Source organism: Ostrinia nubilalis, chromosome 14, assembly GCF_963855985.1.
Source record: "Ostrinia nubilalis chromosome 14, ilOstNubi1.1, whole genome shotgun sequence".
Classification (NCBI taxonomy): Eukaryota; Metazoa; Arthropoda; class Insecta; order Lepidoptera; family Crambidae; genus Ostrinia; species Ostrinia nubilalis.
This window is the reverse complement of record NC_087101.1, coordinates 9,451,735-9,595,913: the sequence shown is the minus strand read 5'-3', so window position 1 is coordinate 9,595,913 and position 144,179 is coordinate 9,451,735. Positions and strand designations below refer to the sequence as shown.

The window sequence follows — 144,179 nt, the reverse complement described above, 5'->3', positions numbered from 1 at the left end:
GCCTTAATATTATTTATTATACCCACATCATCGAATTTGGTCAAAAGCTTTTAGTAGTAGTGACGTGACCTACTTCGTGCCATTAAATGACCAACTTCGGCGATTTTTGTTCCGCCAAAGTTAATTTCGAGTCCCCAATGGCTGTTAGTTTTTGTAAGTGGCTCATTTCACGGTTGAAAAGCCATAATGACCCAGTTGTGGGTTCGGAAATGCTGGGAAAAATAGGAAGTATGATTTATTACATGGAATGCTACTTTAATGGGTATTTAGGACACCATAAATTAAGAGGGATTTGCAGTTTTGCAGGTTTGTAGAACATTTGGTGGGCGAAAATTACTTTGGCAATTTTGCAGATATAAAATGCTGAATAATATTGGCACCAAACTGTCGAAGTCTCTGGTGATTTGCATAAACCTATAAAATATATTTGATTTCATATTCTATGTATTGACGTGGATTATCATTACACTAACATTATTTGTTTTCAATATTCGAACCATTATCCATATCTAAAATGTAGTCAGGTAAGCAAATACACGGTCAATATAAAACATAGATAAATTCACATAACCACAACATGTAGGTAAAAGCCAACCTAGAAGGCTCCTTTCACATATCATTTACCGAATGAAAATACGATACCACACTCGGAGCCATCCTTGGTCTGAAAAGCGAGCATCCCATTGAAAGTGATATTTCTCTGAACTAACATGAATAAGTATTTGAATACAAGCCACATTCACTACATAATAGGTGACCCAGTTTCCAGACAGCCTAGATACAAGTTAGATCAACTTTCAATCTAGATTACAGCTGTCAGTTGCATTCGCGACAGAAAACCGAGAGATTGATGGAACGGCGGCTGATATGATCCTGACCTATTTATCAAGCTTGGTTATTACTTACATAAGTGCTATAGGTACCTACAAAATATATGGGTTTAGTTTATAGAGCAAAATTCCACAACACTTCTTCTTTCACTTTTCCTTTGAAACTATGAAAGGCCTGGGATAAAAGTAGGTACCTACCTAGTTTAGGAACACTTAAAAATTATGCTTACTTTGGTACTATTTTTAGTAATTCCAGATGTTACCTCCGAAAAAATGTTTATATCGTAAGATTTTGTGTTTTGTGCATCAACATCTAGAAATGCCCGTAAAAATTGTTACTGTATTTAAATAAAACTTTTAATAGAGGTGTAAAGTAAACTATTCGATCTTGTCATTGTCGTTTAACCCACTGGCAGTCACACCAACTACTTAAACCGTTTAGCCTCACATCAAACTTCAGCAACAATGTGACGTCAGCGTGTTCAACTCAGAAACTCGTTAGCGTCAGGAAGGCCGACCATCGAACTGGTAAAGGTTTGTCAGCACTCCCCAACTTCCTTATGTAGGGCATAGTTGGCTGCTGAGAGATTTAGATGGGATACATACTGCAGTACCTACTGAAATTATTCGCTACGTTACTGAAATTGATGTATTTAGAGGTATTTCCTCTAATCATCAAACTTTATTGAAGTTTGTCATGAAAAAAAAGAAAATGTGTTTGTTTTCTAAATGGATAAATTGTCGAGTATTTTCTATGTTTAATGCAGTGTATAACTTGAAACAGGAAGACTGTGAGACGAACTTCAAAGTCTTAAACGTACCCAATAGAGCACTGAAATACTGAAATTATTACAATCTTAATAAAGTATAACATTTGAAATAATACTTTATCTAATGGTAGGCGCTCTGAACTTTTTTTTTTCACATCTGAAGGGTTTTTAACAACTTAATATTAACTAGAACATCAGTTTTTAAAGTCACTGGCGCAGTACTTAGTACTTACTTCTTACTTAAGTTCCAACTTCTTAGTTCGTGGAGTAGTGTGAGAGCGACCACCGCGGTACCAAGGGCTCTTATTCTTCTCTCGACCTAATTTACACGTCTTCGAGAAATCTCAGTCTGTCATGCGGACGAAATTGTGCATTCACATAAATATTGAGATATCCAATGTAATGTAACGAAGCTCAATCAAGTGCTCAAAGAGTTGGGCAATTTTGGCCCTTGATCTAAGGAGGGGCGTAAATTGAAATGATTCTATGAACGAACACTATAATCCGGGCCTTTTCAAGGCGAGAGTGAATAAGCACTTATAGCAGATATGCCATCCTATACATTTTATTTAACATCAGTTATGATTGCGGTCAAATACCTGCCTTGTTAAGCATAAAAAATGATTCTAATTCGAGACAAATGAGCCATGACAGAAATCTTTGATTCATGTCTGATACCAGTGTTGTTTGACAGTGGAAAGAAGTCTTTAATGTTAAGTTAATTAATTCAATTTAATTATATTTTTTATTCACCACTTGATGTTGCAAGTATTGAGAAAATACATTTTAAACGGATATTGTAACTGAATTTTAATTTTCAGTACCTACTTATTACGTAACAGGAAACTGCAATAAATAAAATGTAAAAGCACTCGTACATTTTGCACTGGACAAATAATGGGGACGCATCGAGGGCTTTCAGCGTTGGTTAATTAATTTAACATTTTAATGCCCTGCGCGTAGGGTTGCCACTATGTGGCGTTCAGTCATAGTAATAGTTATTGTCCTAGTAACCTGAAATAAAACACCGTTTGACGGGTACTGAATTACACTCGAGTAGATTTTTGGCCTTCTACTTTGATTCTGCTGTTTAGCTACGTGTTTTTTTGATTTTACTTTGTGATTGTGACTGCACTTATATGGGTATGAGCCGATTATTATCTAGCAATCCTTCCAGAACTGGCACATTGATAAGGCCCACTTTGGGCATTGCTCTCATGGATTTTTTGACTGTGGCAATAAAGTAACCGTATTGGAATAACACGTTTTGTCATTGAGCATATCTATAGCATAATTACCACAAATATGCAAAATAAATTACTATGTAACTAGTCGTGGTAACCCTGTGTGTGGCTCGGAAAAGTCCACCAGTTAAATATTTTTGCGGTTAACAGCCGTTATGTACAGTAAATTACATTACAGTAGAACGCCGATTATCCGAACGCCGATTAACCGAATCGCCAATTATCCGAATCGGTTCTAAGCGTAATATAAAAAAAATTAAACCTAGTAATTTTTGTTTTGTTGTATTGTAACAAGTTGGAATTCGCAGGAGTCTAGATATTTTTCAACTGAGCGTTATTGTAGAACTCTACACAGATAATCAAGTTTATTCTATGTGTATCAGTTTGTTTTTAACACGTTTTTTCTTTATTACCAGTCTATGTCCGATTATCCGAATTTTCGATTATCCGAATCGACCCCGGTCCCAATTAATTCGGATAATCGGCGTTCTACTGTACTAATAAAATCGGACAAAATAATACAATTAAACTTCAAATAAAATTAATAGCAATAATTGGTTTTGTCAGCAATATTGTAAAAACAGTCTGAATTTCTACTCGTAAAATATTTATTGCTTTGCGTGATATGATGACAGATTTAGAAAGTGTTAACATTTTTTACAGTCGCTACACATTAACTTACATTTAATTTTAGTTCTAGATAGGCATACATTATTATTTCAATGATTTTCAAATTAGAGCACAGTTCTTAAATAATCTGTTACTAATATTATAAATGCGAAAGTAACTCTGTCTGTCTGTCTTGTTTTCATGCTTAAACCACTGAACCGATTTTTATGAAATTTGGCATAGAGATAGTTTGAGTCCCGGGAAAGGACATAATACAGTTTTTATCCTGGTTTTTGAAACAGGGACGCGCGCGATAAAGTTTTTCTGTGACAGACAAAATTGGACGCGGGCAAGGCGCGGGCGGAAAGCTAGTATAAGATAAATAAAAATATTTTTTGCCATTGTGATACAAATAGATGTAAAATTCTCTAAGGCTTATTCAAAAAAGGATTTCTTATTTTTATGCGATGTTAAAGAATATAATGTTACGCAGTAGAACGTATCTAAGCACCTACTCTGGAAAATTTCACACATGCACAGAGAACAATGAAGACCTATCTCTGAACATTTTCCTTTGAAAGGGATTTCAGTTGTATGGGAGGGTCCTCTTTTGTGTACGAATATTCCTTACAAAATACAAGCGAATATTAAAATAAGGCGAATTCAAAAGGTAACAACAAAAGTTACCCGCGTAGTTATTGAATATTTATGCACGATTTATACGTTTTCACTGTTACGTAAAAGGTTTTTCAGGGTATTTAATAAATACATATTAATGTTACAAAGTTTTTATTGAACACAATGTTTTGTATGAGGGGAGAAATAGAAATATAATTGTATGTTGATTGTTCGTCTTGTTTTGCCAGTTCGCTTAGATTTTAGGCTACGCAACGGATTTTAATGCAAAAGATAGAGTGATTCAAGAGGAAGATTTTTATGTATGATACTATACCACCCGTGCGAATCCGGGGCGGGTCGCTAGTTCATTATAATCCAATAAGTATATTATGACTTTTTTCTAGTTCAACTTACTATTAGGCACCTACATAAATGACTTCTAAGGCGGGTCCACATACTTTCAAGTTATTATACGTACAGTTGACTCTACATTTTGTTGCAAAATCGCGCCCTATCTCAACTACATAGGTAGGTACTTACATCTGCACATGTGATCAGTAACATTTATTCTTAGAAGGGTTCATTGAGCCGACTTAAAGAACTGCTTCTCAAGAACCCACTTGAGCGCGGATCCATCAATCTTGCGTAACTCCCAAAGTTTTGTGGTCGATCCAGATTGAGAAAAGAACTTGGATGTTACTTATAGTACTTAGTACTTGCTGGATATGAAAGGGAAACTTCGCTCTTTGTGACTTTTCTTTTGTCAAGTTTGTAGGTAAGTAGGTACCTTCTTGATGCTTGATACTTGTTTCATAGTTAATGGTAAGTACATCCTACTATTATATTAAATTTCGTCAATCAATAGTTTTTCAACACCAACACTTGGGATTTTCAGCCAAATGACGTCCACTGCTGGACAAAGGCCAGGCTTCACCCAAGGATTTCCACAAAGACCAGTCCTGCACTGTCTTCATCCAGGTACTTCTCCCGTGACCTTCACCAGATCGTCGTTCCACATAGTCCACCTAACATCAACACTAAAGTGAAACTTTCATGTTTCTATGAGAAGTAAATATTTTTACTTAAAAAGGTATAATCCTAAAAGCGTATTTTTAGCATCGCACTTGAATTCAGACAGTTTTCACACAATGGTCACTGTAGGGCGCGTCAGCAGTAGTCAGCATGATTTACATAGCATGATCTAATGGCCGAATTATGGCTGTCACTGTAAACCATTAATCAGTCTGAATAATACAGTTCGAAGACCTGAAAACCGATCCGGGGTCTTTGCCCCTAAATCTAGCATATAATTTATAGCCATTCAGTTCTATTTTTTATCTCTACTATTCCAACCTGACATGAAATATGTAATCCAATAAGTTTCCACGTCATTTCCGGCACACGAATGTTTTCCCTTTTTTCCCGTTTTCCAGGAAACGTGTGAGGTTGACAACCCTGAAAGTGAACGCCCCACAAATCGGCGTTAAAAGGGGTTATTCCGACTCTCTACCCATAAAAGGATAGGCCAATCAAGAGCTCAGCCATCAATAGTCCGTAATGGACCCATCGAGGGTCTGACAGATCACAGACGTGAGCTCGAGGTAACATCAAATGTTTTACTTACGACAAGGAAAATAGTTTCTAATTACGCGAAAGTTGGGGGGAAGTAGGATTTACTTTTAAGTGGGCGTAATAATATATACTCAACATCAAATAAACCGCACCTTCCGCGACGCGAACTTTAACGATTTTCTTCTGACACAATCATGGTACTCCAACAATATTGGTGTTATTTGAAAGCCCAATAAATATTCTTAAAGAAAAACACATTTAATTTCTTAATAAATAATTAACATATACCATAAATGTGACTTGAAAAAATACCTCACTTTGGGCCCACCTATGGGATCAATTAGACCAATTTTTATGGTTATAAAACCAAATAATGATCTCACGTGTCCTCTTTAACAGATGGAAAGCGATTAATCCCAACTTAACAGTTTTATAGCCATTAAAGTTGACTCAAGCGTAACTACCTATTTTTTGACGAAGTGACTCTGTATCCTTCTAAAGAGACATTTTTGGGGTAAAAACCTTTCCTTTAATGAAATGAAGGTTAGAACTAGGCTTTTAAATGGTGCCAATATTGGTGGGAAGTGGGGATGCATACGTTTGAAAATGTTTGTCGCGGGAGGTGCGATTTATTTGATGTCGAGTGTAGTTCGGCAAACATACGCTCACCTGCTCGATGGACTGACGACCTCAGGAAGATGGCTTTCAGGAGGATCAAAATAGCAGGAGATAGATTGTGGTTTAAGGCATTCCTTGGGAGAGGTTTACGCCTAGAAGTGGATTGCCATAGGATGAATTAGATTAAATATAGTAAAAAAAAATTACACCAACCGAACTGAGAACCTCCTCCTTTTGTTGAAGGCAGTTAAAAAGTTACACACACGTTGAACAGTACTTTAAAGTGACATTTCCATACCAAACGTTACTTTAAACTAGGTTTCAACACGCGTAACTTTTACTAATAAGAATTGGTGCGAGTTCCACTTTTATGTGACCCAAGGCAAAATAAGAATATTTCTTCAACTAAAATCAACAAGTATTAATTTTTCCCTCGAAGACTTACAAAAACGAAAACATCATAACTTCAATTCTCGCAACAAAGTGGTTCATTCTCAGCTAAAAGCAATTTATTCCGAGTCGTAAGCACTGGAATAAGTTGACGTAACTCGCTATATTTAATTAGAGAGTGACTTACCTCCGAGGGATCCAATCTTGCCGTACAAATCGTTTTCCAGTAACAAATGGGCCATACGGCTTCGGTATTCTAATGCAATGGATTCTCCCCGTTGTTTACTAAAGGATTTATTATTTGATTGAAAGCTATTTTTTACGATAGAGCCTAAAATCGCTAGAATTAGGTACGCTATATTCCGAATTTTTAGGTAGGATTATCTCAATATGTCTCAACTCAATATTTTACACTTTATCTTTGCAGTAAGTACTAGTAACATTTTATTTATGAACAAGCGACCCACCCGCCCCGGCTTTGCACGGTTGCAATGGAATTTTCCGGCTTTTTCTTCTATAATATGCATGTTTTAAACCTATAACCTTCCTCTTAAGTCACTTTATCTATTAAAAAAACCGTATCAAAATATGTTGCAGTTCTAAAGATCTAAGCATAGTTGTACGCGCCAGCATTAAAACCTCATACATTTCGAACTCATGTCACACTATTCTATCACTCATTCTGACAGTCCTTTTTCCTATCCTCTCCCTCCCACCTTCAGTCTCGCTCTCGCATCGCAACGCGCCGCTTCGCCTACCTATCTGGGCGTTTATTACTAAATAAGTATCCAAAATAAACCAATTCAAATAAACACAAATCGCGCGCTAAACTCATCTCAATAAAAATTCAAGTGTTTGTGAAAGTGAAAGAAGAACCAAGCTTGGACCGTCCTGTGGAGTCTGCTCAATCGAAGGTATCCCATCCCATTCCTATCCCAATCTCCTACAACTCCTTTCTGGTCCTTCGAGCCGGATGGTTCATTTCCTATCCTTTACACTTACAGAAAATCACAACTACACATTTTCACGCATCCGTCATTTTGACAACTCTCTAGAAAATTCTAGAAAATTCGCTCGTTTGACACATTCTTTCTGGAAAGTTCGATTCGTTTGACGTTTGACACATTCTAGAAATTACTATTCGCTCAAACGTCAACTCGTTGTTTGTAAACACGTATATTTTTTAAATTCAATCTTTTAAAATTTTATTTCAATTCAATTTCAAATTCGCTTACATACGCTACGCATTTTATTTTCCTACTGGATTATAAATAAATACGCACAACTCAACTCATTTTTAACGCTAGCTCTCGTGCGTGTGTTTGCTCACCTACAATACAATGGAGGGAGTAAAACGCAAAATTAATTTGCTTGAAGCTAAAAAAGAAGCGCTTTTTCAGAGGGTTCAGGAACTATACGACCTCAGCCTAAAGGTCTCCGACCCTCAGATTGAACAAATTTTCATGTCTCGCATGCATTCGATTGAAAAAACAAGATCGGATTTTCTTGATACTATTGACGAACTTAATTTGTGTTATATGAAAAATGATGAGGAACTCAAACCTACATTTGCCGCACTCAACTCGTTTGACGATTTGTACTGTAACATCCTTTCGGTGCAAAGCTCCATCGCACAACTAAAGGCCAACACAGAGCGTCGCAAACAGGATTTCGTAAAAAAATTACCGCCTTTAGAACTAGTCTCTTTCGACGGAGCCCCTTCCAAGTGGCCCGTTTTTTACCAAAATTTTAAAACACTTATTCATGAGAACACTGGTTTATCTCCAGGTGAAAAGGCTCAATACCTTATAGGAAAACTTTCCGGAAAAGCACTTACAATTTGCTCGGGTATTCCACCTACTGGTGAGAACTATTACATAATTTGGAACAACCTATTAGAAAAATACCAAGACATAAGAGTACAAGCCTCTATGTATTTGGAACAATTAATAAACTTCAAATCGCAATTTTTAGATGAATTTTTGGAACAGTATTGCTCAGCTGAAGCTGCCTTACGACGTTTACAGATTGATGACCTTTCCGATTTCATTTTGACTCATATTGCTCTCAGTAAATTAGACAAAGACACTCTAAATTTATTTGAACAATCCATTAAGCACGTAAAAATGCCTACGTTTAATGATCTCAAGACTTTTATAAAAGAACAGAATAAGATCCATTCTTTACGCTCATCTTTTACGCAGAATAAGCTGTACGTTAATAATAAAACGAATTTCGCATCGCAGTCTAAAAACTCGAAACCGACACAGTCGTTTGTTTCTAATACAGCTTCTGGAGTAAAACCCAATCAACATTACTTCCAATCTCAACCGAATTCGCAAGGCTCATACACTCCATCCGCTGTACGCAAGAATTGTCAACTTTGTAAGACGGAACCTGAACATGCCCTGTTCAAATGCAGTTATTTTCTCTCGAAAAATGCGCCAACTCGCCACTCTTTAGTTACTAAATGTAACTTTTGTCTCAATTGTTTAGGCTTTCATAACATCAAAGATTGCAGATCTCAAAATCGTTGCTCAGTTTGCCAACGTAAACATCACACTCTTATTCATATAGACAACTTTAACGTGAATAGACCTATGACGTCACAACAGCTGACTTGCAGCGCGACGCTTTCGCCGACCGACGCGTCCATGTCCGCGCCCGGTCCGGTCACGCCGCCGTTGCAATCGATGCCAACCAACAATGTGTCTCTCTCTGCAGTCACGCCGTCGATCGCTGATGAATCTAGTACCACGGTCTTATTACCCACCGCGTCAGTGTATACTTATGACAATAATAAGACGTGTCAAAAATTACGCGTGTTTCTAGACACAGGTTCGATGAGCAACTTTATCACAAATAAATGTTGTGCGCGACTGAACTTAAAAGTCAATCCGCTACCTACCACTATTAAGGGCATAGGTCAGTCTGAAAGTGTGTCGCTAGGATATGTATCTTTCACAATTGCCTCACGCTTTGATCCCAGGTGTAAATACACTATTAACGCACGCGTCATTGATACAATAACCGATTATTTACCTAATGTAAAGGTTGACATAACCCAGTTATCACATTTACAAGGTCTTCCTATGGCTGATGACAGCTTCGATATCCCTGCTGAAGTCGATTGTTTGTTAGGCAATGAGATATTCCCGCTTCTTTTAGGTAGTAATAAAATAACTTCACCGCAATCCTCTGTCATCGCCATCGAAACCACGCTCGGATATCTCGCTATGGGACGCGCTCAGTGTTACTCAGCTCATTCACGCAATGATAATAAAGCATTCTTTTGCAATGTAGACTCGCACTCATTAGAATCACTCACGCAACGCTTTTGGGAGCTTGAAAGTGTACCTACTAAGAGACACATCAGCCCTGACGAGGAAATATGTGAAAACATTTTCCAATCAACTCATTCTCGCGACGACTCTGGGACGTATACCGTTTCTTTGCCATTTAAACTCGACCCATCAGAACTCGGCGATTCTTACTTTACTGCTAGGCGTCGCTTCTATAACTTAGAGAAAAAGTTAGACTCAACTCCGGGCTTACGCACTAACTATAATGAAAATATTCAAGACTGTATCGATCGCGGTTTTCTGTCAAAAGTCGAAAACGCATCGAATTCAGAGGAAAATACTCCAAATTATTATATACCTCATCATGCAGTATACCGACCAGATAAACTCACTTCAAAAACTCGAGTCGTTTTAGATGCAAGTTGTAAAACAACCTCTGGAAAGTCGTTAAATGATGTTCTTTACACTGGCCCAAACTTACAAAGTAATATTTTTGATCTTTTAATTAACTTACGCATTTTCTCAGTCGCTTTATCTGCTGATATTGAAAAGATGTATTTCTGTGTAAAGCTTGATCAAAATCACCACCCGTTTCAACGCATATTATTTCGATTTGATCCTGAATCACCGATTGATACTTATCAATACAATAGGGTTTCTTTTGGCGTTTCTAGCTCGCCTTACCTCGCTATGCGTGTCGTTCGCCAACTCGCTGAGGACGAGCGCGCGAATTATCCTATCGCCGCGTCTGAAGCTCAATCCTGTATGTATATGGACGATTATGTCTCATCTATGGACGGGTTAGAAAAAGCTGAACAATCTTACCATCAAATGGTTAAGATGTTCATGGCCGGGGGGTTTAAAATGGTTAAGTGGATCTCGAACAACCCTGAGCTTATAAATAAGATTCCCGATTCGCATAAAAATCCACAGCTCGTCGATTTTGACACTGACTCAGAAATTACGACAAAAATCATAGGCATGCAGTGGCTTCCTAATGATGACGTTTTTCTTTACAAAATTAACTCTACTAACTCTGACCAATGCACAAAACGCACGATTCTTTCCGCAACCGCTAGATTATTCGACCCTTTGGGTTTGCTAGGCCCTGTGACAGCGTTTCTCAAACTTTTAATTCAAGAATGCTGGCAGCGCGAACTTGAATGGGACCAGCCAGTTCCAGACTCAATAAAAAATAAATGGAATCGGTTTGATAGTGAGATTAACTATTTATCGCAATTAAAAATATCTCGTCACATAGGAATCACCGCGGGTTGTCAGGTCACTATCATGGGCTTCGCGGACGCCAGCGAAGTATGCTACGGCGCTGTAGTTTATGTGCGCGTGAGCTCTGATGCAGATTCACCCGGTGAAGTCTTTCTTATCGCATCCAAATCGCGTGTCGCGCCTTTAAAGAAAATATCTCTTGCGCGGCTTGAACTGTGCGCAGCGCTGCTCTTGACAAATATTTTATTATCGGTTCGCGATAGTATAGAGAATCGTTATCCTGTTAACTCAATTTACGCATTTTCAGACTCGACTGTCACTCTCACGTGGATACATTCTCCCGCGTACAAATTTCACACATTTGTTGCGAATAGAATTACTGAAATTAATTCGAAACTCAACGCAAAAATTTGGCATCATGTTAATGGAAATGAAAATCCTGCAGATGTAATATCGCGACCTGTAACTCCTAAAGCATTATTAAATCAATTAAATTGGTTTCACTCTCCTCAATGGACAGCTCAGCCAATCTCGCAATGGCCTATCGAGCCATTTCAAGTTTCATCTAACAGTGTTCGACTGGAAGAGAAAACTATCGCTCTTGTTTCAGAGACAAGCTCTCAATCGAACTCTCACCCTTTCGATCGATTAATTGATCGCATTTCCACGTACCCAAAATTATTACGCGCTACTGTGTACGTGTTACGCTTCGCTAAAATACTACGTTCAAACGGAGTGGTTACATCCTCTGATTTAGAACTCGCTGAACTCTATTTAGTACGCCATATACAGGCACTATTTTTTACTCAAGATATGCACGCAATTAAAAATAATAAACCCTTTAACAAATCGCTTCTCAAACTTAACCCTTTCATTGACTCTGATAATATACTTCGTGTCGGAGGTCGACTCACTCACTCTCAATTCAACTATGGACAAAAGCATCCAATCATTCTATCGCCTAAACATCGCTTCACTCAACTTTTAGTTGATTACTTTCATGTATGTAATTTACATACTGGCCCTTCACTTCTACTCAGTCTGCTTAGACAGAAATTTTGGATACTTTCCGCACGTAACTTAGTACGTCAAAGAGTGCATCAATGCAATATCTGTTTTCGTTTAAACCCTAAATCTACAAACCCTCTTATGGGCGACTTGCCATCATTCCGCGTTTCAGAAGCTAAAGCTTTTGTTTATACATCAGTCGATTATGCAGGTCCCTTCTTTATTACTCACATTCGCCGCAGAGGTGTTAAAAGCCAGAAAGCTTATATTTGTTTATTTTGCTGTCTTACAACTAAGGCTCTACACATAGAGTTAGTTTCAGACTTAAGCTCTGATCTATTTCTCGCCGCTTTTTGTCGATTCATTTGTAGAAGAGGCCCCGTTTCCATGATATATAGCGACGGAGGTACTAACTTCATTGGCGCTAAACGCAAGCTTGACGAAATTTACGCTCTTTTAGAATCTGACTCTCACAAAAATTATTTAAGTTCACATTTGGCTGAACAACGCATTAAGTTTCTTCATAGTCCACCATATGGCCCGCACTTTAACGGCATCACAGAGATAAATGTTCGTTATGTAAAAACGCATCTTTATAAAGTTATTGGTCTTCAAGTGTTAACATACGAAGAGTTCAACACTGTACTTGTACAAATAGAAGGCTTATTGAATAGTAGACCATTGTGTGTTCTTAGCTCTGACCCATCTGATATATCCGCTCTCACTCCCAATCACTTTCTCAATATAACTCCACTGAAATTCTTACCAGTAGAGGATGTCTCTGATATTTCTGACAATCGGTTAACGCGTTATCAGTTAGTCAATAAATTAGTGCAAAGCTTTTGGCGTCGCTGGAGTCAGGAGTATTTAACTTCTCTACAACGCCGTGAAAAGTGGAATACGGTGACCAAACCGATAGATGTGGGCTCTGTTGTTGTTATAAAAGATGACAATGCACATCCTCTTTGTTGGCCATTGGGTGTGGTTGTGGAAGTATATCCCGGAAAGGACAAAATCATTCGCACCTTAAAGATTCGCACTGCAACCGGTACTTATGTTCGGCCTGTAGTTAGAGTTTGTCCTCTTCCTTTACAGTAACTCAAATAATGTTCTTAACTTTATTTTAACCTTAACTTTAATTTAACACAACTTTAACGCTAATTTAACTCGTTTAGTTCTCTCTAACGCATGTTTTTTTACGTTTTTTTAGTTTTTTTTTACAAACGCTACTCAATCTAGAGGAAGACCTCTAGGCCGGGGGAGTTGTACGCGCCAGCATTAAAACCTCATACATTTCGAACTCATGTCACACTATTCTATCACTCATTCTGACAGTCCTTTTTCCTATCCTCTCCCTCCCACCTTCAGTCTCGCTCTCGCATCGCAACGCGCCGCTTCGCCTACCTATCTGGGCGTTTATTACTAAATAAGTATCCAAAATAAACCAATTCAAATAAACACAAATCGCGCGCTAAACTCATCTCAATAAAAATTCAAGTGTTTGTGAAAGTGAAAGAAGAACCAAGCTTGGACCGTCCTGTGGAGTCTGCTCAATCGAAGGTATCCCATCCCATTCCTATCCCAATCTCCTACAATAGTGAAAGAACAAGAATTAGCTTTGTGGAAAAATCACTTCGGTAGGTAGAGACAGGAAGAAAAGTACATAACTATCCATTAAGTCGATGAATAAGACAGAAATAAATATGTTTTCCGCGTTGGTAACAACTTTTCCGTTATCTCTCAAAGAAAATGTGATTCAGGGGTCTACGAACTTGGAAATATTAAGTTACGGTAACTTAATAATAACAATATTTTGTCTTGTCCTCATTAATATAGAGGACACTGTCATTATAATGGCTATTGGCCTTACTTATACGATGTCCTATATCTACTTAAACTAACGTAGGTTATACCTACATAGTAATAATTTATTACAATAGGCATAACGTAACGCAACTTCTATATGTAGAAACTATGTACTTGCGCATTGTATTAAGCAATCCACCGCATCAAATCTGAAAGAATAGCCATAAAAATCGTTTACAGTTGGGAGCTCACATATTATAAGTTAAGTATTGTATAAACTACCTAGTTCTACTCAATATTTAGTAGGTATACCTAACTACCTAACCTAACCTCATAGTCCAGCAGTGGACTGTAAAGGGCTGTTGATGATGATGATGATACCTAACTACAATACCTACAGTTTAAGTGTGCACGGCTTAACGGGAGCTAAGGAAATGCCCTACAATAAAGTGACATAAGTGAGTTATTTATTGTTGTGATGATAAACAGACATACGAAATCGTTATTGATCGTGTGTAACACTGGGATAAAATTTTGGGTCATTTTTATTTATTAAAAATGTATTCTTGTAAAGTAAAATATATAAAGTTATTGTTATTGTGACATTATAAAAGATAAACAAGGCAACAGTCATTATTAAATATTCAGTTTTGATGTTTCATTAAATTTTTTGGTCACAATTTTGTGTATGTTCTCCATGTAAGGTAAGTGCCCCCTACTTCGGTATATTAAGGCTCTTACGACTTTAACAATTTATTTAAAAATAACCAAGGATGATATCAGTATGAAAGCTTTTGTATGCTAAAGTTTGGTCTTTTGACAGTAACTTAATACATAAATTATAGTTATATTGTTTAAACTTTTTTTAATATTAATTGTTCTGCGGACCTCTTGTTTGGATCCTGTTTCGTGATAAAATTTTGCTCTGTTTCTAAGTTCGTGAACTCATGTCCCCTATTTCGGGATAAAGTTTTACGCATCGAGTTAGGATATTTTAATAATGATTAAGGGTTTAATAAATTTAAAAACGATAGTATAATATAGGTATAAGTAGGGCCTTAACCCCCCCACCCCCCCTCCCCTTCGTACCCATAAAATTTAGATTTTTTATTTCTAACGATATGTGAAAAAGAAAATATTCATACAAGTCTAAATTTAAAAAATGTGGGGGGGACGGGGACTAACCCCCCACCTCTGGAGCTGCTTCAAGTGAGAGTAGTCTCTGAAAATAACCCCATATACGCCAATGACTCATAATAAAAATTAATTAATTTATTACTTAGGTAGGTAAGTATTAAAAACTAAATATATGTCGATTTCTTTGATGTTATGTGTCATACAAGTACCTAACACTATACATTTATATATCACGAACTTGGGAAAAAGTAACAATAATTACGGTTCCTTGTTTCGTGATACTGATTATTCCAAATTCCCCAAGTAAAATTCATGGATTATTGTCAAATTGTGTCAATTAACTATTATCTATCCCATATAAAATACAAATAAACCAAGATAAATAAAACGAATCGAATTAAAACCAAAATTACGCTGGTAGTACTTATGCTAATTTATCTTAAAATTGGTCATTTATGTGAACTTCAAACTCGTGTCATATAAATTGTAGTGAACGAAACATATACCGAATTTAGATCATGAGAAACTTAAATAAATGTATTATTTGTTTCATAACTTACATTTAAATTATCATAAATAATTATTTAAAAACCAAGCATCAAAATATTATCCATAATATCCTTGATTCGGTAGTATCACGAAACAGGGGACACCCTAAAAATAATATGTACGCTATTTCGTGAATCAATTAATCGCAATTTTAAAGGAATTCTACGTGTTCATATAACTTTTTTCTAAGCCAAATCAATTGTCAAGGAACACATGAAACTACTATTACAAGTTTTATGCAAATGGACGTTTCTTCGCCTTTTTATAAGCTTAAGAAGTTGGAGCGCTAACCTTACGGTGAGAGCAACATTTTCACGCCGCACGGCTGTTTTTGGCTCTCTGAGAGTTTGAAGCTTCGTATTGCTCTCATTTTTGGCGCCACAATGTTGGTACTTGGTTTTTTAGATAGCTTAAATAATAGAGTTTTTGTAGTAATAAAGAATTTTTATAAATAATATTCCATTTGCTTATTTATTGAGCTAGAAAAAAAACTTACGAACTTACGTACTATCACGAACTAGTAGCCGTTTACCTTAGTGTTATTTCATAAAATGGAAATCTAAATTTTAAGAAAAAAAGCATACCTAATGGTATGAAATAAGTTTAATTAACGTGTAATTATACTACGAATACAGTGGTAGGTATACCTATCCCAAACTTCCATGTCAACAACCTCCTTGCTCACTTTTGTTTATCGAGAGTCATGGCATATTTTCAGTACGGTTACCTAACGACCTGCCATTTTAAAACTTCCTTATACCCATGAGAATACGGTTCAAAATGCTTCTGCTTTTGGTAGCTCCTGCATATTAAAGATGCATAACTTGGCCCAGTCGTTGAGGAATAAACAGCTTGGGAGGAGAATGTAAATTCCCTGATTCCCTGTTTGTGATTTGTGAGAAATAGCCTTATGTAAATGACGTTGTGTGAGTTGTGTCGCTCAAATATGCAATTAATTTCACTGTTTTCGTGATGAAAACCGTATATCGATATTAATTTAACCAAAGCCTTTGAAAATATTCATGAAAGCACAGAATATAATATGTATACTACTACTAAACGAAAGAGATGTGCGTGTGTGACAAAATCAACGTAGATTTTTATCATTTTTACTAGCGGCCGCCCGCGACTTCGTACGCGTGGATCCTGTTTTACCCCCTTTTCCCGAATTTTCTTTGCTATAAACCTCACGGAGCCCGAGACCTTTCCAACGAATGCAAAACCGTGGAAATCGGTTCGTGCGTTCTGGAGTTATAGCGTCAGGGAGGAAAACCCGACTTATTTTTATATACATAGTAGATTAGAAAAATAACTGTAGGTTCGTTTACGTAAATACAAACGATGTTGTTGATATACTTCTTTTTATTATAAAAGTTACACCGAAAGCAATAGCTGTTCATTAGGTACATGGTGCTTCAGTTCAAAAAGTCTGAATGTGCTCAATTACTAGAGAGAGAACACCTAATTCGAGTGCCTATTATTAACGGGTGGGACCACCGCAAACCAGAAAACGAGCGGTCAAAGCAAAGAGGATCTAAGTATGTGGGTCTAACTAGACGCAGGGGAGACTGGGGCGAACTGGACAAACCAATAGATTTAGGCGCTGGACACTCGGCGCAAAAGTTTTGAGTCAATATTTTACGTTACAAACGAACAACTATCGGAATAACAGGGCAGAAGGAAGGGAAAAACACATTTTTGGTGGCTGTAGTAGTTTAACTTTATGACTGACATCGTTCTGAATGGATTTATTTAAATTAAAATTATTTATACCGGACCGCCAAAACCCCCCTTACGCCGCTACTGTATTTACCTATAAAATATTTTGGCACATGCTCATCTCGAATAAATATAAATAGTTCTACCTCCAGGTCAACATAATAGACTGGTGCTAAAAAGATTTATAAAAATCAAAATGTTGTTAAATAAAAAAGGCGTAACTTTACTTCAGAAACTACGAACTCGACAAACCACAGTCAATATTCTCTAGATAGTTCTAATAAGCTCGTAGTCGACACCGTATCGTTTAACAAGAAGTGTCCATTTGCGACGTGCCCTAACCACAAAGAGGAGACTGGGCCAAAGTGTACAAAACGGACAGTTTTAATTAGTTCCGCGCTGCGCGGTGTAATTGGGCAAAATGGAAGTGCTTTGTGCTCGTTTCAGTGCTTAGTCTCTTTGGAATCTGGGACGATGATAGTGGCACAAAGGATTCCAGGCTACACTTCTTTAAGATAGAGAAAATGCAGTGGCATTTAATAAATTAGGTAGGAATTTGTTGGCGGTAAACGCTGGAATGAAGTAAAGGTTTCTAGGTTGTCTGGCAGGTTTTAACCGTATTAATATTTTGGGTTTAAAGCTTAATAATAATGTAAAAATACCCAGTTTTTTAAGTAATAAAATAAATACCTATCTAAAATTATTTGTTGCATTGAAGTAGGTATTGCGTTTTTTTTTGTCTTTGGAGTCTCTAATAGAGACTCTATGAGTGGAACTTTCACAAAAAAAAAACACATTATTATAATACTCACATTTCTCAATTAGTTTTAATAAATCAAGAAATACAGAAACTTAAATGAATGCGAATTTAGATCAACGAACTCTAATAAGCTAAAAGAAAACATTCACGTCTTCAAAAATTAGATTTCCGGGATAAATTCCATTTCGCCGGGGGCTTTCGGAATCGAGGCTGAATACCGAGTATCCTCTTAAGGAACAAAGTGAAATAAACCCCATTTGGTGCGAGTGTCTTAACCAAACGCACGTATCACCGGTTTAGCTGCGGATAATGTGATACGAACTCTTTTGGTTACAAAATCTCTATTAATAAGTAGGAAATACATACTACCTAACTGTAATACCAGGAAATACCTAACTATAATACCTATAAGAAGACAACTACACTCGGCATCAAATAAATCGCACCTCTCGCGACAAGCACTTATCAAACGTATGCATCCCCACTTCCCACCAACATTGGTACCATTTGAAAGCCTAGTTCTAAACTTCATTTCAATAAAGGAAAGGTTTTTAGCTCAAAAATGTGTTTTTAAAAGGATCCAGAGTCACTTATTCAAAAAATATGTAGTTACGCTTGAGCCAACTTTTATGGCTATAAAACTGTTAAATTGGGATTAATCGCTACCCACCTACTTGGTCTACTTGGTCCCAGAGGTGAGCCCCAACTGAGGTCTTTTTTGAAGTCACATTTATAGTACCTGTTAATTGTTTATAAAAAAAATAAATGTGTTTTTCTTTATGTTTATTTATTGGGCTTTCAAATAACACCAATATTGTTGGGGCACTATGATTGTGTCAGAAGAAAATCTTGAAAGTTCGCGTCGCGGAAGGTGCGATTTATTTGATGTTGAGTGTATAATCGTTTGACAGCTTATAATAATAATAATTTTAGTAGCCCGTTACTACAAAATATAAAGGATGGCAAGGTAGATGATAGAAATTTGAAAATGTTTTGTTTTTACTAGAGTCAAAATCTTCTCTGTATTTTTCCATGCTATCTTCACGGCTATCCTCGTAGGCACTGAACTTTTATTAATTTGTACTCATTTTTGAGAGCTGTGAGGTTTTGGTTGGCTGAAAAACTGACTGAAAATCTGAAGCAAGAATTGAACAGCTAGTCTCTACAATGTAGAGAAAGCTATGTAAAGTCTATAAAAGTGTTTTTACTTACCCTCCCGTCACTTTTCCAATAGATGAAAAATCCATATTCATCTACTTTGAAGGTGCAGTTCTGTTCAAGCTCGGTGTTGTCCTTTTCTTCAGTCCATCGGTCGAAAACAGCACCCTGTAACAAATTCATACAAATTAGAATAAAAAACAGCAAATCAAGCTAAACACTGGCAGCTTATGTCCTGTTAGTGGATGATATTTATTTAGCAATAAAAAACTTATTCCGCGAATAAGGTTAAATCCTTAAGAGCCATTTCACAAAAATATTCCGCGCGAATTTAGGTAAAAGCTGTCAACGCAACGTCAAAAGAGTAAAAAGAACGCTGAAATGGACAAAAAAATCTTGAGCCGTGACCGTATTAAGACTTGATTTAAGTTATTAATTTTAAGGTAGAATGAGGTATTCAAACTTGATTAATTAATTTAAATTTTTAATAGAGTTTATTAAGTCTTTTATATTTCGATTCATAATGAAACACGAATAGGTATAATATGTAAAATATATATTAAGTACAAAATAAAGACAGTCACATAGTGAAAAATAAATCTGCCCCCTTACAGCTCCATCATCGGACCCTGGATACGAATAATGAAACACGAATAGGTATAATATGTAAAATATTTTAAGTACAAAATAAAGCAGTCACATAGTGAAAAAAAAATCTGCCCCCTTACAGCTCCATCATCGGACCCTGGATACGAAATATTCGTCAAGGCGAATCACACAAGCCCAAACTCCATAGGGTTCTATTGTTTTATTACGGAGGTGGCCATTGCATCTCCTCCAGATCCATTATCAGACAGAGCTAAGAAATAAATAAATAAATATTATTATAAGTAAACAAATAACTAAAATAATTCATCTTACTATCTTACTTTTTACTAGTCTTACTAATATTATAAATACGAAAGTTTGTGTGGATGTCTGGATGTTTGTTACACTTTCACACAAAAACTACAGAACAGATTTTGATGAAACTTTACAGTACAGTACAGCAGTACTAGGCAGTCTGTGTTCAACTATCACTCGGGTCGGACGTTCCTATCGCAAGACCTTTGGTTCACTCAGTTCCGATACGACTCTAGTGCTGTGTGTAATTATTTTCGTGAATACACTGAGTTTATTAAATTCTACGAGTGGATTTCATTTTGCCTGAGACCTAGGTACGCCATGAACCCTGAACCAGAAGACCCTGTCGCCAGCGACAGCGACGCTCATCCATCCCTGGCGTCGACCAGAATAACAATGTATAGACCAGAATAATAATGTATTTATGACGATCTGTGACAAACTAAATTTCAAGCAGGTGAAGCCGCGGGCAATACTACATATTTCATACTAGCTTTTTGCCCGCGACTTCTTCTGCGATGAAGTGGAAAATGGTTCTAATAGAATTAAAATATTCTAAGAAAATTAATTTTGTTAAATGATATATTTTTTGATATAAAATCTACACATCATTATGTTTAAATATTTGAATACTTACAAAATTATGAGAGCTTTCTAAAACAAAATTAAAACACTACACCTGCCGCAGATTTCTTTGTAAACAATGTTTTTTTGTTTTTCCTTCAGGTGCTAAAATCACCAGGCTATTGTGTGCGCATACTCTGGAGTATTCCACATACAACTGGTCGTCGGAGAAGCATAGATTTCCATTAAGTCTACTCCCGCTACCATATGGAACTCCGCTAAAACTCGTGAGGGCGCCAACATTTGCTTTTGTATCGAAAATTAGTATGAGCAGCTGCGCACGCGGTTGCCCGTTGCAGGCTCTATGCAACCACACTATTTTAAACCGTGGTCCCTAAGAATGAGATGGGAAACTGCACTCTCTTGAATTCTCTTGAATTTGATGGTGTTAGGGGAATCCTAGGAATGAATACAGACTTTCCAACGGAATCTCCTCATCAATATTGCGAAATTGCGAGTTGCAATGCAATGTTACGTTTTCACTTGTTATTTTATTGTAATCTGACCTTGATTTTTCAAACACGTGTCAAAAAAAAAAAAAAAAATTAAATCAAAAGTACTAAGGAATATTTCATTGATATCAACTTAGAAACAAGCACAGATCACAGAAACTAAAGGGAAATGTGACAAGGGACAAATTGGAACATATTGCTTGTGAAAGCAATGATGACAGTAGCGACGTCATTATGTAAACAGTTTATATTGCTTGCATAGTACTAAAGATTATTCGAACGTTGAATACTGATACCGCAGTGGATAATGAGCACATAATTTGATTTCTTTGTGTGTGTGAATTTCTAATACGACACTGAGTTTCGAACTCAGCGCATTACTTAGCATCTCTCTATATTTCTACCAAGTTATCTCCAAAATAACATTCCACACCTTTTTAACCTAGTCAGGTAATAATTTTAATAAAATACGAAGCACGTCATCTATCAATAGGATATTTATGTATATTTTAGAAGTTAATAAATTATGCATAAAATATAAACACTTTAGAAGTTTAGTTAAATCGTAGAATTTCTGAAAAACAAGTACTAAAATCGTACTGAAAAAAAAAACTATTAATATGTTATCTAATTTATTTATTAAACGTCGAATTTTATCAAAGATTTTGGACTAAAGTTTTTGAAAATATTTTATAGCCTACATAGAAAAAAAATTAGGATTCTAAATCGTGAAAGAAATTTTTTTCGGAGCCTATTGCCTCCAAACAAACAAACAAACAATTAAATCTTTCCTCTTTTATTAGTATAGATTTAACAACAAAACAAAACGCTTCTTTTTCTTCTTCACGAAACAAAACTCAAAGCGGATAAATAAATAAACAAATCTTTGGACAATTTCACAGCGCCATCTAGTCCAAAAGTAGGCAACCAATATGCTTGTGTTAAGGGTGCTATCATAATGGATATACTTTTTTATAATTTATTTATTAAATTAAATACATGGTACCTACATATCGACGGTCCCTACGTACATTTCAGTATCTACCAGTTCCGTGATTTGCCGTTTTTGTTTGCAAAACCTTCAGAGGACCCAACAGTTACGGCTCAGTTCAAAAAACATACAGTTTTTATTCAAATTGAACCTTAAAACGTCAAAAAACAAATCCCGCAACTACAAAATTAGAACGATTTCCGCAGTAAAATTGCATTAGTGGGAGTTACGAAATTTTACGTTGGACCTCACGCTTAACCCCGCGCGCCCAGCCCCTCAACTGCCACTTTCATTTGCGCAGATCGAGTGAATTGATACGTAATTTATGAAGGAAATAGGTATTATTATGGTTTCTAACCTAATTTATTTCACTCAACATTATACCAACGGCAAATTAATCAATTAACTGTAGGAATCTGGTAGTTGCGTTGTTTCACTAGGGAAAATTAAAGTTACTATTATAAGTAGGTGGCACTTACCTATTTTTACGTTGGAAAATTAAAGTATCTTCTAGCCGTAACTGCCACTATAAATGTTTTACTTTGGAAAAGTTTGTTTTATGTCTATAAGCAAGTGCCAGTAACGGTGTTTTACGCTGAGAAATTGTATTTTAGCAATATCTGGTGGAGATGAAAGTGAAGACAAAACAATATAAAATATGATATACAACACGACTGAAGTATCTAGGGTCATTTATTAGACTTAACGCAACCAAGTTCTTCTCCTATGCTACTTTTTACAAGATACAAGTTTGTAAAAATATCGTAAAATTTATTTTATTTATTTATCAAGCATATTATGGCATTCAGAAATAAATATAAGCAGGTAACACATACAAACAAAACTTTCAATTAACTGTAGTTAGAAGCTACTATTACATGATAATGCTTACATGATATTGCATACATACCCATCAGAAGGATGAGGTAGGTATATCCACTAAAAATACCCTGATGTCCCCGTCACTCGCTATAAGTGCTAACTTTGAGATTCCGGACAAAGAACTCCCGCCTACACGGCGACAGTTGGGACCAGAGCAGCTAGAAGTATACAGCTTTCCCGTACACACACTCACCGTCAGCAGACGGTGGTGGTGGCCTATGCAATGCCTCCCGTGCTGCCTCACGACCCCGTTACGCTGGCCATTACTAAGGAAGGAAGATAGGAGGCAATCATACTGTCACCTTCCCTGGAGCGAATTCAAATGCACCCGCACTTAGTTCGTAGTCGCGCTATCGTACCGCAGCTTCTTTCGGCACCTTGTCTTCTCAGATAGACGTGATTCATTACCACCCAGGTTTTGTTATCGTCCACATAGCTTTGACTATGCTATCCCGCAAGAATATGGTGTGCCTTATGCTCCTAGCCACCACAATACAGTTAGAGCTCGAAGGATCCGTGCCCCGTCATGGAGCGATCGTTCGAGCAACCTTAAACTTCTGCACGAGTGCGAATAAGGTTAAGTGACCCAACTTAGCTATGGCGAGGTAGTTTATCAACTACTAGACTACAGCACAGTCTAGCGAGTCTCACGTCAAACGGCCTCTCTGTCCTCCTAAGGCGGAGCTTTCACCTCGTTCTTCACGCTTCGTTAAAGCCAACGATGTAGCCCTGTAGACTTTCTGGGCCTATTAAGGTCTTAGAAGATGGGCAGCGTTACCCTTGCCTACGAGGGTGATGCCTTAGATGGGAGTCCTGTACAGAATTATGCTTTTGAGGGTGCCAGTATAGAGCTCCCGGCCTTTCTTTATAGCCTTCCGACATAGAGTTTTCGGACCTCTAAATTAGGGAAGCAGTCACGAAAAAGCAAGCTGTCTTCCATACACACGGCGACGAATTGGTAAAAGTGCGAGCTGCCACTGGTTATATATAATTAAGGTCACCGTATTTGCACTCACTACTTGGTGCCACTGGTGATTAACAGGACCTTACTCTTAGATATTTGATCTGGCCCTTAGCTTTGACAGTGATGTGGGCGTCAGGTGAAGGTGTCAGGGATGCTTTTAAATATAATATGTGGTCCCTGGCCTAGGGCAACCATAATGACATCTGTGGCGCCCAGGCAAGCCGCCTCGCTGTTGGAAGGGAGGCTCTGAAAGTTATGAGGATATTCTTGTAATGATGAAACTATCTGCATGGCAGATGATACCTTGAAATGTCCATGCCCTTGAAAAGGGTTCCATTTAGTACCCAGTCGTATCCAATGTTCCACAAGATCGAACTCAAAAAAGACCCATGTGGATCTTCGGACTCGATGCCATGCTGTCAAACCTAGCCGGCACTATTGACAAAGAGAATTAAGCGGTTATACAGGTACTCTTCAGTCAAAAGACCCCTTAGATAAGGAGGAATCTTAAGGTATTGAAGTGCCTCCAATATGCAACTATCTGGGAAACGAGGCGGGATGCTGTTATGTCTCGTCGAGCAGGACTATGGGCCTAGAGTGAGAGTTACGTTTAGTAGTAGCTGAACTTTGTTCCCGTGTACAATTACTTATGTGGCAGTTAATAATTTAAACAAACATATTACTCCAACGTAAAAGTCAGCAAGTACCGCTTACGTCATTTGCAATTAGAAACTTTCCGTTGTATAAGTGAGTAAATGACAAATAATACACTTATTGTGATTATTTTTTGATAATTCTTCATGTTTTATAAAATATACCTCATATAAAACTATTATACCAAATTTCATCAATGTACGATAAATAGAACGCGAGCTACACATGTTTAAACCTTCAAACCGCTCTCCTGTAAAATTGGCCGTTTTCAGATACGTTAATATACGTAGGGACCGTCGATATTATACATAGTTACACCCAGATCCGTCAAAGAAATTAAAATTCATCATTTCAATTTCTGCTCGGCCGGCCGACTCGAAACAGCCTCTCGGCATAGTATCAAATGTATTTGGTCGCCGTACAAATCACCGCTTTACGACACGAACGCACGTAAACGTCACGGCGGGAAAAATGACACAGGTCCTGCCTTGACGGGCGCTCGCGCCATACTAATCGATGTCGGCTTGCGCATTGTAATTTATACTGATATTCACATCAATGTTTTGACAAAGTGGTTACTAATATTTAAACAATAACTGTAGAAATTAATTCTACAATGAATATTCTTTATTTTGGGATACTTTTATTGCAGTTATTGCTGTGTTTTTAAACCAAAAACCACGATCAAAATGTGACGTTAATCTTCAAATTTGCGTAATTATTTTTAGATTTTACTCAATAATGGTAATGAAATTCAAGAATCTATTTCATTAATGGACTACAAGAATATATGTCCGATGATTACTATATATTTTTAAGCTTATTATATGAGCATAAATAATAGATACAGGACTTTGAAAATGAGTCTGCGGCAATTTTTTCGTAAAATGGTTGTGGGAGATGGGGCACTGTGAATTAAGCAAAAGAGTTTTAGTAAATCCGTTTCATTAATGGTCAACAACAAGGATTGACCTATCTTTCGCAGTTATTAAATAATCTCTGGGTGTTGCTTAAGATAGTAATTCATGCTTCCAAAATCTTAGAAATTCGCACGAAAATGTAAAATGGCTCTTAATATCCTCATAAGAAAATTAGTATTGTTCGAAAGTCGAAAGTTCAAAAAAAAATAGAACGAAAGAAGGATTTAAAAAAAAATCCTCGTCTTCAGTTTTCTGTGGTCTATTTGAAAATGTGTTTTGTTTCAAATAGTGCATAAATACGAGGTTGTTTTTTTCATCAATTCTGTTTCAATTACTATGTTTCAAAACAATAGTCTTGGCGAGTTGCCAGGTCTCTCGGAAGAGGTGTTTATCATTTTATTTACTCTGACAATGATAAATACTGAATACCTACCAAGTTAAGACAGGGTAGCCGGAAAAGTAAACATGAAAACTTATAAGGGTCGAATTGTAAGCTTTTGTAATCCTGAATTATTTGGCAGCAAAGTTTTAAGAGGATTCTCCTAATTTAGGCAGAATACGTATTACACTAATATTGTCCCCTGTGAGATTCGAACCCACGTCCAAATCGCTGAATGCATGCGGATGTAGCAAGTTAACAAAACGGGGTAAAAAAGTTTCCAGTACTTAATTAAAATGGGAATTTGCTGTCTTTGATTTGTAACTAAAATCCTGAAAAATTTTAGATGCGCCTTTTTAACTATCGGGGGCATATCTAGATATGACTGCTACACACTATAACTAAGTAGGTACTATAGCCAGCTCGATTTAGGAAATTAAGTCAAAATAAAAAAAAAGTTGTAATAACGATGCTGCGTAGCGTAGGTGTGCCAGGCTATTATTTAATCTCATTTATAGAGTCATTCGGGTCAAGAGCACGCACTTTTTTTTTGATGGCCTCCCAGACCTATAAAGAATTGTATAATTGGCATGTTATGATATTAAATCTGTAGAATATTTAATAAATTTTCACTATTTAAGAAAAATTTCAATCAAGATTAATTAGTTTTAGCCCTACATAGGCTTAACTGAAAACTTTTCCAATGCGTACTCTTGACCCGATGTGTGGGTAAAATTACGCAAGTCTTAGGGTAAAGTTACGCACGCGGGGTAAACGTACGCATTCAGATTTCTAAGAGAATACAATTAAGATTGGCAATAATCAATATTTATTTAATCTTGTAAATAACAATTTAAGAACTTTAACATTAAACAAAATAAGAACTCTTTGTATTATACAGGGTGGAATTTTGTAATGCCACCTGGAGGGAAAGTACTCTTAATATTGTAGATAGAAAATTTTACTCAAATAAAACTTTCCTTAATTTTTTAAAACAAAGAGAACTCCATTCAAAGATTTTTGAAAATTTTACGAAAATTCACTATCATACCATACAATTTTTTGTAAATAATTAAAATAATTTAAGATTTCATGGTTTTCCTTTCATTTAATTTAAGCAAGTTTGTTAGAGAGATTTCATCCATAAACCATAACCCTAACGATCGATGCAATAAAAATACAGGGTGTAATTTTTAACAAATTTTAGTTGGTTTGATTCCTCTACATTACTAAGAGTACTTTCCCTCCAGGTGGCATTACAAAATTCCACCCTGTATCTATTATAATGTGAATCTTGTCTTAAATAAATTATTTATATTGGCAATAGTCCCACTTTGAGATCAAAATAATTGGCCTTCATTATTTGGTCATCTGAGATTAGATGAGGATCCGCTGAGGGGCCTTCCTTATGTAATTTTTCGGCATTTTGGTGTAGGTATTCTGAAAGATTGAACAATTTTTGATATTTTTATTTCATTTGGGGTATAAGTGCGCAACGGGGGTAAACGTACGCGTGCGTACTATTAATCTCGTACTCTTACCCCAATCGGCAAATATACCAAATAATCAGTCACAACACACATGTTAAATACTTTTTACGAATATGATAAACTTAGATCAAAACTACATTAAATGAACAATAGAAATATAGTATACTTACTGGCACAGAGCTATCCATTTAACTACAGCACACTTTTCCGTGGCATAAAAGTTAAACGAAATAAGCGTGCTATAAGTATTCGGCGACGTGTCGCGACCAGTACTTAGATTGCGTCGGCGCGGCACGTGGCTCCTAAACGGCGACAGTAGCGCCACTCTATTTTACAAACACAGACCTCGGCTCCCCCACCCCTGTCGGAGATCGGACCACCGCGTACTTTTACCCACCGCGTGCTGTTACCCCGAATGACTCTACCCCTAACTAAACAGAGTTTACTGTTCGCGTAAATAGCAAAATAATTGAATAGGTTTTGGGAAGACAAAGTGATATTTAAGTTACTTCACGCTACAAAATAAACAGTCGTTTCAACAATAACATTGATGTTCAAAGTTCGTTTGCTCGCAATTTGTTGGTGACTAGACGCATAAATCGCGTCACTCGACAGTCGACAGTCGGCACTGGCACTGAAACTGAAACTCATTCATAGTTCGATGGCCCTAGAGCTAGGCCGACGGCATTTGAAACTTGAAACGGAGCCAAGTTACCTGAACTAGTAATTTTTTACCATCTTTGTCTATGCGGCAGGCGGTAGCGAACTGATGGGCGTTCGAAGCCTTTCTATTTCGTTTGTTCACTATTATTTTACAAAGAACAATTATTTCTGTACGATACATCTATGTCTATAAAAGCGAAAGGTTTGACTGACTCACTCATCACAAAATCTCAGAAACTACAAGTGCTACGAGTCTAAAATTCTGCATAGGGGTTCCTTTTAGAACGTAGGTGCTCACTAAGACGGGATTTTGCAAAATTCAACCCCTAAGGGGGTAAAACGGGATCCACGCGTGCGAAGTCGCGGGCGGCCGCTAGTTATTTAAAATAACTGCCATGCCAGTAGTTATTGAGTTGTATTCCCGTAACGTACATTAACAATGCCTTGTCAAATTGAAAGCGCCAGAAGTTTCAGAACTTCAGAGAGTATAACGATTTTGCATAACTTGTACTTAGAGAAAGTCGTCTACAATTTAACATGACATGTGAATTATACGAGTAGGTATGAGTTCAGAAGTACGAGTACCACGTCTTCTTTGTAATGTACCAGATCAAAATAAATGTGTGTTATGTCACAGGAGTTCAAAAGAATGTAAATGTTACGGTTAATTAAGCGCTAAATACATAAATAAAGCGCTAAATAAATGAATTATAGCGTGATTTTTGAATTGCCAAGATCCAAGATAAGGCGGCAATAGACACGCCATACCATATTGGTCGCAGTACCAGAAACAGTTGGGATGAATAGTTCTTGAGACGACAAGGGCTGGAAGACGCAGGTTAGGCCTCCCAATCGACTGATGACCTAAGTGTAAGTTTGAGCCATTTAATGCAAAATACTCAAGGCTCCACTATAGTGGAGGGTTTTGCCATAATCCCCACGCCCCACGCTTGGCAAGCGGGTTGGAGGCTCATAGTCCAGCAGTGGTGTAAAGGGCTGTTGATGATGATGATGATGACTCAAGGCTGCTTGCTTGCTCAGGTGTGTGAGGAAGGGCTATACCTAAAGCCATGCAATGTTAGACTGATAGTAAGACTAAAAGTGGTATTAAACTGGGTATCAGTAGTAGTATTACCAGTGATGGGAACGCGTACATTATTAGTTCCCTCGTTTTCCGATATTCTACAGATGTGACCCGCCTACTTCAATCTCAGTTCCCCAGAATATTTGAGCCGCGTCAGCTGTGCCGTTTGGAAGGGAAAAATAATTGAATGTTTAGGTGGAGGATTGCGTTGGCCTAACTTGGGAAGAAAGTTGCTAAATTGTTATAGAGGGAAAAGTCGGCGTTTTGTAAAAGAAGACAGGCAAAAGTACTTATTACTTGTTTTATAATTTCCCAACACTGTGTAACTAATGGTGTATTGTATAATTTTCTATGCAATCATCGACTGAGATGAGTTTGTTTTGTATACCAATTTCTCACTTAGTTTGGTTGGTTATCTTGTAGCTAGATTTAGGTATTTTTTTGGTTTGAGTCTAGCAGTTTCTAGTTTTAATTCATAACTCTTTCAGGTAGGACATAAACGCACGTTAACTTATCGGGAGACTCTTTCATAGCAAGATCCCTGTGGAAATGCTGAGGTGATTTTTACGCGAAGCAGCGCACAGCGACGCCTGGTAATAAAATCAGTTAACAACTTCAATTTTTCACCACAAAGTAATAGCTACAAATCTGGTATTGTAAACCGCAAACGTTTCACTAGCGGCGCGAGTCGCTAGAGTTGTACTCGCACTCGTTCGTAAACAATTTGCGTTTGCTATTGCGGCCATAGTGCGATCATGCTCGGCTGTAAACATCAAATACCCGAGGTTGAAGGTTTACCGCTGGTGCGGCTATTTCAGAGCGACTGAACGAGCTCAGCTGCTACCGAAGGGTGCGGCGCGGTGTTAGCGGGGAGAGAGGTGTTTTAAAGGTGGGACAAAATGAAACACCTGCGTATTATGTATGTACAGACAACAGAACATCTCATTTTGTTGAAACATATCGCCAATTACAAACTACGTAGGTAAGACCCTATAGCGTAGAATTTATATACTATATAGTTAATGTTATAACAATCATCTTACTTCAAAGCGATACTCACACACAGTAATTATGCCATTCTCATTGATATTATAAAATGTAATTATAGTTATCAGTAGTCAAGTAAGTACTTCAACAGATAGTGATCTCTCAAGAAAGCTATGTTTTTATGGCTCTACAGTTTTCGCCTGTCGCGGGTATTATTAGAACTTCAATTTGTTAACCGGCTTAAAAAAAAGGATGTCCTATGTTCCACCGTATGTATTTTTTTTTTAACTATAAAAAGCTCTATGATCATCATCGCCTTAGCCCTACTAGATTATGAAAAGCTTATTTTTACCTAAATAAAATAAAGCAGGATATCCGCTTAAACTGGGACCACAACATAAGCGCGCGCGAGTGAATGAGCGCCGTGAACATCACCGCCTTCCTTGATTTACGGCACCTTTCCATGAGAGTACCCTCAATCTTTGACGCTGACGTCTTATTTGGGTATCGCTCGTAAAAGTTAAGAAACCCACGCCCGAATACGAATTTTATGTATATTATTATATTAGTAGGTATTACATTATCTTCAGGATTTGTTTTGAATACCAGCTTTAGGAAAACGTAATGTAGGCAGGTCGTCAGTGGATTGACGATCTGGTGGAAGGTCGCGCAAAACACTTGGATGTGGGCAGCGTTAGATCGGTCATTGTGGATACCGATGGAGGAAGCCTTTATCCAGAAGTGGACGGGATTTTTTTTAAATGATGATGACAAAGATAAACTTCATATCAGCCAAATGACAACTGCTGGACAAGGGCCTCCCCAAGGATATCCAGAGCGACCGGTCCAGGGTCGCCCACATCCAAGCACATCCCACGACCTTCACGATCGTCCGTCTACCTGGGGGGCTTGTCCCCACTACGTTTTCGAGAACTTTTCTGCCCCAGCGGCCATTAGCTCTGCGAGCTAGTATGTGCTCCACTCAAAGATAACTATCGGTTTAAAAAATTGTGATAGAAACAATCCTATTCCGCATTACATACATGGTCTACCATCCGCACACCCCTTTAGAAAGTCAGGCAAATGTACCCAAGAGCAAACACGGTGGAAATGAAAACAAACTTTCTCGATATTCGCTTTGAACTCGCACGTACGGAGTTTCCACTTAATAATTCTGCTCTTTTTGGCTGGTATATGGTGTATTGATACACCGACCAGGATTTTCAAGTTAGTGAATTAACGAGTAGGTACTGTTGAAAATGTTGCAGCTACGAAACTGCAAACGAAGTTTTACAAAATCTATCCATGACTCTAACTAAAGAAAACTGTAAAGGTGTTTTATGACGACTAGACAATTTCCTTAAAATTTTATTCTTCCCCCTGTTATTAGATTTATGGAGGAAACGTGAGAGGTGGTACCTATGCTTATACAGTAGCTGGTTTCCTTATTATTTTGAGTATCTACCTACATGTAGGATAGGAGATGTTATTATATTTTGTGTCTGGTAATCATGTGTAGGCAATCATGTTAGTTGCTCTATTCAAGAGCGTCATTTATCAACAGGTCTTCACTAAATAGGTATAATGGAAGTTTCACAATGGGCAAGGATTTTACTTATACAATGTTAGGTATACGTCTCTACATAAAATATCGTGTGAGCGAGACTGATGAGTTTTTCGCGAAAACTTTTTTTAAATAAAAATGTTTGAAATCAAATTTTTTCATTGGTTACAAATGAAATGTTATTTCTTATGTTTGTCGACAGATGGCATTATTTGGATTCGTAAACCGCGGTGTCCATTTTGTTTAATTCACTGAGTATACTTAATTGTTACAACTTCTGTTACAGCTTTATTTTACCTTAGATAATTTGGATTTTGGACAGAAGTTTTCAACAATAATTTCTCATCGTGCGAGCGAAAATGAATTCTGTCATGGTAGAATTATATGATACTAATTTAGACACGGCGAATTACCGTCAAAGGGAAGCATTGAGATTTGAGTGGATCGGCTCTAAATGGACTTTAATTTTAGATTAAAGTCGTTCGCTCAGCTTGAATTGCTCTATTAATCTTAAGCTGATTTATACTTCGGGCAATTTCAAAAATCGTTTCGATTACTTTAGTTTTAAGATTGGATACGATTCCAAAATGTAAAAGGGTCTTACAGGGATCTAAATGTTCTTACTGACTGCGCATAATGGTTACAAAATTACAAATTACGTTAAACGCTGAATGCCAGTTTAGAGAGTTCATTATAATGTCAATAGTAATTGCTGATTTAAAATTATTGTTTGTAACAATCTACAATCAAACATTTTGACCCAAATCACGTAAATATTAGTAGATTTAGAAGTAGTACCTGCAGTAATGGTTCCGGGACTGGGATCTGCCAGTTGAACTCGAACCTTTTCGTCATGGTGTAAGCTCGACTTTAGATCCGCGCCTCAAGACCTCTCTTCCTTAGTTTACCAGCCAGCCATCATTGGCACCACCCTGTAGACAAACAAAACAAAATGGTTGAACATTATGTCAATTACTAGTAATTTAGTATCGAATAGTCTGTAACTTTGTCTGAAAAAACGCCCTTTAGTTAGGTACAATTAGTTAGGTACAATAATTCAAGGTATTTTTTGCATGATCGTCTCTTATTAACTTAATACTTATTATAAAGAGTTGATTTTTTTATACCGTTATAAAGAGTAGGAACTATACTAACACAAAAACATAATGTTAATCTAATTTTAAGAAGCTTTAACTACAACAACAAGAAATTCCAACTGTTCACAAAACAAAAGAAAACAACATGACTTAAGAATCACGTAAAGTCTGTAAACATCGTTGTGTAACATTGTGTAAATTGTGTTCAACGTTGTATCGATTCCTGGAATTCGTGGAACAACTCCCATTAAATCAGGATTAATTGAAAGCCTTCTCTACGATACCCAGGCCACTCGCTGTCTTTCAGCAGCCTAATTAGTGTTTTAATGAGCTTCGTACCAATTAGAGTGTCCAAGCAGAGAGGTACAAAACTAGTTTCTATTATGTAGGCACAAACAAATGATACACAAGACGTCTCTTCCATTGGAATAGAAAGTATTTAAGAAGTTAGCCAGACAATTTAATGTATTTTGCTTCCTCTAGCTAGGTAATTGACCTTACACGAAACTGTCAAACCAGTATGATACACTCATATTATTAGCAGTACATTACATTATTTAAATACATAAAAACATGAGGTCTGCATTATCGATATTGATAATATAAATAACAGACGATTAGATAAGCTTAATCAGTTTATTACTTGTGAATTGTGTTTATGCGAGTGTCCGTTCGTTTACGGAAATTATTACTAAAATGAGTTTTAACAATAAAGTGGTGTTGGTAACAGGCGCCAGCTCAGGTATAGGAGCTGCGATTGCCCAGAAATTTGCTGAAGAAGGAGCTGATGTAGCAATAGTAGGAAGAAAAGTGGATAAATTGAGGAATGTCTCCGAAAACATTGCAAAGGTCGGTAACAAGCCGCTAGTAATAGTCGCTGATGTGACGAAAGAAAGTGATGGTCAAAGAATCATCGACGACACTCTAAAACAATATGGAAAGCTCGATGTACTGATCAACAACGCAGGCATTGGTGGAGCATCTAACATCTTAGAGGAAGATGCAATGACAGCATTTGACCGTATTATGGCAACCAACCTTCGCTCAGCTGTGTACCTGACCCATCTAGCTGGCAAGCACCTGTTTGAAACGAAGGGAAATATTATAAATATCTCCAGTGTGGCTGGACAGCAAGCTATGGCACAAGCATTCGCTTACTGCACGTCTAAAGCTGCACTCGATCATTTCACAAGATCAGTGGCACTTGAATTCGCTTCGAATGGAGTTCGCGTGAATGCTATTTGCCCTGGTCCTGTGAAGAGCGATATCTTTGAAAATGTGGGTTTCAGCGCAGAAATTATACCAGCTTTGTGGGACATGATGCTTCAAATGACACACCTTAAAAGGATAAGCGATCCGCTGGAAATTGCTGAACTGGCATGCTACTTGGCAAGCGATAAGGCTGTTGGCATTACGGGGTCAATATTTGTCAGTGATAATGGGGTTCTGCTGGGTTCTAATGCTAAATCTTAATTTGTAGCTTATTGCCTATTTTAGAGAGACGTTGTTAATCGTGGTTGTATTTTAAGGACATTAAATGCTGGCTAAGGACTGTTTTGATTCCTATCATTTTGCGTGCATTACCCACGTATTTAAACAAACAGGCAATGTCTGTCGCGGCTTGTAGATTAGGGTTATCAAGCTTTTTATCAGTGGGTCATAAAAATGGCCAACTAATGCAAATTATGTATAATCTGTGTGCAGGACGCGAGGTTATCCTCTTGATATTTTGTAATCACACTACGTAAGTACAAATTGAAAATTGCTAGTAGAGACTCAAGTATGTACTCGTAGATTACACTTGGCCTTCATGTGTTACAAATGATGTTACTTGAACATGTTACAGAGTGATAAATTACATACAGAAACATCAAATATAGAAAAAGTATTGAAGTATTATTAAACCAAATCTGCCGTCCAAACGAAAAGTGCAATAACTATGTTTTGACTACTCTCGAGATATTCGCTATTAACGATTAGTTACTTACAAATAATAATATTAGATATTGCAGTTATGATAACCAATAGAACCGAAACTATTGAAGATACAAAAAAGATGTCTAAGGCGAATTTTCCTGATAATGGATAATATGGTCTTAAGTCAATTTGCCCAAAAACTCGACTTATTGCATTCTTCGTTAGGACGGCAGAAATTATAGCGTCTTTTGAGTTATTTACAATCTTTCACGCTGCTCATTCAAAATTTAAAACAAAATATGGCGAGAAATGCCTGCAATCCCTGAAACACGATGTAAAGCAATAATTTAGAAAGGCTGAAGTCGTACAGCAAACTAATAGCGCGTTTATTTCGCCTCGGGCAAGAACCAATAAATAAAGCACAAACCTGGTCAAGCCCGAACCTTAATATAGCAGACTATTAAAAGGGAAAAGCAATGTTTTTCATGAAAATATTTTTAAAACTTTAAAAAACGGAACACTTTTCTGGTAGCGGTTGGAAAACAGGCGAGAATCAAGCGTAGTAGGTGATGATGATGATCAATATGAGCCTTGACTTTCACGTTCAAACATGATCCTAAAGTGATCTTTTATTGTAACATCCTGCCGCCTAAACCATGTAATAGTTTTGACCAGTGTCAACGTGTCAAGAAATTGGTCGTCAACCACTTTAGTCCGAAATTGCCCGCAGTTCATTGTATTCTTATTACCTGCTGAATTATTTAATTACCTATTAATATAAAAGATGATGTATATATATTTTTTATTCACAACGAGGAAGCTCTTGGCCTGTATCTCACCATACTACGGGTAATTGACTTATTATTGCTGAATAAACTATTTATTGAAAATACATTATATTACATACCTACGAGTACATAAAAGCAAAAGTAGGTAGGTACAGGCAAATGTAATGACAGCATTACGTAATTTCATTTGAAAACTAATTCAATATTCAACATGTGCGTTTCGTCATACCGCATTTGAAATTCATTCATGACAATGTTGTTTTGCTATGGTGTAATAGTTTTTAATACGTCACAAATAATTTCAGTTGCGTCTCAACATCAAACTTAATAAGCATTATTGAGATAGTGTTTTATTAAAAAGTGTTTTTTTGGCTTAAGATTTTAATAATAATATTCATATTTTCTTTTTTTGCAGAGCTAATAAATAAATGAGTATAAGAACTCTGCTTAGCGCCATATTGCCATGAAATTAAATTCGACTGGATTCCCCTGTGGGTTCCTCGAGAAGTTTTAATATGTTATTTTAGGAGATGCTTGAAATTGCGAACGAAATTTTAGCTTTATGCAAATTGAAACCCAGAATTGATTGTGAGAAGGTTACAATTTGTGAAGGGTTACTTAGTTGTGGGGACATTAAATAAATGAATTAACTACACCCTAATTTGTGACAAAATTAAATACTCTATTGATAGAGCTGTATTTTCCAAATATTCCAAAGTGGACCGATGACATCATAAAGGTAGCATGAAGGCGCTGGACGCAGGCAGCTACCTAGCAATCGATCAACATGGAGTCATTGGGGGAGGCCTAATATGTTCAGCAGTCGACGTCCTGTGGCTGGAATGATGATGATGATGATGATTTCAAATATTTCATCGCCCGTAATTATCATCATCATTGCAGCCACAGGACTCTACTGCTGAACATTGGCCTCCTTCAATGATTTCCGAATTACGGTTGGTAGCGGCCTGCATCCCATGTAATATTTTTTCTCGATATTTTATTCAAGCTTACTTTTCTAGCGATTTTGTATTAGTGATCACTAATGCTACTTCTATCGCAATAAATTAACATCTATCAAGATAAAGTGGCCCAGGAAGAAGCACTGCTCCTAATTGTCATCAAAGCCTTCAAGAAAGTTGGCCAGATAAGTGGCAAGTTCGATACTCGGCAAAAGCTGCGCTAATGGACGGACTTGCGAAGTTCGAACACTTCGAACTCTTCGAAGTTCGATAAAGCGGTGACGGCCTAGATATAGACTTCGCTTTAAGACCACACTAGATAGATATATCATCGAGTGAACATATTAAAACTGACCAAAATTATGTACTTCAGAAGAAGGCAGTTGTGCCAACGTTTTGTTAATACAAATCAAATTAGGACAAAGTATCAAGAAAAAAGGCAAAATGTGCCTATTTAAACCTAAAAAAGTTTCCTGGTAATATAGTACACTTAGCAGATACGATGAAGGTCTAATTAAGTACTTGGACAATGCTACGAAAAATATTTATTCTTTTTTTTTCTCGAATCTTAAAACAAATTAATGATACTTAACGCCTTTTTGCGTTTTAAGATGGTAGACTAGCGCTTGATTTATTTTTGCATTATTTCATAGCTAGCAATAACTTTCAAACTAAAATGAAGTCTGTAAATACAATATGAAGATTCCTCCAGCCTTTTGCTTAACAAGTTCTCATAGTTTATGCAAGAGGCACGATCCTAATCTATTCCGGTACTTCTTAGTGCCGTTCTCCCGTGGCTGTACTAAGTACGAGGAGAGCATACTTACCTACTGTAGAGATAAGACGTGCTAAGCTTGACACTTAACTACTGGGAACAGGGGTAAGTTGCTCTAGGAAACTATTTAAATTACAGTATTATGTCGTCTTGATATGCATCTTGTCTTCTTTGGGGCGAACTGACTTCGAAAACCCGAGTGGGGTTTGGAAATCAGATAGAGCTGCAAACCTAACCGTTTAGAGAAATAGGAGCATAGATTTTTTACTTTTCATTAGAATTTGTTATTTCAATGGGATATTTTTTGTCTTTTTGTAGTGAGTCGCCATCAATGGACGAATAAATAGTTTAAACTTACAAGTTTACTAGAATGACTAGTCCTTCACAGATAGATAAAGCGTGCCAAAGTTCGAAAGTAAAGGCCCGTGACGTCAATGAGTGCGTAAAAGTGCAGCACTTTGTGACGTCGCGCGGAACTTCAACGCATTATTACTTTGTAATTATTTGGTTGATTGACAATTCAAAATATACGTGTCCAATATTTTTTTTATATTAAAATTAACGGACTAAAAATGTTTTTAGGAAACTAGCCTATTGTGAAAACTACCTACTTGATAATAACAGTAATGAGTTCTACGATATCTGCTTGAAATGAAGGGAGTTGTCGGACTTCAGCGATGTCTGATACTTAAGTCGTCGTTACGTCTCTGAGAGAAAGAGAAAAGTAAAGTTTAAATTATATTATTAACTATACCTATATCTTCAGTTCCATTAAAAGCGCTAACCAACATAATAATGACAACATAATATTATTATGGCAAATACAACAGCACAAAACCAGCATGCGGTCGTAGCCTACAGACCACCAATTAGCAAGCCCATGACAATTACCGACTGGTTACATTGCCTCTGTAGTTAACAAGCTAAATAATAGGGCAAAAGCCACAAAAGTGATCGAGTTTCCCGGTCCATATACACGAATATAATGTCCCCGTAACCCCTATTACTCGTACACGAATAATAAGACCGATTTATTGTATATGTAGACCTAGAATGATAAACTTTTATCGAAACATTTTATCGAATTTACTCGATAAGCCCATACGTTTGTCGTCATCGATAAGATTTTATCACGGCGCGCATCCTATATCGTTATCCCGGCTGATGTGCCGTCTAGAAACTCATTCAAAATGAATCACCGCAAAACAACGTGCTCTATTTGCTTACGGCAACACAAGTATTTACGACCGCGATCGACTGCACCACTAAAACCGAATGCTGAGTAAGAGTTTTATTGCCGATGAGCGTTTAATCTGGATAAAACTCTACTAGTGAAATAAAATAAGTCGATATCTAGGGTAACAGGAAGATATGATGGCAAAGTGCAAGACTTAAGACTAGAAGTACCAAAACTTATTTTAATTTCAGTAATAGCAAAAGGTATAACACTTAATGCAAGTCACACGTAAATTGAGTAGGTATACCCTTCATAAAGGTAGCAGGAAGGCGCTGGATGCAAGCCGCTACCAACCGGCCTTTGTGGAAATCATTGGGGGAGTTCTATGTTCAGCAGTGGACGTCCTATGGCTGAAATGATGATATGAACCCTTCATATGAAGGAAGAATACTCATACTCGTCGCTCATAATAGTCTGTCTCTCGCAGAACCCTAACCTACAGCAACTGTCATCACAGTCAACTATGAAAACAATAACTTGCAAACTCAACACAAACGCAAAATAAAGTTCCATTTATCAGGATAATGGGCCTAAACACGTGAATCCTATGGACAATGGGGTCACGTGGGCACGTGAACGGAACCCCTTGGTCACATGGCAGCAGGCGCATGGCAATCAATACCACTCCTTAGTTACTTTATGGAAATGATCAGGAGTAATCCTACAAAGCCACATTTTACGAAAGGCCCGGACAGCTTAATGCCAAATGTTGGTAATAGATGGCGTTGTAATAAAATTAGCTCGCGATGTGTAAAATGCGCTACTTTGTTAATAGTTTAATCTCGAGATAAACTATGACGTATCCTACACGAAGGATGTGAAGTGAACTACGACAATAACCTAAATATTCAAACATTACACGTAAACTCTTCATGCATTAAACATTACTTTTAAATTATGTCACAAAAAATAATAGAGCTTCAGAGATTCCGTAACAAAGTCGGAGGAAATACTAAATGAGGTTACAAGTGTGTCTGTACCTAACTTGGACAGAAAGTAAGTAACTTGTATTTTATATTGCACGATAGTAATGCAAGAATCATCTGTTAGTTTTTAAATCGTAAATCAATGGATTTTCATAGTGGCTTTATTGAATATTTATAGACACTTAACAGTAGATAGATGGAGTGTTAAAAGAATTCTTTCAGCTTGTAAATAAGGATTAGTAACGAGAACCATGCTAGATGACTAGTGAGTTAAATTGTAAGACACGACGAGTATTTTGTACCTACACATTTATTGGTAACTATTTTTTTTTAAATAATAACTAATTATATCTTTGTGAAATGCCAAACCCATTTCATATTAATTAAATTTTCGCAGATACAAAAAATTGGAGTCTACATTGTAGAGTGGCTCTATGGTAAAAGTAGTAAAGCTATCATTACTGGAAGAAAAGGTAGAGTACAGCAAGTACCCATAGCTTTGAAGCTCTCTTCAGAAAGTAAACACATTCTGCGAAGGGTTTTGTTACCATTGAAAACCCCTTATTTGTACACATCCCAACTTTATTCTCGTATATTTATCATATCTACATTTCCCTGTAAAGACGTCGTTTCAAAGGATGCCCAACAAAGGTATACACCGCTCCATTTCGTTGAAAACGTTTTCACGTCCAATATTCGTAACGCAATTTCGCTACAATTCCCATTTGCGCGTTAACTTTATTTTTTATAACTTGTTGGAAGCCGGGGAGTATCAAAAAGCAATGGAATCTCATTTCTGCAATAGCATTAGTGAAGCCCGTGAGGCCTGGGAATGCGATTAGAGCGAGGCCGCTCACGTGGCCTGGCAAGGCCCAAGGCCAGTGCTAATTAGATTTCTCAAGCTGTGACCCGCTGAACTGAAGTAATAGAGTGGAGAGAAAATTAAAAAATATATATATTTTTAGTAGGTGTTAGTTGTATTAGAAATATTAGATTTTATGCTGTATCTTTATTAAAGAACAATTTTTAAGGACATATGTTTCATAGCCAATAAGTATTTGAATTTGTATTTTTTGTTGTCTCTATCAAAATATTTAAGTCAAATGAATATGCGATTTTTTACTCGGTAATAACTGTCTTATTATGATGGTACGTAATATTAAGATGAACCCTCTAATTGATTCTTCAGTAGCGTAGGCACACTATTTTACTGTTATTCACATGTTTTTGCAGTAATGAAAAACATGGAATTGTCTCACAAGGACAATTAGAGCACAATAGAATCGTGCCTTTTATGTTTCAACAAAAGCGCAGGGAACTCTTAGACAATGAAATAATTATTATGAAAAAGTTGATTACAATCGTAACTGTACGAATGCGCAGTTGTGTATAGCCTGAAACGTTTTTTGTTTTCGTAATTACAAATTGTAATTAAAGGTGTTCGCTCACCTATGCGTATACCTTTGCTCCGCAGCCAGCGAATTTTCCGATCCTTTACATACAACGAATTTTCGTTTGGCTGAAATGCAGCTTAAGTGACGTATGTATCATTCAATATTACACTATATTGGTTATCGATTCCCGTACAGTACAAACATTTTGTGTGCATGAACATATGTGTTTGTATTGGACTGGGTGTTTTCTATGTATAATATGTATGTGTATTTACAAAAAAAAGTATTTAAGTATGTTTATATCCGTTGTCTAGTACCCATAGTACAAGCTTTGCTTAGTTTGGGACTAGAAGCGCAGTGTTTAAATGTCCAAGGACATTTATTTTATTTATATCCTCCCATTATTAATAAATTAGATATACATAATATCAAGACAGCTTCAGTAAGCGAACCATCTGACTGGGCGGCCGGTAGCGTACAATTACCCCAAGGAGCTTCTAAAGAAGTCGAAACCGTGTTCTCGTTAAATAAAATTAGGCACGTACACTAACAGCCTTATTGCGTTGAGCGTTGAAACTGAATTTAAAAAATAACCTCTGAAAAGTGGACGAGAAAATTCAATTTTCGTATCTTGAATGTACCACTGAATTCACTGTAAGTTTATTATTAAAATGCTTCGCTTAGTAGGTAGTTGAGACGTTTTGTGGATTGCAATGCAAAAGATGAATATCGTAGCTAAAAACACAGCGGTTTCTTGGTATGAAATGTTCTTGAATTGTCGAAAGAGTATGTAAGTTGAGTAAACAATAACAATGTTGCCTTTACTACCTACGTGCTTCTAGATCTCACGCTAAGAACTCTTATGCTAGGTTGCACCATCTTACTTTAACTGTGACAAACGTCAAAAATCTGTCAAACTCCATACAAAAATCACCGGTTATCGTCATAGTTACCGTCAAAATTAGGTGGTGCAACCCACCCTAAGTAACCAAGTTGTGAAAGTCTATAATAGATTATGTTACTTTACCTGCAAACAAGCTGGAGCTATCAAATTACTTCAAAGTGCCTTCAATAAGTAACGTAATCTTCTCTGAAACTTCTAGAATACCTAAAACAATTTGAAACGAAGCCTGCTAACAAACTTTGTAAATAATCAGCAAAGAAAAATCATGTTTTATTAATGACAATGAACATTTTCAGGCATTTTTAAATAATACTCGCACACTATACGATTAGTAGGTAGGTACATAATCATCATCATCCCAGCCATAGGATGTCCACTGCTGAACATAGGCCTCCCCCAATGCTTTCCATGTTGCCCGGTTGGTAGCCACCTGTGTCCAGCGCCATCCTGTCACCTTTACGATTTCGTCGGTACATAAATCATTGATAATTGTTTATTAAATACCAGTCAGTAATTAAGGAATATTCTCTAAATTAGCTTATTTTCTTTTCTCGTATCTTCGTTAATAATTATTTTCAACTCTCGTGAAAAACATTGGCCGAAAACACAAGAATTTTCCTCCGCCCAGAGCGATATTAGTGAATTTTGTTTGTAATGAATACCTCTTTTGCCGGAGGATTCGATACACGAGCGTACGCAGTAAATTAAATAACCTTTTTCCGTAACATACCCAATAGAAAGTTTATTGTACAGAGGGTTAACACATTTTTGTTGTAAACTCGCTCCTATAACAACCATATAAGATCTCACAGTGTTTGGTTTGACGTACTTACTGTCGATATAGAGGCCCATATTATGAAACGACGATTAGGTAAAGCAGGATTATTTCCTAAGCCTAGATTATGTCCCGTGATTGCTCTACATATTGTATAGCCATTATAGCCAACCGTCTGGCATTTCGTTACACGAGCCTTAATTTTGAATAAAAAAGGAATAATATATTTTCAGATAGTTTCCCAGGTGGTGGAGTTTTCACGATCATACAGTTCTACCCATACATTCACAAACTATTATTTTATTCATCTAGCTATTCAATTGGGTTCATCCTAGAAGACTGGAGACTCTAGCATCTAATGTGACATTCGTTTACGATATAGAAAAGTTGTAGTTTAATGTAGGTAACTCATTTCTAACTTGCCATAACAACAATATTAAGAGCATTATTGTGTTTGGAGGCAGGTAACGTTAGTTTTATAGGTAGGTATAGGTATGCATACTTAGTTGAGGATTCCTGGTGAAGTTCGCTTCCACCTTTAACGTAAATAACACTTTTCATCACGTGAGATGTGGGCCAAAAGCTTTCCAGATCACATAATTGAATCTGTCAACAAAATAACTATAAACGATTAACGGACTGCTCAATTACGTTTATCTAAACTTTAAACCGTTTATTCAGTAGAATCAATTTAACGCTGCACGTGGCATGAATAAGGCCCGACGAGCTTAACCGTATCTGTCGTGGAATACTTAGCAGTATACAGGGTGTACCAAAACTAGCACGTCACACTGACACCGAAGGTAGCTTGTCCCAAGCGATGTCTTAGGTCTTAGAACAAGCCTAGATCCATAAAAAAGTTTTATGACTTTTAAGATATGACAAACTTTAGTTATAGGTCCATAGAAAAATTTACTGAGTTTCAAATATGATAAATTTTGGATATTTTTTAGAATGGACGTGTATTACACTTATTCGATGCGTCTTAGCCTCATTTATCTATTTCTATTTCAGCCATAGGCCTCCACCAATGATTATCCATATTGACCGGTTGGTAGTAACCTGCAGCGCTTTCCGGTAACATTTATTTATGATGTTGATGGTCCACCTTGTGGGTGAACGTCACACGCTACGTTTCCCGGTGTCATTGTGACGTGCTAATTGTGGGACAGCCTGTATAAAAAACACGAGCTGGATGGAACCGTCCTATATCAGTTTGCTCTGGCTTACCACCGGCCTAGTTTGAAGAGGACGCTGATAATAATGCGGGGATATTCTATTCTAGAGGACATTAATTTCAGAGTTTGATTGGGGATTTATAAAATTCATTTAGGTCTTATGCTGGAAATGCCGTCATGGAAGATATTCATAATTATCCGACCTCTAAGGCAGGGGTTGTTAAACATGCTTTTAAATAATAGCTAAACGTAAGAGCTGTTTATCCTTGATGAAAATAATAACGGAGATCTTTTTTATAGTAGGATACACTTTGTTTTCAAGTCGCTAGTTACTGCGAGTTTTAATATTATAACACTCCAGCTTACAACAAAATTTGAGCACCTAACGTAGATCATGTTATTTTAGTTACTTATGTTTTAATGCAGTTACCGTGTCGACGTTACCCTTAATCACTGAGCTGTGATTACTGTCGCAGAGCCGGTACAGTCTACGGCTTAAACCATTCTTACTCTTATATCTAAGGAGCATAAGGATCAAAAATGTACGTTTGTTTACTCATTTTTGTCGCCGGTAAAAGTTACGGTTTATCTGCCCCTTGTCTGTTGTCTTCGGGCTTAACGACGGTTATTATGTAAATGCCACCGGCCTTGCTATAATCGCTGTTCACAGAACATTCTTTACAATATGGGAGCGCTCGGTCAGATAATGTTGGAGAGATTTTTTGTTATGTTGTAGGCAGGAGAGATTTTAAACGCACTACATATTACTCATTTGCACCTTAACTTCGAACTCCTATGTTCTTTTGATTAATTTCGTAGCAGGTCCAATGACTGTTTATCTTTCCCCCGGGACAAACTTGACTTTCACTGATTGGGTTTTTATTGGCGGTCAAGCTGTAGATCCTGGCTACACAGGGAACGAGAGGTTGGAATAGTCCCAGTACTCATGAACAATGTGCACAACAGTGTCAGAAGAACCCGAAAATAAAGCAACAATGTGATAGAATAGTCCCGCAGATTCTCTCAGCATTCTAAGGTGATTCATGCCCGTTTTCACCATCAATCCCTAGTTTTTAAGTGACCCCTATGAAAACAAAATTCCTGTGTGTTACCATAGCGGTCACTTAAAAAATAGGAATTGATGGTGAAAACGGGCATAAGTATTATTTAGATAAATCTGTCCATCATTAAGAGATCGTCACTGGGTAAAAATTCAAGTAATATTCAGCATGATGACAGAACTAAATTAACCTGTTAGGGGAGATGATTTAAATAGATCTGTAGAACTCTACATACCTACATACAACTCTGTGAATTTTTACACAGTTGTTCAATAAGTGTACTAATTTTGCAAGAAACATGTTTAGTCTAACGTGCTGGTAAAAGCTTGTTATATTAGGTTTTCTCAGAAAGGTGAACTCGGATGCTGATTGAATTGGACGTACAAAATATTGTAAGAGTATTTTTGTTTTATTTGTATAATTGTGACTACTTTTACACCTAATAAAAATATATTATTAAGGATTACTGCGTTTTATTGTTAATTTTATAAAGTAGGTTTTTAAGAAGATAAAAAAACTTTTAATGCACACCCTATTAAAATCCAGTTTGAACTCGATTTAACACGTTTGCAGCGCTTCGCTGACTTGATGCAAAGAATTTCATTAGTCTGAATAAACTAAGTTGCGGGGGATGTCTAAAATCTGGGTCGGCCATTAGACTGGTGACAGTTAAAACAGGTAAGTATGCTTGGAATCTTGGAGACTGAGGAGAACCTTTTTAAGCAAAGAAAAAGTTTACTCCATGTGGTTTTGGAAGAGTAGAATAGGACACTGTTGCCCGTTTTCACCATCAATCCCTAATTTTTAAGTGACCCCTATGGTAACACATTTTATTTATTTATTTGATTACCAACAAGATTACATTGTAGCGTTTTTAACAGGAATTTTGTTTCCAAATGGGTCACTTAAAAATTAGGAATTGATGGTGAAAACGAACATGTCACTCTTCCAGTGGTTATAGAATAAGGGAAAAATATGGTATAACATAGGTCTCCCCAACTGGTGTGGCAGTGTGGGGAGTTAAGTCCATATCCTCCATTTGCTTCTAGTAATGTAGAGTCATGCGTGCTCCTGCAATGGAGACTAAACGATGATGATACATTAAATGGTCACATAAATAAAAATACCGTCGTTAAAAATAATTACACACAAAATTTAAAAGAGTTGTTCAACTACATTATTACATTACTCAAAATTGAAAGCGTTCCAAAAATGTTAGCGATTTATTGTCTGTCACTGAACGTGAACATAAGTACAAGTCGAAAATCAACGTGTTTACGATATAAACAAACGCTATATTAATAGAGTGTGAGTCGGCCAATGTCGTGTACATTTAATAATACAGACTAATAAACACAAAGCGTACTGTAAAGAGGACGGCAACAACCGATAACACCACCGCCTAAATATAGCAGCCGTGTTCGTTTGGGATGTGATAAGGTGTACAATAAAAATAAAACCTCGCTTTTTTGGCGTTTCTAATATAAGATCCTTAACTTTCCTTGTCTATCCATAACTTTCCCGATCATGGTGCACTAACAAGGCTGAAAACAAAGACTAAATAGTACCGATTGCTTTTCAATATTGTCGATTCAAGTGTTACAAAGTCGAGGCAGGTCGACAGTTTTATAATGCTTGCCTTAAATGCGCATTAAGATACAGTTGCATAATATTGAGAGTAGTAATAGTGGTTCCTAATAAAGTATTGTTATAAATAGCTGTAGAAGAAACTTCATTCAATGGAGTACGACCATTCATTATTTTCTTTCGCGTTAAGCTGTTCTATTTAGGCTGGGTGCGTCTGAAGTGACAAGGTCTCCGGCTATCACATTATGTCATGGGTGAACGCGATCGGTAGCTTGATGGATTGGCTGGTTCGGTGATGATCGATGCTAATAGATCATAATAGATGATAAAAGAGGCATTTAATAGTATATCGATTGATCACATCATTGATACCAACGAAAAATTATTTTTTGAGAAAAATCACATAATAGAGGGGCTAACTATGATTCAGGCATTGTATTCTTCTGTCAATAGGTACGAAAGAATATAATTTTCTGGTTTACATAATTTTGTCCAATCGAGAAATTGTGTTTTCCCATTGACACTGGAGTTCCCCATCGGCTTGTTAACCCATCTCTATTTGTCTCTTTCACTCACCGACATGAGTGAGAGAGACGCATGCCATTAATAGAGGAATCTGAAATTTCAATTGTTTTACGAAATAATACCTCTTGAGTTTTAACAGAAGGTCTATTTTCCTGTGCTCTCCGTGCGTTGTAAAACTATGAATCAAAGTGTTTATATCGGGCGGGGAAACTAAACATGCTAAAATATACACTCCGGTTCAAGGTGCGGCTCTAACTAGGTATTCAGATGTTTCAGTCTATGTTATGTTAACGTTGTATGTAAAATCTTTATCAAAATTACGATAATTAAGTGTACTACCTACTACTAGGTACCTATTTGCAAGACAATATAACGTTGAACGTGTTGTTAAAATATACACCGGTTCAAGGTGCGCCTCTAACTGTTCAGATGTTTCAGTCTATCGAACGTTGTGTGTACGTTCTTTGTAAAAACTACGACAATTAAATGTACTACTACTAGGTGCCTATCTGTAGGACAATAGAACAATGAAGTAAATTGGATACTCTACATCACAAAAGCCGCGATGTCAGTGTGTTAAATGAACCAGTATAAATTAATACGCTTTTAATTAAGACAAATGAAATGAAACTGAAGCAAGGAAAATGTTGGCCAAATCTCTACTAGACTAATCTGAAGACCAAAGCATTATTTTGTTTTAATTTCATTTCAGATACAAAAGAAGAGAGTTGTGTTTAAACTCTTTAAGGCTGGGTTACACCAAACTTTACTTTAACTTCAACAAACGTCAAAAATCTGTCAAACTCCATACAAAAAACACCGGTCATTGTTATAGTTACGTTTAAAGTTAAGTGGTGCAACTCAGCCAAAGTACCTATGTAGGTTATTTTTTACATAACTGTAAGATTGTGCTCTATTTATTTTTCCTTCCTCGTTAGGTCATCCACGTAGCTTTACGTAACAGTTTAGACACGCCCTTGACAGTCGATTCGGTAATGCTTCAGCTTCAGTCACAGCACATGGTTACTCATGTGGTCACACCGCCATTGTCCAACATTAGCCATGGTACATTCGCTCGAATTAATTCGATACATCAACACTGCGTCGAATCTGCTGGAAAATCGTGTGCGTGTAATGTCATGGTATTAATCCAGAAGTACTGAACGTCCATCGTGAACGTACCCTTGACTTCTTTTTAGAACAGTAGGGTGCTTCATTGTTTTATCTTGTCTTTATCTTTACATTGAATAGAATAGAATGGACTTTATTGACATAATGAGCACAATTTATAAACAATAAAAATACAACACGAAGAGAAAAAAAAGAAAATAAGTTTTTTTTGCATAAAATAGTCGCTTCCGCTGTCTGTACGTTTTCAGCAATAGTACTAGTGATTCATGAAGAAATGCAGTTAGACAATTGAAATAGAATAGCGCGCGGTTGGCAAAATAATCTTTTTAATAGCTATTTTTGTACCGTGATGGACTTAGTAAGATGTTACAGAACGAAGAAATGTTAGTTCCTACATACCTACTTATTTAGTAATTTTAGTATGTATAAGTATATGGGAAAGTGAACGATCGAAAATAGAGGTTTGAAAAAAAATTCTTGATGCAGTGCAACTAATGATATAACAGAAAAATCTTCTGTATCGTCGTTAACTCTACAATTTATTAGATCACGGAAACGAAGACGTAAAATTTTCAGTTCAGTGGAAATTATCGAGAAAATAATTATCTGTTTATTGTTTCTGCAAAGGAGTGATTTTATTGTCTTCATTTCATTTTGTTAGATATTTCTTAGAGCACCGTAAAACAAGCTAACATGGTGTAGTAATGTTTTTTATAATACTTATATTTTTGCATTCAAAATGCATGTTATTACTATTGTGATCGCAGCTTTACCATCTCAAAAAAGATGTTACGCGAAGTCTACTCATATACTTGTTCTGTATAGTAATAAATCATTCGTTAAAAATATACATTTCCCGATGCAAGATTAAAATCACGTCCAACAAAACGATTAAAACTAGACTTTATTTCTTTTCTTTTGAGTAGACATAATATATGAATTCGTTACTCATATGATTTAGTTTTCACGCGGCTACTAAAATTATAAACATCGCACCGACGGAATCACCCGCTGCGATCTCTATAATAAGTAATGAGGTAGTAAATCATTTTATAAATAAAATACGCTAAAGTAACTAACCTTGCTCTGTGGAATTTTTTCCAGTGTTTAGGCCAAGGAAGCGTCTGCGAACAGCTTCAAGGCTACAACTATTGTTTATTAAAAAGAAAAACAAGAGAACAACGCTCTTTTATGCTTACTTATTGTTATAAGGTCTAATTGAAACAAAACAAACTTAATAAGAAAAGTAAGTGACCGGCCTGTAATAATATTTTCTTTTTAAATTTTAATCTAATCATCATAAAAACGAGTCATTATTTTTTATTATTTTTTAGATTAAGTACCTATTTAGGCCTCAAATTAATGAGTACAGATATAAAAGCATTTTTATCACTCGCATGAAGCAAAATAGGTCACACCTGTATTTTTCACTTTCCATTAAAATTAAAAGAGTCTGCAACTGAAACTAACTGATTTTTTCTTGAATGAAAGCCGTTTCTTTCAGGAGCTTAAAGTTAAAAGTAGTAAAGATCGTTACAGGAAACTTTAAATTCATTCTCATTCAATTATCCGGTCTCAAGCTTTTCATAATTGAATGATGAACGAATTAACTGAACAATGAACCAACTTTGTAATTCTAAAGTGGTTTAACGAGTCTTTAATCTTCAGTCCACGATGGACGATCATCATGGCGTTTATACATTAAAACTCCGTTACGTTAAAAACTAAAAAGTTTACTGTAATCGTTTCAAATAAAACCCTGATTTGTATTTATCTCTATTCGTCACTGGGAAGTCCACATTTGACAAAAAGTGAAAAAGCATTCATAATTACCTAGATCTACTATAGCTAAACAATTGTTTTCATTAAAAAAAATATAAGTTCTAGTAGGTACTACATGAGATTTACATGAAGGGTAATTTTAATGTAAGTATTCATCTGACAAGGTATAAAGTAGAGATAACTTATTATTATTCTGTGGTAGAGCCCTCAATAGTAAAAATTTCAGGAAAATATCATGGCTTTTGTTAATTATGGGACAACAGACGTACAATTCAGCCGCGTGTATATGGCCTGTAGATAAGAAAATCCTTCCAAAAGATCAACAAATAAACACTTTAAGCAGCGGCGTTGTAAACTCTGTAACTTACTACTCTCAAGCTCCCAGGGTAATTCGGCTACAAACCACAGGATAATCGTCCAAGGGACTCTGCTGGACCCTAAGTCCCTAATTCAAGTGAGATGTAGGTCGGTGCAGTAAACTGGTGGACAATGCTGCTGATGGCGGTGCCTGGCTCGATTGTCGACACTCTCCTTTATTACCCTGCTACATTGTTATTGTCCTGAGAGCATCTGTGTCTGAATAGTGTTTTTTTAAATAAGATCGTAGATGTCAGTGTTTTTTATTGGAAACTCTATGGTAGGTTGGAGATACACCCGTATTTACAAACGATGCTTACTTAAGTAAAGCAGCACCCTGTGCGTACGCGCATTGTGAGACCTCATAGTAATGTTTGTGAATACGGGGTAAGAGCAGTGAAATTACGTTTTTATTGTATTTTTACCCGACACCAGAAGCACCAGAAGGAGGGTTATGTTTTTAGACTGCTTATTTACTTTACCACATTTTCATGCTACTCGTATGTAAAATAAGTCTCAATTCAATCATTTTTTTACGTAACCTAATTCCATTTACCTAACACCATCCATGATGGTAGACTTTAACTGCAAAGTAAAAGCGTAAAAAGAGCTTCGAATATAGGTATGCACTCGTACTTCAAATTCATTAAAGAACGTCGCAAATATGTTAATTGATAAAAGCTTTCACGTACTTTTTCGCGAAATTTCCATACCTTCGTAATTTTCGGTCATTGGTATCGCCTAAAAGCGGTTTCAGAGAACACGCAAACGCCATTCCACATTCATTACTACTTCAAAATGTGAGAAGCATAAAATGAATCATTCAATTGGGAGTGAATATTTCAAAGAAGCACATTTAAGTGTCGAATCTTTGTTCGCTATGACTTTAGGGCTTGGTAGACAGATAACAGTACTAAATTAGACGGCCAAGCCCACTCCGACTTATTCCGAGAATAGTGGGTTATCTTTCTGCCTAGTTCGTTAGTAGCGACATTGAGGACGTGTTTTCTTGCTAATTAAATACACAATGCGATATCAAATCTATTTTAGTGATTTTAGCAATCCGAAAGACAAAGAAGAGAATGGAATTTAAGTATATTTTCGACTTAAATTCTAAAAATTATTCTGAATTCGTTTTTTAAGTTAGGTATTGGCCCTTTAAACTTTCATTAAGACACTCTATTTTTCTTTTTTAAACTAAGTTGGGACCTTTAAAGTTTTACTTGGGTTGACCAGTGGAACTCACAAAAGATTATAAAATTCCGAGTTGAGCATTCATTCATAGTCGGCGAGATGCATAAATATCGGAAAAACACTCTTTCTGCCATCAAGAGAAAGTGCGACGTCAAGTGTTGAATTTTCCGCTCGCTTCGAGCGAAACAAAAGAAGCGGACGCGTCTTCACCATTTCCCGCCATCGCGCATCGGGGGCTGCCATGATATTTCCCTCCGTTGCCGTTCGCGCGCATTGTTCTCTCTGAATAGCAATGGTGGGCAATTGGGCATAGACAACGAATGTGGCTGTATTCCTTGTCTGTGGCTTTGAAAAGTAGAGCGCAAGTTCAACTGCAAATAGCACCGGTCCGCTTTGTTTAAACAGAAAATACAATATCGTCTCTCGTGTGGAAATCCCTGGTGTGACTTTTAATTGCCATGGGCGTTGGACTTACTTTACTTGATAGGACCATGCAACAGTAGTTTACATGCCTCTCAAAAACGGTAGTAGGTAATACAATTTACTGACGAATAAGTAGCTGTTAGATTCGAGCATGTTTTCACGTAATCAGACTGGTAAACCCAATAAAACGATATAATACATCTTAAACACCACTCCCACTCTTGTGATCGTACATCGTCGATTTTGGTTTCAAGAGAAAATCCTTTTAAGTGTTTCCCCGATTCTGGGCAAGTTGCCGTTTAATCTTAATCCCCATTCTGTTTGATGTTAAAAGTAATGGCAAATGGCGCGTTAAGGGGATAAATCACGTAGTACTATTAGGGAGGTGTATCCATTTTTGATTAGTATTTATTACCTTGTTTTAGAAATAGGGTTTATTTCAGAACAAGCAATATTTGACAATCTGTTTAATATTTAGGTAAGTATCAGTTAACTGTTACCATTATCGACTTAACACAATGATCTGTGACCATTTTAAGGTGTTAAAGATAATTTTGAAAATAATCATTTTATCATTTATGGAGAACAGGACAGTAGTATTCTGTGACAGAAGTAGGATAGGTGCTGTTGCACTCCTTGGTCCTCTACGTTTTTACCGAATCCCTTTATTATATCCATAACCGATACACATTCCAAGGATACTACTCAATTATCAAACTGAAATCATCACGAAAAGCCAAAGCAAAATTCTCGTATTAAAAAGCGAAAATTTATTTTTATATTATTGTAAAAAATTACATAAATCTGTTTCAGAATTTACACGAGTGGGCAAACCGTGCTCCCACGGTGTCTGCAAGCAAAACAAAGAATAAATAGTCCTAGCCGAGTACACAGCCCATGTGTAACAAGTTTTAACATAAACTCGGCCGCGCAAATATGGGCCGGCTCTTTGTTTGTTGCTTTGGGTAATTATTCACGAAGTGCCTATGTTGAGCCTATTCTGGGCATATTGTACCAAAATGGGGTATAAGTTTAAATATTTTGTAAAATAGCTGTCTCACATTTTTTTACGCATGGATGTTTTTTTTTTCAGGGTAGCCTGAAGTCAGAATGTGTCAGAATTCAAGATTGTTACTAATTTTTCAATCAAATCATAATTATTCCAGCTTATAGCAGTCCACTGCTGCTGGACATATTAAGACTCCAAGGATAGTTACAAGGCACGATCTCCTGCTTTCTTCATTCAGCAGCTGCCAACAATTTTCTTGAGGTTACTGTTCCATGGAGCAAGAGGGCTACATCTCAAAAACTGTCGTAACTAACTAACTTTGTACTTTTCAAGTTCATTAACAAACAAACAATGATCTTCTTCTTCACCTGAAGACACAATACTAAAATTATTTCTTTTAAACAAAAATATTAGAATCGCTATTGTTATACCAATACGTGGGCGGATAAGCTAGATGTAGTATGTATTTATTTATTACATTAAAATTAAAATGATAAAACTATTTCTTGCAAAATTATTTATTATCCCAACTAATATTATAAATGCGAAAGTAACTTATTTGTCTACTAACTGTCTGTCTGTCTGTCTGTTACGCTTTCCCGCTTAAACCTCGCAACCGATTTTGATGAAATTTGGCATAGAGATAGTTTGAGTCCCGGGAAAGAACATAGGATAGTTTTTATCCCGGTTTTTGAAACAGGGACGCGCGCGATAAAGTTTTTCTGTGACAGACAAAATTCCACGCGGGCGAAGCCGCGGGCGGAAAGCTTGTCAAGTAATATTATGCAATACTTCAATAGAAATGCGAAGCCGGACTGAGCCGTGATATTTTAAATTTTCTAAAAAGATTTCTTTGTACTGCATTAATACTGTACTTTGTAGTACTGTAAACATTTCAAATGTTTTGCCCATATTCTTCAATATTGAATAAGTGAGTTCCCATCGTCTGAAAATAGAGTGGTGTTTAAAATATGATACTAAGTAAGTACCAAGGTAACGAATTTAACTACTTGAGTGGGCAGTATGTACGCAACCCTACGCTGCTGAATTTTGAAGCCATTGGAACTCTAGATTTATCGAACTATAGTGTTTTATAGCTTTAGTGCTTTGAATTGTTGATGGCATTTCTACATTTTCTACCCAATCAAAATTTTGTTATCTTGTGGTTTGTGTAATTTTATTGCAAAAAATCGAATCGATAATTCGCTTAATCGGTTAGTTCCAAATTATTGTATTATTCCAATTAAACTAGATTCCTAAAGTCTTCTTTTATCGATTAGTCGGTGTGAATTCGTAAAGCGACAGTAGGTAATTTATTAGCGCTTTTCCGGCGGAATTTAAGTCCATTAAATCTGTCTAATGCCCCACTTCGTTTGATGTCCTCTTTACACAGAATCAATAATGTAGGTTCAGACATATAGGTATTTAATGTAGAACCAAGATCATCTCTTAATTCTTGCTAAAAGCATAATAAAACTCATAAAACTCATTTATTTCTGTAAATAGGCTTTAAAAAAGCACTTTTACACGTCCCAGTATTAACCCTACCACTGCTTCAGGACAATAAATGGGCCAGTGCTGAGAAGAAGCAGCGCAAGAAACTCAGACACTATTGTCAGCCTCTTTTTCAAAGGTTTACAGGCTTTAAAACTAGGTACATAGTTATAAATATTTATGCGAGCTAGGCAGTTACGGTACAATAGGTACATACAGTCATGCAGACATGAATTCTCAAAAATCTTTTTATTTTTGTTTTAATAAATTCAAGTACATAATATTTATCTACTAAAGCACATAGCTGAATGAAGTAATACGTTTAAAACCATGACTTCACAGCATCTATTGGCATGAAAACTACTTATTTTACAGCCGCGACGAAATCCTGCACACTCCTGCACATACTTAATAGGAAATCGCGATTCCTATGCTTTTCTGAAAATGTATTCGCAAAGCGCTTCGCATTCATGTAGGTATGTGAGATGCAGGCACGTGTACGTTACTTTTCTATTGGGATTTACAACGAGGACAAGCGCAATTTTCCTTTGTAGGATATAATACATGTAAGCCCTGAAGGATGTAAGTAAGGGGGCGTCCATAAATTACGTGAGACAATTTTGGCCATTTTTCAACCCCCCCGCCCCCCTTGGTGAGATTTGGTGAGATTTTGCCTGACCCCCTCCCCCACCCCTCTAATCTCACGTGATATTTAATAAAATGCCTATTTTGCAATGTCTATGCTTCGAGCCTATTAGATTTATATGATATTAATAAAATGTAAACTAATAGTTTAAAAATGTACTAAAAGTCAAGTTAAACATTGTTATAAAAACATTTTTTTTGTTATTTAACCACTTGTCATTTGACATCTGTCAAATTTGACTATTGGTTACTTTAACTACGAATACATAATATTTTCATACGTATGTAATGTCATTTTTTAGGGTTCCGTAGTCCTGACAAGGAACCCTTATAGTTTCGATATGTCTGTCTGTCTGTCCGAGGTTTCGCTTGGGAACTATTGGCACTGGGGAGCTGTGATTTTGTGAAGGTATGTATATTAAAATCACACCGACAAAACGGTAAAATAAAATTTTGAAAAAAAAAATTTTTCTAGGGTAGCTCCCCTGCATGTGTGGAGATAAATTTTTTTAAGGAAAACTATAACGGTTAAGATACATTACTTAGTTTAAGAGTAATAGTCATTTGAACATGTATTATACAATTTCTTAACCCGTAAAATCTAAGTTTACTTTCAAAAGTAAACTTAGAAAACACCTACTCAGCATTCAAAAATGACTCGTTGCTAAGTATCATCAAGTCCTCTAGTTGTTCTTTAATATTCTTTTTGACATCTACAATTTTATCGTTTTTGACATTTGACATTTCCTTTAATTATACATATTAATGTTATTTAATTATTATTTTTTTTATTTGTATTAATTTCTTCTACTACTTGACATTAAATTTGACATTTATAAAACTTATATCCTGATACACCGAGCAACTCAGACCGCGGCCGCCGTCTGAAAATCAGCGTCATGTGGTATGCACTTGACACATGCTGAGACGGGGACCTTTTTGCTGCTGCAGCGCCGCCTAAGTAACTGTCCTGATTAATTTTAATTGTCATTCTTTTGACTGGTTCTGTAATGTTGACCGTTTGTTTTATGTATGTATGTATATTCATGTGGCAGCAAAATAAACGTTATTCTATTCTATTCTAAAAATTCCTTAGAAGAAAATATGAAAAGTGACTTTAGATGAAGTAATTGCTTGCTTCTGAAATATATTGTGGTAACGACAGACAGACAACTATGGAACCCTACACTGCGCGTGGCACGACACACACTTGGCCAATTTTTTACGCAATTGCGATGCCGATGACGTTTTTCTTTAATTTCGATTTTTCTTAGTTTCGACATGTATTCTGCATCTTTAGTGTTCACAAATGCAGATGGATGCATTTTTAGTTTAATTTGATTACACGGTTTAGAATAAATTGTCATTATCATCATAAAAAAAAACATTTTTTTTTACTTCAATAACCAAGTTTTCTGGCAATTTTACTCAATTTCTTGCGGGAAAAATTACGGGATATTTTCCGAGACCCCCCCTCTCCCCCACGTGAGATTTAGTGAGGTTTTCGTTGACCCCCTCCCCCCCCTAAAAGTCTCACGTAATTTATGGACGCCCCCTAAGCAGTTTTATACGCAATTTTTATATTAATGTTAATAAACCAACAACTGTTGAATTACATGAACAGCTTACTATTACTAGTTTACTATTATAGTATTTACCGTTATAGGGACTACTATCATACTATACGATACATAAATTGTTAAAGAACGTCGTACTAAAATACTTAGCGGTTCAGTAACCGAGTACTAACTAAGTTAATAATACAAAAGTAGTAATAATTTTGGGCCTATTGTTCAACCCCTGAAATATTAAAATTCAACCCTAGACTGAAACCAAACTAAAGAGCCATCACCAACTTGAATCCATTCTAAAGATCGAGCGTAGCATTAGAATACGTGTCATCTTGTTAGATTTCAATACGTTCGTTCGTTTCAGCCAAATGACGTCCACTGCTGGACAAAAGCCTCCCCAAGGATTTCCATACATTTCAAGATTTCAATAAGTACTTACATCTAGAAATAATGTCTCTGTATAGCTACACTCCTGCAGATAATTCCTTTGGCCTTTGCTGAAGTTCGTAGGCGAGTTGCCACCGGAACTTGTTTCAGCCGCTTCAGAGCGCCGGGAGTTCCGAAGCTGCCGGTTTCAGATGCATTCGTAATTCACTTCCTCCGGCTACGTTTCAGTTACGTAGGTATTGCGAATGTATTGGAGTTGAGTGGAACTTAATTGAACAGTCAGGGTTTCACACTACACTCTACATAAATATGTAGGTACATTTTGGTTAAATAATTGTACCAATTGAAAGTATAATATAGTGTGCATGATGTTTAACTTGAAAACTCTCCTCTAGGAAAGCGACTTCGTTTTATAATATGTAGTGATGTTCTGAATTGACGTCCCTAAAAGCTTAGGCGAATAAAAAACGAGCATTTAGCATAACACCATTATTAGATCAAAATGACATTATAATAAATCGATGATTCATATAACAAAGAAGCATTAATGTAATGGTTAGTTGTTTAAGAATAAAACTGCCAAGAAAAAATAAGCTTGTTAATTAATTGTCAACAGAAGAGTATACCTACGTAGCTTATACAAGACAACTATGTATATTTACAAGGAAACATTTTCCATTATCTCCGTACTTATTCCCAGAAGTTTTTCCAGTAGAATTTCCCTGTCGAGCCTCATTTAGGGAGCGATTAGACAACTAATTAAGTTATATAAATATGACATGCCTTAAAAACATTAAGTAAAGGACCTCGTTAACCTCCAGTGTTTCCGAGAAATGAAGTTTCGTCGTAATCAACTTTCCTGGAATTTTCCGATCTCGGAAATGTTTCAAATAGGGACACTGTTGTCAAATATGAAAAAACGGACCCTGTTCTCAGTAAAACATTCCATATAATGTTTTTAAAATGTAGGTACCTATTAAAAAATAAAATAAAAATAATTACTACCAGAGAACCTCGAATAAGCTTTTAGGAGTTGATAAATATACCTAGAATCGTTTTTCATAGTTCTGTGATAGTATCGAATATTTGATATCGAAGAAATAGACATTTAAAAATCCTCATCAACATCAAAATCCACATCTATTCCACAAATAATCTAATTTCAAGGAGTATACGTTTGCTCTCGAAAGGTACTCGTATAGCCACAGTAGAGCAATAAGTATTTTATCTACACTAATATTATAAAGAGGAAAACTTTGTTTGTTTGTTTGGTTGTAATGAATAGGCTCAAAAACTACTGAACCGTTTTTAAAAGTTCTTTCACCATTCGAAAGCTACATCCACGAGTAACATAGGCTAAATATCATTTTGGAAAAAATAGGGTTCCGTCAAATATTTAGATAATGTAGTCCACGCGCGCGAAGCCGCGGGCGGAAAGCTAGTGGCTATAAAACGATGTTTTAAGCATGAATTTGCGCTTAAGAAAACTTTGTTTAAACTGAAGTCTAAGTTTAAGTTGAAATTGAGCTTTAAATAACGAGTTGTTCGTTAACATTTATACATCCTACCAATAAATTACCATTAAAACATAGGTCACACTTCTGTCTACATAATAACTCATAGTAATGGCACATTTGAGCCCTATCCTATTTATACGAGATTCCCCCGCTGTCACGGTACGTTAGATTTATTTCTTGGGTCAGTAGACATCTAGTTTATTTACAATGCCCCTCCGTCCACCAGGCGAGCGCGGATCAAAGAATATCCTGTAATAAGGTCATAGGTGGCTAGTGGAAAATACGCAGGCATCTTATATGTAGTTTATGGGGCAGTTCAGAACAATACCATAAATACATTTCACTGGACGGCCGTAGGCATATTTTTTGTTTAATAAAATAAAGTTCAAAGTTTTTAGGTCAAATTCCATATTACAATGTTGGATTTTGAGGATACGATGTACAGTCAGCGTCAAATAGTTATTGACACCCAAAGTGGCCAAAAACATGACAACACAACCTTATACTAATTGTAAGAAAGACGTGTTTGCAAACTTTTTGGCTACTTAAGTCACGAACTATTTGACGCTGACTGTACTTATGCAGATTAATAGTGTAGAGTGGTACCTGTGGTTGTTCTTAGTATCATATTTCAGCTAATGACCAGTGTACCCTCCGTGTTGCGTGACTAAATTGCAAGTTATTTTGCTTAATTAATGCCTACTTTTGAAAATCGAAAACAAGTTTAGTCAGTTAAGCTATTAAACTTTTTTATAGGCTTAAGTAAGTATGAAAATACGACAACAGGCTTCATTCAAACCCATTTATTGTTTAAGTATCAACTTTTTGTAATATCTACCATTGTAATTCAAAATACTCCTATCTCTAGATTTGCTTGTTTTCATACAACGCATTGCTAAAACTAGAGCTCCAATGTGCGTATTACATAAGGTAGAGTAAACAAAAAGTTAAAATACAATCTCCAATTCAAAGTTAATGTCAGCTAAATGCCAAAGGTGAAGAAGTAGGTGCAAACTCGATCAGAAATTTGCACCTCCCGAGGGATTCCGGTTAACTTCCGCTGCGCTCGGGAACGTCTGGTATTGGTATTGGAGATATTGACTTGACACACCTTCATCAACCTGAGCGATTTTCCTTAGTACATAACATGAAAATGTAGAAGATTAGAACAATTTCCCTCTGCTACAAAGAGTAGAGATTACCAAAAAATTTAAGTCGGTATATGACCGGTAGGTACTCGTAAGTTGTTCTTCTTTTTCTTCTGTCTTGGTTTTGATGGCCAGGTTCCTGATGTCACATTATAAGTGTATTATTGAAAGGCTAACATAATCATGGTCCACAAACTTCTTCCTGTCCATTCAAATCTCAATGGACTCTACATTATTAATCTAAATGAACTCTAGCAACAAGTTAGTTTTGATAAAATAAAAAGAAATTAAATCTTAGGCTGGGTTGCACCATCTTACTTTAACTTTGACTAACGTCAAAAATCTGTCAAACTCCATACAAAAAACACTGGTTATCGTTATAGTTACGGTCAAAGTTAAAGGTGGTGCAACTCAGCCTTAGAATCCGTTAGCAAATGCTCCAGCTCTACATTTTCAAATAGAAGCTCTATAAATTACTTTATGAATGCAGTCAGCAAAGCCTTGGAAATGCCTTATGAAATGAAGTGCAATAACTAGCTATTCCTGTCTGATAATGAGTTATTGGATCCGGAGATATTAAATTACAGCTGCAGTTGCATTTGCACTGAGTAGCGCTTTATTTCGAGGAAGATATTTATTTAGGAATCAAATTGCAGATTTTTATCAGTCACACACCTGTTTTCAGGTAAGTTGTATGCCTAACTTAAAAAATCTCAAGTAACTATGTTACTTATTAGGGCTCTAATTCATTAAGACACGCATGCACATGAGAACGCTACAACAATTCTAATCATTGCATAATAAATCCACTTCACCATACGATCGCATAACAAAAAATATTTCTACACTCATTTGGTTTATGGACATTGGACATTGGAACATACATAATTCAGGAATCATTCCCGTAACTCGTATTGTATGAATGGATTTTATATCGCCAGGGTAACATTCTGGGGAGCTCGAGTAATTCCGACCGAATTGTTTGGCAGCGGAATTTCAGAGTACCAGTTCCGTACCTACCAACTGAAAAAACGTGTTCGCTCAAAAATCGTAAATTTTGCAGAATCGTTCGTTATGAATCGCTGTTGTTTTGACTGGGCGACCTCGTTTCGCTGGCGTTAGAAAAAAAATGCGCCGCCGCGAAACCGTTTGATTTAAGAATATTAATTGAACACAAATTTTGTTCCGGTAAAAATAAACTGGGGACTTCCCTGTTATAAAATTACACCGCTCCAACCTACTGCAGCATTTTCCTGGTGAAAAAAGCTGATAAAACGTGTTTTTGCATAATTAGTCCGTTTGTTATCCACCGTTTCTGTGTTTATTTTGTCTACAATATTTAAAAGGTGTGATAAGATTGTTCATTAGTCGAATATGGTACAACAGTGGGTCCAAAGTTTGGGTCTTAGTGGGGTCAGTTAAGCTATCTTTTTTAATTAGCTCACGTTAATTACTTCTCATAGATAATTATGTACTTTTGACCATTACCTGCTAAGTCACACAAAACTACTTTTGCATGTTTTACGTTATCTACTTTTGGCTGTAAACATAAACAGGTCATATTAGTGAGTTATCTGGTGACTATTGTGACCTATTTGAAATTGAAATTCCCATAGCTATGAGGATATGTTTGCAGTACAAAACCGCTAAATCCGTTAATGCAAATGGACATCTTTAGGAATTATTAGCGTGTTTGTATACTTGGACATATTTACACTAGAAATCTCGTTTATCGCGATTGCTTATCGCACGAGGTCGGTCTCCGAATCCGGTTGTTGCTAAACTTCATGTAGTTTGTTTGTTTTATCAAATATAATGCCAAAAAATTATAAATAGCACGATTAAACTAAAATTATGAACAATTGACGGCTATGTTCAGCATTGGACGTCATTATGGCTGACATTATTGCTGATATTTGTATTGTAAGTAGGTATGTATTGATTTTTGTATTGCATACAGTTACACATAATATACAGGATGGTACGTTTTAGGCATACTGTCATAATAAATACAGACACTTTCAAATCATTAGGTGCTTATCATTTTGTGAACTGGTTTACACGCCCGTTATTTATCCATAGTTTTGAAGTTTCAAGCTCACACTGATATTTAATAAAACTTGACAAATTACATTTACTATTGACACTTAAATTATTTCACAATGCTAGTTATTAACCGACTTTTAAAAAGGACAAGGTGCTCAAGTAAACTTTACAGTTGATTGAAGTATGGCGGTGGTTATTTGACATGAAGGTATTAAATATGATTGACATTATCAATACAAAAGCCAAGATAGATCTTAAAACCATACTAATAAAAAATACATAATATACAAGATGCTCATTTAAGTCCGTGATGGATCCAAATAAGGGGTTTATTCCCGTTGTCCCACTGGTGGGAATTAATTTAATTAAAAAATATCATTTTTTTATTCCCGTTGTCTCCACTGGCCGAATGAGTGGCGACAACGGTAATGAAAAACATTTTTCTAAATTATTTAATTAAATTCCCGTTGTTTACACTGGTGGGGACAACGGGAATAAACGAATATTGGAGTTTAACCACACAGCCCTATGTTCAAAATAAGTTTCAGTGGCGTTTTGAGCTATAGGTACTATAATTACATATAATGAATATCTCTTTCTTTTACTAATAAGTATTTGGTGAAAACATTGGACTCTCTCGATCTGGAAGACCTGGGTTCGATTCCCAGGCAGACAAACAAATTTTGAAAAATCTCTTAATTGTTTTCAGGTAGGATATTCATCCCTGATGAATCAACCTGATTGTCTGAAAAGATAGATGATTTCATAAAAGTTGAGCCTCATAGGGAGCCATTTCGGACACCCATCATAGTAAAATTTCAGCGCACGGGAATCGAACCCGCTACCTCTCGAATCAGCACTTCGATGCCTCGCTGGGCTATTGGAACCTAAATTGTAAATGGTCTCACTGACAAAGTGAATATGAAAAAGTAATGTATAAAAACATCATTCTTAGAGAATCTTATTTCTGGTAGGTAGGTCCCTACAATGGTGTTAAAATAATAAAACTAGTAGCTACTGTGCGTTCACTTGAAAAATAACATTGTGTTTTTCAACTGAACGCGAATACTTCGTATTCATGTAGGTATATGCAAATATACCTATTTTACTATGTAATATTTATATATCTCGCAGGATAAAGTGTAACTTTGATTTGATGTAGTAGAGAAATACATTTAAACAACAAAATTTTTCCTGAAACGATTTCAGTTCAGGTAATATCAGAAAATCCTGAACACGGCGGTGTTTAGACAAAGAGATCCATCAGACCCAATGGAATTTGAAGTGTAGCCGTCCCAACTGTAGCTGCTCATAAAACTGTTCTATCACTAGCAGCAATAAAAGCTAACGATGCCCGCCGACGGGCGTAAGACCAACAACAGATAGACAAACTAAACCCTGTATGGATTGAAGCTATTAACAGCGCATTGAATTGTCGAAACGTGACAGCGTACAAGATTATTGCCATTATTACTAACCTTATAGAACTGAGTATCCTCGGTGCGGGTCACGCGTGCGGCACTCGACTTATTTATACTGCTGGGCTGTGTGTTATATGATTTTTTTATTGATGTGTAGCGTTTTTTTGTGTGTCAAATCTCGCGGGCGCGTTTTTTGTCGCGCTTGGCGGCTCGAGACGCGGCCGTCGCGGCGCGTGGACTCGGACTGAGGAAATGTGGAAATCCGATGTCGGTGCGGGCCGGCAGGTGGCGCCGCGCGTGCGCGCTGCCCAAGGTCATGCGCGGTGCCGGCTGTGCACACAGCACACGAGACACAGCCCGCACCCTATGCTCCACAGAACACAGGAACTATCCAGGCTATTTCCCAGTTGCCCCCAGGATAGCTTCCACTGGGGGCGACTGGGAATTTAATTTCAAAAATATTCCTGTCTCCTCGCTGGTGAAAAACGGTGTTAGGAAAATGGATTTCCACGGTTTTCATAATTTTTACATATATTTTTTTTAAATGGGGGAAAACGAAGACTTTTTTGTAAATAAATTCCCAGTTGCAGCACTTTCAATGGGTATGCTGACATCACTAGTTACCAAATTACAAACAGTTTGTTGCTTGATGTGAATGACGTGTGATCCGTAAGCATGTGCTGAAAAAATACATTTTAAAATATTTCAGGGCAGTTTTCACACATTTCAGGGCTAGATTACCTAGGATATCGAAAAGGGAATAAAGCACCTAGTACCACCTACCTATTGTATTAGTGCTTATTCCGTAGCACTTTACTTACGCTACTACACTCACTCATACGTGTGACTTTGATAATGTTGTAAAATTTGTAAATTAAAAATAAGTTAAATATAAATAAAACTTTATTACACAAAACAAACAAAACATAATACATAATAACACAAAGCCAGCTTTAGATCGTTATTAATAAATACACGGTAGGTAATTAAGTTGATTATGAACAATTCTGTATTCTATATTTACTGTTATTGATTTACTTAGTTTATGCAAAATTTAATTTTACATAACAATAAGTATTTATGAACGTAACGTAATTATGCACAGATACCTACCTACCTACTTTAGATTTTTCATAACGCCATGATTTTTATAATCACTAATCATGATTTCATGTATATTTTCACACTTACAGTGCATGATTGGAATTAATGTTAACACAATATAAAAGAAACTTTCTCGTCATCTATAAAAACAAATGATAAAAAAACAAAACAACAATTAAAGATCTCAGAAAAACAAAACAAAAGAAAACAATTAAGAAAAGTATAAATTCTTGTAAAACCAAAATTTTTAGGAACTTTTTAAACTCATTCATTACTAAAAGATCGTAAATTTATCTATTTTAAAAATATTATGAAACCGAATGCCACATTTTCTGTTCCTGTGATTTTTGATTTCCTTACTTGTGATTTTGTAAATATTAATATAAAATCTTGTAAAACAAAACACATATAAAATGAAATGAAAACTTACAAAAAGGTTTACTTGTATCTCTTCTTCCTCAAGAGTTTCTTGGCGGGAGGTATTGCCATATTATGGACATTGATGCAATGTTTTTTCAGCTCAGAATATTTCCGAAACTTGGACCCACAAATTAGACAGTCCACTATAATTTTTCTAACGTTGTGGACAGTCCATTCGTGGTCCCACTTCTCTTTCAGAGTCTTGAAGTAATCGTGACAGAACCTGCACCGGAACCTATTCGACAGCTGTTTAGTGTGAGCACATTTTATGTGTTTATTCAGCATAGACTCAAAGTAGAACACCTTATCACAGTATTGGCACGTGACGGGAGCATTTTTATTGTGGTACTCCATGTGCAGTGTGATCATCTTTTTAGAGTTGAATTTCCTGTGGCACAGATCGCACTGGAGGTATTTGGTGCCGTGTATTTTTTTGTGTTTGGAGAAGTTCGAGGAGTCGCTGAAGGATTTGTCGCAGAATGTGCATTTGTAGAGGGTGAGTTTTGCGTGTTCGCGGAGGTGTGCTTTGTACCTGTCGACTTTGGTGAAGGTCTCGACCTGGCAGACCTCGCACTGGATGTTGAGGGTGCCGTTTCTGCTGACGGGGGTCTTGGCGAGGGTGCTGCGGATGATGTGCTCGATTAAGTGCCTCTTCAGGTCGCCGACGCGGTCGAATACTTTCAGGCAGACGTCGCAGGCCTGGAAGAAACAGAATTTTAGTTAAGACCCAGCGCGGCGTCTTAAATAATAATTCTAAAGTTGAAGTACTTACTTTGATAAACATTTTCAACGTCACTCTTTAGAGCTTCATTAGGATTGTCACACACAAAAACAGTAAATTCAGTCTAAACTGAAGTAATTGACAGTTACTACGAGTATAAGCACAGAATATGAAAATGTACCTACTCATTACATTAGATAACTATAATTGGAGTGTCTGACGCAACTTCTATTTTCACACACCTGATTAATTAATTAAGTATAAATTAATAAATTATCTATAGTAAATAGTATTATTATAAAAATTTACCTTATTGTATCTCCTGTGTCTCTTGGCTTTTTTGGCGTGCAACAAAAAAATCTTATTGGACATAACTTTCGCAATAACAGAATCAGCCTTTTGTATTTCGTCATTCGTGCACTCGTCTAGTATGTCGCTTTCAATTTTGAAGTCTTCATCGTCCCCTGGAGAAGGCGCCATGATGTCAGTGTCACTGATGACCTCATCTATCAGGGACTCAGTGAAATCATCGTCGCTCTCTTCTTTAGTGAACTGCTGATTTTTATGCATTTCTTCATGCATTTTCAGATTGGTCAACTTATTGGCGACAAAATCGCAGTAGACGCACATGAAGATGTAGTGAACTTTAGCGCAATGGGACCTCAAGTCCTCGATATCAGCGTAGGTTTTGCTGCAATGTTGGCAGGCGTGCTTCCGAGAGTGGATTTTCCTATGAGTGCGAAGGGTGAACTTTGACGCGAAGACTTTGTGACACTTGTTGCACTCTAGTTCAGGGTCCCCATGGCCCATGCAGTGGAGCTCGAACTTCTCTTGGTTCTTCAGACTCTTGCCACATTCACTGCACATGAACTTCACTTCGCTGCCAGGACTGGACGAGTCCATGTCGAGCGAAGAAGACCGGGGCGTTCTGTGGCTGCCCACCATGTGCTGCTTGAAAGCAGATATCTGGTCAAATATCTGCTTGCACTTGTCGCACTGATATTTCTTCTGGTGGGGATTCACATTATCTGAAATTGAGAAAGTAAGGGGGCGTCCATTAATTAATTTAAGCACACATGTATTAGTGATAAGACCTTTATTGTACACTTAGTAGGCAAATAAACAATTTGAATTTGAATTTGAATTAATTACGTGAGCCTTTTAGGGTGGAAGGGGGTCCAGAAAAACCTCACTTAATCTCACGTGGGGGAGAGGGGCGGTGTCGAGAAATATCACGTAATTTTTTTCCACAACAAACAGAGTAAATCCTCCGTCTGCATTTGTGAACACAGGCCCAGTTTTTAGATCCGCAGTTTCCTACCAATGCTTAAATATTAACAAAATGTAAACTAATAGTTATAAATTGTACTAAATGTAAAAAAACTGGGCGTAAATTGTTTTGTTTTGAAGGGGGGGGGGGGGGGGGGGGGGTTAAAATAGCCAAAAATGTCTCACGTAATTAATGGACGCCCCCCTAAGTTAGTACTTAAGTATAAGATCTATAGAACAAGAAATTCTGGGCGTTATTCTCAAAACATACCTACGTATGAAAACTATGCTCAATTGTAAAATAACAAAGTTCTAAATATTTTCGTAGTTTCAACTCTAATAAAAAACAAATAAAACTAGCTATTAAGCTTTAAAGTTATATTATTTCTTGTCAGAATTTCATGTTTTGACAAAAATATCTAACTAATGAATATTTCGCTGTAAAAGATAATGGTAAGTAGGCATTCACGCTTTTACCTGCATAGAGATGCAAGTCGATCTTGACTACAGACTCAACTGTTTAGATTGCACAATAAGTTACAATAGAATGCATGCACATTATACGACCTTATAATAAAATGTTGCTACAAACAATAGGGTGATATTATAAAGTTTAATTTAAAAAGTTTTCTTTAGGGTTAGGACTCTAAACAAAACAAACTATTTGAAACATAAGTAAGTCAATTCTAACATAAACCAATGGCAGGATTTGAACCCGCTACCGTAACGGTCGTGAAAAGTTCGTTACGTGGACCAAGACAAAATGATAAGGACTTAATGTTAGAAGCATTTTCTGCCAATTCAACGGACTGGAAGAGAATAGTTTTTGTATTGTTTGCTTAGTTTTGTATTTCGTCGTAAATGAACTAATTCGAAATTTTGATATTTTGCAAAAACTAGAGAAGGACTAAAATAATAAGAGATATCACTTACCAATAACAACTTCATGATCGACCTCCCCAGTCCCAGAACAGATCAGGGTCGGGTCATTAACTGCTATCTTCTGAATCGTCTGTCCACAGTGCGAGTCGTGGCCCAGGAACAAGATGGTCTTTCGTTGCTTCGACACTGACTGGATATCCGACGACATCAGCTGTTTCAGAGCCCCGTTCTCGCTCTGAATCCCGATGTATTTGCGCTCCTCCCTCGCCTTAGTCTCCTTCTCATTCATTATCTCCTCAGGCAAGTGAGAGAGGAACACCCCACACTCGAACTCATCCTCCTCGTACAAATTCAAATTGCCCGCATCAGAAGTACTCGGCTGGACATTCTCCGCCGGTATCTTCCTGAACTTCTTATGCTCAAAATCCTCGACCGGCGAGTAGTGTATGGATTCCTTGTAATTGTACACGTTCTGAGTGATGTACGTGTTACGTTGTTCGACGGTTATATGCCCAGACCTTGTCTGGCGACACACGGAGTACTCCTGAGTCTCGGTTGCGTCATACTGGTTGTATACGTACGGGCTCCTCACCGGGTCGATCCATACCTGGGACTGATTGTACGGATACGTTATCTGGTTGCCCGATTCAATCTGCGCAAGTTGATCATGTTCGAATCCCGAATCTTCCGTTGGGGATTCAACATGATGAACGTTAACATCATAACTATCTATAAGTTTCACGTTACAAAAACCGGTGTAGATACACATTTCGTTACCTTCCGTGTCTTGCGACGTAATGTTCAAGTCGATAAATACGTTGTCCGTCACCTCACAGCTCGTTTCCAACGTGGTACACTTCTTCGGGATGAGAAGCACTGGATACATGATGTCGGACTCCGACATCGTTATGTTCGCTTGGTCCATATTTTTGGGCACGATCTATGTAAACAAAGAAATTCCATATTCAATAAAACAGCTGACTATATCATGGTTGTTGAAGGTAAATTAACAACAAATAATTTCATAAAATACCAACGATTTATAGAGAAATTAAACTTACCACGTGTTGCGGCGGTGGCAGGATAGAAATGGGTCCGCAGAAAATTTAAAGGAGGTACAACCGTCACCGTGACGTACATTTTGCAATCGAATCTACCTCCAATTTTTAACATTTTTATGGGAGGTAAATTTAAAATTGCAACGGTAGAAATAATGTCAACTTTAGTTTCTTTTTTCATTCAAGTTTTGATTTAGAAACGTCACGTTAACAAAAACAAAATAAATCATGGAGTACGCTTTTCTTTTTAAATATTTTAAAAATAGAATGCAAAATTTCCTCGTTTATTTTTTGTTATGTTGATTGAAACGTGTAATCTAAACTGACCCTTATTTAGAAGCATATAAAGCTGATAAATGCAAACAGGTATTTATTGTAGGTCATGGTCATGTTCTATTTTACGAATTTTCTATCTACGTCTTAATTTTTTAATCATGGAGGATAAATTCAGTAATTAATCAAATGTTTATCAATCGTTATTTAGTTATTGGTGATTAATGAAACAAAACAATCATTGATCTCTTTTGACCGTGCTTTTGACCTATTGATTTAATACACAGAATGATGATTAACACGATACAGATTTTTAAGGGAGATCCGTGAATTTTGCCAAATTAGCAATAAACTACAATATTAGGAGGCTTAGGTTCTTCATTTAAATTAACTGCTGAATTTAGGTTGGTTCCCAAAATATTTTTTCAAACTTTAATAAATTCAAAATACGATGAAACAATTTATTTAAAGTTATTTTTTTCTAATAGCTATACAATTAATTATTCTCCAGCAGATATCTGTACCTACGCCGAATACTGTCTTAGTAGACTGCATGTTTTAATGTCTTGTCCAGCGATTTGGGAAACAATTAAAAAAATCTCCGCGCCCCGCCAAAAAACTGACATCTGTTTTTTTTAATCCAGGAAGCAGAATCCGACAGCAACGGTATTGCGTATGCGGGTATAAACACCTCGTATTACTTACTAACTACTACCAGGCCTGGCTCACTCCGCGCGGTACATCCGATAATTACCTACAGCGAAGCGCCCCGCCGGCGGGTATTATATCAGTCGAGTGTCACGCGCGCGCCCGTCAGGACGCTGGCGTGCGTTGTAGTACCTAATTCTATGATCGAAGTATTATTTAAAAATGGACATAAAGAGAAAGAAATATTATTGTGCGGCGTTCGGGTGTTTAAATTCGAAAAGAAATCTACCGGATTTATCTTTTTTTTCGCTTCCCAATGATGCTGAAAGGTATGTTGGCCATGTAGGTAATCAATAATTCTTAGGATAGTATAGGAACCTAACCTACCATGACTACTGCTCAGAATGCGTTCGTTCGTTTCAGCCAAAAATGACGTCCACTGCTGGACAAAGGCCTCTCCCAAGGTTTTCCATAATCAATGCGTACTTACCTACATACGTACCTCATTACAAATAAGTAGATTAATTATTTTTTCACCAGACGGCAACCCTAACAGCGTAAGAAGAGTTCAGAGGCACGCGATAGAAAGAGACAAAACTTGTAGGTGGATAAAATTGTAGGTACGTAGTGCTGTGCGAGCTGAATTCCACTGTATCGCGTCGTAGCAAGACTCTCATTTATTTAAATCGTCTTGCGGAGTAATCCTTCTGTACCTGTACTATTACTTATTCTGTGCTACTACTTACTAAATACTTTTACAAAGAGGTGAAATAACTTCTTGCATTCTACCAGCGTCGGACTGGCCATACAGTCGGGGTGGCATTTGCCAGCCGGGCCCCAGCCTGCGCGGGCCCCCCAAGGGCCTTTTTTTTTTTTTTTTTTTTTTTCGCAGGAAAATACTTTGCGTATACCCGCCGCCGTGGGACTCCCTTGTCGGGTGGCAGCAATAGCGGCTGTCACCCGACAAGTATACCCACTAAAAAAAAAACCTGCGGTGCACCCTCTGCGTTTTACTGGCACGACGTGGGGTCCTACAGATTCAGACCACGCCGTGCCGACGCATGGCCCAGCCTTTGCCGGGCCTCCCGCGCTAAAGAGGGGGTCTGCCGGCACACTGGCAGACCCCCCCAGACAGGGTGGGACCGTGCAATGTGGGTGATGGGCCCCCCGGCCTAACACCCACTGGTCTCACCTAGGGAGGCGGAAGGAGGCGAGCGAATCTCCTCCTTCTTGGCCCCCCAAGGGCCTGGGTTGCGGGGCATGTGGCAACCGTAGCGCAGGGGGCCCGCGCAGCGTGGCCCCTGTGCTACGGTTGCCCGCGTGCATGTCTCGGAAACTATGCGTCATACAAAAAAATTGTACAGTCATAATTTGTAGAAAATTGCTTTGCCTACAAATATGTTATTATAACTTTTTGCCCTAAATTAAAGATTAAAGAAGTTATAAGCAAAAAATAAAAAATCCTTTTTGCTTATGTTAACTTCTCTAATTTTTAATTTAGGACAAAAAGTTATGTAAACATATTTGTAGGCAAAACAATTTGCTACAAATTATGACGTAACGATTTTTTTGTAAGACGCATAAAAAAGTGTTTTCACCCCTTTTTTCAAGATGGCGGTTGGGGGACAAGGGTGGCGACCCCAAAAACTTGAGGTTAAGTTTCTATTGACCACATTGACCCACATATGTCCCAAAAATAAAATTGCGTCCTCTAAAAATGCAATACTCGGAAAATTGCCGGAAAATGATGGGAGTTTTATTTTGCTTTTTTTTATGTATTACAGTGTTTAATTCTCACAATTTCATTCACGCAAGTGACTTGTGAGAGATGATTTTCAGCATTAAAGCGCATTAAAACGAGACTTCGTTCTCTACTGGGGCAAGAACTGTTAGATTCGTTAATTATACAGTGTAAGTCACGATAAAGTGTACTATGAAATTAAGTGAAACTAGACCTATTTTTATCGATAAAAAATGGGTCAAATTTTTTTTGAGAATTTTTATTAAATTTTTTATACACAGTTTTGTACACAGTTTTGGGCAATAAAGATTATTCTATTCTATTCACGTCATAATTTGTAGCAAATTGTTTTGCCTACAAATATGTTTACATAACTTTTTGTCCTAAATTAAAAATTAGAGAAGTTAACATAAGCAAAAAGGATGGGTGTTTCTTGTAAGGTGTCAAGCCGAAGTCAGGTGATAGGTGAGGACTAGACCTATCGATTTCACCCCCATGTATGTTCTACGATTTTTCGTAGTTTAGAAGTTATCGTTAATTTTGTGATTTTTTCAAATTTCATGACCTAGTGGCTTAATGTTTTTTTTATCTTTTTTTTGGGTTGACTTTTCTCAGATTTCTTTTTTTTGACAGATTCCCTATTAGTTGCAGATATTTGAAAAAAATAATCACCTTCCTATCTTTGATGCAAGATACAAAATTTTTGCTAGAAACATAAAAAATATGCTTTTAGCAGAACATTCTAAAATTTTCAATTGAAATTTATGAGAAAAAAAAAGAATTTCCATAGGTCCAAAATAATTTTAAAAACTGCGCAGTTTTCTAAACTTTCATAATAACACAAAAAAACATGTACTTAACAGGCCATTATTTTCTGTAATCGCTCCACTAAAGTGGTAAGTCGGAGATTCCGTTACATGTTTTTGACTTTCTTAGGACTAAGTAATATTTGCAATCCCCTAAGTTTACGTTATGTAGAACACATTTGGAGACAATAACTGAAAATATTTTTTTTATCCACAACGTGGAAGCTCTTGCTCTTCATGTGGTATACAAAAGGGAATATGAAAATTTTAATGATAAACCATATTAGAATGCAAGAAGCATTTGTAAATTTACGAATAATTGTTTTACGTCGTTGTCGAATGTGCATTCAGGTCAGCGACGGACATTTTGAACATTTACTTTAAATTAAATCATTACACACTTTTGTGCTCTCTCTCTCTCTCTCTTACACAGACACACACACACACACACACGCATACACACACGCGCGCGCGCACACACACACACACACACACACACATAAACTCTTTCTCTTTCCTTTCACACTCTAATAGGTAGGTATATCAAATTTAATCGTAAAGTAACAATCACCACTGTGGTCTAGTGGTAAGACTACCTATTTAGGACAGCTAATTCCTCTGTGGTTTAGGATTCCGGGTGAAGCTCGCTGATCATCCAGCAGTTTCCAACTTTCCATCAGGTCAGATGAAGGGCAAGAGCTTCCTCGTAGTGGATAAAAAATGTTCTGTTCAGTTATTGTCTCTAAACGTGTTCTACGTAACGTACACTTAGTGGATTGCAAACATTAGTTAGTCCTAAGAAAGTCAAAAACATGTAACGGAATCTCCGACTTACTACTTTAGTAGAGCGATTACAGAAAATAATGGCCTATTAAGTACATGTTTTTTTGTGTTATTATGAAAGTTTAGAAAACTGCGCAGTTTTTAAAATTATTTTGGACCTATGGAAATTCTTTTTTTTTCTCATAAATTTCAATTGAAAATTTTAGAATGTTCTGCTAAAAGCATATTTTTTATGTTTCTAGCAAAAATTTTGTATCTTGCATCAAAGATAGGAAGGTGATTATTTTTTTCAAATATCTGCAACTAATAGGGAATCTGTCGAAAAAAAGAAATCTGAGAAAAGTCAACCCAAAAAAAAGATAAAAAAACATTAAGCCACTAGGTCATGAAATTTGAAAAAATCACAAAATTAACGATAACTTCTAAACTACGAAAAATCGTAGAACATACATGGGGGTGAAATCGATAGGTCTAGTCCTCACCTATCACCTGCCTTCGGCTTGACACCTTACAAGAAACACCCTGTATAATTTTTTTTTCTTCCAATTACTTTTTGAAAAGAAAACGTAATAACTTTTAAACTAAGAGGTATATCCTGATAAAATAAAAATAGTAATAATGCTAAATAACAGACGATACTAAAAAAATACTCAGAAAATGACAACAAATAATAAAAAATGATACTTTTTTTCAGTATGAGTCACGATAAAGTGTACATATTATGAAAGTAGGTGAAACTAGACCTATTTTTATCGACAAAAAAGAGGTCAAAAATGTTTGAGATTTTTTTTTTATAGATTTTTTTTAAAGAAAACGTCATAACTTTTGAACTATGAGGTATATCTTGATAAAATAAAAACAGTAGTAATGCTAAATAACAGATAATACTAAAAAAATATATAAACTAATCAGAAAATGCCAACAAATAATAAAAAAATATACTTTTTGAAAAAAAATCTGCTTTTCAATTCGTGTTTTTTTGGTTATTTGATAAATTACTCCAAAAAATGCCCCTATAACAGGTGGTTTTTATTACTTTGTATTATTCTCTATTGTATTACCTTTGTAAAACCAAAAATCGCATGTCTCTATCCCTATCACAACGTTTGCAATGATCGTTTGAACTAAGCCTCTCCGGGCGCGCCATTCAACGCTTCGTTAACAACGAAACTGAAAATGGCTCTAGATTTGTAATTTTGATAAAGACAAGTTAGATTTCAACTAAAAACAAAAGATTACGAAGTAAAATAAGCATTTTAGTTAAAATTTAAATTGTCTCTACCTGTAGCGGAGAATAATGTTGTGGCAGGCCTTTGTTCAAAAGATCATAGCAAATGTTGTGATAGGGATAGAGACATGCGATTTTGGGTTTTTACAAAGGTAATACAATAGAGAATAATACAAAGTAATAAAAACCACCTGTTATAGGGGCATTTTTTGGAGAAATTTATCAATAACAAAAAAAATACGAATTTAAAAGCAGAATTTTTTTAAAAGTATCATTTTTTATTATTTTTTGGCATTTTCTGAGTATTTTATGTATTTTTTTAGTATCGTCTGTTATTTAGCATTATTACTGTTTTTATTTTATCAGGATATACTTCTTAGTTTAAAAGTTATCACGTTTTCTTTACAATAAGTAATTGGAAGAAAAAAAAATCTGTAAAAAAATTAAAAAAAAATCTCAAAAATTTTTTGACCTCTTTTTTGTCGACAAAAATAGGTCTAGTTTTACCTAATTTCATATGTGCACTTTATCGTGACTCACACTGTATTATTATTTGTTATTAAATACCTACTTATTATTTTACTTTATTTTAGTATTGTAATAAATGTTTTATAGTTTGTTTATCTCAATTTGTGTATCTCAGAATTTTTCGATAGTATCCCATCACCATGATCTAGTCTCGGGCCTCGGGATTGCGATCAGCCACCCGGGCCCTTCCGGCCCAGTCCGACCCTGCATTCTACCATCGGCAACAGTGTTAACTATCCATTGCCTGTGTGGCCGTGTGTACCTACATTATTAGGGTAAACTTCCAGTCATTGGACACTAGGTTGATTTACTTATTCAAGTTGTTTCATGTACTTAGTCAAGTTATTGGACAGTTTTTATTGTATTTCAATAACTAAGAGATTCCGATTGATGGAGATAAAAGGACAATTTACATTTGAAGTAGGTTTAATTCAATAAGGACGTTCAATACAAGGGGTTATATTGTCCAATGACTGAAAGTGGACCTTCTTTTACCTAAATAAAACTAAAGTTTGCACGATCATATCAAGTCATTTATTCAAGCAACGAAGTGGCGGGCGACCCAGTCTTGGAAGGCGCTGACTCGGACGAACATATCGGGAGCGCCGCGGGCGCAGGGGAAGCCCCACGACACGATTCCGATCTGGGTGCCGCGGTCCAGGCGGACTAGAGCGCTGCCGGAGTCACCCTGCAAGAAAAAACATAAATAAATAAACAATTTCCACAACAGCCAGTCTTATGCGCCGCATCCAGGTGTTCCTGCGACTTTCACAAGATCGTAGGTTCGCATAGTGGAAATCCTTGTCCAGAAATGGACGTCATTTAGATGAAACGCATAAATGAAATAATCAATAAGTACTAGCTTCTTGACTATAGTCCCGGCAAAGTAGAAGACTACTCCCACTTTTCCCGTAGATGTTGTAAAAAGCGATTAGGAGACAATAGGCTCCCTATTGCGTCCAGCCATCAAGAAAAGTGGACGCGGACGCCAAATCCTTTAATTGTATATTGCAAATAAGTACAGTGGAGACGAAATGACCTAGTAGCTTCTGCCTGCAGCTTCATCCTCATGAATTTTGGTCTGTCATAGCAACAGCGTCACCAGTAAAAGAAAAGCTTAGTAAATTATAAGTTATGCACTAAATACACACTTGGTTGCACTAAGTAGAGTGCACTTTATTCATCAAGTATACAATATGTCTACGCCCAACAATCAAATCTAGCTTTTTTGGCTATGCTTTAACTTCGAACTCATATGTCCAATGACAGTTTAACTTATTCCCGGGACAAACTTGACCTTCACTGGTCGAGTTTTTATTGGAGGTCAAGCTATACATAGATCCTGGTTACACAGGAGTTGCAGCGGTGGGAACGAGAGGTGGGAATAAGTAGTCCCGTTTTTTTCATCGTCATCATCATTTCAGCTATAGGACGTCACCTGGTGAACATAGGCCTCCCAATGATTTCCACAATGGCCGGTTGGTGGCGGCCTGCATCCAGCGCCTTCCTGCTACCTTTATGAGGTCGGTCCACCTTGTCCTGTTTTTTGGCTTTGCCCAAAAATATACGTTCGTTCAAACTTACGTTGCACATGCCGTGGTTCGGCGAGTGGATGATGCAGAGCTCGACGTGGGGTTCCACCGGTGGGGCGGCGACGTTGAAGTCGACGGAGGCCTGGGCGACGTCGCGCACGCACTGATCGCCGGAGATGGTGGTCACGGTCAACTCGAGGAGCTGAGCGGAGATGGGACCGCCGGCCTGGAAAAAGAGAAGGATTTTGTTTGTATTCGTGATAATTTTTCCATCAGCTGAAAAAGTTTTGCGAGTTCTAAGTGATCATCATTGATTGTCGGGTTAGGTGAGACGCAGGTCAAGGCTAGCCATTGTTGTTAAACAGCTCTCTAGTGCCAATAGTTTCCAAGCAAAACCTCGGACAGACAGACAGACATATCGAAACTAAAGGGTTCCTTGTCAGGACTACGGAACGCTAAAAAGTATGGTAACGCGAAAATAAAAAAGGTTTTTGCTAATGAATTCCTGCAAGAATATATAACTTATGCCATTGGTAATTATAAGTAGCAAAGATTATTGTTGTACCTACTAGTCAATGATTCACATGGACTTTGGCTATGTTGGGCGTTGGCGTTTTGTGATGTTATGCGACGATCTAAGATTTACACTATTTACACGACGTTACCAAATTATGGATGACTTTAAAAAGTCAGTTCTTTAGTTCACATTTTTTGTATTCAAAGCTTAAATTGATATAACTATTAGCCAACCATTACTTATTGAAAGTCTGTTTTAAATATTTTAATTTAACAGAAAATAATATGTATGCTGAACTCACCCTGATTCTGCCCCAACCAGCGGCTCTGGACTGGATTCCAGCACCGGCGTAATCATAAGACACAGTGATGGGCTGGACGAGGTTGGTGAACACCACAGGCGAGGAGGTGATCAGCACTCCGATGTCGTTCTTGATGGTCTGGCTGACGTAGTGCTCGTGAGTCACGTTGCGGGCCAGGGCGTAGGCCACTCCACCCTGGTTCCAGTTGTTGGTGCCGACGGTCACGCGGAGGGAGCTAGAAAAACAATTTATATTGGTATATTTCAGGGCTTCTCAAAACCCCTATGTTCGTGACAAGGTTTACGTAATGGTGGCTTGATGACTGGCAAGCACGTGCGGCATATATGAAGGTCTTTTAAAAACTTCATTTTCTTCACAGTCAATTTTAGTGGGGGTCCCCACTGGGGGATTTAGTTAAGGGGTTCGCTGTCACCTGGAAACTTTAACAGGGGTTCGTTTGAGATACCCTGGTACTTTATTTTATCTAATAGAAGGTACAGACAGAATTGTCAGTCATATTGGGTTTTATTCGCGGTCAAGCTGTAGATCTTGGCTATACAGGAGTTACAGCGGTGGGAACGAGAGGTGGGAATAGTCCCGTCAGAAGTCCCGTTGTCGGTCACATGGCAACCTCACCATTTGCGCAAGAGTTGCAAATGCAATTGTTGTAATTTTTAAGGAAAAGCTTAACTTAAACGTTGGTTCAGTCTTTTTGTTTTTGTTATTTACTAAGTATATTGCAATGACTAATGTGATTTAATAAATAATTATTGATTTCTATCTATAAAATAATGTGCGTTTAAGTTTTATTAGCCAGATATGGCGCGATAACAAATACCTATGTGTATTATAAAGATATAAATATCACTATCAAAGAGCTTTCCCTTTCAGAAAAGTCGAAATAATAAGTAATACGTGTTTGTACCTACATACAATGAACCTTCCAACCTTCAAAAATGAGGTTTGAGCTATATTAGTTACATTATGCACTTATTTATTGCAGTTGATGCACTAAATAGTTTGTCAGGGAGAAAGATGATCATCATAACGATCGTTGACATCGTACCTAATCATACCTGCTCAGAGAACCGAAGTCCGAAGCTGAAGACAGCAGCGATGCAGTGGGCAGCGGTCAGAACAGTAGGTACCTACGGGAGGAGATGAGAGAGCCACCGCAGACGAAGCTCTTGATCAGGAGACCGTTGCTCATAGCCCCATGTTAGACCCAACGTTTATAAAACAACAGAAGGCTGCTACGGCCTAAGACGTACCTGCTCAGAGACCCGAAGCTGAAGACAGCAGCGATGCAGTGGGCAGCGGTCAGAACAGTGCGGGAGGAGATGAGAGAGCCACCGCAGACGAAGCTCCTGATCAGGACACCGTTGCTCATGGCCACCATGTGAGGGTGGGCGCCGATGGCTGCCACCGTCCCGCCGACGATGCGGGAATCTGGGTTGGCATGCTCGAAGAACTGGGACAGGTCATCCGACGCGGGCTTGGGGATAGCTGGAATTATAATGATAATTTAAGACTTTTTATTTTATACTATCAGGCTGAAAGTATAGTGGAGTCGAATCTTAGGAGTCAATTAATTATTTTCGAAAAATGAGAGTAGGTACTCGTATGCCTAGACACTGATGTTTATTTTAAGATAGTGTAGTTTCTCGCTATTGTATAGGGACGAGATTTATTATTAAACTAGCGGCCGCCCGCGACTTCGTACGCGTGGATCCCGTTTTACCCCCTTAGGGGCCCGTTCCCGTGGGAATTTCGGGAATTCCTTTCTTAGTGCACCTCTACGGTAGCTAAGCTACGTCCCTTCCAAATTTCAAGTGCCTACGTTTAGCCGTTTAGGCTGTGCGTTGATATGTCAGTCAGTCAGTTTCTCCTTTTATATATTTAGATTAAGTAGATGATGATTAAGTACCTATACGAGGACGAGTGTTCCTCTTTATTAAACCTACAAGATTTTGCGCCACCTCAAATTATGTTGTGAGCCAGCATTGTTTCATAAATAAGGCCGAATGAAATATTGTTTCAAATTATTAAACAATCCAGTTAAGATTTATCGGTATTCAATGGTAAAATACGCTTACGCTTTATTTTGTAATCGCGATTCAGGGCCTGAATTAATTTATCAAACATCACGTGGACACGTGCCTCCTGATAATGATTACTGAATAATTTGTATTAATTGATAAATATTAAAGATAACTTATTTGAACACAATTTCGTACTTATTTAAAAATTTGGCTTAGGCAAGTTCACAACTTTACTTAAGTACCTATGTTAGAACTAGGTATCATCCCAGAACCAGATGTTTTTAAAAAGTGTGATTGCGCTTTTTATAGTTATCTAAATCAGTGCGAATGAGTTATCATAACTAGCATAATAATTGAGACACTAATAATTCTACGAAATAAAATAAAAACCTAGTAAAAGACACTTAAGTAGGCCTACCTATCGAGCAATAAATAAACAGTTTAAAAAACAGACAGCATTTCAAAATGTTAATCTAAGTTACTGTTATTTTAAAAAATAACGGGGAAGGGGATTTAGTACTTTTATAAGCTAGAAAACTTACCTAGACATCCCACGAGCAGGATGAAGAAAAGGATTCCGGTTTTTACTGCCATTTTGGAAGCCCGAGAAGGATTTGAACGTAAATGATTAATGCACAGATTTTTATAGACCGGCTCAAACTATCTACGAATTAATTGATAGGCCAGATTAAAGTTACCCTAGATAACAAATGACGACACTTAATTAGTTTAACCTCATAACAAAAACGTTTCTGAAGTTGATAAGGTGCAGGATTAAAAACAAAATAAGTAGGTACGTATTTACCTGGGTACTAATTTTAATCGCAGTCTGAGGATTAAAAAAACCAATACAACTTACCTACTTATTTGCGTGCGCTCGTACCTACCTACTTAGGTACTGCCAGTTACAAGGAAAGGGACAATAATAATTTTCTATGATTTTGTTATGGTAAGAACACGGGAATTGACGCGATCAAATTCATAAGTAAGTAAATATGAAATAATTAAAACGTTAACAATAAGTAAGTTTGTTTTGCTTTTATACTGCGTTGCACCGACCGTGGTCACAGGCCGACTGGGGAAGCTGTGATACCGACATACTTATTGCGATCGTGTGTAATCTTCTATTAGGTATGTCAGAAGCTTCCTCTTCTTTTGTGGGTTTTCCATAGAATACTATTTTTTTTAAACCGCCAGAAGAAGATGGTAACTTAACTACACGTAGCTTTATTAAAACTCAAGATTAACTAATCAATTACAGTCAATTACTAAGATGAGCACAGATTTGTTAAGCCTTCGCCTGGAATCATCACATAAATCAGGTCCTAACGTGCTAACATTACATAAAATTAACATAGTATTTTGGGATCTCCATAACTGTCGCTGTCGTTTTTACCAGCGTCTTACGATGGATTATTATGTTTGGCAGTCTGGATAAATCTTCAAAATAGCTCACATTTGACTAGGTCAATGGAACTTTATGTGACTGCTAAACACCCTTACTTATTTCAGATTAGGTGACGGTACAAAATCATAGATTACAGACAAATGAGCTTATACTTAATTAAATTAGCATGCTGGCTACTTATAAACAGTCAATCTGGAAATAATTGGGAAAGACCTATGTTCAAAATTGGACGTCTTATGGCTAAAATCGAGATATCACAGCGGCTCGGGCTTAACGAAGTGTTTTCGGTTAATTTCAACTGTTGGCTTTTCCCTCTAATAGATCATAGTTTTATCTACTTGGGTCTGATTAGCCGATACTACTGAGTAATGGATTTATCAATAGATATCTAACTATGAAAAAACCAGAATAATCAATTGAAAAATTAATTAAGTACATTTATCTAACGCGTGTCTAATAAGTAGATTGTAAAGTTATTTGTAATTGATAAAAAGATGACTTGACTAAAAGGCACTGATAATCACGAAACTAATACCTACTGGATTACAAAAAAAATTGGATACTGTTTATAAAGTCACTTGTATGTAGTCTATACCATTATTCCCTACTATAGGTAGTAAAAACTTATGAAAAATTGTGGTATCAATCTATCAATCAAAATAATTTGATGCAATCTCTACTACAATGCACCAAATGCACTGCACTTGTTATCATTGATATGAATTTCGTTTATTATTACTATCGGTATCGGCTTAAAATAAAACGACTATTCCATTCAGTTTAGCAGATCGTGTTTATTCATTTATTAACGGAGGTGCTGGTTGATCCAGGATTGGAAGGCGCTGACTCGGACGAACACGTCGGGCGCTCCGAGGGCGCAAGGGAAGCCCCACGACACGATTCCGATCTGGGTGCCGCGGTCGATGCGGACCAAAGCACTACCGGAGTCACCCTGAAATGACAAAATGAACCATGAATTAGAGAATAATATTTCACTATTTTAAGCATCTCCTACAAAATGGGGGGGAAATAATAAGTCTAGCTTTGTATACCTACTCACTTTATCAGAGTCTTGCATTTTGTAAGCGCGCGTTAGCAAGTTCTAACATTTAATATGCACTAATGGGTTAAGTATAATTAATGTTAATTTCTAATCTTTGTTTTATTTATTTCGAACGAAAGTCGTCCACTGCTGGTGCATCGTATGCTATATTCATGCAGGCGCTTCCCGTGACCTTCTCCAGATAAGTAGTCAATCCAGTGACCGGGGCTGTTACGTTTCGATCCGTGATCGCCACTAAAACATTTTGTGCCTATTTTTGTATCCATATGGGCCCTCGCCCACAGCGACTCTTTGTAGCGATGCAGTCGCGCTGCTGTAGCACGTTAGCAGAGTCTGACGTTAGTAGCGCGTTGGCATCACTTCTGTAGTGCGTTGCAAATGCGACTAACGCGCGTTAGTAGCGATTCTGTCACCGTGGGCGAGGGCCCTAAGACAAAGCATCAACATTCAAAATGACGTGCTCATCTACTTACGCGGCAAGTGCCTCTGCCTATGGAGTGGAAGGTGCACAGCTCGATGTGTGGTTCTACAGGCGGAGCACGAATGTTGAGCGTCACCGACGCTTTGCTGACCGTCAATGGTGGGTAGTTGGATTTCTATTAACGTCATACTTACCTTAAAACTGCAGTTGACACCGGTGATTGGACACAAATGACGCTTGAACTCCCCACACTAGTTTCTCTTGAGTATCCGCAAGCAGCACTAGTGACGATAGTTTAGAAACTTTAGATCCTAAACCCCAATTTATCTCACGTTACTTTCAATATTGTGGCCTTGTCTAAGATTGAAAAAAACTTAGTGACTTACGCGGCAAGTGCCTCTGCCTATGGAGTGGAAGGTGCACAGCTCGATGTGTGGTTCTACGGGCGGCGCGTGGATGTTGAGCGTCACCGACGCCTCCTTATGACAAGGGAACAAGATCCAAAATAGCTTAATAACTTACGCGGCAAGTGCCTCTGCCTGGGGAGTGGAAGGTGCACAGCTCGATGTGTGGTTCTACAGGCGGAGCACGAATGTTGAGCGTCACCGATGCTAGCGCCGCGTCGCGCACGCATTGCTGGCCGTCGATGGTGGGAAGCTGGACTTCTAGTAGCGAGGCTGGGATGGCTGCGTTAGCCTGAGAAATAAAAAATAAAAACTGAGTTACAATGTGTTTGCGATAAAAAAAAAGAAAAAGGTAAAAAATACAATATTATGTGTTTGGTTACGCTTGGGAAATAATTTTCTGTATCATATTACATTTTCATGTAATTGAGGAAAATATATGTTATAAATTTAATTTTATCTATACCTACTTGAGTACTTGTAGTCTGTATCTTATTGCATTTTAAGCACCACCAAACTAATTTCTATTCTAAATAAAACTATTTCTTTCCGATTAGCCCAAAGTTCGCCTCATATACCAATGTATGTGGCATTGAGAATAAATAAATACTAGTACCTAATTAATTAGGTTATCATTAATTTGAAAACATAGCAAAAGTTAAAAATTGATTAAAAAATATTTTTAACTTTTGCTATGTTTTCAAATTAATGATAACTATCAAAATAATATTTCTTGAACAACAAGAATGGATTACCCCACAGGCAATACCAGGCCAGAACCGGCGCAAAATTAAATAAAATTACGTAATTTATGCACCCTCGTCTCGTGTTGGCAGACCGGCTGGGTCGCACGCAACGCAACACGTGCTGATTTTAGCATGCTTTGTAAGTTGGAAGGTGTGTCATGCGGCGCGAGTTAGTTTCCACCAATATGGCGCTAGATGGCACTGTGCGCACTTGACTCGCGATATCAGAGTTTTTTTTCCGGTAAAGACTACCCCTGCCAACCGATTAGAGATGGGTTATACTAGGTAAATTTGATACTAGGTGCACCTATTCCAAGTATTTATTAATACGTGATCCAAATACCTGTTCCACTTAGTACGTAGTAATTTACCATACTTGACGCGACTAGTGCGGACTAATCCACGTATTATGACTTTAAAATACAATTTTCTTTGAAAAGATCCACTCGTAGTATTAATAATGCAATTTGAAATTGAATAATAATGTTTTTGCTGGTTGTTGATTGATTGATATCCTCCCTTCATAAGTTCATACTTCAACAGGCTTAGGACTGTCAACTTAAAAGTTGGCGTATTTAAAAGATATCAATTTCATAAAAATATTTACATAATTTTTTCTATTTTTTATTTATGCTATTATCACGGACGCGTGACAACAAACCAAAACAAACCTGTCGGAAGAATAAAAACTGGTTTTTTACCGGCTAGTCAACAAGGAGTGAGCTGGATGAGAGAGAACAAAAATTAAAATATTCAAAACCTTACCTGTGTACAAATAGAGTTTAAATTACGTAATACATCAAACACCTATTCCTATCTCACACCTGCCTGCGCTCAAATTTGTTTGTCAGACAGAGACGGAGTGAATCTCTACGTTCGCACATAAGCTTAGCGAGAAATACGCGGTGCGCGTAATACACGACTACGGATTATGCAATAATAACCTCTATTACTTTGAGGGTAGGGTCGGAAATCGTGTAATTTAAAAAATACTTAGTGAGAAATACGCGGTGTGCGTAATACACGACTACGGATTATGCAATAATAACCTCTATTACTTTGATGGTAGGGTCGGAAATCGTGTAATTTAAAAAATACTACGTGGATCAAGTATTTTAAAAATTGGAATAGGTGCCACTTAGTACTGTAAAATACCTAGTGTGTGGATCTGTTCTAGTAAATACGTCTCATCTCTACACCGATCTTAAAGCATACTTACCTGGCATAGGGGACACCGTGATCATGAAGGCGGTTCCCCCAGGGCGAGGCTGTTCCATTGCACTGCGGAACGGTTGACCCCTGCGATTATCCCTAATGTGGATAACTCGGATGCGTAATTTTTGGTAGTGGGGACTGCGTACGCGCCGTCCCCCCAGAATTCCCTCTATAATGTATTGGTAGCCTTTAGAAAGCGAATATCATGCCGTCCTATAAGGCATTTCTACCAGTATTGGACAGATTATAAACAGAAAAAATCGTTTGGTGGTGCTTTTACAAATCCGCGTATAGTATTAATTGAGATTAAAATAAAAAAAATGAAAACGTGCCTATCTTCTTACGGAACTAAGTATTTGCAACACCGCGCAAGTATGCTTATTATTAACAAAAAAAATAACTCACACTGGTCCTGCCCCATCCAGCAGCTCTAGCCTGCACATTGCCCGGAACGAAATCAAAGCTCAGCGAGATCGGGCTGACGAGGTTGTTGAACACAATGTTAGAGGCCGTAAACAGCATTCCGATGTCGTTCTTGATGGTACCGCTGACGTAGTGCTGGTGGGTCGCGTTGCCGGATAGACTGAGCGTCTGTCCGCCTTGGTTCCAGCGGTTGGTACCTACGGTGACGCGGAGAGAGCTGGAAGCGAGAAAATTGGCATTTAAATGTTGAGGTGTTCTAATTTATAAATGTGTTGGAGTTTAGTAGTAGAAGAAAATTATGTTATTTTGTTATTTAAATAAGCAATCGGCATGCGCGGCATCTTCACACATTTGTTTTGCAGTTGAGCAACTGATCTTAATATGCCATGCCACTAAGGTGTTTCTTACTAATATTTTAATTAAGAAATAATTAGGGGAGCGGGCGCCTCTTGGGCCTGAAAAGTATTTATTTATTTGCATTTTCTCTTTAATTTCTTTACACTTTTTCGCTGTCAAATAAGGCTTTTTGTATTCTATTCTAACCTGCTAAGAGACCCGAAGCTGAAGAACGCAGCGATGCAGTGAGCAGCGGTCAACACAGTTCTCTGGGAAAGCACAGACCCTCCACACTGGAAACTCCTAAGTATGGTTCCAGAGGTGAGAGCCACCATATGCGGGTGGGCCCCGTTAGCGGCCTCCGTGCCCCCCACGATGCGAGCGTCGGATGAGTCGTCGAAATCTTCTTGGTCGAAGAATATCGACATATCGTCATACTCGGGCGGTGTTGGGATGGCTGGAATAGAGAATGAAGATTTATTTTTGATGCCATTTAAAAAAGAAAACAAAGAAAAATAAATTTAAGTTATTTACTAATTTACGCTGCCTTTTCATATGAATCTTTATGGCACATTTTATTATGCTTTTTTAACGAACGTTTTTCTTTATTCGTACTCAAGTTAGCAAGGGATTAAATATTGCAAAGCTCTTTTATCACGTTTGTAGCGTTTAAGTTTAATTTAATTAAATTCTAGTGACTTTTAACTTACCCAAGCATCCCAACACGATGGTGATAAAAATTATTCCAGACTTGAAAGCCATTTTGGAAGCCCGAGTATGAATAAAATTGACCACATAATAGAAAAGATTTCTATATTTATATTCCGTTGATATCAATCTAAAAGCGAAATCAATCAATTAGATAATACATTGAAGATTAATGATATAATAGCACTTTGTGTACCTAATTTGAAAAAGATTCATTAGTTTTTAAAACGTGTAAAAACCACCACACGTAGCGGATTAAAATATTTATCAATAAAAATGTAACGCGTATGTTTGTTTTTCATATAAAATATTAATGATAATTATGACAAAGTTACTCTCCAAATAGTATGTAATTACATTAAAATAGAAATTAACACAATAGATTTTTATAACACGAAGAAACTGTTATATTATTATTAAGATGATAATGATAAAATAAAAACTCACCCATACATTCCAATTATTCAAGGACGAGGATAACAATATTTTGTCATGTTGAAGAGGAACATGTTGGACGAGCGATTCATTTGTCCCATTAGTGGACGCGTTTTCTGTCCTGACATTGGAATCACTGGCATAAACAAGTGTAAGAAACCTTTCTATGATTGTTTTAATGAAAGCCGAGTGCAGTTAGTGTATTTCAAAAGTACGCAAAAATATCGGCTAGATCTAATCTTAAACAAATATCAGTGAGTACTTAAGTATATACACAAACCCAGGGTGGAAAATCCGTATGTACAGTCAGCGTCTAGTTCGTGACATCCAAAGTGGGCAAAAAGTTGACGAAACATCTGTATCGCCATAAACGCCTTCCAAAAGGACCTGCCTCTGCGCCGTGCTTATCCACAGGAGAGATACAAATAATAATAATAATAATAAATATCCTTGTACATTTTACACTACAACCTTATTCCAATTGTAACAAAGAAGTGTTGCGAACTTTTTGGTCACATTGGATGTCACGAACTATTTTACGCTGACTGTACAATAGAATTAGATAGATGATAATGGCCGACACTAATTTTGATTGATCCTTAGTCATTTAGTTTCAGGTCTCATAAACGAACGTTAAATATTTTAAAGTATTGAAAAGAAAAAAATGTGCAGTCGAAAAACGTAGCACAACTTTTACGAATCCAACCAGTGATTATAATAATTAATAAGTACATAGAATATTGTATTTCTAACGTAAGTATATCTGTGAATTTAGTAAAAACTGCAGATATAGATCACTAAAAATAACGATGTCTTTGAGTATAAAAAGATCAAACCATTATGTATTTATAAAATAGTTTTAATCACCATTCAAGCATAGTTTTCATGTTTATAAATATCACACGTTTCTTATCTGATATTAATACTAAATAGTGTTTGATTTTAGACTGGTGTCAATAGTAAATGTAGATATTTACATAAAAATATACAGGGTGAATTTTTGAAACTGCCAAATTTATAGATAGTGTTGAATTTTTACCACAGAATTTAGGTAATTTAAAGTTCTAAGACGCAAATCATTTTCCAAATCTGATAAGGAATACATACAAACTTTTACAAGACCAACAGAGGTTTTGTCAACCACTCACCCTATTACATTTGCTTATTATGTTTATTTACATTCCTTTAGACAATACCGTTTGTATTTTATATAGCACACATCATTACATTGAAACTCTATGTACACTACTTACATAGAATGCAATACATGTTTCTAACTAGATGAATACACGGCGTACATTCGCGTATTTCTGTCGTCCAAAGAAGTACAAGCGACTACAATATTATTCGAAATAAAGGGCACCAGATATTTCAATTTGGTATGAAATATAGTACAAATCTGCTTAGCAGACGTACAAACATAGTACATGTAAAATTATTTGGACACTACTACATAAGCCTTAACTATAACAATTTAATTTTGTCTAGCCAAATGTAAGATCACAATTTCGAGCGTTTTATTATGCATAAACAACACGCTTATGAATATCAGTCTTCCTAACAAAATATCAAAATTAAATATATTACATACATTGACAAATGTAAAGCTTAGCGTAAATGTGCGTTTATTTGTATAGAAAATCTTAAACTTACACTAATTAAGTAATCTCATTTACATAGCAGTTGTTTACCACAATTTTAAATAAGTAGATACTAAAATCAAAAACAAATTAACGCACTGAACTATTAACATGCTATATGGTTCAATTTGAAGCAATCATTGGAGCGAACTTTCACAAAGCAAACTGCGACAGAAAGTAGCCAAGTTTTCCTAAATTGCACCATATTAACCTATGATTTTCAACCAAATTGAACTTTAAGAACACAAACAGCAACACAAGCCACAAATATATGCTTAATGCAATGTCTTTCACACAAAACGGCTACATTATAGGTCTTAAAGTCTTGTTTAACACCAGTCGTGAACACAGTCCCCGCGACAGCGCGAGCGGGTAACGTACCCGCACGACAAAGACCTTAATCATCTAAGCAAAAGTTCAATTTTGCTCAACGCCTCGATGCTCAAACTCATATTCTCCAGATCCATGATAACCCCCAACTCATTATCGCTCATCACATTCCTTAAAACACCTCTAGGGAGATCGTGGTACACTAGATATGAACTCAAAATCTTCTTCATGTCTTCCTCGCATGAACTGATTTTTCTACTGCTAGGTAGACCTAGGTATTTTCTCAGATAGGGTATTATTTTGATCTCCCACCCGTCGAAAATGTTGCCCACTCTTTGCTTGATTGCGAGAGTGAATTCTGTGGATATGAGAGGCTCGTTTTGGACGTCTTGGCCGTCTATTTTCATCTCATCCATGGTTCGTTTGTTGTAGTTGTCGATTTGTGATAGTAGCAACTTGATTTGCCACATGTGGTAGGTCGACGGTTCGGTTTTCATGGTTTTTATTATCTGAAAGTGATATAATAGTCAAATTAAATGATTTGTTAAAGATATCAAGTTAAATTAATCAACGATACGACAAAATGCATGTTATAAGATAAAAAAATAGGTACGGGGTAAACAAATGCACATAATATTTGGAATACAATAGCTGTATATTAATTAAATCGTACATCAATTGTTGCCTAGTTTTACATACTACAAAATATTAATTTTCTATATCTTACCTTCAAGAAAGTCGTCCAAATAGGCAACGCGCACAATATATCTTTGACGACACACTCATAAGTCACCATACTCAAGCCTTGTACGTGATCTTGCTCCTCTTTGCTATATTTCCTACACATACATTGCTTCGTCATATACGGTTCGTTCTTAACACCCTTCCTTTTCTTCGATACAAGAAGACAGTCCGCACAAATGTTTGTGCCAAAAGTGTGGTCTTTGTACAGGTAATGTTTAACGAAATTTCGCACTTGGTCGTCGTTGGTAAAGAGCTCAATATTGTCTGCGGTGGCCGACCAAATGTTGGCCTTGTCCAAGGTCAATGTTTGGGCCAATATTGTTAGGAATCCGTGCGGGTCGTCCAGATAAGATAGGCAGCCAGCGCGTTGTTTTATGTCTATACACCATGTGTATTCTAAGAAAGTCCTGAAAGAATAAATTTTCGTATTAATTGATATGAATAGACTAAACTAAAAGGTCAACTGGTAATTTCGATCAATAATAAACCCAAATGCTTGTTTAAGTTTTATAGGTAAGGTAAATAAAATAGTATTATTAAATTAATTAATCAATGATAAAATTAAGCACATTAAATACGTAATTCATTATTGTGAAGGTAATAACCGATACTATATCTTATCATTTGGAGTAATGATGATCATATCTTCAATGTCACAAATAAGTGTCACATCATCTATCTATATTAGTGCCTACGTCCTCGTTATAGTTATTTTACTATGCCTTGTAGTCCAGTCAATAAAGCATTATAGATGGAAAACTGTAGAACACAATTTCTGACTTCAGGACTTTATTTAGACTAGTTAGGAGGTGAACATAGCAAAAGTCCCCGCCCTTAGCCCTTGAGCCGGCGGGGAGAGGGGGGTTTAAAGGTGCCACTTTTCGGTTTTTCGCTTAATCCTCGGAAACTATGCGTCCTAGTGACATGACTACTTTGAACCAAAAAAAGCATATTCAATTTGCTACAGGTGAGATCGACAAGTTTTTCTATAAATTGTATAGTTTTCGCGGCATCTGCTCTAGAAGGTCTGTAATATTGGAAATTTTATTTTTGTCTTACATGTTCCCATCAGGAGAAAATCGACTAAATCAATATTGAGCAATCATTCTAGACATGCAGGAGCATGTTAAGCCTAGTTCCAGCGAGGGGACTACACCGTGCGTATATTTAGACGAATCACTTTGAGCCACTTTTGACTCCTCATCACTCAAAAACTACTGTGCATTAACACTTCAAATTTGGCTCATGTGTTGAGACTTGCAAGATATACATCAGTTTCAAATTTCATAAATATGCCTCAAACGGTTCTTTAGATATTGACATCCAAAAATCTACATGTCTGACCTATAGACCAAATTCTAACCACTTCCAGATGACCTCGAAGGTTAAAATTTGGCATCCAGAAAGGTAGTTATGTAAATACAAAGGAACAAATAAAAAACCAGTAAATTTTAACATTTCACATGTGATAGATAGATTTTAGTGCTCTAAATATCGATTTTTGAACGTCAATACCTAAATAACCGTTTGAGGTATATTTATGAAATTTGAAGCTGATGTATATCTTGCAAGTCTCAATACATGAGCCAAATTTGAAGTGTTAATGCACAGCAGTTTTTGAATGATGAGGAGTCAAAAGTGGCTCTAATTGGTTCGTCTAAATATACGCACGGTGCAGTCCCCTCCATGGAACTAGGCTTAACATGCTCCCGCATGTCTATAGTGTTTGCTCAATGTTGATTTAGTCGATTTTCTCCTGAAAGGAACATGTAAAACAACAATAAATTTTCCAATTTTACAGACCTTCTAGAGCAGACGCCGCAAAAACTATACAAGATATAGAAAAACTTGACGGTCTCACCTGTAGCAAATTGAATAAGCTTTTTTTGGTTCATAGTAGTCATGTCACAAGGACGCATAGTTTCCGAGGATTAAGCGAAAAACCGAAAAGTGGTACCTTTAAACCCCCCTCTCCCCGCCGGCTCAAAGGCTAAGGGCGAGGACTTTTGCTATGTTCACCACCTAACTAGGCTAAATAAAGTCCCGAGGTCAGAAATTGTGTTCCACGGATTTCTCTCTACACCGTCGTTAAGGCATTCATTGACTGGACTATTGGTACAGTTAGTCAATTAGTTCGTGACACCCAAAGTATCCAAAAAGTTCGCAACGCATCTTTTTTTACAATAGGATAAGGTTGTATTGTAAACCTTTTGTCCACTTTGGGTGTCACGAATTATTTACGCTGACTGTACTTAAGCTAAATCCAGACGAGGAGGTCTAGACAAAGTGCAAATTATAATCGCAAACCAGTCGAAAAATGGTCGATATGCCTTTTTTGTATGGAGTTTTGATAGATCCGATTACAAATTGCAACTTGTCTAGGCGAGCATTATGGTATCTTAAGTAATTGTGATAGGGGTGATTTTGCAACAAAATTTACAGTCTCATGTGCTATCGATTCATACTTTACATTTAATTACTTACTTCAATTGGTCCCAATTGCGATCCCTCTGGAATGTGATTGGCCAATATCGGGGGTCGTTGATTTTCACTTCTTTCAGCGTATCCAACTCGGGCAGTATACAGGGTGCTTGCACTTCTTTGACAACACCACTCAAGTCTATCAGCTGAAAGAAAATAAAAATAATGTAGTTCCAATATACTCGTACAACATTTTGTATTTTAATTTAACAGCTATCTTCAAAGTTTTGCAATACTTTAGTTACTAAGTGAAAATTATAAGTACTTTATTGCTATTTATATTATAACACCCTGTAACTTAATAAACACATAGGGGGCGGTTGGCTGAAAAAAGAATTGTTAGCGCTTATAAGAAAAATGGCGTTCGTTTAGCGGTAAGTGTAAAAATGTATGGAAAACGCCACTATTGAAGTTAGCAAACGTGTCCTCGCGGCAAACATGCTAAAGTTTTCAGCGGTTGCCATGGGCGATCGATATTTTGCTTACAACTTTTAACAATTCTCTCTCATTCGGCCAAACGCTCTCATTGATTGAATTCATAAAGCGAAAGATCATTAGAATAATCAAGGCAGTATGACAGAGAGAAACATCAAACACATATTATGTTTATAATAGCGTAGAGGAGGGCATAGTTGCGTAAATAGTAATTTATTATAGACTAATCTAACCTGTACGTGCGCGTAACAGATCTTCCCATTGCTTATATCCCGCGGCAGTATCAGTCGAGGTTCCACGGCCAACACATACAAATGTCTGAACGCCTGTAAGTGATACCTGTAAAATAATTTCAAGTTAATAATTAATAATAAGTTATCCAGGTAATTACCTGGATACGCTAAATACACACAAAAAAATAAACACAATATAATAATAACGAAGAAATTTATTACGGACAGATTAATAGAATATGTTAGTTATTGATAAGTTATTACTAGCTAATAGGGATGTTTCCTGGGTCAAAAAGCAAGAGTTTTAATTAGTCCGTCAGTTAACTTATCAAAAAATACTCTACACGTATTTTTCACTTTTGCAAACTAATGAAAATTTAAAGAGATAAAGCGCGCCAAAGTTCATAAGAAGAGGCCCGTGACGTCAATGCTTGCATAAAAGTGCCGCACGTTGTGACGTCGTGCGGAACTTCAACGCACCATAACTATGTACATAATTATTTGTTAGATTGACAAATAAAAATATATGTGTCCAATATTATTTGATATTAAACATGACGGACTAAAAAAATTTTTTTAGGAAACTAGCCTATTCTTGATATACACATGATCTATAGATATTTATATCGATCGACATAATAATTTCAGCAGAGTATATTTCTTTCCGAAGAGTAGCGATAACTCTTTTTGCTTATTTGAGTTACATAGAAAGAGACAGAAAACAACACGGATTTGTCTATTGTGTTTGTAACATACCTGTTATCTTCGCTATGAGTGGGGAACTTGGGGAAGAAAGCAGCCAGCAATGCAGCTATCGCCGTGGGGGTCGTGCTCAATGTGGCCCGGCCTCCTCCCAGGAACAGGAGACCGATGGTGCAGTGTACCGCCATCTAAAATATAAAATAAATGAGTTCAGTCACCATGATTTTTATAGAAGACATAATAATGTAAAAAACTAAATATCATGAAAATTTGTAAGTTAAAACGATTAATTAATAAGCCTTGAAAGAAAACCCAATGCTAAACGGATTATTTTCAAATAAATATATTATTTCATCAGTTTTAGAGTCGGCGAGCAAGTGACCTCACAGCTGTTGCCGAAATTCAGTATAAATAAATAATAAATAAATAATAATAAATAAATAAATATCCTTAGACATTTTACACTGCGCTTCTAGTCCCAAACTAAGCAAAGCTTGTACTATGGGTACTAGACAACGGATATAAACGTACTTAAATAGTTTGTTTTTTGTAAATACATACTTATAATACATAGAAAACACCCAGTGCAATACAAACAAATATGTTCATGCACACAAATGTTTGTACTGTGCGGGAATCGAACCCGCTACCTCTGGAATAGTAGTCCGTTTCGAACCATTACACCAAACGGCCGACTAAACGTCAACTAGTCAAAGAGTATGCATAAACGTCAACTCTAGCATAATGGCGTTCTACGTAGTTGTAATAGATTTTGTAAAAATAAATCATATTCGTAACAAGAATGCATACTTAGGTAGTTTGACTTGCAGTCACCCTACAGCCACGAGTGCAAAAACGTATACAACCCGTTACTTAATCAGAGATGGAATTGTGTAAAGCAATCGTTATCATTTGACAGTTCATAACGTACGATTATTCTGTCAAACGCTTTGTTTAACTGACTTTATCGTACGTTATGAACTGTCAAATGATTAAGATTGCTTTACACAATTCCACCTCTGTGTAATAAGGTTTAAATTCCAATAGACATTATACCTTTGAAAATTATAAATAACTTGAAAAAATCGAACTGCCTAAGGCGCCTTAGGCAGTTCGATTTTTTCAAGTTATTTATAATTTTCAAATTAGTTTGAGATGCGACTCTTAACGCTAAAAATTAAATGACATTAAACCTGTCCTCCATGCGTGAGAGTGGGCGTGGCCGGCGTGGCGGGTGACGCGGCGGCGGACGGCACGCGCTAACAAACCGTTACTTATTCCGCTGTAATAAGATTGAAATTCCAATAAAGACATTATACCTGTTCTCCATGCGTGAGACACACCCGCAACACTTGGATGTCGCCTCGCCCCGCCATTATACAACCCGTTATTTATTCCGCTGTGACATACTTGACTTATGTCCTATGTCCCCTAGATGGGGCAGAGGGCGTCCACAACAGTCCTCCATCGCGTTCGGTCTTGAGCTACGCGTTTGATCTCGCTCCAAGTCTTGCCGATCTTCTACGCCTCGTCTGCCACAGTGCGCCGCCAAGTTTGCTCGGGGCGACCACGTTTGCGTTTTCCTTGGGGGTTCCAATCCAGAGCCTGCTTGGGGATGTGATCGGGATCCCTTCGGAGAGTGTGGCCAATCCAGTTCCACTTGCGGCGCTTGATCTGCTGGTCGATCGGAATTTCGTGGCAGCGTTCCCATAGCTCGACGTTGGAGATTTTATTTCGCTGTTCGTTCGTTCGTTTCAGCCAAATGACGTCCACTGCTGGACAAAGGCCTCCCCCAAGGTTTTCCACAATGAACGGTCCTGCGCTGCCCGCATCCAGGCTCTTCCCGCGACCTTTACCAGATCGTCGGTCCACCTAGTAGGAGGCCTGCCCACGCTACGTCTTCCAGCCCGTGGTCGCCACTCGAGAACCTTCCTGCCCCAACGGCCATCGTCTCTACGAGCTATGTGCCCCGCCCACTGCCACTTGATTTTAGCAATTCTGCGATGCGCCAATGCGTGTTGCCAGTGATGGTATACGGATCTGAGACGTGGTCGCTTACTATGGGCCTCATAAGAAGGCTCAAGGTCACCCAAAGGGCGATGGAGCGGGCTATGCTCGGAGTTATCGTGTCATTATAGTAATCGAATCAGAAATGAGGAGATCCGCAGGAGAACCAAAGTAACTCGAGACCTTATTCCGCTGTAATAAGGTTTAAATTCCAATAGACATTATACCTGTCCGCCATGCGTGAGAGTGGGCGTGGCCGGCGTGGCGGGTGACGCGGCGGCGGACGGCACGCGCTAACAAACCATTACTTATTCCGCTGTAATAAGGTTTAAATTCCAATAGACATGTGGCGACATCTACGATACGCCACTACAAACGTGTATGTACCAACAGATGGCGCTGTTACGACTGCACTATGGCACACTCCGCCGCTCATACAAACCTGCATTGCGGTGACGGAGTTTTCTACCCTGCCAAGTACAGTCGCGGAATGAAAAGGTTCGTCACCTTAGTGTCGGTTTTCGCTTGCACTAGGTACTGTAAGAATCAAAACTGCCAACATAACAGTGCAAGAAACAGTGCTGCTAACATTTAAATAAATATGACGTTTGCTAACGAATAAGGTTTTGCTTGTTTATTTTTCTATCCCATCAGTGCAATGCAATGATGACATTGACCAATTGACAATAGTTTTTTTTATTTAATAATGGCAGGTTGAACCAATAAGAAGGTTTTAGTTTATCAATCATAATAATCTTCTTAACAAGATAAATCGTCAAACAACTTTGATCTGTATAATTTTGAACTTTAATGACGAACAATTAAAGATTATTTTCTCTAACTCGTGATGATTCTGTAACATAGTTTCAAAAGGTAATATGTGCTCGCGATTCGTTGAAGGAATCAATTTGAAAACTGACGAACCTTTTCATTCCGTGACTGTACATATAGACAAACCAAGATGGTGTAAATTGGACCTTGGTCCCCGAGCATAACACCCGCTCGGAAGGAAGCACTAACATCTAGCTTCCTTATTGTGGTTGAACATCATATCCCACAGACATTATACCTGTCCGCCATGCGTGAGAGTGGGCGTGGCCGGCGTGGCGGGTGACGCGGCTGCGGACGGCACGCGCGCCCGCATGCGACGACAAACGCGCAACACTTGGATGTCGCCTCGCCCCGCCATTATCTGGGAAATAAATCATCTTCTAAATATAACTCAAAGGTGACTGACTGACATAGTGATCTATCAACGCACAGCCCAAACCACTGGACGGATCGGGCTGAAATTTGGCATGCAAGTAGATGTCATGACATAGGCATCCGCTAGAAAAGATTTTACGAAACTCAACCCCTAAGGAGGTAAAACGGGATCCACGGGTACGAAGTCGCGGGCGGCCGCTAGTTTTATTATAAAAGATGGGAGGAAATAATAACTAACAAATATCGTAGACTAGAGCAAGAGCTAAAAAAATATTCTTCTATTATATAAAATAATTGAAATTCTTCTTGACATTTATTCTTTTTAGAACCGAGGATTCTGGGTTCATTTCGAACCATAACGTGATGTTTTTTTTAAAACTATGTATGTCTTTTTGTAAATATTGCAAGATTTAATGAGGTTTACGTTTTGCGGTCCGCAGAAAAAACACTTCAGCGTAAGATCTTGTCACTTGCATATGGCTATCATTCTGATGAGCGTTATTGCGTCATAGGGACTATCGTATTAAGATTCACAAGCAGCAAGCAGGTTGCAAAAAAGGTGGCTGCCTACCTGATTTAGAGAACAATGGTGTCTGGACAAACCTCTAGAGGATTTAAGACACTATTTAAATCAAAGATGTAACGGCTAAATAATGTAATAATAAATAAATAAATTAGATTTTCTTACGATGCTTCGGCAGAATGTTACGTTCTAATCGAGCAATATGGTTATTTTGAGACCAATTGGTACAGTAATAACTATAAAAATACAAGAATAACAATCTCCTTACCATGCCAGCAGCTAGCAGGCAGACACAAAGACAGGCTTCCAAAGTAGACCTCCCAGCTAACTCCGCAACGCTCTTGGCACCTAAAGCCAGGAATAACCTGACGAAATGCATCACAGCGTCTCTCGCGTCCTCATCGCCGGAGCCGGCGAAACGCAGGCCGACTGCGAAACACGCGCCCGCTATTATGTTGCAGTACGCTTGGCTGGAATGGGTGGTAATAGGAATTTTAGTACTTCGAAAAAAAAAGATAGATAAGGCTGGGTTGCACCATCTTAGTTTAACTTTAACAAACGTCAAAAATCTTTCAAATAGACATGTTGACACCACAGTCAATTGACGTACTTTTTAAAACTGTCAAAACGAAACTCTCCCATAGATTTTGTATGGCACTACAAGCAAGTGACGTCACTATTATGTCAACTCAATTAAACGACTGTTTTCAATTACAATGCGACCAAAAATCGTAATTTACAGGTAATTTAAAATAAATTAAGTTTTTAAGACCAGAATGAAGGGTCTTTTCAAAACAGTTGTGGTTTCGAATTATTGGGGTTTGGTGTCAAACTGTCTATTCCATACAAAAAGCACCCGTTATCGTTATAATATTTACGTTTCAAGTTAGGTGTTGCAACTAAGTAAAAGTACACTACACAAGATAATAAAAGAAAAGAAAGAAGTCAAAGTAGTTTTGAATGATCAAAAAAGTTATTAATTCTTGCTACAACATAAATCTTAATTCACTGCCATGCAATTTATGGGTACCTCATAAAAAAAGGTTAGTTTCTCATAAATGATATTGATTTGAATAATATGTCACTAGGTATTTGTCATTTCCTGCAATCGAATTGGAAAATATTGAATTGAAAGCTTCTAGTTTGTTAAATATTCCAGAATTACAAGTCTTCAAACTTTGAAAAAGCTCGGTTGAGAAGGTTTATTTTTTATGACTTTTTGGCATTTCCAGTACAATAAATAATAGAATGAGATTTATACTCACTTCATAGCTTCATAATCGATGTGGTCCTCAGTGGGCTTCACGAAACAGTACGGCTTTATTGAAGCGGGTACTTGTTCTTCTATCCATTCCTCCGTCGCTTCGATACTGTCCCATAGCACTAATCCTATAACATATTGATATTAAACTTAGCAGGCACAAATCATAAATGCATATTGCCAACCATAATGAACTAAAAGAGACATTGTCAAGGTTCCAGCTTCTCACTAATCACAGATGAGTGGTTAGTTCTTTCTAAATCAGTCCTTGAGTTCATCACAATTTTTCACAGGAAAAAAGGGTGTGAGAGGCAGTCTCACGAGCTGACAGGCTGATGTTTGCACTACATTTAGACAGGGTCTGACGCTTCCGTCTTACCTGAGTGTATTGGTGGACAACCACCTTGATCAAGGATTCAGTGTACCAGGTAACTCCCAGATACATATTAGGCATTTAGCGGCCCAAGCAGATTTTACCTGAAAGTATGATTCTTAGAATGGGTCCTACGAAGACCAGCTGGTAGACATGCATTGGTATCGCGGTTTTTGTTTCACCGATGGCACCAGAGGATATATTACAAGTGCGAAATACCCCTTACTGCACAAGAAGCCTCACCGTAGGTACACAGTGACGTCTCACCTCGCGCTATGATCCGCAGCATGAGCAGGTCGGGCCGGACGTATAGTCTGGTCCGGGAGCACGTAGAATTTTGTCCAATGACCCCAAGCTACCCATCCTTACCGCACACTCACTGCGGGCGCCCGTCGCACAGTCGCGACAGCAATATAATTACGCGCGAGCGATAAGGATGGGTAGCTTGGGGTCATTGGACAAAATTCTACGTGCTCCCGGACCAGACTATAGTCGAGCTGGTAGGCGGTGGCGGGCGCCCGCAGCCGCCGCGTTGTTGGAGCGCGGTACACAGTGACGTCTCACCTCGCGCTATGATCCGCAGCATGAGCAGGTCGGGCCGCACGTAGTCGAGCTGGTAGGCGGTGGCCGCGTTGTTGGAGCGCGGTACACAGTGACGTCTCACCTCGCGCTATGATCCGCAGCATGAGCAGGTCGGGCCGCACGTAGTCGAGCTGGTAGGCGGTGGCCGCGTTGTTGGAGCGCGGTACACAGTGACGTCTCACCTCGCGCTATGATCCGCAGCATGAGCAGGTCGGGCCGCACGTAGTCGAGCTGGTAGGCGGTGGCGGGCGCCCGCAGCCAACCGGCGAGCGCCGCGTTGTTGGACCGCAGATACATGAGCCCGAGGGCGACCGTAGCCCCTGGAGACGTCACGTCAAGATTTACAGTTTGCCCCTCGCGGATTGCGAACGAGCCCTGCTTGTATTTTTCTCTTTGGGCACCTATGAAACGGATTGGTTTTATTTTTTAGTCTTCTTTCAGTCTGCCGCTCGATTGTTATCGTGAAAATGTCAGATTTAATTTTGATGAAACACAAAACAAGATTTTATTGCAAATTCTGATGATGATATGATACTGCTACAATACCTAATCTGTTAATAGACACAAGTTTGTGATCTATGGTCAATGTGTCGCTGTCCAGTGTCAGTTTAGAAATGATATGACAATTCGGAAGTAAACGTCAGATTAGCGTTATAGATGACCCACGCTGAACTGTCCCACCAAACTCAATGACAGGGGGGCGCTACCATCGTTCAACTGTATGGTTTCCAACATGGCAAAAATCGAAACCAGCGATCCGGTATTGACGGTGGCGCCACGCTGTCAATGTCATGGATAGGACAGTTCAGTATTTTGGATCTATACGCGATTAAGCAAGTGCAAATATCTAGTGTCTTATTGATGAGTTTATATCTTCCACGTTTATAAACACCTTAAACAGCCTTACCAGTGAGCGGGTGTTTGTCTCCTCCCAGCATATAGGTTCGGAGCCGCTGCGCGATGTGATCGGGCGCGTTCGAGCCTGCGCGTACGCACACGAATCCCAATGCTAGTCCTGCGGCTAAAGCGTAGCCTTCTCGCTCTACGCAGTTCTCCATTTCAGGGCCTGGGGGCTTACCTAGTGGAAAAATGTATTTAAAATTAAAGTACATATTTGTTTACAAATAGACAGTTCTTGGCATATAAATACGTCCTAAACAAAGCTTGCCCTATCACCTCTCGGGGACAATATATCGACTGGTAGAAGTAACAAAATGAACAATTACTAAATCTTTTATATTGTTCGGTGCTTAAACTCTAGACTCTATTCAATTGATTTTTGTTTTTACTAGTGTATAATTACCCTAACATTGCAAAAAGAAATGCTGTGTATACCTGTAATTGAGGTCATATACGTATCATGTGTTAAACCATGTTAAAATGTATGAACTGTATTATGTATGTGACTTTGTTGGTGTACCTAATAAATAAATAAATAAATAAAGTAACGGAAGATACTATAAACATCTTTTATCTAAATTCTGCGCGATATGATTGGATGCGTTCGAGCCTGCGCGTACGCACACGAAGCTTAGTGCTAGACCTGCAGATAAAGCGTAGCTCTACGCAGTTCTCCATTTCAGGGCCTGGGGGATTACCTGATGGAATTATGTTATTTAAATTCAAATTCTTTATTAGTATGAGAGATACGGGCAACGCAGGACCGGTTGTTGTAGAAATCTTTGGGGAATACCTTTTTCCAGCAGTGGACAGTATTTGTTGAAATGATAATCGTACCATAAAGTCTAGTCTATCTATTAAGTACCCTTTAATGGGACCATACTACGATTAGTATGGACCCATTAAAGGGCATTAAAGGGCAGGCAATAGATGATCAAAATATAGCTTGCTCTACCACCGCTTCGGGACATTATGAGCTGGTGCTAAGAAGAACTGTTGGAAGAAACTAAGCATCGTTTATAAGCAAGCAAGCGGCAACGGGATAATTTTAAATAAAGGTATTTTTGGATTTTTTACTTCAACAATACAATAAAGTAAGGGCTGTTGATGGATTTCGCATGTTATTTGATTAAAGTTTCTCTTTACTCACCAATTTCATTCAACAACACTTGCGCGTAATGTATATGGCCAGTGTCTTGGTATATCAGGCCAACGCCAAGCAAAGCGGCCACCAGGATGTTCTGTTGGATATCCAGTTCTATAGATGTGGGCGGTAGGAGCGGTTCTAAGTGTATGCTCATCATCTTAGTAGCCTGGACATCCATTGTTCCTGTAAGATGGGAATATTATTTATTGATACAGGACGTATTTTATTTACGATACAATATTGCAATATGATAAAAAAATCATACACTCATCTCAGTCAAATGGGAAGTAGTTACACATTACTGTAATTTTACTAAACGACTGCAGCAAAATAAATAGATTTGGTACAGTTTATGTATTTTGTATTGTAAAAAACGTACATACATCAAAATTATCTTTGGACTTTTGCAAATATCATTGACATCGAATATTAGTGAGGTAACAACAGAAATAAAAATCTAAACCTTAGACAGCTACTTTTTATATCGGAAAAAAAATCATGGTTCTAAAAGGTTTTTTTTATGGTAAGATTTATTCTGTCATTCAGCAGGGTGAAAAAAGTGGAACTTTTAGTGTCTTCATTTCACCTCGAAAGTGATATCACCACCGAAGTAGGTGGAATAAACCTCTATTATAGTTGTTGCAATTCACGACGGCGAGTGAGCACATGTGTGATGGCTCGATACTTGCGTTTTCAAAATTTTTGACACTATTGTTATATGCATGTACCTCTTCTTACCTCTATAAGTAGCGGCGAGTCCTAACAGCAGTCCCACACTGATCATCTCGTGGCACTTGACCAAGTATTCATACATGTTCATGAAGGGCATGTCGCGTAGATGACCATTGAGACCTAGAGCCATGAGGAAGCCGGCGTGCTCTGTTGACATTTCTTGGGTCCCCTGGAAAAAACATAGGATTTCATAGCTTTTACAATATTAGAGGTACTATTGTGTTTTGGCAGTTGGAGATAAGATAGTTTTTCCATGTTGAGGATTCTAGATGAAGCTCGGCCACTTTCGGCCACTTTCAATAACATGAGGAGCTTATCCACTGCGAGTTAAAATAAGCATTTCAATCGAGTCTCTCTCATTCAGCTCTTACAACTGAGGTGACAATTCTAGTATCACATTTCTGGTATTGCTAATCAGACCGCGATGAAACTGGGAACGATTACACAGTTAACATTAACAATACAGCTGGGAATCTATTACAGAACTTCTGAGGTTTCGGCAATTTAGATGTGTAGTGCTGAGACAGTAATACCCGTTTTCACCATCAATCCCTAATTTTTAAGTGACTCCTATGTAACTTTCTGATGATTCTTATGAATGAAACTGAAACTGAAAGTTTCAAACTGGTCGCGTCATGTGTGGTCTCTCAACGGACGCTATGGCAGAAACTTAGATGCAACTCAAAAGTAACTAGCAGTTGCAGTTTCGTTGCAGTGGCGTTTCACCGTCTGTTCTGGGCCTAAGAGTCAAATGGTCGACGGAGATCGAAATAAAGTTCCTCAAAAGTACTGCGACTTCCAAAGTACTCACCCTTGGCTTGTTATAAATCACCCAGCTAGAATCTATGCTGGAGCCGGTCATGGGGACGAGCGCCAGCCCCGCCGCCACGCCGTTGTGGAAGGTCGGCCACAGCAGGCACTGCGGCGACGCGTCGGCTGAGCCCAGGTTGATGGTGTTGCAACGCGGCGGCGGGCCTCGGAGGCATTTAAAACTAACTAAAGCCTGGTCCGTGAGCACGTAGAATCCCGTCCAATGACCCCAAACTGCCCATCCTTGTCGCTCGCGCGTAATTACGTTGCTGTCGCGCTCGCACACTCACTGCGGGCGCGCGTCGCACAGTCGCGACAGCAATATAATTACGCGCGAGCGATAAGGATGGGTAGCTTGGGGTCATTGGACGGGATTCTACGTGCTCATGGACCAGGCTTTAGTATTCCTTTCGCAAAACTGAGACAAAAAATACTAATTGCTCACCCTTGGCTTATTATAAATCCTCCAGCTAGGTAGGTATAATCATCATCATCTTAGCCACAGGACGTCCACTGCTGAACACAGGCCTCCCCCAATGCTTTCCATGTTGCCCGGTTGGTAGCGGCCTGCGTCCAGCGCCTTCCTAATACCTTTATGAAGTCGTCGGTCCATGTTATGGGTGGACGTCCCACGTTGCGTTTTCCGGTACGCGGCCTCCACTCCAGAACCTTGCTGCCCCATCGGCCGTCAGTTCTGCGTACTATGTGCCCTGCCCATTGCCACTTCAGCTTGCTAATCCGTCGGGCTATGTCAGCGACTTTAGGCGGGCTTCGGAGGCATTTAAAACTAACAAGTCGAATATTCCTTTCGCAAAACTGTGACAAAGTAACTAATTACTCACCCTAGGCTTGTTATAAATCACCCAGCTAGAATCGATGCTGGAACCGGTCATGGGGACGAGCGCCAGCCCCGCCGCCACGCCGTTGTGGAAGGTCGGCCACAGCAGGCACTGCGGCGACGCGTCGGCTGAGCCCAAATTGATGGTGTTGCAACGCGGCGGCGGGCCTCGGAGGCATTTAAAACTAACGAGTATTCCTTTCGTAAGACTGAGACAAAAAATACTAATTGCCTACCCTTGGCTTATTATAAATCCTCCAGCTAGGTAGGTATAATCATCATCATCATCTCAGCCATAGGACGTCCACTGCTGAACATAGGCCTCCCCCAATGCTTTCCATGTTGCCCGGTTGGTAGCGGCCTGTGTCCAGCGCCTTCCTGCTACCTTTATGAACTCGTCGGTAGACGTCCCACGCTGCGTTTTCCGGTCGCGGCCTCCACTCCAGAACCTTGCTGCCCCATCGGCCGTCAGTTCTGCGTACTATGTGCCCTGCCCATTGCCACTTCAGCTTGCTAATCCGTCGGGCTATGTCAGCGAATTTAGGCGGGCCTCGAAGGCATTTAAAACTACCAAGTCGAATATTCCTTTCGCAAAACTGTGACAAAGTTACTAATTACTCACCCTCGGCTTATTATAAATCACCCAGCTAGGTAGGTATAATCATCATCATCTCAGCCACAGGACGTCCACTGCGGAACATAGGCCTCCCCCAAGGCTTTCCATGTTGCCCGGTTGGTAGCGGCCTGCGTCCAGCGCCTTCCTGCTACCTTTATGAACTCGTCGGTAGACGTCCCACGCTGCGTTTTCCGGTACGCGGCCTCCACTCCAGAACCTTGCTGCTCCATCGGTCGTCAGTTCTGCGTACTATGTGCCCTGCCCATTGCCACTTCAGCTTGCTAATCCGTCGGGCTATGTCAGCGCCTTTAGGCGTGTCTCGGAGGCATTTAAAACTACCAAGTCGAATATTCCTTTCGCAAAACTGTGACAAAATAACTAATTACTCACCCTAGGCTTGTTATAAATCACCCAGCTAGAATCGATGCTGGAGCCGGTCATGGGGACGAGCGCCAGCCCCGCCGCCACGCCGTTGTGGAAGGTCGGCCACAGCAGGCACTGCGGCGACGCGTCGGCTGAGCCCAGGTTGATGGTGTTGCAACGCGGCGGCGGGCCTCGGAGGCATTTAAAACTAACAAGTCGAATATTCCTTTCGCAAAACTGTGACAAAATACTAATTGCTTACCCTCGACTTATTGTAAATCACCCAGCTAGGTAGGTATAATCATCATCATCTCAGCTATAGGACGTCCACTGCTGAACATAGGCCTCCCCCAATGCTTTCCATGTTGCCCGGTTGGTAGCGGCCTGCGTCCAGCGCCTTCCTGCTGCCTTTATGATGTCGTCGGTCCACCTCGTGGGTGGACGTCACACGTTGCGTTTTCCGGTACGCGGCCTCCAATCCAGAACCTTGCTGCCCCATCGGCCGTCAGTTCTGCGTACTATGTGGCACTTCAGCTTGCTAATCCGTCGGGCTATGTCAGCGACCTTAGGCGGGCGTCGAAGGCATTTAAAACTAACAAGTTGAATATTCCTTTCGCAAAACTGAGTCAATATAACTAATGGACAGTTTGACACCATTCTCCAATAATTCGAAATCACAACTTTTATAAAAAGACAGTTCATTCTGCTCTTAAAAACTTAATTAATTTTAAATTACCTGTAAATTACGATTTATGGTCGCATTGTAATTGAAAAAAGTAGTTTATTTGAGTTGACAAAATAGTGACGTCACTTGCTTATAGTGCCATACAAAATCTATGGGAGATTTTCGTTTTGACAGTTTTAAAAAGTACGTCAATTGATTGGTGGTGTCAACATGTCTATTACTCACCCTAGGCTTATTATAAATCACCCAGCTAGAATCGATGCTGGAGCCGGTCATGGGGACGAGCGCCAGCCCCGCCGCCACGCCGTTGTGGAAGGTCGGCCACAGCAGGCACTGCGGCGATGCGTCGGCTGAGCCCAAATTGATGGTGTTGCAACGAGGCGGCGGGCCTCGGAGGCATTTAAAACTAACAAGTCGAATATTCCTTTCGCAAAACTGTGACAAAGTTACTAATTACTCACCCTCGGCTTATTATAAATCACCCAGCTAGGTAGGTATAATCATCATCATCATCTCAGCCACAGGACGTCCACTGCGGAACATAGGCCTCCCCCAAGGCTTTCCATGTTGCCCGGTTGGTAGCGGCCTGCGTCCAGCGCCTTCCTGCTACCTTTATGAACTCGTCGGTAGACGTCCCACGCTGCGTTTTCCGGTACGCGGCCTCCACTCCAGAACCTTGCTGCCCCATCGGCCGTCAGTTCTGCGTACTATGTGCCCTGCCCATTGCCACTTCAGCTTGCTAATCCGTCGGGCTATGTCAGCGACCTTAGGCGGGCGTCGAAGGCATTTAAAACTACCAAGTCGAATATTCCTTTCGCAAAACTGTGACAAAACATACTAATTACTCACCCTAGGCTTGTTATAAATCACCCAGCTAGAATCGATGCTGGAGCCGGTCATGGGGACGAGCGCCAGCCCCGCCGCCACGCCGTTGTGGAAGGTCGGCCACAGCAGGCACTGCGGCGACGCGTCGGCTGAGCCCAGGTTGATGGTGTTGCAACGGAATGGCGGGCCTCAGAGGCATTTAAAACTAACGAGTATTTCTTTCGCACAACTGAGACAAAAAATACTAATTGCTCACCGTTGGCTTATTATAAATCACCCAGCTAGGTAGGTATAATCATCATCATCTTAGCCACAGGACGTCCACTGCTGAACACAGGCCTCCCCCAATGCTTTCCATGTTGCCCGGTTGGTAGCGGCCTGCGTCCAGCGCCTTCCTGCTACCTTTATGATGTCGTCGGTCCACCTTGTTGGTAGACGTCCCACGCTGCGTTTTCCGGTACGCGGCCTCCACTCCAGAACCTTGCTGCCCCATCGGCCGTCAGTTCTGCGTACTATGTGCCCTGCCTATTGCCACTTCAGCTTGCTAATCCGTCGGGCTATGTCAGCGACTTTAGGCGGGCTTCGAAGGCACTTAAAACTAACAAGTCGAATATTCCTTTCGCAAAACTGTGACAAAAGTGACAAAATTAGTAATCACTCACCCTAGGCTTGTTATAAATCACCCAGCTAGAATCGATGCTGGAGCCGGTCATGGGGACGAGCGCCAGCCCCGCCGCCACGCCGTTGTGGAAGGTCGGCCACAGCAGGCACTGCGGCGACGCGTCGGCTGAGCCCAAATTGATGGTGTTGCAGCGAGGTGGCGGGCCACGTCCCGTGACGCATAGCTTCGGCAGGGTTAAAGGCTCGGTTGGCGCGCATGGGAGACTTCGGAGGGTTAACATGCCTCTGCGAAATAAAAAAAATAAACGGTGATTATGTTTTTAAAGAAAATCAACCCTATTGCATAATACATAGATAAACACTTTATTTTATACTACGCAAAACAAGAAAAAAAAGAAATACACAAAAGAGACGGCAAGATAAATTCAAATTTTCAAATTCAAAACGTTTATTTGCCAAAAAACACTCGTTTATTTGCCAAAAAACAAAAGATACTCGTTTGAGATGACAGTATTAAACTTGACATCGTGACGGAAAGAAATCCGACCAAGTGACGGATTTCTTTCATCGCACACTGATGTCTGAGTTATCACCGCGCCGTCCTCTCAATCTTTTTTTTTTCATCCACATTACAAATTAGAAAACATCGTCTTATTATCAGAGTCTAAGTGACATTCAATACACAATCTGCATCTATAGAAAAATAAGAACATTAAAAAAAGTTACAAAATAAAATCCAAATGAGACATAAACAAGTGAAAGCGAGTAAAACATCGTAAGTATGTTTTATATAGAAATACCTTACCTTGCGATAGGTAAAGCCATAGTTCTCGTGCTGATAGCGAAGAGATGCTTCTCCTGCTCTTCGATAAAGTCGTGGTCTGACACCTCGGGCCTTTGCGTCAAGTTGATCGTCACGGGGATCGACGACTGCAGAAGGTTGAATACCTCTGTCATCCTAAAATCATTAATTATAATGACTGTTAATGATTGATCAACATGAATGATTGTGAAAACTCTAACAATATACAAGTAGGTAACATTATTTGGTCATAAGATTACTATTCAAAGTAACCTAAGCCTTATTTGCTGTTACTAATTTCAGAATTTGCTATTCGTTTGTTTCACCCGAAAGATGTCCACTGCTGGACAATGGTTTCCTCCCAAAGATTTCCACAAAGACCGTCCTACGCCGCTCGCATCCAGGCACCTCTCGCGACCTTCACCAGATCGTCGGTCCACCTCGTGGGAGGTCTGCCTACGCTACGTCTTCCGGCTAATAATTTAAGTTTCATACCTTTTTTTTTTTCTTTATTTATTTAGGGACTTTTACATAGATGTACGTCAGTCCCATCATAACCTAACAATTTATAAAGATACAAGAAACAAGATACAAAAAGGATCAGATATTAAAGTATATGTAGTTGTAGTTTAAAAAAACTATTAATTATATTCCTTGATGAGTCATCGAAACCATTTTACATACAAGTTTAGCAGCGTCTGATGTAGGTTGAGCTAAAATAGTTTGAAAAATCCCCACATCAGATGCTGAGATAATTATGTAGTTGACTCATCAAGGATTGGCGCTCCCTTTGATTTTTAACACACTCCGACAGCAAGTCGTACCTGTGATCTCGTGGATACAGCAGCCCTAGCAGTTTACTGTTGAGATGCTCCATTCCCGTGCTGGTATCGTTGTCGTCGTTCTTCGACTGCGAGGAATCCGTTTGGCAGTGAGGAGTCGAGTTCAGCGAATATGCCGTCTCTTTCTCTAGCACTTCTAACGCCAAGGCTATGGAAATAAGAGTTTTGGAGTTTAAATAAACATCTTAAAATAAATTTCTCTATCGGTAGATAAATTATAACTATAGAGGCGAGTCTCATTCAACATAAAAAATACACCCACCTAAAAATATTTCTGTGTATTTTTTTGCCTTCGGCTTGATTATCACTTTCCATCAGGTGAGATGCGGACCTAGTTGTGGATATAAACAAAAGAAAGTGTATCTCCACAACGACCGGTCCTAAGTTATCACATCAAGCACTTCTTAACAATCTTCACCAATTCACCAGCCTGCGGAGTGGTGAGTACTACTTTTGGCCTTGCTTCCTTTTTGGGATTACAAATAAAATTCACTTACTCTCCAAATATTCCGACGTAGATTTGATTTTCTCAGCGATCTCCGCCTGCAGAGCCAGGTCTTCCCTCATGATGAGGTTATAGGCCTCCACCGGCCAGTCTACAGGAGGCTCGCTCTTGCATCGGCTGAATATCGTGAGCATTAGAAGACCGATAGCTGGGGGCAGGTTGTCTACGTCACGGGGGGTTATACCTGGAATTGAATGGGGATATTAGTCAATGGACTGGTTTAGGGGATAACTATCTATGGAGAGGATGTGTGAGATATAATGTAGTGTTTTCGAAATAGCTTCTCGGGTTTTTGGCAAAAATCAAAGTGTAAAATGTTAAAGCGACGATAGCCGAACGATGAAAGTGTCAGACTGGCCGACTCGTGATCCTAAGGACGTGGGTTCGATCCCCGCCGCCGCTCGACTATCGTGGTGAAACCACTCGTAATACATACGGTTACTTTCTGTCTTTCTAATGTGTGTTATGGTGGCAAAGTTCGTTAAAGAACGGGCTAGATGGACTTAAATTATTTTCATAATAATCCGAGGCGAGGCGTACTGCGCGCAGTCGCGGCGTGCTGGCGGCCATGCTGTCGCGCCGCGTGACGTTACACTCCCGCGCCCGCTGTGACGTCAGCGGTGACGCGCTCACCTCTCTCGCACGCGGTGCCCACGGCCTGGCAGTAGGGCGAGCTGCCATGCTGTCGCGCCGCGTGACGTCACACTCCCGCGCCCGCTGTGACGTCAGCGGTGACGCGCTCACCTCTCTCGCACGCGGTGCCCACGGCCTGGCAGTAGGGCGAGGCGTACTGCGCGCAGTCGCGGCGGCCGCGCGGCGTGCTGGCGGCCATGCTGTCGCGCCGCGTGACGTCACACTCCCGCGCCCGCTGTGACGTCAGCGGTGACGCGCTCACCTCTCTCGCACGCGGTGCCCACGGCCTGGCAGTAGGGCGAGGCGTACTGCGCGCAGTCGCGGCGGCCGCGCGGCGTGCTGGCGGCCATGCTGTCGCGCCGCGTGACGTCACACTCCCGCGCCCGCTGTGACGTCAGCGGTGACGCGCTCACCTCTCTCGCACGCGGTGCCCACGGCCTGGCAGTAGGGCGAGGCGTACTGCGCGCAGTCGCGGCGGCCGCGCGGCGTGCTGGCGGCCATGCTGTCGCGCCGCGTGACGTCACACTCCCGCGCCCGCTGTGACGTCAGCGGTGACGCGCTCACCTCTCTCGCACGCGGTGCCCACGGCCTGGCAGTAGGGCGAGGCGTACTGCGCGCAGTCGCGGCGGCCGCGCGGCGTGCTGGCGGCCATGCTGTCGCGCCGCGTGACGTCACACTCCCGCGCCCGCTGTGACGTCAGCGGTGACGCGCTCACCTCTCTCGCACGCGGTGCCCACGGCCTGGCAGTAGGGCGAGGCGTACTGCGCGCAGTCGCGGCGGCCGCGCGGCGTGCTGGCGGCCATGCTGTCGCGCCGCGTGACGTCACACTCCCGCGCCCGCTGTGACGTCAGCGGTGACGCGCTCACCTCTCTCGCACGCGGTGCCCACGGCCTGGCAGTAGGGCGAGGCGTACTGCGCGCAGTCGCGGCGGCCGCGCGGCGTGCTGGCGGCCATGCTGTCGCGCCGCGTGACGTCACACTCCCGCGCCCGCTGTGACGTCAGCGGTGACGCGCTCACCTCTCTCGCACGCGGTGCCCACGGCCTGGCAGTAGGGCGAGGCGTACTGCGCGCAGTCGCGGCGGCCGCGCGGCGTGCTGGCGGCCATGCTGTCGCGCCGCGTGACGTCACACTCCCGCGCCCGCTGTGACGTCAGCGGTGACGCGCTCACCTCTCTCGCACGCGGTGCCCACGGCCTGGCAGTAGGGCGAGCTGCCATGCTGTCGCGCCGCGTGACGTCACACTCCCGCGCCCGCTGTGACGTCAGCGGTGACGCGCTCACCTCTCTCGCACGCGGTGCCCACGGCCTGGCAGTAGGGCGAGGCGTACTGCGCGCAGTCGCGGCGGCCGCGCGGCGTGCTGGCGGCCATGCTGTCGCGCCGCGTGACGTCACACTCCCGCGCCCGCTGTGACGTCAGCGGTGACGCGCTCACCTCTCTCGCACGCGGTGCCCACGGCCTGGCAGTAGGGCGAGGCGTACTGCGCGCAGTCGCGGCGGCCGCGCGGCGTGCTGGCGGCCATGCTGTCGCGCCGCGTGACGTTACACTCCCGCGCCCGCTGTGACGTCAGCGGTGACGCGCTCACCTCTCTCGCACGCGGTGCCCACGGCCTGGCAGTAGGGCGAGCTGCCATGCTGTCGCGCCGCGTGACGTCACACTCCCGCGCCCGCTGTGACGTCAGCGGTGACGCGCTCACCTCTCTCGCACGCGGTGCCCACGGCCTGGCAGTAGGGCGAGGCGTACTGCGCGCAGTCGCGGCGGCCGCGCGGCGTGCTGGCGGCCATGCTGTCGCGCCGCGTGACGTCACACTCCCGCGCCCGCTGTGACGTCAGCGGTGACGCGCTCACCTCTCTCGCACGCGGTGCCCACGGCCTGGCAGTAGGGCGAGCTGCCATGCTGTCGCGCCGCGTGACGTCACACTCCCGCGCCCGCTGTGACGTCAGCGGTGACGCGCTCACCTCTCTCGCACGCGGTGCCCACGGCCTGGCAGTAGGGCGAGGCGTACTGCGCGCAGTCGCGGCGGCCGCGCGGCGTGCTGGCGGCCATGCTGTCGCGCCGCGTGACGTTACACTCCCGCGCCCGCTGTGACGTCAGCGGTGACGCGCTCACCTCTCTCGCACGCGGTGCCCACGGCCTGGCAGTAGGGCGAGCTGCCATGCTGTCGCGCCGCGTGACGTCACACTCCCGCGCCCGCTGTGACGTCAGCGGTGACGCGCTCACCTCTCTCGCACGCGGTGCCCACGGCCTGGCAGTAGGGCGAGGCGTACTGCGCGCAGTCGCGGCGGCCGCGCGGCGTGCTGGCGGCCATGCTGTCGCGCCGCGTGACGTCACACTCCCGCGCCCGCTGTGACGTCAGCGGTGACGCGCTCACCTCTCTCGCACGCGGTGCCCACGGCCTGGCAGTAGGGCGAGGCGTACTGCGCGCAGTCGCGGCGGCCGCGCGGCGTGCTGGCGGCCATGCTGTCGCGCCGCGTGACGTCACACTCCCGCGCCCGCTGTGACGTCAGCGGTGACGCGCTCACCTCTCTCGCACGCGGTGCCCACGGCCTGGCAGTAGGGCGAGGCGTACTGCGCGCAGTCGCGGCGGCCGCGCGGCGTGCTGGCGGCCATGCTGTCGCGCCGCGTGACGGTCTGGACTCCTGCGCAGCGACCCACGCCCACTATAGTGAGAATCTGTAATACGAAACAAAACATTCAGGAACTTTCTAGAAATTTTACGATAGCGCTCCTTTAAAACTTGCTTCATAAAAAATCTGCCATAAGGGTGTTTTTAATATGGTACGGATTTCATCACGGACGCGGGATTGCCCCGCGTCGCTCTACCCTCCGCGTGCGTATTCCACACATTACAATAAATACTTGCGGATATCACGCATGCGGGACAATCCCGCGTGCGTTATGAAATTCGCACGATTTTAAAAACACCCTAACACATTTTTAGGCGCACACACTATCCACATAATTATGTTCGCTTGACTTGCTGGCAGGGAATTAGTTGAATTCCCTACCAGCAAGTCAAGCGAACATATGACATCACTCAAATTTTTGTGATAGTGTTACCTCAATAAGATCCCTGGACATATTATTCACATCTGTCAAGTACGGGTAATACCCAGCGTCTTTATCTTGCAGCATACAGTTCAGGTAGTTTAATATGTGCGGCGGTTCATTCGTGAAGTAAGTCGGCTGAATCAGCTTCTGCAACGTTGCCTCTGATACTTGAGAGTTAGATTCTTCAATATCCAAATCATAATCTGTTGGGAAATCCAGCCAGTAGTGATTCACGTAGCATTCCAATTTCAAGTCTTTGGATATCTGATACAAAAAGCCTGAAAGTGGCCTGAGGTCTGTCCAAAGAATAGTGTTCAATTTAGTCTCTTCGTACACCAAATGGAAAGCGTACAGCACTTGTATTGTATAGGGGAATAGTAACGCGTTTGTATTGAATTGCGAAGGTTTTTCCATTTCAATGCTGTTTCTTAGTCGGTGTATTCTAGCCGTTTTGGAATCTAAGCTGGGCGTCGCTTGTATATGAAGCATGCTTGCTAGAGAGTTTCCAATGGTTTTGTGTAGTTTAGAATTTAGTAAATACTCCCAATCTTCATGAGACCCGTCACTAGATGTTCTCTGTTTCTTGGTGGCCACTTCAGTGTGTTCAGTTTCTTCGGACTGTTTGGATTGTGATAGTTTTTCGACGTCGTAGCCCATTAGGAAGAAGAGGAGGTTGGAAAACATGGACCATTCTTGCTCTGGGGTTAAGTCTTGCGTGCCGGGTGCGTTGCGAGAGCCGTACCATCTTATTATGACCTGTAAAGAATAAAATTAATTGTTTCCACTACACCAGTTACATTAAGGGCTGATTTTTCAACCGTCGGATAACTTTTAACTGAAGAATAAGTTTGGCAGATTGACAGTTTTAGTACGGGAAATATGTCAAAATGACAAGGTTATTCTTCAGTTAAAAAATATCTGACGATTGAAAAATCAGCCCTAAAAAACAGAACTTTATCTGTTAGAGAGTACAATTGAATGTTGTAACTACAGACCACTTTTATGAACTGAGAATTTTTATACAGTGTTTTGTTACAGGAATTATAGATCGTTTCATCCACGAAGACGCGCCTTACCACTTTTTGGGCGAGGGAAGCGCGGGGTGCGGGGACTTTGATCCGAGCAATCCGAGCGTCATATTGTAGTGTGCGTGTGCACTCATGGATACTGTCGTGTATATCGATGACGTCTCCATAGAAACACATTGTTTACTAATAAAATTGATTTCATTGGAGTCAAACTGCATTTGTTGAAGACATGCCGCTTCACATACTTTTTCAAAAGGCAAATAAATTATTTTACAAACTGAAATCCCAAATTATCAAAGTACCTGCATAGTAATATCCTTAGGCAGTATCGCCTTCAAAGCAGCACAACACCTGGTGACGAGGTCGGAACACGATATGGTGGGCAGCGAAATACGGTACATGACTCCGGAGTCAAATTGCAGGGTCACACGCGAGCTGGCCGCGTCACATAGACCACTAAGACCTGAAAGATAACACATCAACGAATTTACATTAAGATTATGATTTCGTAAATAATTGGAGGGGAGACACACGAGACCCTATTAAGCAGTGTCCATTTGTATAACATGAACCATGATAATTATATCCTAGATAATTAATGCGTGTCTCGTTTATTATTATAATAAACTGTCAAATAAGTCTGGATCACTGCTTTAGACTGCATGACACAAAAATGTTATTCTACGTAATGAAGTACCTAATCTATTCCTAACCTAATTTCTAATGGAGTCATAATGTTTAGCAGTCCGTCCTGTGGCTAAAATGATGATGATAGAGTATTTTCTTCACTGAAAAAACAATTTCCAGTTTAGAGATTGAAGTCCATAATATTTAAGTTATGACTTCAAGTTCAATAAAAACAAAAACTTTAACAGCTCATGTTTATACATGCACATGAAATTCAAGCCCTATAATTTTGCTATGGTATCGTTTGCAGACAGCGAATAGGTAAAACATGAAACTACCTAAAGATTCCTTCTGCTCCAGCCTGGAAGCACTAGTATGCGGCACCGGCGACAGTAGATGCAACGCAGAGTCGTCGAACGCAGACGCGTCGTTGCAACGGCTCGGTAATAGACTGCTGCGGCGAGGAAACGGAGATTGGAAGGTCGGCTTTGTGTATGGAGAGTCGATTAGACGCGCTAACACTCCCCCAACATGCACCTGGAATTAGGAGAATTATGTCCTTTTTCAACACCAATCTCTAATTTTTAAGTGACCCCTATGAAAACAAAATGCCTGTTATTTGTTACCATAGCATAGGAGTCATTTCAAAATTAGAGATAGCTTATTAGCTTATAACAAAAATTAAGTGGCAGTGAGTAACTTAAGACCTTAACAGCGCCCCGATTGCGCGGATTAAATGTCTCCGATTCATTCGCGCTTCATCTCCAGTCGCGCTCCATTTTCTTTCTAGCTGATGTGCAATACGGTACGCAACGTACTTCGTTACAACGTATCACGGTGAACTTTACCGTGATACGGTACGCAATACGGTATCACGGTAAAGTTCACGCGCTAACAAAGATAAAACAACGGATTTATGCACTTTCCATTAGAGATGAGACGTATTTACTAGAACAGATCCACACACTAGGTATTTTACAGTACTAGGCGGCACCTATTCCATTTTAAAAAATACTTGATCCACCTAGTATTTTATAAATTACACGATTTCCGACCCTACCCTGAAAGTAATAGAGGTTATTATTGCGTAATCCGTAGTCGTGTATTACGCGCACCTAGTATTTCTCGCTAAGCTTATGTGCGAACGTAGAGATTCACTCCGTCTGTCTGACCAAACAAATTTGAGCGCGACGAAGCAAACGCACACAAACGTAGTCAAACCATATTCATGTAAATAATAAAAAAGTATGTAAATATTTTTATGAAATTGATATCTTTTAAATACGCCAACTTTTAAGTTGACAGTCCAAAGCCTGTTGAAGTATGAAGGGAGGAAATATATTATTATTCAATTTCAAATTGCATTATTCATACTACGGTTGTATCTTTTCAAAGAAAATTGTATTTTAAAGTCATATTACTTGGATTAGTCCGCACTAGTCGCGTCAAGTATGCTAAATTACTACGTACTAGGTGGAACAGGTATTTGGATCGAGTATTAATAAATACTTGGAATAGGTGCACCTAGTATCAAATTTACCTAGTATAACCCATCTCTACTTTCCATTGACAACTTATTTTTTAAACTAAAATTACTAAAACAGTGATTGTTCGGTGAAGGGTTTAACTTGCGTTTGAGGAAAAGTTGCTTTCTGTATGCTGAAAATTTTTGACGGCATAGATGGCACAGATGACGGCCTATTAAGTACGCGTAGGTAATAAACAAAAATGTTACTAACCTTGCCTACAATACTGTTGCCAGACTGCAGAATAATGTTTCCAGATTCATCAATCAGAGCTATCATATTCAAATGATCCAAAACAACTGCATCTTTAGCCAAAACTGAAGACACCGCGCCCACGATCAGATTACTTTTCGACGGCTGTCCATGAGAATGTGACTTCTGCAATCGTATAATTTGAAGTCTGCTTACGCTGCTTGTCTTTACAATAAAGCATAAGTACTCGTGGCCAACCAAATCAGTGTGTAGAAACGTTTTCATATCGGCAGGGTTGTCGATTCTGTCGCGGCGTAATTGCTGGGTATCTGTCCAGATATGTTCCAAGCAAATATCTGGATACAAAGGCAGTGAGGGTGGCGTCTGCATCATGGTATTAGCCATCATCGAAGTACACGATGCTTGGCCTATAGACGCGTGAGGCGACAACCCTTGCTGATGGAAAATGTTCGCCATTGGACTGTTCTGCCTTGATCTAGAAAACGTTGGCGTACTTGGCCCTTTCTTAGATTGATACGGACTACCTAAACCAGTAGCCCAACTAGTTGCATTCTTGCCAATGTTACTATGAGTATTCATAGGACTATTCAGGTAGTCGCAAGACTGACTGAACAATGTTGTCGTAGAATTTATGTTGGGGCACATTGTTAGGCATTCATCTCGTAACGCCTTACGAATCTTCCATAGGGAATGGATAGCCAATTTCCAATCGTATAACAGGATAATACTGGGGTTGACGCTGACGAAAACAATTTGAAGATCCCCATCATTATAATACTGCAATCCGACAGATGGTGACTTCATAAGAATAGGAGTGACTTCATCCAAAGGGTGGGACAACGAGAAGCATGTAGGTAAAGGCACATCCAGGTCATACCCAGATACGGATTCAGCACGTAACCTCGCGCTCATATTGAAAGGATAATTCGTTTTCGATCTGGAGAGAGTACTGTTATGTGACTCATTTAATTTCAAGAATGATGACGGTAATATTGAGTTATGTGACATTGGTGAAGCTTGCTTCTCTAAAAGAACACCATATTTTATAGGCCACACTTTTTTGACTTGAAACGGTACATTGTTTATGTACTCTCGACCGTCTGTTGCAAAAACTTGCATGCATTTGTTGTCCATGAGTAAAATAGCAGGCATCACTTTGGTGGGGATATGTTCTGTGGTGTCCTCAATTTTTATGTTTTTCTTTTCATCGGCTATTTGTGAATTCAAGGCGTCAATGAGCATAGTGTTGTTGATGTTTATGTGGAAGTTACAGAAGGCAGCATGTTTGATGGGATTTTCAAGAGTGTAACAGCAAATTGTTTCTCTATATTCAGGAGCAGAGACCTTAGTAGCTGGAGTTGAAATTAAACCTGAAACAGCAATGAAATGAAATGAATTGTTAAGGTGTCATAGAGTTGGTCATTTATTCCCATAAAAGTAGATTTCAAATTTATGAACACAAATGATATAATTAAAAAAAAAAAATTAAGTCAAAACCAATGAAGACTGCATAAAAATCGCACCTTTAGACCAAACAGCAGTGCATCCCTTTACATACAGTTCCTCTTCATAAGAACTATCAGTTTTGGGATTCAAAGGTCTCTTCTTAGGGCTTTTACTAAGTCCGTTGTTTAGATGGAACTTTTTGGACATATTACTGGAACTGTTAGCGCTGCCAGCTCTGGACGGACCAGCCGAGTTGACGCACTCTGTATCCATCTTTTTGACACCACCCAGCAGTTCTGACTTGATGGAAATGTTGAAATCATTTTTGAGACGGCTTGGCGGTCTAAACGATTCTGAGTTGTAATCATTTTTCAGATCCTTTTGAGCTTGTGTTAGGTCGTCTTCAATTTCTAGAAAGTAAATGTGATGATAATTTACACAACAATCATCTCTGTTCTTGACTATCTGTTTACAAATAGCTAATTTAATGATGAATTACTATAAATTATCATTTATTACAAATAAAAAATATGCAACTTGTTGGTGTTCTTTTTAGTTAATATAATAATGAAATTATTTTATATTACTTGCACTATCTACGAATGTAAGAAGCCTTACCACCAGTATTCCTGTAGTAAACCTCTCTAATACACCACCACTCTTGTTCGTCTGCTTCCTTCGCCTCCAACAAGCTCTCATCTTTGATCGCAAAGTTCGTCAACTTATAAAGCAGCGAGTTCTCCGACGCTGAGATGTTCTGCCCCTTCCCGTAAATCTGACCAGGATGCTTGGCTATCACAGTTCTACCGTGAGGCACAAACTCCTGAAAAATTAATTTGTGTACAATATCAATGGGGCGATAATAAAACCCATGTTATCTTATAGTATCTTTGATTTTGACGTTATTTGAGTCTTGGTACAGCTCATCAAAGGGATAAGACACTTCAAATGGCATAATTTTAGTGAAATCTCCACGACACAGGGTATTCTAGTTTGAGTTTAGTAAATCCAAGGATGCTGTTTTATGTTAATAAATCACTAATTAGGTACATTGAGACCTGGTGAATGTAACAAAAACATGTACTGTGCTGTTTCTTTGAACTAAATACATTTTATTGCATCTAAATAAAATCAAAACAACCACTTACCAATGGTTCTGAGGCGGCAATCATTGTATTCTCATCCAGATTTGAAACGATGTAATTTCAACTCTTTATCTCAAGCATACAACACTTTTCAGTTACAAATACGAGATTAATAATTGGTAGAGTTTGTTTTCATCGAAAAAAAAAAACCCAAATTGCGAATTTCAATATTTCAATTGAAAATGCGAGTCCACCGGTCACCGTAATTTGACAGTTGGGTGACAGTTTTGACAACGGGGGAAATTGCAGGGTTACCTACAGTAATAGGATAAAATCCCCCCACAGAAATAAAACAACCAAAAATGTAGGTTAGGTAATTTAAGTTCGGTCGTTCTTTTCGAGTCCATAGTCATTTTAGATTTTAAAAAATGAAGTAAAACATGTTTTTGTGTACCTGTTTTTGGGTTAGGGGTCATAAATACAATTAATCGTGAGATCAATAAAATCTGACGACAGGTGACGTCATAATAATATTATGATGACCAAATTTTTGAGTAATGAACTGTAAGAAATCAGTCAAGAAGACTGATCATCATACATAAAATCCTCGCATTTCCCCAAGTTGAAGTTCCCCAATTAGCTTCGCTTTCCCCGTAGTTTAGGGAATTCCCCACAAATTGGCAATCCTGGAAAATTGACAAGTTGTTTTTTTTAGATGTTTCACGGCTCTGGGTTGAAATCGGCCATTAAACCTGAACCTGCTCACAGACTAAGAAAACATAAAATCCGCGGGAAAGTTTTGAATTATTATTTCTTGGTACTAAATAATATTTTTTCATTCTTTCAAGTAAATTCGTGTTTGTATGGTGAAATTGTAGAAAAGTGAGCATGATCTTCTTACCCCCTGGCAGCCTGGTTTGCTTAGCGCAGTCCCTTGCGTCAAATTCGGTATTAAATAGTTTTGATTTTTACAGATCGCAATATTATAAAAAGTTACCTATTTATATATGTCACCGTAAAATTGTGAATTCCGTCAGATTGTAATCTGACGTAGTTAAATTACAATCTAACCTAACCTAACCCACTGTTAGTTTACAATCTAACGCGTTATATTATAAACTGACAGAGTTCACAATTTCACGTTGACATATATACTATAATAATCATAAAGACAAGTTATAGCCTGACCAGGAACATAAAAACCCTCGCCATGTTGCGGAAATCTAATGGTACTAATTTCTTTTAATGGCAACAATAACTAAAAACTTCATTGACATGTCACCTTGCATGTCAGTCTATTGCTGTCAAAGTGTAAACAAACTTTATTTTAAATGTGCGCAATTGATTTTGTGAATGAAATTGCTAAAATCTTTTTATAGTCGTGAAAGAAAAGTGGTTCACTATGTGTTAAAGTATTTGTCGAAGAGAAATACCAAGGGTTCGGACAATATTTTCATTGAATAATGTTTCCAACAAAGGTTGTCAAATTGACTGACATGTTTATCGTATAGTACAGTCCACTATGAAAATTAGCTGTGGTTTGTTTCAACTACCTATTTTAAAGTTTTTTGTCACTTTCTAAGTGTTGAATTTTATGGAATTGGGAAAGAAGTACCGAGTTTGAAGCGTTCATGAGCAGACATTGCAGTTGAATATTCAAGTTCTGAATTTGATTATTGATGAATAATAAAATAAATCCTACTAGCTCGATTGATGGTTTCATTTAATTTATTTAAACCAGGTTACCTATAATAATGTTTTCGTTAATTTATGAAAATATTAAATTAGCCCGTAATCCTGAATCCTGATACATAAAGTTAGCCTATTAATTTAACACATGTACGACTGTACTCAGTGTTGCACTATCAAATGCAATTGATGCGCCTCTATGCCAGGGTTTTTATCTCAGATCATAGAAGGGAATAGATGTGAAACGGGGGCGTGGCGCGTGTCTCCGCGATATGCCCAGAAACGAACATCGGCCGCGTAGGTAGGTTAGTCGCGATTCAGTCGTACTAAGGAAATGTTCTCCGATATTTTGGATAATGCGTCGTTACGTGCAATAAAACAAGTGAAACGAAGAACTACAGGAACAATGGAGTCATTTACTACATGTAAGTATTGCAAATCCATTGGTATTTTGCTTATAAATAAAAAAAACTAAACATTTTTACGAACGAATTCAGTGCCGTAACAGTTACTGCGATATCGAAATCAGTGGTGATAAAAATTCTAACACACTTGTACATTGACGATTTAGTTAGCAACCACTTTATGTCATGCTCAACTACTGCGCAATGTATTTAATTTCTTCCGATATCCACTGTCGTGTGAACATACACAGTACGGCCGCATGTGCCGGTCGTAACATAGTGCCGTGCTCGTGTTCTAATGCGGTTTCCTATTATCGATAAATAGAAGTAAATTATAATTTTCTATTTTGTAATTTTAAATAAAAAAATGATGTGTTACTTGCGATTATAAGATTTTACAAAAAAAAATAACAGTAGAAGTAATTAGTAACTGTCAACTATGTAATTACTATAAGAGCTAGTTGAAAGCCTAATATAGGCATTATTATTGATAAACATAATTATGCGGTACGCAGATCGCCATAATTAAAAAGTAAATGCGTGATAGTAGTTAATAATAACGTATAATAATAAAAAGGTTTTCATACATAAGCATTTTGTGAAATCAGTTTCGAGCCTTGCCCCTAGATTTAAAGTATCGATATCTTGTCGACTGCATTTTATCTTTGTTCTCTCACTAGCGTTTCAAAGTGTGCGTCACGTCACGCGGCCATTGATTGGCCATAGGGCATGCCTTCTGGCCAATCACAGCACTTTTAAGCCGGTTGCACATGTTGTCGTAGACTCTCAGTCGCTTTGTTTTTACACAGTTGAATGTGTGTGTGGGAGCTGTGGTGGGGGAAATGTGGGGACACTGGTTCTCGTTGTAGTTACGCGCGACTTCATATCTATTCTCTTTCTATGATCTGAGGTTTTTATGTTCCTGGTCAGGCTATACCTACCTAAAAGCGAGCAATAATCATAAATATGATCACAATCATGTGAATTGTTATCTGTAATAACTACCTACAGGCTACAACATGACGTGCCTTCAATAATCACAATGATGTGATGCGGGCAAAACGTAAAGACGCTAATAAACTAAACTTCATCATCATCATACATAATATTCATTTCAGCCATAGGACGTCCACTGCTGAACAAGGCCTCCAGAAATGATTTCTACAATGGCTCAGAATGGCTGGTTAGTGGCGGCCTGCATCCAGCGTCTTCCTGCTACCTTTATGTGAGGTCGTCGGTCTTCATACACTTAATAGGTAAGTATTACCTAGGTATATCTCGAATAATTCGAATCTAATCGACGAAATGCATAGAAGAATGGCCATCTACTACCACTTACACCAATTAAAAAAACTCCCTAAAACTTATTTGGGGGACGAGTAGATTTTTTCACTCTTCTACATAAAATGGTAGGCAGCACGCAAGTGCATCTGAAGTCATGGGGCTGTAATGTAACTTCATCAACAGTAGATCTAAGCGTGAAAACAATATAGATGTTACGGTAAATGTGATAAATGTGAAAATTATGAATAATCGCCGGTCATTATGAATAATCACCTCATGATTTGGTAAATGTGATTATTAAGAGATCATTTATGTGTGTATAAAACTAAATAAGCGGCTTAGCCCCCGCCGCACCTTAACCTATTTTTCACTTTAAATCAAAACAATGTGTTATAGGCATTATGGCTATAACACATTGTTTTGATTTCCAAACTCATTTTGCCAAATTATATTAATACTATATGATATCAAAACGTTCAAAATGTGAGGGTTGTACACGAGCCGGTGTTCTCTTTTATGATATTTTTTAGTATTAAGGTTACATTATTAAATAATCACTGATAAATGTGATTAATTTGTCACTTTTACCTCGCCTGTCGGTAATTATTCATAATAATCGGCGATTATTCATAATTTTCAATTTATCACATTAACCGTAACATAGATACGGATACGTTTACTTTGTTACCCAACTTATTGATTGAGATAAACACGTGCTAAACTTTACAATCGCAATTTCACACAAAATTAGTAAATAATAATAAATATCTTTGGACAATCTCACACAGCATAATTAGTAGGTACTTATTAATTCACATAATTATATCTGTTTTCTGCCAATTAAATTTATGCAGATATATTATAATTTAATTACCTACTTTATTTGTTTTGTACAAAAACTAATTTACGTTCGACACCCAGAACATGAATTATTTTCTTATTTCAAAGATTTTACTTTTTCAGATAGAATCCACAAAATCATATAGGTAAGTAGATACTTATATACGAAGGTAAACTGGTGGAGAATGCTTTAGTGCATTAAGTTCGCTTTATGTTAAAATTTATTTGGCATTAAAGTTTTGTAGATAAAATACTTAACACCATCCTCTCTAGTTGGTGGCTAACCTAATGCATCTTAATTTTATGAGCTAGAAAATGTAGCTTATGTACTTACCTATATTACCTACGTAATACTGCAATGAACCGCAGTCGGTTGCAACTTCAGTGATAACATGGACCAAATAACCCTGAAAGTTAATGGAGATGAATATTCAGGTTTGTACGAGTGTACTAAAATATCTTTTTTTTTTAAGATTATTAATAATTTGTTATTTCACAAGTTCCTAATACTCCCGTTAGCCCCTCGTACTAAGCTAAATAATTATGCTTGTGTGAAAGTGAGCTCACCACAATAATAGAGCGGCCGGCGTGCGGCGGGGACCGAACTCGCGTTCCCGGATCACGAGTCGGCCAGTCCGACCCACCAGGTTGGAATTTTGTTATGCCACCTGAAGGGAAAGTACTCTTAATACTGTAGAATCTACAATAAAGGAATGTTTTCTTTGAGTAAAATTTTCTATCAGGTGGCATGTAATCCACCCTGTCTGTATTTACTACCTATCGACATTACAACTGCCACGTTTTGCCACATGTCTACGGGGGCAAACCTCCAAAAAAAAAAAAAACAATTTTTTTGTCAGGTTTGTGAAATTGCATACCCACCGGCCCGGGGGAACCCGTGGGTTATATGAGGCTCTCCCTGCCAGATGGGCAGGGCCTACGCACTAAAACCTGATTACCTGATGGTGTCCTCCTAAAGTCTTTGGGACGGAAAGTCTGCGAGTTATTGTCCGAGCTAGACGGCCTAGACATTCTTTTGCGGCTCCACCCCAGACTGTGGCTCACTCTGCTTAAGCAAGCGATGACTGGCTTCAGGGCAGTAGTACCTCCTCTGTTCTTCGCTAAGGGTTCGCGTGAACACATGCGCGCGCCGCCACCACGGATCCTCCTTTAGCGGCCACCGAACACTCCGTGTCTAGTGGCCGAGGACCCATACGAGGGGGCATGGAGATGGTAGTGTCTCCTGCGGTGTCCTGGACGTCGGCGACGGTTCAAGCCTCCCCAAGCTCAACCCGTCTGTCCAGGGCTGTAGCGCAGCGTGGGGAGTGTAAGCCAAATCCTGCATTTGCCAACTAAATTATTTTGATGAATAACTGCTTCTGCAGTGGAGAGTGAGACTGACGATTCTGGTGATGTTGTCTTAATTTAAAACTAGCCACACGTCCATCGTTGGATTTTATTATTATATTACTTATGCCTCTTCATCAACATTTGTAAGCTATTTTTTGTGTAGTTAACAATAATCTCAAGTTACCAAATTTCGCAAAATATCAACAAATTAAGATTTTATTTCAAAATAATGCTCTCAGCACGTGTATTGGATCGGCTTCGTTGCTACACCTAGGTACCTACCTACCTATTTACGTGCGTAAATGTGTCTTCATTGCGTTTTTTCAATGCGTTCTTTCGCATTTTACGTACTTACTAAACCTCGACTTAATTGCTTCTCTTATTTTTGCATTTAAAAAAGAAATCTTAGCATCTAGACACGCGTGAGGCAGCCAAAACAACTGCCTAAGTAATCATTGAACCACGAAAGCAAAGGAGGAGCAGCAGGTATACCTACAGTTATTTTAAATTTCAGTCTCTAGCAACGACATCAGCTCAGACATGACACTGGTAGATTACCTTCGGAATCATTTAGAGCTGCGTGGAACAAAATACATGTGCCGCGAGGGTGGGTGCGGCGCGTGCATCGTCTCTGCCATCAAAGCACCAGGCCAACAGCCCGTTGCTGTTAATTCTGTAAGTAAAATATTTTCAATTTATCAAATCCACGTAAGGTTTCTTCTTCTTCTTCTTCTCAGTCGGTACACTCTTGTCAGAGTGGTCGTGGTCATCATTGTGAATCACGATTCAGAGTGATGTTCCTCGTAATATGGCGCCATTCCTCGCGGACTGCAGCTTTCCGGGTACTTTCGCTAACCGAGCACTTAGTTGCGGCCCTGATCTGGTCCGTCCATCTCATTGGTGATCTACCACGTGGTCTGGTGCCCTCAACTTTTCCCTGCACTACTTTACCATCAGTAAAAATAACCTCTCCGATCCTCAAGAATTCTGATGATTTGGTAAAGGTGCAAGTTCGTAGCCGACTGTATAGAGGAGTAGCAGCAGATGAACAGCGACGCTACTGGTTTCTATGTATTTCTATGAAATAGCGTCCGTTGCTAGCGACACATAGTCTGCTGCTGCTGTGTGCAGTTGGCTAAGTACTTGCACCTTCAGTAGCCAAAATTGTTGCATTATCGCTATAGACACAATACTTCCTAACCATGAGCTTTCCAATTTTTAAGTGTCTTGTGTCGCTCCCTTCGTGCCAAAACTGGGATATCACCACCATAGAGAAAGTCGGTAACCGACTCGATGGCTACCACAAGATTCAGAAAGTGCTTGCTGAGAAGAACGGCACTCAGTGTGGCTACTGCACTCCTGGTTGGGTCATGGCTATGTATAGGTGAGTAGTTAAATAAAAATACGTTAACTTGAATAAAGTCATGTCGGTGCTTCTACAGAATATTAGTTAGACTTCCGCAATCGGAAGTTTCTGGGTTTGATGCCCTGATGTGACGTGCACATTAAAAAATCTTTGCAATTGCTATCGGTTACGGGCTTGAATCGTTTGAATTTTCCCAAATAAAAATACTTACCTATGATGACTATACGTTTGATTTGCTTTGCAGTCTCATAAATACCCAAAAAGATATTTCAATGCTCGATATCGAAAAATCTTTTGCGAGTAACATCTGCCGGTGTACAGGCTACAGACCAATCTTGGATGCGTTTAAATTGTTTGCCAAAGACTCTCCATCTTGCAGCAAAATTACCGACATCGAAAATCTTACTTCATGCAAAAACAATAACAAATCATGCACCAAGAAATGTAACGATAAAGTTTGGTGCCATATCACCAAAGACGATGCTTTACCTGTGGGTAAAGTTGAAAAAGCCCTTAAAGATGGAAAAATATGGTACACAGTAGAAAAAGTTGGAGATATTTTTGAAATCTTGGACGTAGAAGGAAATGAGTCTTATATGCTAGTTGCAGGAAATACTGCTAAAGGTAAAACTCGCAATTATGTATACCATTAACAATGTACCTACGCTATTGTACGAAGATCTAATTCGTTCAGTTTTTCTACAGGAGTATACCCGATTGAGGACTATCCGCATATTTTAATAGATATCAATAAAGTGAAAGAGCTAAAAGGTTACATGATGGATCAGAACCTCATCATTGGTGCTGCTACAACTCTCAATGAAATGATAAACATCTTTCAGGATGTTTCTAAGGAAGAATATTTTGGTTATTTACAAAAATTTGCAGATCACATGAATTTGGTAGCCAATATTCCTGTAAAGAATGTAAGAGACTTATCGCAAAACAAGTCTGCTACTAACCATTGCAATATTTCTTTTTATAATAGCAATCTAATGATTTCAGTTAGGGACAATTGGAGGCAATCTCATGATAAAGCATCAACATAAGGAATTTCCATCCGACATTTTTATTTTACTTGAAACGGTTGGAGCTATGCTGACCATTTGTAAGTAATTTAGACGCAAAGTAGTTATTACGAGAAAATAGGTAACAAACTCGTACCTGCAATAAGACATGTCTTTACTTTGATTATTTTCAGTGAATTCTCGTGAGCGCAAAGAGACATTGACAATGCAACAATTTTTGGAAACAGACATGAAAAATACGGTTTTGTACAATATAATGTTACCACCATTCAATGATTCATATAAAGTCGTCACTTACAAAGTAAGCCTATGTTAGAACTTGGAATATAAGTGTTTCATACGTAATGTATTAACTGAACTGAAACGGTATTTTAAAAATTTGCTTGCTTTTTAGATAATGCCTCGTGCTCAAAATGCGCATGCTATTGTCAATGCAGGATTTCTTTACAAATTGGAAAACGAAGATGGTAAAGTAAAAGATGCTAGAATAGTTTACGGTGGTTTATCTTCGTCGTTCAACAGAGCAAAAGAAACTGAAACTATGCTGAAAGAGAAGATGTTATTTGAAAATGAAACTTTGCAATCAGCAATTAGTTCCTTAGTTAATGAGTTAGAGGTTGTTGAGAATCCACCTGAACCATCGGCTAGTTATAGAAAACAGTTGGCTGTAGCGTTGTTTTATAAAGTTAGTATTTATTAAAATTAGTTGAAACCATCAATCTAAGCGTTCTTTTTGTGTGTTCAAATTATTATAATTACTTTCAGAGCTTATTATCATTATGTCCAGTTGGTAAATTAGACCCTAGGCATCAATCAGGGTCTGTAGACCTAAATAAATTTAGACCGGTGTCGAAAGCCAGTCAGGAATATTCTACTGACCGAAGATTGTATCCTTTAAACCAACCTGTGGAGAAAGTGGAGGGTTTGGTATGACATACTTTTTTTTTACACTTTACATGTTAATTTATTTAATCGAAGTTTTCCGTAATGTTTAAAAATAACACAATCGTCTTCCTTTGAATTTATAACGGTAAGTAGGTATTTTAAAGGTTGTCCTCACGGCAAGGAAAAAAGATAACTAAACTTAAAATAGGTACCTGCAATTTATTGACGTTACTTACTCAAAATAGGTACCTATAAATTATCGACGATAAACTAAAATGTAGCTAAAGCTAAACCACAATCAACCTCAGAAACTAAATAGATAGTTGATGTAACACTTTGTTTGATTTTAAGATTCAATGTTCCGGTGAAGCGAAGTATACAGAAGATTTACCTTCAATTACACGTGAAGTGTTTGCAACATATGCCACAAGTGACGTGGCTATAGCCGATATAGAGTCGATAGATGCCCGCGATGCTTTGGTAAAACCACTGAATAATCTAGGTACCTACATTATATCATGCATTGAAGCAAAACAGTAAATCATTCATAATAAATATTTCCAGAACTATCCTGGGGTCATCGCGTTTTACACTGCTGATGATATTCCAGGACCTAATAACTTCATCCCAGTAGGCACATTGATTTTTGTTGCAAGTGAAGAAGTGTTATGTAGTAAAAAAGTCAAATACTACAATCAACCTTTAGGCATAATAGTGGCTGAAACACGCAGCATTGCTGAAAAGGCCGCTAAAATGGTGAAAGTGAAATACAGCAATGTTAAAGAGCCTGTACTGGATATCAAAGTGGCCAAAAACGATGCGTCAAGAACTAAATTGTTGCTACCGTTTCCTGCAATAGAAAAAGGCTTTGATGTTGCAAAGGTGATCAAAACTGAATACACAATATACGGCCAATACCATTTCTGTATGGAGACGATGACTTGCATAACACGACCGACAGAAGAAGGAATGGAAGTGTTTACAACGACTCAATGGACGGATGTCATTCAGAACATGATATCACAAGCATTGAAGATTCAACTCAATAAGTAACATTTATGTACCTTCCAGTGCATCGGTTTTATTGAAGTAGTTCACATATTAAAGAAAATTTTACTTTTCAGAATTGACGTTCATGTTCGTCGACTCGGCGGTGCCTTTGGCTTAAAGATATCGAGACCTACACAGCTGGCCATTGCTTGTAGTCTTGTAACACAAAAGCTGAACAGACCATGTCGTTTTATACAGTCTTTAACGTCGTCCATGAGAACTGTGGGAAAGAGATTCCCTTGTTCAGCAAACTTTGAAGTATTTAATGTTTTTGAAATTGTTTCATTATTAAAATAAGGAACTTGTTTAGAATATTTACCTACTTCGCAGGTCGGAGTTAATAAAAAAGGGAAAGTACAAAACATGAAGTGCGACATCTACGAAGACAACGGGTATATTAGTAGTGAAATAGTAGCTCTACTTGGATTTGATTCGTATAGTAACTGCTACGATAGGCTCAGATGGAGTTACAAATGCTATAACACCAATACAGACAATGCGAAAAATACTTATTGCAGAGCACCAGGTAATAAAAATTAAATAAGGAATCAACTAAAACGTTATAAAAACTTTTCACCAATTGGTTTTAATTTTAGGAACATTAGAGCATATTGCAATGGCAGAATGGATTATGGAACAGATCTCATACGAAATGCAATTAAACCCTTTAGATGTGAGATTTGCTAACGTAGAAGAAACAAAGTATGGGGAATATAAAGCAATGGTTGATAGTGTTAAAAGTAAATCCGATTATGATAACAGAAGAGCAGCTGTCGACAAGTTTAATAAAGAAAACCGATGGAAAAAACGTGGTTTGAGATGGTCGTTTATGAAATGGAATCCTTTGAGTCCTGCTTATTTCGACGTGAATCTCTCAGTATATCACGGAGATGGATCAGTCATTATCACTCATGGAGGTGTCGAGATGGGACAAGGCATCAACACGAAAGCTGTTCAGATTTGTGCTTATTTACTAAAGATACCAATGGATAAGATTCAAATAAAAGCAAGCAATACCACAATAGCTCCGAATGCTTTTTTGACAGGCAGTAGCATTACATCGCAGAATATTGGTAGAGGTGTAGAGAAGTGTTGTAAAGAGCTATTGAAAAGATTAGCGCCAATTAGGATCTTATTGCTGAATCCACCTTGGGAGAAATTAATCAAAAAAGCGTTTGCACTTAACATAGATTTGCAAGTACATGAATTCATTGGAGAGTTTGTGTCTCCAATATTTACTGCGGTTGGTGTGACTTTGGCAGAGGTTGAAGTAGATGTCCTTACTGGAGAATTTCAGCTGCTGAGAGTTGATTTGTTGGAAGATGTAGGGAGGAGTATAAGCCCTGCTATAGATGTTGGTCAGGTAAAAGAAGCGACAGCTTATATCAGTTTAAAGTGTTTATATCCATCATGATGTTAATAACTGAACAAAAAAATTTTTTTGTGAACAGGTGGAAGGTGCTTTCATAATGGGTATGGGATACTGGACCTGTGAGAATCTGGTATATGCTAAGACTGGCGAACTCCTCACAGATCGCTCCTGGAACTATCATGTGCCTCAGGCTAGAGATATCCCCCAGGACTTCAGAGTCTATTTCAAAGAAAATTCGTATAGCGGTGATATAGCTCTTGGAGCTAAAGGTAGTGTTTACTTTAAATTAAGAAGTGACGTATTTTGGTGTATGCCTTAGATTGATGGAGACCTATTTATTTTTAGTGACTGGTGAACCTCCGATATGCATGGCAGTGGTGGTGCCCTTTGCAATCAGAGAGGCCCTATCTGCAGCTAGAACTGAATCCGGCATCCCTACTACTGAATGGTTTCATATTGGTAATACGAGTAGTTTAGTCGCTAATAGCAGAGTAAATACAAATGAGTAGGTCATCTTCATAGAAACGCACCGAGCGCGGTTTGTATTTGAGCGCGCCAATACGTTCGTATGCGGCGCGCACGCACACACTGACAAAATTCGGCGCAACATCCCGCTAATCCACGCTAAATTTTGTCAGTGTGTTCGTGCGCGCCGCATACTATCCGTTCGCGATAAGTTTGCCGCTGGCGATATGACGTCACTCGAAGGAAAGGGCCTATAACTTTAGCAAACTATATTGAAAATATTTTTTATTTATTAATATTGATAAAAATTGTGTATTTGCGTAAAATAAAACACTCAATTGCGTATAATCACCAATTATTTGCGTTTAATCGCGGTTGGAGGAGGGGACGCGCATTCCACGGACCGGCAAACATAGCGCGAACGGGTCGTATTGGCGAGCTCACAAACAAACCGAGCTCGGTGCGTTTCTATGAAGATGACCTACTCATTTGTATTTACTCTGATAGGTTGTTTCGTTTTCTTACACGTGAACTTATGGTTTTACTAACTGAAAAGACTCATATTTTTTTCGTTAAAGAGCTACAAACATAATAAACAGGGTGTCCCAAAAACAATGGATAACCTTGTAACTATCGATAAGCCTCACTATGGTTTCTCATATACCTACATAATAATTTTGACCAGGTAAAAATATCACGGTAATTCGAATTTTTTTTTTTTTTTATTTTATTTTAGAAAATTATCACCTGCGATTGCGATGCGAGATCACGAATTAATTTTTCCTTTTCTACTTTTTTTAATACTTTGGAACTAGTTTGTTGAATTTCATGAGAAAAACTAGTCATAGGTGGCAATTTTCTAAAAATAAAATGTTCTTCTATGGTCAAAATTTTTATATTATAGAGATCTTGAGGAGGCCTATTGATAGTTGTGAGGTTATCCATTGTTTTTGAGATACCCTGCCCTGTATAACTGGTTTACCAATTACCAAACATTTCGTAATTTGTGTTATTTCAGATGGCCCATATACCTTGGAAAACATTTGTATGGCAGCCGCAACAAAATACGAGCAGTTGAAATTCAATTAATTAAACCTATTTGTTTCTCTTTTTCTGTTTGTTCATTGTCCTTGGTTACTACTTAACAAAGCAGTAAGTTTATTGTACAGAAGACAAAACTAACAGTAGAAAAAACAAAGCAATGCTTGTAAAATTTCATATTACTACTGAAAAACATGTTTTATGTTGCTTAGTTATGTAGATTTGCTAGGTTATTGATATCATTTAATCGTCAAGTCAGTCTGGAATCAGCTTGATACTTACGTCCTTCAAAGCCTGAAATTAGTATTCAAAGCGAGCCTGAATTGCAATAGTAATACTAAGTACTGATAGCAGTATGCCTAATATATTACAAGAATACCTACCTAATTTAATAAAGCTAGACTTCCACTGTTAAATAATAATCCATACTATACAGGGTGGAAACGATAAGTGATCTCACTCGATTATTTCTAAACTATACAAGTTATCGAAAAACTGGTTACTGATCCTGAAAGTGCTTCACAAGCTCTTTCAAACGGTACCAATAATAGGTTACAGAATAAACTGGAACTCCCCGAAAATTCAATGTTTCCAGCTTCCATACATTTGGTAAAGTTACATAATATTAAAAACTACACAAGATATCGAAAAACTGGTTACTGATCCTGAAAGTGCTTAACGAGCTCTATCCAACGGTATCTATCGGTATCGGTATATATCTATCCAACAGTAGCTTACAGAATGAATTGAATCTATCCAAAAATTCAATGTTTCCATCTTCCATACATTTAGTACTATCACAGTCATGGCACTCATTATCCTTGGTGTCGACATATCGAGCGAAGTCCAGTTCCGTGGTCATTTAGAGGGTAAGGCTAAATTAGCCTCGAAGAAGCTTGGTGTGCTCAATAGATCGAGACGGTATTTCACTCCAGCCCATCGTCTGCAACTTTACAAGGCGCAGGTTCGGCCTCATATGGAATACTGTTCTCATCTTTGGGCAGGTGCGCCCCAGTACCAGCTTCTCCCTCTGGACCGCATTGAACGGAGAGCAGCTCGAATCGTTGACTGCCAGGACATTTCGGATCGGCTTGACCCCTTGGCGCTGCGTAGAGATGTATCCTCACTGTGCATATTCTATCGCATGTATCACGGGGAGTGCTCCGAAGAATTATCCGGACTTATTCCTGCCGCCACTTTTCGCCACCGATCTACCCGACAGCACTTCCACCCCCATCACTTAGATGGTTGGCAGTCCACAACAGTACGTTTCTCTAGAAACTTTCTGCCCCGTACAACCAAACTGTGGAATGGACTGTCGTCTGCGGTGTTTCCGGACGGATACGACCTGCAAGCTTTCAAGAGGAGAGCGTATCTTTACCTTAAAGGCCGGCAACGCACCTGTAACGCCCCTGGGTCTGCGGGTGTCTATGGGCGACGGTAATCACTTACCATCAGGTGATCCGTTTGCTCGTTTGCCTCCTATCACATAAAAAAAAAAAAAAAAAAAACTCATCTCTTGATAATATTATAGCAAGTAAAGCTTAAAACTAATGTTTTCCACAAATAATTTTAAATAAGATGCAAGTTACGAGTTTATTTAACCGACTTTTTAAGTTAATTATTTAACAAAAAATAAATTACACTTCTAATATTGTGTGGTTGGCATACATTTAGTATGGAAGCTGGAAACATTGAATTTTCTGATAGTTCCAGTTTATTCTGTAACCTATTATTGGTAGCGTTTGAAAGAGCTTGTGAAGCACTTTCAGGATCATTAACCAGTTTTTCGATATCTTGTATAGTTTAGAAATAATCGAGTGAGATCACTTACCGTTTCCACCCTGTATGTATGTAGCTATAGGTGCAAGCGCAGCGTGGTGGAGCGACTACCTTATAAAGGTAGCAGGAAGGCGCTGGATGCAGCCGCTACAAACCGGTCATTATGGAAATCTTTGGCCGAGGCCTATGTTCAGCATTAGCGTCCTATGGCTGAAATGATGATGGTGATGATGATGATAGGTGTTCAGCAATTACGTCTGATAAACATGATTAAGTAGTCATTAGTCTTTCGATAGAGATGTCCAAGTCTCTACCTACAACTCAACCGAGTTAAATGCGCACCTGGCAGCCGTAACGTCACATCGACGCTCTGTTACGGACACGGGGCGAACGCGGGGAGGTCAGGTGTGCGTTTGAGTGCGACGTAGAGTCGCGTTCCAGCGAGGTCCTTTCCGTACCTCTTCATCGGACTGGATTTTTTCAACTCTTCTATTCCGCTGGTAATGAAATAAAGATTTTTTTTTTTTTTTTTTTTTTATTATTATTCTATCTTCAGGCTATGAAGGTGTGGAATTCGCTCCTTGAAGATATCTGGCAAGACACAAGGCATAGGCAGTTAGTTCGCAATTATTTCCAAAATCAGCTCCAAATTGTAGAAAAGATTGTTTTGTCAACCTGCATCTTAATTACTCGTATGTTTAAATGTTACTGATAGTGTACAACCATTATTATGGCAATAAATAACATTTATTTGTCTTTCTCTTACTTTACAAACACGGATTTTTACATTATGTATAAAGTAGGAAAGGCAGATAAAAGTGTCATGAGAAGGTGGCTAAGAAAAAACATGTTGTGAAAACATAGTTTTTACGGTACTTTGAATTAATGGAAAAAGCCAATGACATACCAAAAAGAATAACGCTTCTAGTACCTACTGGAGCAGCAATCTAAATTGTTTTTAATCTTATGTTCATTTCCTAACTGTAATTAAATTGTAAATTCAACATCGTATTTTACAGTACAGTACAGTACAGTTTGTCATCATCATTATCATTCTGTGATAGTTAGTGAAACTTTCTAATAAGTTTCTAATTAGTAAAACCCTTGAAAAAGAGGCTGACAATAAGTAGTGACTGAGTTTCTTGCGCTGCTTCTTCTCAGCACTGGCCCATTTATTGTCCTGAAGCAGTGGTAGGGTTAATACTGGGACGTGTAAAAGTGCTTGTTAAAAGTCTACTTGCATAAATAAATGAGTTTTTTTTTTTATTAAATCCTTAAAAATAGAAAAAAAAACCGTCGTGAAACAGCTAGAAAGAAAATGAGGACTATTTCTTACTTTGATTATTAAATAATTAGTACTTTAATGATGCACTCAAGTTGTTTTTTGTTTTCTTTAACCATGTTCCGCGTACCGATCCCTCAGACTTCTCTAACAATTCATTAATCAGGGACATTTCTAGCAAAAACATAAATAAATAGCAGTATAATAATGTATGTCCTATTTAGTAATGCAGGTCAAACGTTTATGACAGTTTATGTTTCGACCTTGAATCTGACCCAGTTAAAAGTTAGCCCACGTGGTAGAAAACAGAAAGACAAACAAACAGTTTTACCTGCTGACAGTATTACAATAGATAACATATTATCATACATATATAAACTGAAACTGACTGTCAAGTGCAGCAGTGTCCTCTGGCAATCATGGATACAATACAACTAACAGTTAACGGGCAGCAGTACACTGGTATAGTAACGTTTAATTATTAATTACAATTAAAATATGAACGAGTATCATTAGAAGTGTTGCGGTACTTAGTGAATACAAGCACATAATATTATTGAACATAATGGAAGTCCTCTTAAAATACACGCATTATAATTATGCAAACTTTATGGCAAATAATTCAAATAAATTATAATGTGCACTAAAAAAGGGTCCACTGGTCAAATAACGAACAATAAGTGTTACTTATTTAGCATGAGAAATGGGATATTCTCACACAACTCTTTCAGGACAGAACGATGTACGTAGGTAAGTGAAATTACTTAATCAAAAAGAGTCCCGGGGAAACTCTTTCGCCTTCAGCCTGAGCCAAGAGCTTCTTTCTCCCTTGTGAATAAAATATTTTTTCTTTATTATATTATTTTTAATCATTTTTATATGCGTAGGTTGTTCAGGACAATAAATACAGCATTAACTTTTTGTCATAAGTGGCACTTTAAAATTAGATGACAATAATTATGCCCGTTTTCACCATCAATCCCTAATTTTTAAGTGACCCCTTTGGTGTAGTAATACATAACAGGAATTTTGTTTTCATAAGGGTCATTTTTTTAAATTAAGGATTGATAATGAAAACGGGCATAACTCTACCAAAGAAGTGTGTGAAACACTGACCTACTTACTTGAAAACTGCTTCCTTGATCTGGCCCAGTTTTTTTAAAAATAATTTTAACAATTTGTAAATACAAATTACTAATAATCCCATTAACCCCACGTAGTAAGCTAAAATATGCTTGTGTTACGAGTGGGTTCACCACAATAGCCGAGCGGGGGGATTCTAACCCGCGTTCCTCGGATCACGAGTCGGCCAGTCCGACCCCTACACCGTTCGGCTATCGTGACTTTACTTCACTAGTGACTGAGTTTCTTGCGCTTCTTCTTCTCAGCACTGGCCTATTTATTGTCCTGAAGCAGTGGTAGGGTTAACGGGACGTGTAAAAGTGCTTTTTAAAAGCCTACTTGCATAAATAAATGAGTTTTTAACTTGGTTACTTCATAGCTTGCTTTTATGGTCTGATACAGTGGAAGGAGCGGAGGTGAGCTCCGACACGATGCTGGTGGACTACCTCAGGCAGCACCTCGAGCTCAGGGGCACAAAATTCATGTGCCGTGAGGGTGGCTGTGGAGCCTGCATCGTGACTGCCGTCAAGTCGCCTGGAGACCAGCCGGTAGCTGTAAACTCTGTAAGTTGTGTACCATGCAGACTATGCTACTAAGGAGAAGCTTTTTGAGATTGTCATGTTTATGGCGCAAGTACACTATGCGGGAAATTGGCCGAGACGTAATAGTGTGAACACCATTTCAGTTACTTTCTCATTCCCCTACCCGGGCGGTCGCCCATATTTTGGTGTACGGGCTCGCGCTTTGTTCAGGACAATTTCATAGTGAATGCCTTGATGCTGGTGAACCACAGACAGTTTATTGAGTTGAGATTTTATTATGTGTTTTGCTTTACTTTGCGAATTATTCAAACTGACAATCAGTTTACATATCATCCACTCAGCTGCAGGATGAAGTTTGGCTAATATTCACCACCATAACCCAACGGTTTGGGTAGCCATCAGGCTTGGGATTTTGTGATCCCTACCCAAGGTCTTCCAAAAAGTAATCATTAGGTTAGGCTATGGTCGTAGTTTTTATCTAAAATATCGCCACATAAACCGTCACAGATTTGTTTATTTAACCATTGATAAGGATGGAACCATCATAACTACGACTATGGTATAATATGACTTGCATGGGTAGCCTTATACTTACCTACAACTAGGTCAAGTTTGATTGTAAAAGATATTTATTTAGTTTTGGTACAAAAGTTACATTTGATATCAATGGCAGGTACGTATAAATGTTAGCACAACAGGTTTTATTTCTAGTGCCTGGTGTCAGTAACTTCTTGCCACAACTGGGAAATCACCACCGTTGAAAAAGTGGGGAACAAGCTGGACGGTTACCATCCCATTCAAAAAACATTGGCTGAGAATAATGGCACTCAGTGCGGACACTGCACTCCTGGTTGGATCATGGCTATGTATAGGTAATTTAAGAAGATTTTAATAATATTGTAGTCAATTTAATCGATTGGTAGCGGCCTGCGTCCAGCGCTTCCCTGCTACCTTTACGATGTCGTCGGTCCACCTTGTAGGTGGATCGATCAACATGGAAAGCATTGGGGGAGGCCTATGTTCAGCAGTGGACGTCCTATGGCTGAAATGATGATGATGATGATTATGATGTCTTGTAGTCAATTTAAATTAAAATAAAGACTAATATGACCTTACGATTGCAATGGCTCCACAATGTACGGACACCATAACAAAACATGATCTAATCCACCAGCCCCCTTCCATCACTGGGGAACCAGACGCCGGTTAGCGTAACATCCCTACATTGTCGATGTCGACATTTCACCAGCTCGCACTAAGCGCTCGATAACTTTTTGTAATGCGAACAGCTAGAGACTGGAATTCGCTGTCTGCTGCTGTTTTTCCCGAACACTATTAATCCGGGCCATTAAAGGAGAGAGTGAATAGGCACTTACAGGGTGGATATACCATCCTAGACTGTATGTCACATAACATCAGATGCGATTGCGATCAAATATGTACCTGCCTTGTTCTGCATTAAAAAATACCTTTAATCACCCACAAGTAATCTTGTATACGTATATTTTTCAGTCTTGCACGAAGCAAAAAGAATTTAACCGAATTGGAGATCGAAAAATCGTTTGCGAGCAATGTGTGCAGATGCACTGGATACAGACCAATTTTAGCGTCATTTAAAAAGTTTGCTGCTGATGCTAAAAACAATCAAATAGCTGATATAGAAGATTTGTATGTCTGCAAAAAGAGCAACGAAGTTTGTAACAAATCATGTGAAGAGTATGAATGGTGCTTTGTAAACGATAATTTGAATCAAGATGAAGTTATTAAGATAAATCTTAAAGATGGCAAAAAGTGGTATAGAGTTACACAAGTATCTCAAATATTTGATATTCTACGCGCTGAAGGTGATGAATCATACATGTTGGTTGTTGGAAATACGGCAAAAGGTATATTGCAGTTCGAATGGAGATCCAAATTTTTGGAATTCAAAATCGGGTTTTAATGAGATTTTCTTGGTCTTATTTGTTTCAGGAGCGTTCCCAATTGATGAATATCCAGAAATATTAATAGACATAAGTGGAGTATCTGAATTAAAAGGTCACATTTTTGACCAAAACTTGGTCATTGGTGCGATCACCACCCTCACCGAACTTTTGGATATATTCGAAAGTGCTGCTGAAGAGAGAAGCGATGAATTTGGTTATTTAAAGAAGTTTCATGATCACATTCAGTTAGTTGCTACTATACCAGTAAGAAATGTAAGTGCGAATGAGTATAAGGCTAAGGGCCCTCGCTTATGGCGTCAGCATCGCTACTAGCGCGGGTTAGTCGCATTTGCAATGCTAGTGCATTGTATGTACAGTATACATGTACATGTATACTGTACTGTACATGTATAGTACAGAAGTGATGCCAACGCGCTACTAACGCGCTACAGCAGCGCGACTGCATCGCTACAAAAAGTCGCCGTGGGCCAGGGCCCTAAGGTAAATGTGAATGGAGTAAATGAAAAACTCACTAATTAATAATACTGTTTTATTTAGGTAGGGTCCATTGCAGGGAATCTAATGACTAAGCACGAACATCCAATGTTTCCTTCAGATATATTTTTACTCCTCGAAACGGTTGGCGCTTATGTGACTATAGGTAGGTACATACCTATTTTTTTAAGTCGCATCGAAAATATTTTTTTTCATAAACTTGATATTTTTTTTACAGTTGATGCAAACGGATCTAAAGAAGTACCTATGATGGAATTCCTAAATGCAGATATGAAAGGAAAGATTTTGTATAACGTCATGATACCGCCTTTGAATAATCAATATAAAATAGAAACATTTAAGGTAGGTTCTTAGAAATAAGCACATGTGATAACAAACTTTAAAACCAATATTAATATAAGTTACCTACTTTACTTTACAGATTATGCCGCGTTCACAAAATGCACATGCTATAGTCAATGGAGGATTTAGATACAAATTAAGTAATGATAATAAAGTCCAAGAGGCAAGAATAGTGTATGGAAATCTATCTCCAGAATTTATTAGAGCAACGAAAACAGAAGAATACTTGAAAGGAAAAGCGTTGTTTTCAGATGATGTTTTACAATCAGCTCTTAAAGTATTGAATGAGGAAATAGTCGTCATAGAACATCCGCCAGATGACTCTGCTGCTTATAGAAAACAATTGGCTTTAGCTCTATTTTACAAAGTAAGTAAATTCTATTTTAGCCAACTGGAAGATTTATCACAAAGACTCAATATCTTATAATACAACATGATCGAGTTAACTGCGCACCTGGCATCCGTGACGTCACATCGACGCTCTGGTACAAACACGAACGCAGGTGTGCGAGGGATGAGTGCGAGGGAGAGTCACATTCCAACGAGGTGCGCAGTTAGCTCGATCAGATTATACGATCACATACATTATAATATTTGTATATCAATAAAAGTGATTATGGAAAAGTTAGTGATATTTTTGTTTAATATTTTCAGGGTCTTTTGACGCTTTGTCCGAGTGACAAAGTAGATGCTCGCTACCGTTCAGGTGTAAAGCGCCTCCATGACTCCCGACCGGTGTCTAGCGCTCAGCAGAGCATACCTACGGACCCCGACTTGTATCCTCTCAATGAGCCTATACCAAAAGTAGAAGCTTTGGTGAGTAGTATGTAGTAAATTATACTATTGTCAATCGGTCACGCAAGGCAAGCAATAAGATGTCCAAGGGCGGTTGTGATCGCTTAGAATTATGTGACATGCTTACATTACATACGGGCATGAAACAATTTATGCGATCTTTTAGCGGTCATTTTCTACAGTTGTATGGGAATTTATTGTAATTATTCAAATGAAAATCAGTGTCTAGCCACGCACTTTGCTGGCGGAATATACTGGTGTCCATTTGGCACTAGCAAAAATGTATAAATTTATTGTTTTGTGTCAAATAAAGTGTTATTCTTTGTATAATCAAATGGGTAAAATACATAAAAATAATGCTAAAAGTAAAAGTTCTTTAAGCTATAATAAACACTGTTATTCTTAAGAGTCTTTTGCATTTTAAGCCTAGAAAATTCTCAATTTTGGATCTAATGTAAATTGTATTGCGTATTTCAGATTCAATGTGCAGGCGAAGCGAAGTATACTGACGATCTACCAGCTTTTCCAAATGAGGTATTCAGTGCACTCGTATTAAGTACGATCCCCAAAGGAGAAATCAAGTCCATTGATGCTTCTGAAGCTTTGGTATGTTTTTAAATATAATTTTGTACATTGAGGTCACTTAATTAAGCGATATTTTTTATTTTCAAATTATTGTTCCAGAAACTACCCGGTGTGATAGCATTTTATTCAGCCAAAGATATACCAGGGAAAAACTCTTTCATACTAATAGCGACAATAGCATTTATTAAAGACGAAGTAATTTTTTGCGATGATAAAGTAAGTTACTACAACCAACCATTAGGTATAATTGTAGCAGAATCTACAGCGCTAGCAGAAAGAGCTGCCAAAAAGGTCAAAGTTACTTATAAAAATGTTGAAACGCCAGTGACTGATGTGATGGTAGCCAGAAAAGATGAATCGAGAACCAAATTATTTTTGCCGATTCCTAATATCGGTCGTGGGCTATTTGTGAAAAAAGAGTTCAAATCGAACTACACAATACGTGCACAGATTCATTTTCCTATGGAGTCCATAGTATGCGTGACCCGGCCATCAGAGATGGGTCTCGAAGTCCACTGTACCACCCAATGGATGGATGCTGTGCAGTATACGATTGCAAAGGCTTTAAATTTAGATATTAACAGGTAAGAATAACATTTACATTTACTTATGTCTCATAAAATAATTCAATGCTCGTAGTTATTGCGGAAGTAAATTACATACCATAATAATAAAAATATAATTGAATATGATTGTCGTTAAAACTTAAAACGCCATAATTTAAGCCCAAGGTAGTTATAAATTATTTGCATAGGGGATAAGGGGAATCAAAAAATTCAATGAAAAATTGATCAAGACGCTACTTCTTCTTGAAGTCTGTATGACAATTAATGGAAATTTTATCGAAAATTTATTTATTTAATCATCATCGATTTATTAATTTAATAGTCTTGTCACAGTAAATTATATTCAAGATTATTAGAAGAAAAAAATTATTGCTGTAATTTTCATAGTTAATAAGAATTTCGTATTTTATTTCCAGAGTGGATGTTTTTACGAACAGAGTCGGTGGTGGCTTTGGACTAAAAATATCAAGGAGCTCCTTGGCCGGTGTTGCCTGCAGTCTAGTGGCCTATAAACTGAACAGACCCTGCCGTTTGTTTCTGTCATTGCCAACAGTCGCAAAAGGTATTGGCAAAAGGTTACCATGCTCCTGTGACGTAGAGGTAATTTTAAAATGTTAATCGACAGAAATATTTAAAAATATGGTCGTTGTTAATAACGCATTTAAAAAAAATGCTTTGACAATTTTCAGGTTAAAGTGAATAGCCAAGGCCGTGTACAATACATGGATTACGATGTATACGAAGATAACGGTTATATTAACAGTTTACTATTATCCGTAGTAGGAGTAGATGCCCATCACAACTGCTATAAAAGATTGTGGTGGAACTTCAAAATTTATGACTCTTTCACTGATACTGCGAGAAACGAATATTGTAGAGCACCCGGTAAGATTTAAATGACAATAACACAAATATAATTATTTGCGTTCAAACAGAACAGCCTTAATTGCCATGCTGACTTTATTCCCATAGACGATTTGCATAAATACCTCAACTTGTGCTTTATCAATGAGTTCAGCCTTGTAAATGCAAAATAGTAATGGAAAAATTTACTCAATTTGCTTTCCACCATGCTTATAACTTAGGTCCCATAAGCAATTTTCGTTCTATGTAAATAAATCTAACCGAATATTCCGATTTAGCTGAGTTTGTTAATGTTCAATTCAATGTTAAAACACAATATGTACAATTTTGTTAGAGTTTTAACTCACAATTTGTTGTTTAAACAGGAACATTGGAAAACATAGCTATGGCAGAAACAATCATGGAACAGATTTCATATGAACTCTCATTAGATCCCTATGAAGTGCGAATGACTAATTTAGATTCACTTTTGTATGGAGATATTAAAGAAATGGGAGATGATTTGAAAACCAAAGCTGACTATACAAAACGAAGAGATGCGGTGACGAAATTCAATGCTGAAAATAGGTGGAAGAAACGCGGCCTAAGATGGGCATTGATGAAGTACACTCCTCTTAGTCCGGCAGGTTACGAAGTTAATATGTCTATTAATCACGGTGATGGATCGGTTACTATAAACCATGGAGGTATTGAGGTAGGTCAAGGAATCAATACAAAAGCTATCCAGATTGCCGCATACTTTTTGAAAATTCCTATCGACAAGATAAAAGTGAAAGGACAAAATACCGTAACAACCCCAAATGGCATTTTCACTGGTGGAAGTTTGACATCACAAAGCATTGGGCAGGGTGTAGAAGATTGCTGCAAGCAGCTGCTTCTGCGGCTAGAACCTATTAGACTTCTGCTACTAAATCCATCGTGGGAAAAGCTTATAGACAAAGCATATACACTCAATATAGACTTGATGGCCCGTAGTTTTATAGCTCATCTGATCGCCCCTATATCTTTAGTATATGGCGTAACTTTGGCTGAAGTTGAAGTAGACATATTGACAGGGGAATCGGAAGTTTTGAGAGTGGATTTGTATGAAGATGTTGGACAAAGTGTCAGTCCTAATATTGATGTGGGTCAGGTGAGTGAACTATTTGTTAATCATGAAAGTTTAAAAGAAATCTGCATTACAAAAATACACACAAATTATTATTGGATTTTTTCTAAAGACTTGTTGTAATAAAATAAGGATTGCAATTTTGTCATTCAGGTGGAAGGTGCATTCATAATGGGTATGGGATATTGGACATCAGAGAAAGTTGTGTATGACGACAAGACGGGAGAAGTGCTTTCAAATCGCGCATGGAACTACCACGTACCATTAGCCAGGGATATCCCACAAGACTTCAGGGTTTACTTTAGGGAAAAATCTTACAGCTCTGCAAAAATTCTAGGAGCGAAAGGTTTGTTAAGCGCTTTTTCAATATTAGCAACAATTTGTAGAATCTGATACAATGGGTTTCAAGAAGTCACTCTGTCAATGTGCTTCTCTAATTATTAAATTAGACTACAGACAAAACTGGTCATCGATGTGAAATAATTTGATAACTTTGATACTGTGATGATACTTAAACATAACAATTGTTTATAGTTACTGGAGAACCGGCTACGTGTATGGCTATTTGTATACCTTTTGCAATGCGGGAAGCTATCAGCGAGGCCAGAAAAGATGCAGGGATTTCTACTACGGAATGGTTTACGATTGGTAAGTTTTAGAAATAACCCAGTTTTGATAGAATACACACTATCGTCCGGAAAGCGCAGCGTAGTACGTCCACCTACAATGAGGTCCGACGACCTCATAAAGGCGCTGGATGCAGGCCGCTACCAACCGGCCATTATGAAAATCGTTGGGGGAGGCCTAGGTTCAGGAGTGCACGCCCTATATCTGAAATGATGATGTTGGTGATGATGTCACAACGTCTTACCTCGTATAAAATGAGAAGGCCTTAATTAATTATTCTCAAATATTTAACTTTGTTTTCGTCTGCAAAGTTTTAGATATTCCAACGAATCCTAACCCCATATGTTCCATTTTAGGTAATCGACGGTTATCTTCTAGATTAATCTAGAATTCTAGATGATTGATTGACAAAGACTGTCTTTTTTCAGAATTGCGTAGTTTTTGGCTAATATGTAATTAATGGTTATTTATGTTCCAGATGGACCTTACACCACTGAACAGTTGTGCATGTCAGCCGCGACGAAGCTCGAACACTTCAGATTTAAGAGTAAATAACCCTCTTTCTGGCGCAGTCGGGTAAAAATAAACGCCCCGTAAACTAAAAAGTTTATTTTGGAAAAAAAAGAAAATACTTTAATTAAATAAACAGTTTTCAATTTCAAGATAAATGTGCCGCTCTCGTAAGGTAAACCTGTGTAACGAGAATCAGGCTCCTCCTCTAAAACATAGCCCGTTTTCATCATCAAACCTTAATTTTTAAGTGACCCCTATGAAAACAAAAGTCCTGTTGTGTATAGGAGTCACTTCAAAATTAGGGATTGATGGTGAAAACGGGCATCAAACTGTGCTACTTGTGTTTTTGTATTTAAGATAAATAATTTAAATGTATTTACTTCTTCTTAATAAAAATCTGTCTAAAATTTTGTTTTATTTGTATTTAACGATATAACAATTTGTTGTAGGAAATAAAAGTTAACACTCATTTAATTTAAGATTTTTTAAACTTTCTTTATTTTTTAGTAGAGCTGACCCAGAACTAGCACCACAAAATTAAATATGAATTTTAGTTTCAGCATAATAATATCAGCAAAATAATATCTATAACTAACACTTATTTAATAAAACTTGTAAAAATATTAAAGAAAGAAAGAAAGAAAGAAGAAATGTTTATTTGGCACCAAATTACATGCACTTAAAACCTACACAATATTTAACTTATTCTAATACAAAACAAAAAATATATAAAATTTAAAAAAAGTAATTATAATTTTGGTACCAAATTGGGCTCCGCTCAGTAAAGGCAGTGACGGCGCAGAGCTCGTCACGGCGACTGGTATTCTGCGGAGTCCATTTGCAGAGGAAAAGAAGGCGCATAGCCTCAGCACACAGACAGCCGACGCATAC

General features: G+C 38.6%; 7 protein-coding genes and 1 non-coding gene across 9 annotated transcripts in view; 3 read left to right on the top strand and 5 right to left on the bottom strand.

Annotated features, from left to right (window-relative positions):
* Positions 1 to 63,356, bottom strand: part of LOC135078112 (1-phosphatidylinositol 4,5-bisphosphate phosphodiesterase) — a 105,498-nt gene extending 42,142 nt beyond the window's left edge. For both annotated transcript variants that reach the window (XM_063972688.1, XM_063972687.1), the window contains exons 1-3: positions 63,183 to 63,356; positions 32,673 to 32,806; positions 19,372 to 19,485 (exon numbers count right to left, since the gene is read on the bottom strand). In XM_063972688.1, the coding sequence (XP_063828758.1) occupies positions 19,372 to 19,485; positions 32,673 to 32,729 (171 nt within the window). In that variant the 5' untranslated portion in view covers positions 32,730 to 32,806; positions 63,183 to 63,356. The remainder of the gene's footprint in view (positions 1 to 19,371; positions 19,486 to 32,672; positions 32,807 to 63,182) is intronic.
* On the top strand, positions 26,556 to 34,527 carry LOC135078117 (uncharacterized oxidoreductase TM_0325-like). The gene is made up of 2 exons (XM_063972695.1): positions 26,556 to 26,571; positions 33,687 to 34,527. Exons 1-2 carry the CDS (start codon positions 26,556 to 26,558, stop codon positions 34,442 to 34,444), a joined length of 774 nt encoding a protein of 257 aa, XP_063828765.1. The 3' UTR covers positions 34,445 to 34,527.
* Positions 63,357 to 64,038: 682 nt separating the features above from the next.
* On the bottom strand, positions 64,039 to 68,637 carry LOC135077856 (zinc finger protein 616-like). The gene is made up of 4 exons (XM_063972393.1): positions 68,583 to 68,637; positions 67,573 to 68,461; positions 65,680 to 66,398; positions 64,039 to 65,348 (listed from the first exon to the last, which is right to left on the bottom strand). Exons 2-4 carry the CDS (start codon positions 68,444 to 68,446, stop codon positions 64,668 to 64,670), a joined length of 2,274 nt encoding a protein of 757 aa, XP_063828463.1. The 5' UTR covers positions 68,447 to 68,461; positions 68,583 to 68,637; the 3' UTR covers positions 64,039 to 64,667.
* Positions 68,638 to 75,097: 6,460 nt separating this feature from the next.
* LOC135078106 (chymotrypsin-1-like) lies at positions 75,098 to 79,632 on the bottom strand. The gene is made up of 5 exons (XM_063972681.1): positions 79,521 to 79,632; positions 78,208 to 78,442; positions 76,937 to 77,171; positions 76,171 to 76,344; positions 75,098 to 75,274 (listed from the first exon to the last, which is right to left on the bottom strand). The coding sequence occupies exons 1-5, from the start codon at positions 79,570 to 79,572 to the stop codon at positions 75,125 to 75,127; spliced, it is 846 nt and encodes a 281-aa protein (XP_063828751.1). The 5' UTR covers positions 79,573 to 79,632; the 3' UTR covers positions 75,098 to 75,124.
* Positions 79,633 to 81,182: 1,550 nt separating this feature from the next.
* LOC135077855 (chymotrypsin-1-like) lies at positions 81,183 to 85,782 on the bottom strand. The gene is made up of 5 exons (XM_063972392.1): positions 85,705 to 85,782; positions 85,202 to 85,451; positions 84,641 to 84,875; positions 82,393 to 82,566; positions 81,183 to 81,338 (listed from the first exon to the last, which is right to left on the bottom strand). The coding sequence occupies exons 1-5, from the start codon at positions 85,754 to 85,756 to the stop codon at positions 81,192 to 81,194; spliced, it is 858 nt and encodes a 285-aa protein (XP_063828462.1). The 5' UTR covers positions 85,757 to 85,782; the 3' UTR covers positions 81,183 to 81,191.
* On the top strand, positions 84,232 to 84,393 carry LOC135078371 (U1 spliceosomal RNA). Its single transcript, XR_010258589.1, has one exon. It is a non-coding gene; the product is annotated as a U1 spliceosomal RNA (small nuclear RNA).
* Positions 85,783 to 86,987: 1,205 nt separating the features above from the next.
* On the bottom strand, positions 86,988 to 118,168 carry LOC135078323 (anaphase-promoting complex subunit 1). The gene is made up of 34 exons (XM_063972922.1): positions 118,009 to 118,168; positions 117,479 to 117,683; positions 116,938 to 117,270; positions 115,415 to 116,784; positions 114,014 to 114,212; positions 113,351 to 113,511; positions 112,030 to 112,776; positions 111,452 to 111,642; positions 111,190 to 111,365; positions 110,928 to 111,080; positions 110,666 to 110,818; positions 110,404 to 110,556; positions 109,800 to 109,992; positions 109,498 to 109,713; positions 109,085 to 109,359; positions 108,333 to 108,524; positions 107,818 to 107,983; positions 106,997 to 107,149; positions 106,233 to 106,476; positions 101,440 to 101,602; positions 100,705 to 100,884; positions 99,562 to 99,732; positions 98,737 to 99,055; positions 98,637 to 98,695; positions 97,704 to 97,827; positions 96,707 to 96,908; positions 95,779 to 95,901; positions 94,937 to 95,002; positions 93,896 to 93,961; positions 92,757 to 92,890; positions 92,001 to 92,106; positions 91,336 to 91,478; positions 88,835 to 89,258; positions 86,988 to 88,616 (listed from the first exon to the last, which is right to left on the bottom strand). The coding sequence occupies exons 1-34, from the start codon at positions 118,030 to 118,032 to the stop codon at positions 88,179 to 88,181; spliced, it is 8,022 nt and encodes a 2,673-aa protein (XP_063828992.1). The 5' UTR covers positions 118,033 to 118,168; the 3' UTR covers positions 86,988 to 88,178.
* A 5,860-nt stretch (positions 118,169 to 124,028) lies between these two features.
* On the top strand, positions 124,029 to 143,435 carry LOC135078322 (uncharacterized). The gene is made up of 33 exons (XM_063972921.1): positions 124,029 to 124,187; positions 124,736 to 124,896; positions 125,123 to 125,502; positions 125,584 to 125,804; positions 125,884 to 125,986; positions 126,080 to 126,207; positions 126,301 to 126,591; positions 126,672 to 126,833; positions 127,143 to 127,271; positions 127,356 to 127,840; positions 127,916 to 128,099; positions 128,172 to 128,367; positions 128,438 to 129,204; positions 129,293 to 129,482; positions 129,559 to 129,672; positions 130,697 to 130,759; positions 134,180 to 134,245; positions 135,308 to 135,468; positions 136,159 to 136,319; positions 136,960 to 137,333; positions 137,419 to 137,645; positions 137,931 to 138,033; positions 138,106 to 138,230; positions 138,310 to 138,597; positions 138,885 to 139,046; positions 139,503 to 139,631; positions 139,710 to 140,194; positions 140,593 to 140,776; positions 140,866 to 141,061; positions 141,406 to 142,172; positions 142,302 to 142,494; positions 142,683 to 142,796; positions 143,254 to 143,435. Exons 1-33 carry the CDS (start codon positions 124,053 to 124,055, stop codon positions 143,328 to 143,330), a joined length of 7,521 nt encoding a protein of 2,506 aa, XP_063828991.1. The 5' UTR covers positions 124,029 to 124,052; the 3' UTR covers positions 143,331 to 143,435.
* The last annotated feature ends 744 nt before the right edge of the window (positions 143,436 to 144,179 follow it).

What these genes read in the sequence shown, in the direction of transcription:
- LOC135077856 (XM_063972393.1), bottom strand. Translation starts at nt 68,446, where the DNA reads ATGGACCAAGCGAACATAACGATGTCGGAGTCCGACATCATGTATCCA. An exon ending in CGATCATGAAGTTGTTATTG is followed by an intron (nt 66,399 to 67,572) that starts GTAAGTGATATC and finishes TCTCAATTTCAG; the next exon opens with ATAATGTGAATCCCCACCAG. An exon ending in GACACAGGAGATACAATAAG is followed by an intron (nt 65,349 to 65,679) that starts GTAAATTTTTAT and finishes TGTTTCTTCCAG; the next exon opens with GCCTGCGACGTCTGCCTGAA.
- LOC135077855 (XM_063972392.1), bottom strand. Translation starts at nt 85,756, where the DNA reads ATGGCTTTCAAGTCTGGAATAATTTTTATCACCATCGTGTTGGGATGC. An exon ending in CATCGTGTTGGGATGCTTGG is followed by an intron (nt 85,452 to 85,704) that starts GTAAGTTAAAAG and finishes TCTCTATTCCAG; the next exon opens with CCATCCCAACACCGCCCGAG. An exon ending in CAGGCAGAGGCACTTGCCGC is followed by an intron (nt 81,339 to 82,392) that starts GTAAGTTATTAA and finishes TTGTCATTTCAG; the next exon opens with GGTGACTCCGGTAGTGCTTT.
- LOC135078323 (XM_063972922.1), bottom strand. Translation starts at nt 118,032, where the DNA reads ATGATTGCCGCCTCAGAACCATTG. An exon ending in GCTGCGGATCATAGCGCGAG is followed by an intron (nt 98,696 to 98,736) that starts GTGAGACGTCAC and finishes CAACGCGGCCAC; the next exon opens with CGCCTACCAGCTCGACTACG. An exon ending in CTCTCACGCATGGCGGACAG is followed by an intron (nt 95,003 to 95,778) that starts GTATAATGTCTG and finishes ATGGTTTGTTAG; the next exon opens with CGCGTGCCGTCCGCCGCCGC.
- LOC135078322 (XM_063972921.1), top strand. Translation starts at nt 124,053, where the DNA reads ATGACACTGGTAGATTACCTTCGGAATCATTTAGAGCTGCGTGGAACA. An exon ending in TATAGCTCTTGGAGCTAAAG is followed by an intron (nt 129,483 to 129,558) that starts GTAGTGTTTACT and finishes ATTTATTTTTAG; the next exon opens with TGACTGGTGAACCTCCGATA. An exon ending in CGAATATTGTAGAGCACCCG is followed by an intron (nt 141,062 to 141,405) that starts GTAAGATTTAAA and finishes TTGTTTAAACAG; the next exon opens with GAACATTGGAAAACATAGCT.
- LOC135078106 (XM_063972681.1), bottom strand. Translation starts at nt 79,572, where the DNA reads ATGGCAGTAAAAACCGGAATCCTTTTCTTCATCCTGCTCGTGGGATGT. An exon ending in CCTGCTCGTGGGATGTCTAG is followed by an intron (nt 78,443 to 79,520) that starts GTAAGTTTTCTA and finishes TTATAATTCCAG; the next exon opens with CTATCCCCAAGCCCGCGTCG. An exon ending in CGAACCACGGCATGTGCAAC is followed by an intron (nt 75,275 to 76,170) that starts GTAAGTTTGAAC and finishes TTTTTCTTGCAG; the next exon opens with GGTGACTCCGGCAGCGCTCT.